Raw genomic sequence first — 117,025 nt, forward strand, 5'->3', positions numbered from 1 at the left:
AGCCCTACTCAGGATCAGCAGATTTCTGCCTCATGGAAGTGCCAGCCCAGAGTTGTTGGAGCTCCGGCTTTCCAAGCAGAAATGTGAACGCGGTAACTGGTGGGTAAGGGAGGAGGTCAAGGCCACTGAGCATGGCCTGGGAGGGGTGGAGATAGAGAGAGGTGGGGGGAGGGAGGAATGACAGACATACAAGCTGACACACCTATCTGCCATTCCTTTTTTTTTTTTTTTAAAGATTTTATTTATTTATGTGACAGAGAGACAGCCAGCCAGAGAGGGAACACAGCAGGGGAGTGGGAGAGGAAGAAGCAGGCTCCCAGCGGAGGAGCCTGATGTGGGGCTCGATCCCATAACGCCAGGATCACGCCCTGAGCCACAGGCAGGCGCTTAACCGCTGTGCCACCCAGGTGCCCCTATCTGCCATTCCTAATCCCCCTCTCCGCGGCTGCCTTCCATTTCACAGAGTGGAAAAGACAAATGACTCACTTTCTCACTCTCCTTTGCAGCCAGGAGTGGTCATTTAACACAGCTCTGGCCAGTTAGATCTAAGGAGTCTTGTTGGGGGTATATGTGAGTTCTTCAGGATAAAAGGGACAAATGCTTTCAATTAACCCTAAACTTAACCATCCCTCTTCCTTCCCGTCTTAAATGTGAATGCAGATGAAATGCCAGGAGCCTTGGCAGCCATCTTGTAAACAAGAGGGAAAAGTCAAGCAAATTGCAGAGACACCAGCCCTGACATCATTGGCCTGGTAAAACAATGCCAGCCAGAGCTGATCTCCAAGCTCACTGGCACTGGGAGGAAATTAACTCCTGTTTGTCTAGATCATTGTGATTTGTTTTGTATTTTTTGTAGCCAAACACATTCTTAACTTTAACGAGGATGGGTATTTGATAGAATTCAGAAGAGAAGGAAAATTAGAGGGAAAATGAGAGTGGAGGGCAAAGGTCAAGTGCAGAGCCTTTTTGTTTGAAGATAGGGGAGGTCTGAGATGTTTTTATTATAACTAATATTTATTGAGCACACAGGGGCACAGGGATTTACACGCATCAACTTATTTCTCACCCAATCTTCTGAGCCAGGACTGGCTTTATCCCCTATCATCCTCAGGCAACTTTGGCCCAGAGACGCAAAGCAACTTGTCCAAAGGTCCTAGAGCTACTAGGCAGTGGAGGCAGGATCTGAACTCAAGCAGATGGAGTCCAGCCAAAAACGAATCTTGGTCTCCTTAGTCAATGGAGTGAGTGAAGAAGCACGCACCCCTCTTAGAGCCTCAGTCTCCCACTGTGTGAAATGGGGCTGACTGTCTCACCTCCAGTGTCAGGCCATCAGGAGCCTGCCTTTCTGTGGGTGTCCCCTGTGAGGGCTGAGGCAAGAGCAGATGGCACTGGGTTACAGGGTGGGTTCTGAGATGGGCCAGCGGGGTGAACTGGCATCAGCTGGCCCAGCCGGCCAGGGGTGGCAGGCGTCGCTGTCTGGTGTTTCGGGTCAGTGAGGTCAGCACCTCCCCTTCCGGCTCCAAGGCTGTGTCCCTCTGCCCTGCCAGGAACCCTGCCAGGGCCACCCAGCGGAGAGGAAGGAGTTTGTGCACGATGGCCGCTGGGGGCAGGGGACCTGGAGGGAGCAGCCAGGTCCTGGCTCCAGGGTCCGCTGAAATGCTGGAGGCTCTGTGACCCCGCTGGCCTTGTCTGGGCCTCAGTTTCCTCCTCTATAAAATGGGGCTTGAACAGTACCTTAGCGGCTGTTGAGACGGTTCACAGACATGACCGCTCAGCTGCAGCGCGGTGCGGGGACGCGCGCGGGGAGCCCCAAAGCGGCCCGTGCAGCGCGTGGGTCCCTCCCAGGCCGATCTCACTCCGGGTCCGCCCCAGTTCCCGCCCCGAGCATTTCCGGGCAGGCCTCAGGAAATACCAGACCCCGGCCCCACACGGTCCCCGCGGGGCCTCGCATCACCGCCCCCGGGAGCCGCTGGCCAGCTCCTCGCCCGCCCCTCCTCCACCTCCTTCCGGCCACCGCCGGGCCTTTGCTCACATCTCCGTCTCAGGGGAGTGCCAGCTCTCTTGGGCCCGGCCTTCGAGACTCGCCCGCTGCTGCCATCCGAGCCTTCTAGACGGTGTGCACCTCCTCCACGTCGTCCTCCTCCAACTCTTTACTCGCGTGCTGCGAGAAGGCAGGTCGAGGGCGGGGCCTGGGCGGGGCTGGGGCCTGGGAACTGGGCTGCTACCCCTCGAGGCAAGGTTGCTGGGATGGGGGAAAACGTTGGGGACATTCTGGAAACCCAGAAGAGGAATGAGGGAAGTAATCAGGGAAGGCTGCCCGGAGAAGGCGACGTTTAAGTCTGGACTGGAAGAGCAAGGCGTTAACCAAGGACAAGTGTTTCAGACAGTAATTCATTTATTCAACAAGCATTTATTGGGCACCTACTTTGTGCCAGTCCCAGTGCGAGGCCCTGAGGTTTGGGTAGGAGGCAAGATAGGTTTGTGCCTTAGTGGGCTTTGCACTGGGGGAGTCCGAGGAGGAAGCAAACTGACAAACTGGGCTCAGAACTACTGAGGATGAGGAGGTGGGGGGGGTGGGGAGGAGGGACCTTGTGCTGGTCTGAGGTAGGTGGTCAGAAGGGCTTCCCTTCCCTGAGAAAAAGGCATCAGAAGGACTGGAAGCATGAGCAAGGCTTACCTAGGCAAAGAGGGTGGGTGGGGAGGCTCTAGACTGGGGGCAACAGGAAGTGCAAGCTGGAGGTTGGGAGGACTGGGGGACCCTGCTTCTGCAGCCGAGACTGCCAGGTGGCGCTTGGACTCAGACTCGTAGCTCCATTGGGTCAACGAGGCCAGGGGATCCAGGGAGTGAAGTGACTTGCCCAAGGTCACACGTGGTAGAGCCAGGATTTTGAGCCTGGAGTGCAGGGACGGGAGCTGCTAACCACAGCGGGCTCCGTGGCCCCTTGAAGCCTCCCCACTGCTGCACACCCTTCCGGGAGACGGGGCCAGCCTCCCCTGCGTGCGATGCAGGGCCCCCAGGGGCTGGTGCTGACGGAGGGGACGGCCAGCTGTTGATAGGAGACGCTGCCCTGGGACAGGCAGGAGCGGAAATCGCCGTGGGATGGTGGAGGCTGTGGTAGCCATGATGTGGTTTCTCCAGGGCCTCTGTGGTCACAGCCTGGGCCCCGTGCCTGCCTCCTGTGGCTTCTTCACCCCCACAGAGTCCTTGCCGGGGCCTGTTCTGTTTCCCAGAGCTTGAGCTGGGAGTCCGGATGGGACCGTCCTCGGTCCCTGGAGACCTCCTTCCCTTTCCCTCCTGGGAGGCTGGGGCAGATCTCCCTGTTTTGTAGAAAAGGAAACTCGGCTTCAGAGAGGGACAGCGGCCCGGCAGGGTCACACAGCGAAAGAGCTGCACCGGGAACCCCAGCTGTTGGCTCCTCCCCTTCCCTGTCTCCTAAAGGTGATTCCTGGGATCTCATCCAAACAAAAGACTTGAACTTGAATCCTTGTTCTAAGTGCTTCTGGGGGTTCCAAATGACATTGCATCGGTCTTCAAATGTGGTTAAGCTCCTGCCCCGAGCCCAGGCCCTGTGCACATAGGACGGGCTCTAAGAGTGTTCTCTCTGGCCTCCATTCCTAGAGGGAGCGGGCAAGGGCACACACTCGGGGTTCACGTACCCTCTACCATCTGCTCCCTGTGCCCATTTCAACCTCCTGTACCTCAGTTTCCTCGTTGGTGAAATGGGACCATGACGGTGCCTTCCTCACTGGGTTGGTACGAAGATTAAATGAGCGAATGTAGGGAAGTGCTTAGGAGAGGGGCTGCCATGGTGTCTCTGTGTGGGCTTTGCTGTTATTATTAGGCACCTACTGCATGCTACGGCCCTGACAGACCCGGCCCATCCTTACAGTCACAGTGAGACAAATCCTTTCACACCTCTAATTCACAGATGGGAGATGGGGGTTCAACGGGAGCTGAAGGTTGCCCAGAGTCTCACAGCTGGTGAGACGTGGTGTCAGGACGGAACCCAGGCCCGGCTGACTCAGACATCCCCGGGGCCCTCAGCCAACAGGGCAGCGGTGACTCAAGTTTGCAGGAAGAGGGGGAGGAGGGTGGGGTAAGTGGGTGCCGAGGGGAATCAAGGCCTCTGTTTTCTCAGAAATAGAAGTGCGTTTGGTGACGTCTGCACGCGCTATGGTTGAGGCTGGCAGAGCTGAGAAGCAGCCAGTATGGGGCCTGGGAGTCCCCTTGACACAGCCAGCTTGACCAGGCTGCGGGGAAATGCGTGGTCTGTGCAGGGACAGCTGGATTGCAACCTGGGCCTCTGAGGCCACGACCTGGGCTCAGTCCCTTGCACCGCGGGGGACGTCCAGGCTGGCCCGGGAGTCCCCAGCCCTCTCTGGCTCTGCCCTAACCTGCCGTATGACTTCAGGCCCAGGCAAGACCTCTTAGGCTCCTGGAGTACCGGGAGAGGCGAGCGGCTGGGATAAGTGAGCCCCCGTCGGCCATCCTGCCCCTCTCAGAGGGGAAAGAGACGATAAACAAAGAAATCAGTGTATAGCATAAGTCCAGTGGTGATCGATGCTGTGAAGGCCACACAGAGCAGACAGGGGTGGGGGAGAGAGATGTGGGGGCCGGGGGGGGAATACCATCTTGGGGGTCTGGGAAGACTGATGGAGCACTGGACAGGAGGGAATGGAGGACAGGGCATGTGGGTAGACATCTGGGGGAGGGCGTTCCAGGCAGAGGGAACAGCGAGGGACAGTGTTGGGGCAGCTTCATGTGCAGGGGGAGGGGTGGGGTGGGGCAAGGTGGGCAGGGGCTTCTACCCATGGGAGGGGCTGGGGATTTGATTCTAAGGGCCCTGCCAAGTCCTTGGAGGGTTTGAAGGGGGTGACCCGATCTCATTAGGTCTTCCCAGCCACCCCCCTGCCAGCAAGGAGCAGTGCCCCCGAATTGCAGTGGGGAAGCTGAGCTCTGAGAGCATCCCTGAGCAAGTCTGAGGCCTTTGTCCCAGGCTCTCGAATCTACCATTTGTGTGAGGTGGGGGCATGTGTGCAAGCTACAAGCCCCTCCCCAGGGGACCACAGTCTGTTAACCTGGGGCTTACAGACTGGCTTCCACTACTCGACAGACATATTTAGACATTACGCCTGTGGCCAGAACCTTGCAGGGGCCAGTACCAGCCCTCCGTCAAGAAGCTGCCAGACTACGGAGTGACAGAAACTAAACTGTGTCACCATCCGGGGGGCAGGTGCTAGGGAGGGTCTGCAGACAGAGAAGGCCCTGAGCATGACCCGTGGCCATCAAGGAAGCCATCTAAGGCAGGATGCCTACTGAACCCTAAAAGCCTAATAGCGCCCAGCCAAGTCAACTGTTAGAAGGGGCCTGAGGGGTGCAGAGGGAGCTCCAGGCAGAGGGAACAGCACACAGGGAAGCTCAGAGGCAAGCACGCGCAGGTCGTCTGAGGGATCCCAGATGGGTGGGCCTGTCATGTGGGTTGGTGGGGGAGCAGTGATCACAGATGAGCCCAGAGAGGGCAACCCCTTCCCCACTCTGGAGCTCAGTTTCCTAATCTGTTCAGTGGGTGATCAGAAGGAAGCAGGAGACCAAGGACGGGAAGGGGCCTCGGGCTGGTTGGGCAGGTCCCGGCTGGCCCACTCATCCCTCCTGCCTTTGTCTCAGTGTGGGAGGCTCTGATCCAACAGCCCAGACCAAGAGAATGGAGATACAGTTCTGTTCTCATCCTTCTGCTCGGGCCTCTCAGCTAAGCACATTTACAAAAATTAATGACAATATTGCTTTATGTCCTTAAGTTGCATTTTCTTTGGATTAAAGAAAGAAGCAGAGGAAAAGAAGGGAGGGAGGGAGGAAAGAAGAAAGAGAAGGAGGCAGGGGAAAAAAAGATTTGGAGATTTGGCTGTGCCCGGGACAATCCTGTTTCAGCCCCAGTCCCCAGCATCACACAGGAGGGGCTCAGGAAAGGAAGGCTGCCCCGGTGAGCGGTGAGCAGAGAAGGCAGCAGGGAGATCCGGCCGGAGGTGTGGTCCATGGTCTCAGGACAGACTGGTAGATCCTGGTATCCCACTTGGCCCAGGGCCCCTTCCAGCACTGCGGCTTGGCATTCTTGCAACAACACTGAGGTATGAGGTGATGAGTGCCTACTCTGTGCTGGCCTTAGACTGCATGCTTTCCATCTGTCATCTGAGCATGGAGAAGCAGGCATTACTGGCCCCATTTCATAGGTAAGGAAGCATGAGGCTCAGAGAGGAGTAGCGACTTGTCCAAGATCACCAAGCTGGCAAGTGACTGAGTCTGGATTCAAATCCAGGCCTCTCTGTCCCCAGGACCTGTATTTTCAACCACGGATAATATGGCCCCTATAAGGGACCAGATTAGGGGCATGTCTTTGAAAAGAGAAGAGCAACCAAATGGAAAAGCTGGAGAACTCAAGCAGTTTTCCCAACATACCACAAAATTCCTCTCTGCCTCTAAAAAGTCCTGGATTCTCTTAGGGCTTCAATATGTTCATCTGTGAAATGGGCCAATAACCCTGCCTGGCCTCCGCCCCATCTAATGTGAGAATCCTGCGGGCGGGGCCCAGCCTCATGAGTGTGATGGCCGCTCCTGATTCCCTGAGAATCAGCCAGGATTGGGGGTTCCGGGAGCAGCTCTGCACAGCTCTGTGTAGCCTGACACAGAGAGAGAATCTCCAGCAGATTCCCTGTTGAGCACAGAGCCTGACGCAAGGCTCGATCCCATGACCCTGAGATCACAACCCAAGTCTAAATGAAGGGTCAAGACACTCAACCAATGAAGCCACCCAGACACTCCAGCACAGCAGTTTCATAGCCTGTATAATCTTATGTAGACGCGGCCGGAATTATCACTACCCTGTCCACCTTGTAGTGAAGAAATCTGCAGCTCGGAGAGGCAGAGTGGGGTGCCCCAGGTCACCCAGCTGCCAAGTCCCTCGCACCCCGGTCTTAGGCATTCCAAATCTCTGTGGCTTCACACACAGCTCTGTCACGTGCTCTTCTACAGGCTTCTCCGCCAGCTCAGGTCCCTCTGGCCTCTCCAAGGAGTCCTCCAAGCTGCGGGCTTCCCCACTCAAGCCCATCCGTTTTTCTTCTGGGAGACAAGGAAGGGGATCGGGACTCTCGAGATGGAATGGAAAGCAAGGAGCAGAGTGACAGGGCGATCTGAGCACCTGCCCCCTTATCCTCATGTGGCTCTCTGGCAGAGGTCTCATGACGGTTGCGGGGTTGGGGTGACAAAACCCATAGGACGGGAAAACTTAGATCCGCAAAAAGGTGAAATGGCTTAATGAAGGAGCTAGGACTTGAACCCTGGCTTTCTGACTCCCAGTGTCATCCCCTGGGCATTGGAGGGGGCCGTACTCAGAGAGCTGACTGTCATCTCAGTATTGATTTGGACTTCTTGTCCAAAATGATTAGCTGATGCTGACAGGAGGGTGTGATGCAGGCCAGGAGTGATCAAGGGCAGGGCATGGTCCCCAGCATGATGATGTCATCTATCTCTGCCTCTCCGTATCAAAGACAGCAACTTCTTAGGAATACAAGCAGCAAGTGGTTTGCTAACACACATAAAATATGGTTGGGAGGGCACTAGGTGAGTAAAACTAAGCTTTAAGTCTGACTTCAACAAATATTTATTCAGATCTGAATTGATACCAAGAAGTAACAGAGAGACGCTCTGATTGGATAAGTGTGGCCAAAGCTCTAAGAGGTTTGCTACATTCCCTTATTAATGACTCGAATGGAGGCACGGGGGAGGGGGGACAGCTATTTATTCATCTGGGATAGACAAGGCATCACATAGGGGGTCTTTGGTCATGAGCAAAAGAAAAGGATTCTGATTAAAGAAAAAAGTGGAAGGAAATTTAGTGGAAGGAGAGGGAGTAGCTCAGAGAGGCAAAGGCAAAGCTTGGAAAGGCCACCACCCTAGGCAGCTCCAGGATCTTAGAAGGGAGAATTGATGAGCACGACGCTGCTGTGGGTGGTCCATGAAGGAAAGACAGATGCTGAGCAGTTAATCCAACGGAGAACCCTCCAGGTGGCTAGGATGTTGGCCAATACCATCCAAAGTCCCAAAGAAGCACCTGCAACTGGCAGGTGGGACTGGACTGAACAAGAAGTCACTTTGCAAAGGTTAACTTCAAATTCTTCCTTTGCTCTGAGAACCCAATCTAGGTTGGGGCTATCTGGCATCCCGTAACCTAGAGACAAGATTGGAATTGCTCTTTCAGAACTTCTAGAAGGAACCTGCAAATAAATTTGCACAGGAGTGCAAAGACAGAGATGATCAAGGAGCCACATTGGCATTGTTTCTAGAAACAGAATGCAGGGGATAATACCCACCATTCACTAGGGACCGGTGAAATGCATTAAGCCGTTATGAATAAGGCAGTTCTTTTTTTTTTTTTTTAAGATTTTATTTATTTATTCGACAGAGATAGAGACAGCCAGCGAGAGAGGGAACACAAGCAGGGGGAGTGGGAGAGGAAGAAGCAGGCTCATAGCGGAGGAGCCTGATGTGGGGCTCGATCCCATAACGCCAGGATCACACCCTGAGGCGAAGGCAGATGCTTAACCGCTGTGCCACCCAGGTGCCCCTAGGCAGTTCTTTTATGATTATGTGGAAGAATCACCAGGAAATACGATGTTAAGTGAAAAGTGCACATGCAGGGCATAGAGGAAGTCGTCGTATGTGTGGAGGTTGGGGGGTGGTGCAGATTCATACGAGCCCGTAAGTACCGAGAGAATCCACATTGCACTGTCACAGTAGTGGCCTCAAAGGAGGGGGACTGCACGTCTGGACAGACAGCAGGAGGAAGACTTGTTTTTCACTGTATATCCTGACATGCTGTTTGAAAATTTTCTGTGCATGTTTAAAAAACAACACATTTTATGGGGCACCTGGCTGACTCAGTCAGAGGAGCATGCGACTCATGGTCTTGGGGTCCTGAGTTCGAGCCCCACATTGGGTGTAGAGATCACTTAAATAAATACAATTTTTAAAAAATAATAGATAAATAAATAAACCCTTTTATTTGGACTGGTTTTATTTATTTATTTATTTATTTAAGTCTTTAATTTCACAGAGAGAGAGAGATCGCACAAGCAGGGGGAGCAGCAGAGGGAGGCAGAGAAGTAGTCTCTCAGCTGAGCAGGGAGCCCGATGCAGGGCTTGATCCCAGGACCCCTGGATCATGACCTGAGCTGAAAGCAGAAGCCCCACTGGGCACCGCACTTGGACTGGTTTTAGAGTTACAGAAAAATTGCAGATACAGCACGGAGGGTTCCCCTATACCTGTCACTCAGTTTCCCCCTAGTTACCATTCATTACCCTTGTCCATTTGTCAAAACTCAGAAATTAGGGATGCCTGGGTGGCTCAGTCGGTTAAGTGTCTGCCTTTGGCTCAGGTCATGACTCCAGGGTCCTGGGATCAAGTCCCACATCAGGCTCCTTGCTCAGCGGGGAGCCTGCTTCTCCCTCTCCCTCTGCCTGCCACTCCCCTGCTTGTGCTCTCTCTCTCTGACAAATAAATAAAATCTTAAATAAATAAATTAATTAATTAATTTAAAAAAACTCAGAAATTAACATTTGGCACAATACCGTTAATTAAGTCACAGAAATTATTTGGATTTTACCACTTTTCCACCCATCTCCCTTTTCTGTATTAGAATTCCATCCGGGATACCATGTTGCATTGAGTTGTCTTCATAGTCTCCCTTTAGTTGGTGAGAGTTTACTAGTCTCTCTCGCGTTTCATGATCTTGACAGTACTTTTGAAGAGTACTGGTTACGTATTTATAGGATTCGTGCACATATATATATATATTTTTTTAAGATTTTATTTTTTTGACAGAGAGAGAGACAGCCAGAGAGAGAGGGAACACAAGCAGGGGGAGTGGAAGAGGAAGAAGCAGGCTCCCAGTGGAAGAGCCTGATGTGGGGCTCGATCCCATAACGCCAGGATCACGCCCTGAGCCGAAGGTAGACGCTTAACGACTGAGCCACCCAGGCGCCCCTCGTGCACATATATTTTTAGGATTTTATTTTCATTAAAAAATTTACTTATGTATTGAGAGAGAGAGAATGGGGGAGGGGCAGAGGGAGAGAGAGAATCTCGAGGAGACTACTCACTGAGGATGGAGCCCGATGTGGGGTTCAATCTCTTGACCCTGAGATCATGGCCTTGACCGAAATCAAGAGTCAGATGCTTAAGCAACTGAGCCATTCAGATAGCCCTAGGATTATTATTCTTATTTTTTAAAGATTTATTTATCTGAGAGAGAGAGAGAGAGAGAGAGAGAGCTGGGGGAGGGATAGAGGGAGAGAGAAACTTAAGCAGACTCCGTGCTGAGCATGGACCAGTGTGAGGCTCAATCTCATGATCCTAAGATCATGACCTGAGACAAAACCAAGAGTTGGACACCTAACCAACTGTACCACCCAGGCTCTTGCCCCCAGGATTATTTTTAAAGATATTTATTAAATACAAGAAGAAGAAGGAGAAGGGGAAGAAGAGAGAGGAAGAGAGAAACAGAGAACAACAGACAAGAGATATGGAAAGGAAGGAAGGAAGAGAGAAAGAATGAATAAATGAAAGAAAGAAGAGAAAAAGAATAGAAAGATTATGGGGTTTCTCTCAAAAGAGAATTTTGCTTGAGGCAATAGTGGATGTGGCCTTCAAGAAAGCCACAGTGATGCCAGTCTGACCCAACAGCTCTAGTCACCTGGTTCCTGGGCTAGTCTGAACGGATGTGTTAAGATTTGTCTCTGTGATACTGCTCATGATAATAGATGCAAAAATCCTCAACAAAATATTAGTAAATCAAATTCACCAGTACATTAAAAGGATCATACATCATAACCAAGTGGGATACATCATTTTAGGGATGCAAGGATGGTTTAACCACCACAAATCAATCACCCTGGTACACCACATTAACAAAACAAAGGATAAAAATTATGTGATCATCTTAATAGATGCAGAAAGAGCATTTGATAAAATTCAACAGCCATTTATGATAAAAGCTCTCAACAAAATGAGTATAGAGGGAACATACTCATACTTCAACATAATAAAGGCCATATATGACAAACCCACAGCTAACATCATACTCAAAAGTGAAAAGATAAAAGCTTTTCTGGGACGCCTGGGTGGCTCAGTTGGTTAAGCATCTGCCTTTGGCTCAGGTCACAATCCCAGGGGCCTGGGATTGAATCCTGATTTAGGCTCCTTGCTCAGTGGGAAGCCTGCTTCTCCCTCTGCCTGCCACTCTCCCTGCTTGTGCTCTCTCTCTCTGACAAATAAATAAGAAAATCGGGGGGGGGGAGCTAAAAGCTTTTCCTCTAAGATAAAAAATAGTACAAGAATGTCCACTCTCACCACATTTATTCACCATGGTATTGGAAGCCCTAACCCACAGCAATTAGGTAAGAAAAAGAAGTAAAAGGCATCCAAATTTGTAGGGAACTAAAACTGTCACTACTTGCAGATAGCATGATATTATATGTAGAAAATCCTAAAGACTCCACCAAAAGAACTACTAGAACTAATAAATGAATTTGGTAAATTTGCAGGATACAAACTTAATATACAGAAATCTGTTGTTTTTCTATACATTAATAATGAACTATGAGAAAGAGAAATTAAGAAAAAATCCCATTTACAATTGCATCAAAAAGAATAAAATACCTGAGGATAAATTTAACCAAGGAGGTGAAAGACCTGTATTTTGAAAACTATAAGACACCGATGAAAGAAACTGAAGATGAAACAAACAAATGGAAAGATACATTATACTCACAGATTGGAAGAACTAGTATGGTTAAAATGTCCATACTACCCAAAGCAATCTACAGATTCAATGCAATCCCTATCAAAATACCAATGGCATTTTTTTCCATAGAACTATAACAAAAAAAAGTCACAAGAATGTAATGTACAGCATAGGGAATATGGTCAATAATGTTGTAATAAGTTTATATGATGCCAGATAGTAAGTAGACCTATGCTGGTGATCATTTTGTAACATATAAAAACATCGACTCATGATCTTATACACTTGAAATGAATATCATATTGTATATGAATTATATTTCTATTCTTAAAAAAAAGAATTTTCTCTGTGGGATGACAAAGAGGGCTCCTGGCAGCTCCAGGCTTCCTAGTTCTTTTTTTTTTTTTTTAAGATTTTATTTATTTATTTGACAGAGAGAGACAGCCAGCCAGAGAGGGAACACAAGCAGGGGGAGTGGGAGAGGAAGAAGCAGGCTTCCAGCAGAGGAGCCTGATGTGGGGCTCGATCCCAGAACGCTGGGATCACGCCCTGAGCCGAAGGCAGATGCTTAATGACTGCGCCACCCAGGCACCCCTAGGCTTCCCCAGTACTTATTGCCCACAATCTCAGAAGCAGAGAGGGCCACTCTGTGGCTAATTTTAGGTTAAAATCCTGGAGAAAGCACTTATTGGCTGAGCTTGGGTCACATGCTCATCCCTGAGCCAATCATTGTGGCCAAGAGATGCTGCACTCTCATTGGCCAGCCAGGGATAGGTCTGTCCCTGGACTGATAGTAAGGGGGGTTGCACTCCATGAGCTGCGCTAGAAAACATTTTTAAAATGCACCGTGTTTTATCGCTTTCTCATGCAGGGGCAGGAGTCCCACGCCACTGGGAAGCCAAGTAGGCAGGCTCTCGCATCCCTGATGTGAGCAGGTAGGGGCTACTGCCTTCTATGTGGGGCCCCACGTGTCTACTATTATGGGTCTGCTGACCTGTGTGCCTGCCGTCATCAGAATCAGGCTCAACACGCTCCATCCACGGAAAGTCCCAGCCTCCACTCACCCCTTGTGCCTCCATCTCTTCTCTGTCACCCCCCCCCCCCACGCACACACACCAAAATAAAAATTAAAAGTTAAAAATGGAGTGTCTTGTTTGGAATCTTCACCACTATAGAGGAAAGAGCTTGAAGATTAATAGCCAATAAGGAACAGAAATGTTGTGTCATAGGACCACTATATTTAAATAGATTCTATGTTTTTCCAGTTGCGCATAATGCCCTAGGGAGGAAAACTGATGAAGGCCATTGAAACTTGTTTATAAGGTGTGATGAGATCTTTGGCAGAAAGGCATTGTGTAATCCCATGCAGAATGATCAATTTACTGATCGATTTAGTAAATAGTACAAGCACAAAAGCACGGAATTGTCAAAAATTTAAATGCAAACTGGAAATGAGGTTGATGACCATTATTGTTGGGAATCTGGGTACCGAGTGATGAAAACCCAAGTCAACCAGCTCAAAGAGGAAAGGGAGTTTATTAGAGTGGTGGGCATTGCTGCATACCTCCCCAGCATCTGTTCCCCTCCCATAACTTCAGCCCCCAGCTCCAGGGGTGAATTCCTCACCTCGTGTTCCCCACAGTTGGCTTGGGAATGAGTAGGCAATCCAAGTTCTTCTGATCGTAGAAAGCCTTGAGTATTGGTTTGCCGGTTGGGAGAAAGAGATTGCTTCTGGGTGGTGTGGCTACAGATGTGAGACATCGATCTTCTACAGCCAATTTGGAGCCAGTCAACACACCAGCCAAGGAAAATGAGGACATGCCTAGGAGACATATGGCATATGTGAAAGAAATGGAGCCAGAACCTTGATCATACTGCACCTGAAGCCCTGACTCTGGAGATTGTAGTTAAATGAGATAATGGATTCCAGTTATTATTTAAGCCACTTTTGAGTTTGTTTGTTTGTTTGTTTGTTTGTTTGTTTTTAATCAGAATAGCTCCAACTGATGATTGGCTTGTGTGCTAAAAAGTCCAGAGGGAAAGCTTCAGGTGTGGCTGGTTCAAAGTGTTCAAATAACGTCAGTAGAAATCAATCTTTTCTCTCATCTCTGTGTTCCCTTCATTCTCAGGCTGAGTCTCCTGGTGTGGAGCTGCTCTAGCCTTGCATCCCACTAGCTCAGCAACCTAACGGGAAGAGAAGCTTCCTGTCTTTCAATGGTTTCTACAAAAACCCTGGGCTTGATTCTTTTTTTTTTTTTTTAAGATTTTATTTATTTATTTGACAGAGATAGAGACAGCCAGAGAGAGAGGGAACACAAGCAGGGGGAGTGGGAGAGGAAGAAACAGGCTTCCAGCAGAGGAGCCTGATGTGGGGCTCGATCCCAGAACGCCGGGATCACGCCCTGAGCTGAAGGCAGACGCTTAACGACTGAGCCACCCAGGCGCCCCTCTTGTAATTTTCTATGTGGTGTTTCAGTTTCTGCTCCTGTTCATGATTCCTCTCTGCCCTTTTAGACTTCCAGCTCCTAGAGGGGGAGTAGCTTCATCTCCGTATCTTAATAAGTACTGCTAACATCCATCCCGGGCTGATTAAAAAACAAAATTCAACCGAGTAAATTTAGAAGATCTAACGGACTTTATTAAATGATTCATGAATTGAGCAGCACTCTGTCTAGAAGGTAGAGGGATGCTTCAGAGGAAGTGTAGAAAACGGAAGGTTCTTATAGGGAGGAGGGTGGAACAAGAACGTTACAAACAAAAGAAAGGGTTGTTCCAGGCAAGACACCTTTCCTTAGAGGGAAAGATGGGGGGGGGGGCCGGGGGGGCTCTTATTATTCAGATTACTTCATCTTCCTTTGGGAGGCAGGGTGGAGGGTCCCTGTGACAGATTATCTCATTGGTGCTTATCAGAAAATTCCTTTTTTTTTTAAATTTTATTTATTTTTTTGACAGAGAGAGAGACAACCAGTGAGAGAGGGAACACAAGCAGGGGGAGTGGGAGAGAAAGAAGCAGGCTCCCAGCGGAGGAGCCCGATGCGGGGCTCAATCCAAGGACTCCGGGATCACGCCCTGAGCGGAAGGCAGAGGCTTAACGACTGAGCCACCCAGGCACCCCCAGAAAATTCGTGATTGATAGGTTTAAGACATTTCTGGGGTACCTGGCTGACTCAGTTGGGGTTGTGAGTTTGAGCCCCACGTTGGGCATAGAGATTACTTGAATATATATATATGTGTATATATATATATATATACATATATATATATATATATATATATAAAGACTTCTAATTCTGGAAGAGGATAACACTACAATTATGTTAGGTATTAAGCCCTGGCTCGGTGACTTGGCCTCACCCAAGTAATGCCATTTAGGGCCTGTAGTTTCTCTTTTTAAGAGGGTTTACAGTTTCCAAAGCATTTCCTCTTCTGCTTTTTCATTCTGAACCAAAGTGCAATCCCATAAGGTGGGAAGGATTCAGATCAGGAAACTGAGGCCTCGGGGGAGCAGTGACATGGCCAAGGTCAAGCAGCAAATCAGTGGCTAAGAAGTTAGCTGTTTCTAGCTGGCCAGTTAGCTGCTTGCTAAACCGTTCTGAATCTAGAGTTCAAACCTTTGGTGAAGACCCCTGGGACCTCCTTCTGCTCCTTTACTAGGTAATTCTGTTACAGGATTTCCTTTCCTTTAGTGCCTGGCGTCACACCGCTTCCAAAAATGAAGACGTAGTCCAGATCGAGCGTGGTGGGCAGCAAAGCAAAGTTTATTGAGCGATAGTTATTGTGCAGTAGTACAAAGCTCCCGAAGACGGAGGGGACTCGAGAGGGTTGCCACCAAAGTTTTAAGTCTAGGGGTTTTTGGGGGGCTTGTTGGCAGGCTGTTTTAATCTGAATAACCCTCCCTGCTCCTGTCATCCAATCAGGTTTTTGTCATCTACCTGGTGGAGGGCTCCTTCCAGGGTGGTGTAAAATCCTTTTAAGGGTGGTTTCCTCTTAGGGCGGGAGGGAGGGGGTAGGGCTCTTGTGCCCGCCTGCCTTTCTTAAGACTCTGCTGCATTAATTCTTTTCATTCAGCATGCCCTCCTTCCCTAATCCCAGACTTCCCCTAGCCGGCACAGCCATCTCGATGCTTCTGAAACACCACTCTGACCGGCCGCAGTCACTGCCTCACTATGCATCTGGAACCAACCTCCAAATCCCAGTGAAAGGACTTTACCTCCATTTTGACCTCAAGCGTTCTAACTGATTAAGTTCTTTCCACCTTATCTCTTACCTGCAGCAAAAGACCCCTCAAAGCATCTCCTGAGGGAACCTGAAACTACCCCCTCAAGCCATAAGGATTGCCCTGAGCTAGCAAGACCCCACCCCCAAGACCAGGACCGACCTGATCTTTACTGCCCGCCTGCGGGACCCACCGACCTTTGTCCCACATTTTCCTTACCTAAACCTGGAATTATTTTCAGCACTTTGGAGACAGTCTTTGAGAAGCTAGTCGTCTGTCTTCCTGGTTTGGCCTCAATGAAATAGATTCCTTTCTTGTTTGACCTCCACTCATCTCCCTGCCTTTGGATTTTGTCAGCGGTGAGTGGTCGAACCTGGTCTGTTTGGGACCCCCGGAGCCAGGTGCTCGTGCACCCCTGCACCCCAGCCCTGTGCCCTGGGACTGCTCTGGGTTTAGGCACAGTGTCTGGCTTATCCTGCAGCTTCCTCTCCAAGACTACCTCCACGCTCTGGACCATAACCTGGGTTTGAACCCCAGCACGGATGTCTGCTGCCTCTGTTTTCTCATCTGTAAAAGGGGAGTAGGACTGCTGACCTTAAGGGCTCATTGTGAGGGTGAACTGAGAGAGGGACCATGAAAGATGGTGAGGTGCTTCACATCGCAAAGCAGGGCAGGAAGGAGAAATGACTTGGAGGAATGCAGGAATGTCCCTCCAATGTTGCACTTGGGTGGTGGGCTTTCTGCCTCAGGGGGCTCTCCTCCACTCCCCAGCCTGACTCAGTCTCCTGCTCTCCAATTTACTTCCTGGTCTTTGCTTAAGCTCATCCCTCTCTCTCTCAAGTCTATGTATGTATGTATGTAATCTCTACACCCAACGGGGGGCTCGAACTCACAACCCCAAGATCAAGCGTTGCATTGCTCCTCTAACTGAGCCAGCAAGGCCCCCCTCATTGTCTCTTTATCTGTATCCAGGTCTCTTCCCAAAGTTTGCACTTTTTATCTCTGTGGCTACACAGACTTGCTAGCTGGGTGGGAAAAGCAATGGGCTCTACACGCAGAAAAATCGGGCCTGGATGGCCAAAGCCCTGGCATCTCTCCAAACCTCAAATTCTTGTCTACAAGATGTGGACAATAAGACTGCTTACCTTGTGGGGCTGTGGTGAGGTTTCAGGCCAGCCACTGTTCAGTGTGGTACCATCGAGCCACATGTGGCTATTTAAGTTCATTAATAAAGTTAAATAAGGTCTTAAAAATTCAGCTCATTGGGTCACAGCAGCCACATCCCAAGTGCTCACACGTGGATGGCACGGCTAGAGAACATTCCCATCGTTGCAGGAAGGTCTATCAGGCAGCACTGACTCTGGATAAAACACTGGAGCCCACACTGGGCACCCACAGAGTGTGGGCATAATTCCTCTGAAGTTGCAAACTCTGAGGGCAGGGGCCGGGATTTCATGGAAAGCTCTCCTCTCCCAGAAGGTCCAGCAAAGAGTGAGTTGCAGCTTACAGGGAGTGTTGGACTGATTGAGGGCCTTCTCCTAAGGAGGGGGGCAGGCCAAGTTGAAAACAGGGAGCTCAGGCTCCTGCCACAAGGCTTAATTCACTCTCCTGGTGGAGAAGGGACATTGGGCAGTGGGAGGGGGTTCCACACCATGGGGAGGAGTTTCTAGCATCTGGAACTAACATCATTGGACTTTATAGAGGAAAAATGGCCAGGTGTCTTTACAGTTGTGTTAGTCTCTCTCTCTCTCTCCCCATCCCCCTCCTCCCCTCTCTCTCCTTCTCTCTCTCCCATTTTCCTCCCCTTCCCTCTGTTTCTCTCTTCTCCCCTTTCCTTTCATTCTTCTATTTTTCCCTGAGAAGGGAAGTCTAGATCCCAGCTTGGAAGAACAGAAGGGAGGTCTTCATCTATCGGGCTTCTTCATAAGGACGAGGAATATAAGACTCAGAGAAGTGCACTGACTTGTCTAAGGTCTCTTAGTAAGTGAGGACAAAATGGGACTCATGGACACAGCTGCCCTGAAACCAGAGCTGGGCAGAGTGTTGATGTCACCCGGGCCTCCTCAGAACACAGGCAACAGGGATGGTGCTGTCTGCCAAACCAGCGAGCCCTGAACCATAGCCGACTCTGCTGTGAGGGGTTTCTGCTGACCCCAGCCTGTCTGGAGTAGGTTAGTCAGCTGTGAGGTCCCAGGAACCTCTCCAAGGTCTGCCTCTTGTCCAGCTTTGTCTTCGTCTCCTTTTGAGCCTTGCACAGAGCCTGGCACATAGCAGGTGCCTCGCGGGCACTCGTTGAACTCAATGGAAGGGGCATTTGCTGTTGCTCCTGTGAGTTTGAGGACACGTGAAGCGGTGAGTCTGTAAATTCCTCACGTGAGGATGACGGTGAGCCAAGGGCTCCACATTTTTAGTGTAAGGATCCCTCTGGCAGTCTAGCAAAGCCGATGCATCCCTTCGCAGAATAATTTTTGAGTGTGTTTTATTGAAGTATTAACACACATACGGAAAAGTGCACCCATCTAAAGTATACTCAGGGAATTTTCACAAAGCGCACACACTCCTAACCCCCGGCACTCAGCTCAAGAAACCGAAAGTGACCAGCGCCCCAATAGACCCTGGCCCCTTCCGGGCTCCACCTCCTGAGAGAAGCCCCTATTGGAATAATGTCCTCAAGCGCATATTGCAAGGGTGAGAACGGAGTTTCAGCGCTGATAGAGCGCTCTGTGTCCGTGCCTGGGCGTAGTGAGATGGGGTGGGGGGAGAGTTGGGGGGGGGTCTGAGTGAAGGCTGCCGAGTGCGTGGGTTCAGGTAGGAATTTGCCAGAGTTTGTGGGCGGTTGGGGGGGGGGTCGTCGACATGCGTGTGTGGAGTCTGGAAGGGGATGCTTGAGGGATTCGGCGGTAGGTCGTGGGGCACCGCGCGAGCGCTGGGCACTCTGCGTGGGGTCGTAGGTATGTGGGGGGGAGGTCGCGGGGGCGGGGCCTCGGCGGGGGCGGGGCCTCGGCGGGGTGGAGGGGCGGGGCCGGCGGGCGCGCGCACGCAGCCGGCGCGCCCCCTCCCGGCCGCCATGTTGGTTGGTGTGTGGGTGTCAAACGGAGCTAGACACGGCGGTGGTGGCGGCTGCGGCGGCGGCTGCGGCGGCTCCGCAGGCTCCGGTCGCTCCCGCCTCCCCAGCGTTACCCGCGGCCGCAGCCGCGCACCCAGGCAGGCTCGGAGGAGCGGAGGTGAGCCGGGGCCCACGAGCTTCGGGGGGCGGGAGAGGGGCCCCGGGGCGCGGACCCTCCCCTCCCCAGGGCGCGGACGCTCTGTCGGCACGGCTCCCCTCCAGTCAGCCCCCCAGAGCATGCACCCCAGCTGCCCCAGCTGAGTCCCCACCTCAGGTGGACCCCTTTCTTTCCAACCAAACCCCGCCCCACGGGCTGGAGGACGGCCCCCTCCCCATCTGGATCCCTCTTTCCGCTGCAAGGACCCCCCCCCCATTTCCCTGTCGGGGGGTTTTCCTTTTACATCCTCGGAGTCAGGGGCTCCTCTTACTCCCACTCCAGATCCAGGAGCCCCCTCCAGGCCCTCATCCTCTACCTTTCAGCTTGGAACAACCCCGCCCAACCTCCCCAGAGCACTTTCCTCCCCTCCTCGGGCCAGGCGCCCCTTTCCTCCCGAGGCGAGCCCGATCTCCCTCCCACCCCCATGCACAGCCCAGCCCCTGTTTCCTCCAGGAATCGGGGGAGGGGTCTTCTCTGTCCAGGATCCCGTCCTGTCCCCTCCTCTCCTTCGGGCTGGAGCGGGGCCCTTTTCCCTCCCCAGGGACCAGGTTCTCCCTCCCCACCCCGACCCCCACAGCACAGCGGGGACGGGGGCGGCAGAGCCTGGCTCCAGCTGCCTTTTGTTCCGCGTGGGATGGCAGAGACCCCGCCCGGCGGTCCCGTTCGGCTAATCCGGGTGGGTGAATGGGTGCGTGGGGGCCGGCCTCTTCAAGGAGACCCTTGCTCTCTCTCCCCTTGGGGCGGCTCCCCCTGAGCAGAGCGCGTTGGGAGAGGCTGGCCCTTCCTAGAGGAGTCTGTGCCAACAGGTTTTTGTTTGCGACCTGAAGTTGGCCCAGTGGCTTTGGGGGGGGGGGGGTAGGGAGTGTGAGGGCAGCTTACTCTCGCCAGAAACCCCAGCAGGGGCCTGTGAAAGTCCATTCCGCCGCCCAGTGGCACGGCCTGGGGTCCCTTCACTGTTTTGTCCTGGGGACACATCTGAAATCTGTGCTTTAAAGAGAGGACGAGGCTTGACCATATTGGGGTTCAGATGGGGGACACTGAGGTCCAGAGATGCAGTTATTTGCCCAAGGTCATGCAGTGATACTGTGTCACTGCCAGAGCCAGAAGCTTGGTCTCCGGGGTGCTCTCTCCACATATCTTAGGATTTTTTTAGAGAGGTGCTCAGGATAACACCCCCTCCCCCCTTTTATTTTTAACATTCACACAAGATAATGGGGAGGAAAAGATGTGAAGTATGAGTTTTTCCTTTCTACCTCCAAAAATGCCCTGTGAAAGAAGAGGTTGGAACAGGAGGTTAAAACGATTGAAAAAGGTGACTTTTAATTACCCCCCCTCCCAATTACGTAAGATAATGAAGATTTGGCAGAAAACATGTACATCTTGGTAGCTCTAGATACCAGATGATAGGTGCTGGCAAAATCATATACTGAATCCTGCACAGCAGTGATTGAGTTTGCACTGATAATTAAGTTTTCATCTGTATTTAAATGAACCTCAGAAGGGACCACGGTTTTTTTTCTGACTTGTTCTTGTTCCAGTGATTGTATTTGGGATGAGTGGTGGTGTTGGAGAAGCGACCAAGATCTGCTTTTTTCTCTCTCTGTATTTATACTTTTATATTTTTAAAGCTTACTGGTTTCTTTAGTTTTAATATGGGTTTGGTCATGTTACCCCTGGGCTTTTCTTCTGTAAGCATCGAGTGAGATAGATAGTGGCTAGTAAAGAGTTGGGTAAAGTGCAAATTATTCTAAGACATGATTCAGGATTGTATCCCACAGGGCCCTGGACCAGGAGCAAGTTTGGATGGTCCTGTGGGATGTACTGATATCTCCTGGTTTACACAGGCTTTTTTGCCTCCTTGAACCTTGAGTTTGACAGATGGGGAGTTTGGTGGAGAACTCTCTCCCAGCCAGGTGTGTTGTGTCAAACACGGTGGCCCATGTGCGAAACGTAACTTGCAAGTGGTGAAATCTAGCTTGGTGTATGCAGCCTTGAAAATGGCCCATCTCTTGTAAAAAAGCTCTTGTAGAAATATAATTGATGCCTCTTAATCTAACTGTCTTCCATGGTAAGGTGCAGATTTCCTAAGAGTTGGGATTCTGGTAAGAGTGCTTCAAAAATAGATGAAGGGTTTTTAGGACTTCGATTTGTTTTAATGGCTTGGGTCTCCTTGAACTTAAAGAGTGGGCTTGCTTTTTTTTTTTTTTTTTTTTTTTTTAAGATTTCATTGGGAAGAGGGTTGCCTCCAGTTCTTTGTGGACTAAAGTGCCAAGAGATTTTCATGCATGGAACTGTCATTTTCATACCCTTGGGAAACACATTATAAAGTTTTTAAGGCTTTTTGGCAGTAGTTCTTCCAGAACCTTCCTGTCGGATTGATGACTGTGGTGGTTGTCATTTCATGGCAGGAGTCCCTGGCCATGCTGAGCCTTGCAGAAATGAAAGGGCTTGCATTTGGGGAACTTGAAGTTGGGGGGATATGAGGAATTTTCTAGCTCAAACCCCGCCCCCATTTGTCTGCTGAACTTTCTATTCATGTGTTCAGTTTAAACAAACGTCTTCTGTCAAGCCTTTGCCGGCCAACGGCCACCAGTGTTAGGGTCCCTCAAACTCTTCTCTCCAAGCCTCACCTCCCCCAATCTTTTGGAGCACTTAATCACATGGTGTCTGTATATGGAGCTCTTGTGGCGCTGTGACATCTTCGAGGCCAGTCTTCGTTTACTTCTCCAGCACCCTCCTCAGTCCCTGACCCGTGGTGGGTGCCCAGTACAGGTCTGGGATGTGAGTGAGTAGTCTGGGGGCCGAGGAGCAAACTTTCTTGATCATCTATTACAGGCTTCCCTGTTCTGTCTTGCTCTTGCCAAAACCACCAGCAGTCCTACCTCATATGGGTGTGTCATGTTACATGACATGTGGGTGTCATCAGCCACAGGCATATTATATATTATCCCTCTTCTGCAGTTGAGGAAACTGAGACCGAGAGGCTTCAGTCACACAGCTAGTAAGTGATGGGCTGGGATTCGAACGGGTTTGTTGGATTCGAAAATATTCTTAACACCTGCCAGCTCCTTTGAGAAACCAAGTCTCACAGAGATGAGGAGACTTCCTTCAAGGCAAGTTGACAGTGGACTGAGTGCCGTGGGATGATGTAACTAGGGCTGTCGAGGGTGGGAGAGAGCACATTTTATTCTTGTCAGGTGCATTGTGAAGTGACTGTTTATGTCCATCTGTTGAGTTTTTGAAGATTGACAAGCGTTCTGATAACTTTGTCAATGGAATTTTCTTTGGTCTGATTTAGCTTGTCCAGGATGCCTAAAAATAGAAACTTAGAAAAACAAATAGAGTGAAATAAGTGTCGGGGCCCTTAAGTCAGTGTATTCTGTGTAACCCATCTATGGACTTTTTCACTAGATCTATTTTCCTGTCATGTGGTTAAGTTTTTTTATGTCTTGAAATGCAAAGTTGTGTCAGCAGACTTTTTTTTTTTAACGTAATTTCATTTTGTCTTCATATCAACATATAACATAGGAAAACAACAGGGGCACCTGGGTGCCTCAGTCTGTTAAGTGTCCTACTCTTGATCTCAGCTCAGGTCTTGATCTCAAGGTCGTGAGTTCGAGCCCCACATTGGGTTCCACACTGGGCGTGAAGCCTGCTTGAAAAACAACAACCAACCAACAACCATGTAACATGGAGTTACTCCACTCATCTGTGAGTGGAAAAGTGGAGGCCCAGAGAGGTTAAGTAACTGAGGAACTGGCACAGCCAGAAGTCAAACCAAGATCTGTGTGATTCCCAAACCTGGCTTCCTACCCCAATAGGTCCTGTATAAAGACCTTCAGTGTTAGGTGTACTCATTTAAATTATAGGGTAAACTTGTGATCTTGAAAATCTCCACCAAGTCTGTGTAGAAGGCTAGGAGTGGTGAATGAGATTACTTTTTTCTAACCTAGGATCTGTGAGAGCGCTGTGGGTTGAATGTCAAGAGTTTAATGAACCACTTGAACTGACAGACGCCAGATTTAGGGTTAGATTAAAAAAACGGCCTGCCTCCTTTGAACCAGATCCTCAACATTGTTAAAATGCTCCGTGTACATGCATTGGATTCTTCCTGGTGACTCATTCCCAGCATCCCCAGGTACTGGAACCTTTGTGCCTGGGCACCGAAAAGCCTTCCTATGGGTCAGGGCTGCACTTTGAAGCGCCCTGGAGACAGAACAGGTAACTTCCTTCTCTCTCGATTCAAAGCAGTGCTAGGCAGCGGGTGCACAGAGGGCTGTAAATGAAGGGACTCCCTCCCCCGCTTCTCTTCATGGCAGCCCCGCTGCTAAATGGAACAGGGAAAAAGCAGGCTCGTCCTGAGGGATGGCTGACCGTCTAGGGCTGATGCATGATGTGGATTTAAAAGCATCTATAATTAATCACTTCTGAGTGCAGGCTTCATCCTTCCTCTCACTCCCACCCCTCTTAAGCTAATGTCATCGTCGCATCCCGGTGGCTCAGGAGCGAGGGCACCAAATGGTACAGACAATTCAGCTACAGAGGCCATGTGAGAACTGGCTTTGGAATCAGATGTGGGTACAAATTGGTCTCCTGGCTGGGTGTCTTTGAACACTCTCATCACTGAGCTGCGTTTTCCTCGTCTCTGAAGTGGGGCTAATAATAACCATCTTGCAGAAGAGACTGGTGTTTCTCAGACTCCAAGTGTGCGTTGGAATCACCCAGAAGTCCTGTCAGACACATTGCCGGCCTCCATCCCCAGAGTGTCTGATTCAGTAGGTCTGGGGTGAGGCCCGAGAATGTGCATTTTCAGCCAGTTTCCAGGTGCTACTGATATTTCTGGCTCAGGAACCAGATCTGGGGACCCTGGCCCAGAGGACTGAATACAGAGGGAGTTCCTGACTGTTCTTGGACACTCAAACACAGTGGTGCTTTTCTGCCCCTGAAATGCGCCCGAATTGCTCAGAAGATGATGGCATGACCCTTGGGAAGGGAGTTTGGTTTGTCAAAGAGATGTTTTCACTTTTGTTCTTACGTGATCAGAATTGGGACTCTGGTCCCAGGCATCATCACTGTGTGAGTTAGTCGGGATGTGTTCCTTCATGAAGGGGCTGTGAGACGTCAGTGCCCTACGGAGGGGCAGTAAATCTAGGATTCTGTTAGAAAAGCCGGTTCGTCGTTCCCACACATCAACAAGATGCCCACTGTCAGGGCTTTTTAGAAATGCAGCTGAGAAAGGGCAGGGCACCGGGCCGCCTCCCGTGAGGCCATTAGGGATGGCCACTGGTGTTAATGGAAGTCACTCCTCCTCCCTCCAGTGGTTCAGATTGATCTAATATTCTTTGGTGTTTACAGTGGGGGGGGGGGAGTTGTTTTCCACCAATAGTAATCATCAGCTTGTCCATCAAAACCAAACCTGTGTGTGTGTGTGCGCGCGCGCGTGAGAGAGAGCTATGCGTGCACCCTGACAGTTTCTGAATGTCTTCTGTGGGCCAGGCCATATGCTACTCTTTTTAGGTATAATATTTAATTTAATTTTCATTATGATCCTGCAAGGTTACTATTTCTCTTTTTGCATATGCGAAAGCTAAGGCGCAGAGGGGTTCAGCAACCTGCCTCAGGCCACACAGCCAGTAAGTTACCCCAGCTGGTATTTGCTGCCACCTGTGACAGATTCAAAACCACAGTTTTTCCACTACCTCACTGTGCAGCCGTGCCAGGTGCTCCCATTGCCTTGCTGCCCCCTCAGCACCCCGGGAGGTATGCATTTCACAGATGAGCAGACTGCGGCTCAGAGGGGTTAGGCTTGTTCACGTGCAGCCAGCCAGTCCCATACCTGTCGGGTTTGGGAGCCTCATGAAGCCGTTTCTGTGACAACCCCTCACCTCCTCGTCGGGGCCACGGAAGGAAATTCAAAGACCTGTCTGCCTGGTTGCATACAGCAGGGACCTGGGAGGACCCCAGCTGGCTTGGCTGGGGAGGAAGTCTGTGTGGGCTGGGAAGGGTTTTTGTGTTTGCAAAACTGTGTTAAAATAATTGCCCAAATTGCTCTGAGGAAAGGGCTCATTTCTTTTTTACTCTGTAATCGTGAAGCTCTGCACATTGGCTCTGTAAACATGACACGTGGGAATTAAGGACTAAAAAAATATCCCGGTTAATGCTGTTGTTAAAACGTGATCAGGTTCCTACGGAAGAACTCGATAGTCTTAAAAAGTTCTATAAATAAAAATATAAAGTGTCTCCTTCCTCAGGAGGCAATTAACACATGACTTACAGCAACTGGGTGATTTTTCTGGTCTTAACAGGGTATGTGGAGGTTGGGGTGTGATTACTTTCCCAAGGTTTGCAAATTGCCTGCAGCTCCCAAGCCAAGGAATGGTAAACAGCTATGTGTCAGTACCTGCCCTGCACGCTCTCTCGGGAGGCCCTGGAGGTTTGGACTCAAATTTGTTGTTTTGTAAACTCTTTAAGGCTGAGGGGAATAAAGCGTGAGAGCTAGAAGTTGGCTATTCAGTGTCTGCCCCCTTCCCCTCCTGCCTCCCTCCCCCCAAAAGTCATAGCAGTGGAGGACTAGTGACGGCCTGAAAAGTCAGATTTTTACTTGAAAGCGACCTCTCCGTGAGTGCCTGTTTGGTATCTGTTGCTGTCCTGGGGTATAATGACTGTACTTTGGGTCCAAAAATTTGGGAAACACATGACAAGGGGAATAATTTTGATGCCACTTTATGAAAGGCAGTCCAGTTGATGTAGATGTATGGGCATCAAATCAAGGACGATTTCATGACATTAGAGCAGAATATTTGAGGTTGGTGTTGGCCTGGAAAATATGCAACATGTGGTCTCTAGTCAAAATGATGGGTGTAAATGAAATGCCATATTTCCTGCCACCGATTGAGAAGACAGAGTTAACATTGGTGAGACAGTTGGTGGTTTGCTGAGCTGTGATTTTGATTCTTTGTCAGGGCATCGAGAATGGAGAAGAATCTGGAAGGGTCAGGGAAGATGTCAGGGAGAAAGTAGGATTTGAGGTGGACCTCAAAGGACCGGGAATAGGGTCCGGGTACAGAAGACAGACGGGAAGGCATTTCAGATGGGAACAGCAGGGGGCAAAGCTTGGGGTGGGCTGGGGCACCCGACATACACAGAAGCAGTTCTGCATGGTGGATGCCTGCTGGGAACAGTGAGGACTAAGGTGGCCGGATGGCCATGGCCTCTAATGAGGCAGCGGCCCTGGGATTTGGTGGTGTTGGCAGTAGGGAGCTCAGGTGTTTGGGGAGGGGCCCTGTGGCAGGGCCTGACCGGGCAGGTTGGTGGGACTGGATAGGTCGCAGTTCCAGAAACAGCACAAGGTGCGTGTCAGCGCGAAGGGAGGTCCTGGAGCCCGGGTCTGTTCAGGGAGAGGCAGGTGCCCTGGAGGCCCTGGTGCTGGCTGGGAAGTGTGGATGGGACAGCCTGCGAGCCTGCAGTTTTTATCCTTGGCTGCACCTGGAGGTCACATGGCCTGGAAAGCTTTTTAAAAATGCTGGTGATGGGGCCCCACCCCAGACCACGGAGGGAGAGCCGGTAGTTTTTTTTAGAAGTGCCCCAGATGATTTTCAGGGTTTGTGTGGGCTGACAAGATGAACTGTGTGCGCAGGGGAGCCTCTGGGAGTGTCAGGGATTAGAAGGTGGGAGAAAAATGGGAGCCAGAAGCCTGTGCAATGATGAGATATGGGGTGTTGGGCCCTGAGCTACTGTAGAGTGACTGAGGACCAGCTCCGGGAAAGAGGGAGGGGGCACCAGAGAAGGAATCGTGCCAGGGAGTAGTGACCCTGTCCGGGGCTGCTGAGTTTGCCTTTGAGCTCCTTTGCCAAGGGGGGCTGGTGTAGCCCAGAGTATAAACCACGTGAAGGCAGGAGAAGAGATTGTGCCCCACCCATTTGGTAATCCTCCTTCCCCCGGATTTTCAGCCAGGCCTACAGAGCAGGCACAGCGGGTTTTTACCTGGTCCTTCGAGCCTGCGAGCCAGATTCCTTCCTCCGCCTCGAGTTGTAATGAATGCAGCAAACACTACTTATAAACCTTAAAACTACATTTCTTCAAAGTAATTCTATTAAAGATAGTTGGGGTCTAGAGTACCCGATTGAGGCAGATTCACTTTGTTAGTCGAAGATCAGAAGGAGAGTTTTACCCGGTGCATTTAATGCATATCACCGTATAATAATTTGTGATATTTTCAGAAAAAAATTAGCTTATAGTTCAATTCCTTCCATCTTTAGTGTTTATTGAGCACATATGTCCTAATGCCCTATAGGTTGGGGATGCATGGGTGATGAGATGTGAGTTCCTGCCCTTGAGTAGCTCATGGTCTGCAGAGAGTGGCTCTTGACAGAAAAGTAATGGCAGCCCAGGGAGGGAGGTTAAAAAGTGGTATCAGATACCGAGAGTGAATCGGGGGGTCAGAGAAGACTTCAGAGCAGATGATAGGTAGGTAGAGTCTTGAAGGAAAAGTGGGAGCTCCAGGGGACACTGACGAGAGGCCTTGGGGCCAGAGAGCAGCGCTGTGCTCAGGCGGAAGGGGCAGGGGCAGGGGCAGGCTCGGGCTGAGCATGGCGGGTGTGGAGGAGGAAGGGCTGGATATGCGGCTGAGCGGGGCTCTGAGTCGGGACGTGGCTTTCACACAACCTTTTGGTGGTTGAGTGGGCAGTGCTCTGGTCCTCCACTTTGCCTCTGATCAGAGCAGCTCTGCTCCTCTCTGAACGTGGGAAACTAAAAAGAGGTCCTTTGAAAAGTGTTCCTCTGCTGTTTAAAAAAAACCCAAAGTGATCTCATTGCTGTTGGTGCTGGGGAGTCACTGAGCAAGAGAGTGCCCTGTGGGCGGCTGGCAGGGAGGGCCGGGAGGCTTCCCCGGGAGCTAAAAAGCCCTCACGTCTCTGTTTGCAGAAGAAGTTGAAGTTGAGGTTTCTCACCCCTTCCACCCTCTACTTAGGCCAGTTTCTCAGGTCCTAGGGTGAGGTCTGGGCCCCGTCTGCATCTGTCTGCGACTGCAGTAATGTGGCTAACAGGTCGTTGGGAATGGAACTCCTTACACTTACACTCAAGCAGCTCTTATTTATTTATTTAGTGAGTGAGTGAGTGAGTAAGCTTTATGCCCAAATGGGGCTTGAACTCATCATCCCGAGAGCAAGAGTTGCATGCTCTACCCACTGAGCCAGCTAGGTGCCCCAAGCAGCTCTGTCTCTCCAGAAATCCCTGGAAAATTTTATGAGCGGGCTGTGAAGATAAGGGACCTAGTAGTTAGTTAACCCTGGGATGCGTGTCAGAGAGCTGTGCCAGGCTCTGTGCTGAGTACCCAGGGGATGCGCCGCCCGCAACTCTCTTTGGAGTAGACTGGACAGAAGTGGTCCACGTGCCCCATTCGTCCCGCAGACGTGTTTTGTTTGGGCTGTACTGTCCTTTTTAAAAGAATTAAAGTGGGTCGCTGTGTTAGTTTCCTGTGGCTGCTGTAAACAAGCGATCACAAACGCAGTGGCTTAAAACAGAAGTCCACCAGTTAGAATTCCGACACAGGTCTCAGGGGGCTAAGATCATGGTGTAGCCAGGCCTGTGTTCCTTCTCGGAGGCCCTGCGGTAAGATCTGTTTCCTTGCCTTTTCCAGCTCCTGGAGGCCGTCCACGTTCCTTGATTCGTGGCCTCTTTTGTCTTCAGAGTCGCAGTAGCTAGTCCTGTCCTCATACCGCATCACTCTGACACTGACATTTCTGCCCCCCATTTCCACTGTTAAGGATTCCTGCCATTACGTGGGGTCCACTGGATAATCCGGGCTCCTCTCCCTGTTTTGAGGTCAGCTGATTAGAAGACTTAATCCCATCTGCTACCTTAATTCCCCTTTGCCGAGTAACTGGGATTAGGATGTGGACGACTTTGGGAGGCCATTATTCTGTCTACCAGAGTCGCCAACATGAAAATCAGGAGATCTTACATAGCAATCTCCAGACTTGGAGCTTCATTGACAAATCAGAACACTTGGCAGCCAGGGGCCTGCACTGTTGCCTGGCAACAGTGGGTCAGCGCCAATGTCGGCGCCATCTCTGGATGGGGTTTCGTGTGCCAGTTCTCCGCAGCCCCCACCCCTCCCATGATGCCTCCTCATTTCCCTTCATTGCCTGGGCCCTGCTCTGGAGACCAGGGCCTTACACAGCGTTAGTCACGCTAGCGTCTCGGGTTCAGGGTGGTGGAGCTCGCCAACCTCCCTGTTTGATGCCCTCCTCGTTGCCCTCCCCGCTTTAGACGCTTGTCTCACACCCTCCTCTGCCTGGCACACACCCGCACCTCCTCTCCATGCCCCCCTCTGTCTGACCCAGGACTCTACATTCCAGAGCATCTCTGATGCTATTTTAGGTGGTATTGTTTGTACCGTAACTCCTTGTCTCCGGTCTTCTCCTTTCCTGGCACCCAACACTAGTATGTTCTGGTGCCTTCCATTTGATGTCTTGCATCAGCATTTATGAGAAGCAGGTGTGTATGATGCACCACAGAGCAGTAGCCATCACAAGTCAGGATCACATGACAAACATTTAGTCGAGCACCTACTACAGGCCATGGACTTTTCTAGATACTGGGAACACAACGGCGGTGGGGGGGGGGATACCTGCTTGGCCTCCCACCCCATCTCATTCTCGAGGAGGAAGGAGGAGGAGGAGGAGAAACAAGTGGACAGACAATTGCAATTTTAACCTATTGCATGTGGCGAGAGCCTGGCAGCATCCTGCTTCCTTGGGGCTGGGAGGCGAGCTCTGTCTGCGGTGGTGGGGGTTCCATAGCTCTGTTAAAGGCATTTCAGTGAAAGATTTCCTTGTTTCCTGACCCTAGCTGATAGCTGAATTCTGGGCGGGCATCTTGGAGGCCTAGATAATGTGTTGGTTTGCAGTGTGAAGGACGAGGTCAGATGACTCCATGTGTTGCTGCCTGGCAGTGTGAGCTGGGGCTCTGGGTCTTCTCTGAGGAGCCCTTTGTGTGGCCTCTTGGGGATGGGCCTGCCCGTGACCCTAAACTGTGGGGCGCAGGTGGAGGGCACCAGGTGGAGCCACCAGAACTTGACAGCCTAAGGGCTCCAGTACTTCTTTCAGCTGTTCAGAGCGTTATCAAGAATATTGAAGATTCGGGAACTACTTGAAAACAAAGCAAAACTTTTCATTATGGAGAACTTCAGTCATATAAATACAGTTCAGTGAGCTTGCTCCTGTCTAGGATCCTTCCCCCGCCCTTGGATTATTTCAAAGCAAATCCCAGACTGACTTCCCAGATAAGTGCCTCGATACGCGTCGCTAGCACTAGTACGGACTCTCGGAAACATGTTTGTAAGAGAAGACTGATCACCAGCCATCGTAATTTTGATTTTTGAATGCTCTGGGGTTGAAGCTGACTTTCTGCACGTGTGGAATAATGATCCATCTTTATACAAAATCTTAATGTGGGTTGAATTTTATTAGCACTTCTGTTGGGACAAACAATGATATTTATTTTTTTAAGGTTTAATTAAATTAATTAACTAATTCATTAATTTGTTTATTTCGGAGAGCAAGTAAATGTTCACGTGCAGTGCAGGGATAGGGGCGGAGGGAGAGGGAGAGAAAGAATCCCAAGCAGACTCCGTGCAGAGCATGGAGCCTAGCGTGGGGCTCGATCCCACAACCCTGAGAACATGACCTGAGCCGAAATCAAGGGTTGGACGCCTAACCGAGTGAGCCACCCAGGCATCCCGAAACAATGAGAATTTTGCTATTTTAATGTTTTTATTGTAAAATGCATGTAACACAACATTTACCACGGCTAACCATTTCACAGCATTAAGGAGTCAGTGGCATTAAGTACATTTACTCTGTCGTGCAGTCATTACTGCAGCGTAGTTAAGAGTTTTTTCATCACCCCAGAAGAAAACCTGTGTCCATTAAGCAATTGCTCCCGTTCCTCCCTCCCCCAGCCCCTGAAAAAGGACCAGTCTGCTTTCTGCCCCTCGGATTTGCCTGTGTTGGCGTGTCATGTGCACGGTGTCTTATGTACATGGCCCTCGGTGTCTGGCTTCTTTCCTTTTGCACAGCGTGTTCCAGGTTCAGCCATGGGGTCACCTGAGTCATTCCTTTTTATGGCTGAATAGTATTCCATTGTGTAGCTGGACCACAGTTTGTAGATCTGTTCATCTGTTAATGGACATTTGGGTCGTTTCCACTATTGGTGATTGCGAGTACAGTTACCACTTTACCCTGTCAGTGCTTCCTTTGAAATGTGCTGATACGACGCATGGATTGAAAAGAAAATGTCACGAATAAGGGGGCAGGAGGGTGGTTACGTATTGAATCTGTTGATTTTAACAACTTAACAAAGAACTTCTTCCTGAAGTAATTGTACGTAACAGAGAAGTCTACTATGTGTAAGGGACTCAGGGGTCTCTTCTGCTATTTTTTTGGTTTTGGTGGCTGTGCGGCCTGCTTACCAGGCAGCCATCTGGGGGGGGGGGGGCTGCTCTTAGACCTGAGAGACCACAGCTGTGGATCTGAGGGTGGGCGGTGGCCTTTCTCTGCGTTGGCATTGAGGGAAATGCTTCACTCGGCCCCCTCCTGTGTTATGGGGACAGACTGAGTGTTCCTGGTGTTTTCATGAGTCACTTCCTTTATTTCTGTACCTCAGTAAACAGAGTCTGTGTCCTTGTGTTGTCATGACAAGGGGCTGGAGTTCCGGGTGGCAGGTTAGGTACGTCGTAATGGAAAACGAAGTGGATTTAGTAGCGTATTGTATATGTAGACTGATTTTAGTTAGGCTTTTACTTCTAGCGAGGAGTTAGAGGGCAGCCCTGGGAAGTCTGTTGCTGACTGGTGGGTACCCTTCGCAAGGGCTGCCCTGTGGGGTGAGAAGTGGCACGGGCTCTCGTTGCATCATGCTGTGTGTGTCCTCTGGAGGGTGTCAGGGAGGCGTTCATCTCAGGTCCCAGGACAAGGAGGAACTTCTGTGAATCCGCTTTATTTCTATCTTGTGGGCGGTGTGGATCCTCTTTGCTTTGGCCATCAGGAAGCTCAGCTCAAAGTCAGTCGTTCGTGCTAGCTCTGGTGTGGCCTGTACTTTGGGTTCTAACCCAGCCTCCCCCCTCCCGCCCCTTTTCTTTCCTTATTGCCTGGATTTCTTGCTTTTCATTGTGATCTCTAAGCCAGTGGTTCTCTACTTGGGTCCTATACTTTGTCAGAATCACCTGGGGAGCTGCTTCTTTTTTTTTTAAATGCCAGTGCGCATGCCCCACTACCTTGTTTTAATTGTTCTGGGAGGGGGCCTGAGCCTAAGTATGTTTCCAAAGCTCCCCAGAGATTCACATGTGTGGTTGGGAACCTGCCTGCTTCATGCCATTTCACGATTGTTGAGCAAACAAGGCAGGGATAAATAGACAAAAAGGATGGAGTCTGGGAGGACAGCCTACCCCAAAGTAGGGTGGTTTCAGCTCAGAGAAGCTGAGTAAAAAGGATTATGTGGCTTCCAGTGGTTTTCCTGCGGGTGGAACCAGTGGGAAAGCTCCGAGGGACTTCTCTCTGTGGCCAGCACCACAGAAGCCTTCACTCCTAGGCCAGGGTTGGGAGGAGCCGCTGGAATTTTACTCTGAAGATCTCAGGCCTGCCTTCGGGGGGAGGACAGCTTTGTAACCAGGGCTTTGGGGCCATTCAGGACTCACGTCCCATGCTTGGGACCTAGTTTGTGCTTAGTTCTGATTGTGTCTCCGTCTGCTCTACCAGAATAGACTATCTGCAATATAGTATTTCCAGGCTGATTTTCTTTTTTTGTCCTAAGTCTCGGAGAATGTTTAGGGTGCCTGTGTTAATGGTCATCAAGGACAGTTTGGAAGTGGGAAAGACCAAACTCGAACTTAACCTGTGGCCTTGTCACTGTAGCCGCTGTTAGGAGTTTGGTTTGTTTTCTCTAAGTTGTCTGTTCGTTTAGTACCCAGGGCCCAGAGCTTTCCCTTGAACGGCCATGGTGGGAAGAGGTCAGCACTTCCTGTGATTTCTTCCTTCCTCCCTCGCTGGGGGTGGCGGGGTGTGCAGCCCCCAGAGGCGCCGGGAGCCCACGAGGGAACTGTCTGCTTTGCCTGATTGAGAGGGATGATTAAGGTGGCCGTGGAGGGGGGGCGCTGCTGGTGCTGAGATGGGGAAGCGTGGACGGGAAGTGGTCAGCAGGCAGGTGGACTTCAGAGCTGGACAGGGGAACCAAGGACCAGGAGCACTGCGTGTACTTCAGAGCCTACCAGAGAGGGGCAGACCTGCCTCTCTGGGCCTCAGTTTCCCCATCTATGATGTGCATGAGAGAGTAGGCCTTCCCTATGCCTAACTGCTGTCTTCCATTCTTGGGGAAGAGCAGTGGTCAAGTTGGCAGCTGCTTTGTTTGCTGAATGTGTCTTTTCCCTTTGGTGATGCTGAGCCCACAATGAGATGTTGGTGAGGTGGGTGGCGGCCTGTTCTTACCACACCGTTGACTGCCTTTCTCTTCAGAAGTCCCCAGAAGAGGACACAGGCCAATTCCGTAGGAAATGTGTTTGCCTGAGGTTCACCAGCTCACTCTGGTTCAGCCCAGAGAGTGGGTCTAGGTGGTGGGTCAGCTGGTTCAGTTCACGGAGACCCGTGACCTGTCAGTGTCTGGTCATTTCCCTCCGGGGCCCTCGGCATTGGCGCCTCATGGGGACAGGCAAAGGGGTTAGGTGGTCTCCCCCCGCTGGGGGCGGGTTCCTGATTCTCTGCCCACCAGTGTTACGCACGCCTGGCCGGTTACTGAGCCAACCCCAGTGAGAAGATGTCCGCTTTCCCACAAGACTGCCTATCCCGGGAGGAGGGCAGGCCCTGCTCTGTGCTGCGTCCTGCCCGGGGCCTGGTGGTGGCGGGTGGCATGGGACAGACTCGTCACTTTGAGGTTTGCATCTGTGTGCTGCATCACACTACCCGCTGGTGGATGTATAAGGAATCTTTTTGATAGAAATTTAAAAGCTATTATGAAGGGGTTTTTTGTTGTTTGTTTTTTTTTTTTCAAATTGGAAGAAGGAAGTCCATTTAAAATTTGGAAAGGAGAAAGTTGTCTTCTTTAAGAGACAAAACTCATTCTGTAACCCCCGGCTTCTGAATCGAGCTCTCAGAAATGAGATTTCTAAAAAAAACTGCCCTGTGAGGCTCACGGAAATATGATTTAAATCGGTTGGGCTAAGGTTGCTGTCCTTCCGGGGAGGTCGTGTGGAAATACGGTTTTGCTGCTGTTGTCCTTGAAGACGAGAGAGTGCACTACCTTGTTGATTGGTCGTCTTTTGAGCACTGAGTCACTTCAGAGGGAAATTTCCAGGCAAATGAGTATCACCCCTTTGAGGGCCAAAGCCTGTCCTCACTTGCAGGTTTTGTTGTCCGCTTGTCCCATTAGTTCCCCAGGGACAGAGCCGGCTGGGCTGAAGGTGGCGAGGAGGGCTGCTGGCGGGCAAGCTTGCTCACTGATGGGTCCTGAGGTCAGGCCTCCCCTCGCCCTCGAGTGCCTGGAGGAAGAGTCCCTGTTCTCTGCCACAGGCATGCAGGGCCCATCCCTGAGTGGCCCGCGTGCTCTCTTCTGGCCTCACCTCTCCCTGCTCTCCTCTCTCCACTTGCCATGCTGGGGACGGAGCCGTTCATTTTGCTCAGAGTGCACTCTGCCTGCCGCTCGCCACCTTGACCGCCACCCCCTTGCCGGTTCTACACCTGGGCTTCCATTGTAGGGTACAGGCTGTGTTTCCCAGCTCCCCATGGGGCGTGTCACGTGAGCTGTCTGCAGACTGGGTTCTGTCCGATCAGTCCGCATCCCCCAGCACTCCGCTGCTGCCTGGCTGGGAGCTGGGGCTGAGGACACCCTTGCTGCACAAGTTGTGGGGCTCATGGCTTCTTGTTCTTCCCTCCCTTCCCTTTGCCCCTGGTGATCGGAGGGAGACCTGCTCAGGGCCATGCATGGCGTGGGGTAGAGGTGAGAGGGTTAGGAGAGGGGAACAGGGATGGGGGGGTGGGGGTGCATGGATCTCTGGGCAGTGCAGGGGAGAGTGCAGGTCAGAAAGGGTATGGACAGCTAGGACAGGCCACCAAGGGCCATTTGCGGCCTTCCAGGTGTGGAAGCTGCAGAGCCTGGGAGAGACCGCTGCTGGGCTAGCTGCTGGTGCCTGCCCTTCAGCTTTCCTCTGTCAGTACTTGGAGAATCGTCATCATTCTCTTTCAGCTACATGGTATTCCTTTTTTTTTTTTTTTTTTTTGGAGGAACAAAAGGGGTTTCTCTTGTTTTATTTTGTTTTCAGTCCCGTCCCCTATGCAGAGTCATTCAGGTTGTTGGCGGCATCATGTGACTGCGTCCAGGAACCTTACTGTACATCGTTTCCCACACGTGCAGGTGGGCCTGAGGGTCGCGTCCCTGGGGGCACAGGCTGGGGCAGAGGGTAACACGTCTGTGGCCTTGATAGGTTTTTGCCGACTTGCCCTCTGCAGGGGTGGTCCCATTTTGTATTTCATCAGCAAGTACGAGTGCCCGTTTCCCCACAGCCTTGCCAAGAGAAGGTGTAGTCAGATGTTTGGATTTTTGCCAACCTGACAGGTGTCAAAAGTATCTCCATATAGTTTATTTTTATTTTTGTTTTTTTGTTTTGTTTTGAAGATTTTATTTATTTATTCAACAGAGATAGAGACAGCCAGCGAGAGAGGGAACACAAGCAGGGGAGTGGGAGAGGAAGAAGCAGGCTCACAGCGGAAGAGCCTGATGTGGGGCTTGATCCCATAACGCCGGGATCACACCCTGAGCCAGAGGCAGACGCTTAACCGCTGTGCCACCCAGGCGCCCCATGTATTGTTTTGTTTTACTGGCTGCTTGAAGTTTATTTTCCACTTGGCGCAAGGCACAGGGTTACAGGGTGTCAGGAAGGCTTGCGTGTGGCTTGGATAGTAGAGTGGGCTTCTCTCCACTTCCTTTTTGGTGTTTTGCTATTTTGATATAAAAGAACCCAACTGCTTCTGCTCAATGTAGTTTTAATTTGCATTTTTCTGAAGTGTGAGCCGATCATGTCATGTGTTTAAGGACGGCTTATATTTTTGTGTGGACGCTTCTTTTCCCATTTTGAGGGGGGATTATGGCTTGTTTATTTCTCAGTTTCTGTGAGCTCTTTAGTCTGTTGTGTTGTGAGTTGTAAAGATTTCTCAGGCTAGGAATTATTTCGATCTAGCCAGATTCTCTACGTATCTCCCTCCCAACGCCATCTCCTGCGTTTAAAGATTCAGACTGTGGCTTGGGACAGAGTCTGGTCTCTGTTGGGACAGAACAACCTTGGCTTCCTTCCAGGATTTTAAGTAAATTGACCACAGACACGTTTTCAGCATGAACATACAGTAGTGTGGAAGCAGTTCAAGTCTGTATGGGGCCGAGCCACTTGATGCCGTGGAAACAACCAGCCCCTCACGTGTCTGGCCTGACAGAGCAAAGGCTTACGTCTCCTCATGCTGTGTGTCCGGTGTGCGTGGTCGTCGTCGTCACCCAGGGGCCCAGGCCACTGGAGGCACCGTTTGTGGTGGTGGTAGTGGTGTTAACGGCTTTATTGATACATCACTTACATACCGTGTGCAATCCGCGCAATAAAGTTCACTCGTTCGAAATAACAGGTCAGCCGTTTTTTGTATATTCACAGTCGTGCAACCGTCAGCATAATCGTATTTTATTTCCTCACTCCCCGAGACACCTCCTACCCGTTGAGCAGTCATCCCCTCTCCCATCTTCCGTCAGCCTCTGGCCGCTGTCAGCCTCCTTTCTGTCTCTGTGGGTTTGCCCGTTCTGGACATTTCATATAAATGGAATTCTACAGTATGTGACCTTTTGTGGCTGGCTCCTTTCATTCAGCGTGTTTTCAGAGTTCTTCGTGTTGTAGCACGTATCTGTACTTCATTCCTTTTAAGGCTGAGTAATATTCCATTTTATGGCTACACCGCATTTTATTTACCCATCGTCTGTTGACGGACAGAGCTGTTTCCACTTTTTGGCTGCCGTAAGCAATGCTGCCGTGAACGTTGGTGCACAGGTCTGTGCGTGGCCACGTTTTCCTTTTCTCTCGTGTACCAGGCCTCCGCCATCACCCCCATTTGGGAAGGGAGTTTGGAGAATCACACACTGGCTTTTAAAGCGCTTGACAGAAAAACGCCACACGTCACTTGTAGCACATTTTATTGGCCGATGCCATGACTGACCTTAGAGGGGGTGGGAAAATGCAGAAGGGCTTCACCTGGAAATACTTGGCGCGTCGCACTCAGTCCTACAGAAAGGAGCCATGGGCATTCGTGGGACCCAGGAGAGCGAGTCCGTGGGGACAGGTCAGGCGGGAGCTCCAGGGTAGAAATTACCTGGAACTTCGGGTCAGCCTTGAGAGCTGGTCAGTGAGAAGACCTCCGACCCTCCCAGGAGCAGCCTAGGAGTCAGCGTGCGATGCTGGTGCGGGAGAGGAGAAAGGCAGCCTCCCCGGAGTAACCTCCAGTCGGCCCAGCTTTAGGCCTGGGTTCGTCCCGAGTGTTCACAGGTGTTGTGGCTCGGTGGAGGGGACGCAGACCTCACCCCAGCTCACGCTCCCTTCTCACCTGTAAAAGGGCTCCCCTGCAGAATTCTGGCACACAGTAGGCACGGAGTAAGTTAGAGCTGCAGCCGAGCCTGCGGTCGCCGAGTGGCCGTCCCCTGGCCGTCCCCAGGCCTCTGGTTCATGGTTTTCCTTGCGAGGCATAAATGTGCTGAAGGACTGCCCTGTTCTCACGGCCTGCTTATCCCCAGGGTGGCCGAAGGAGGAGGAGGTTGGTGGTATTGACGTGGCCGATGACTGTTCCACAGCGAGTAAACAGTTCTTTCTCAGCCTGTGGCGCAGCACATTTCTCAACTGGAGTGTGTTCTGGGCCCAGCAGACACGGGGCAGATTGGTGTGCGCCCTCGGCCCTCCGTGCTGGAAGCGCACCCATTTATTATTTTTCTAAACAAATCAGGACAATGGCAATGTAAGCATTGTTTGAACAAAAGTGTTTGGCTAATGGAGATAAAACCAAAAGGAAAATAACAACTTTAATTTCTTTTTGGCTTTTGTGTTTTGACATTTGGCAGCATACTTTAATCTTTGAAGAATTGAAAACGTGACATGGTTTGCAGACTGCTGTTTGTTTTTGCTTGTTCAATTTAGTGTGAAATTGACTCAAAAATCCCCCCCCCCCAACTTGGTCCTGTTTTACTCTTCCTCTGGGTTGGGGGCAGGTGGGCCTGCTGAGCATGTGGGCAAGCGTGGAAACCAGTAGAAGCAAAAGCTTTCACCTCAGTTCTCACAGCCTATGTCTTGTGGTATCTTGCGGGCTGCTAGTCCCATTTTCCAGAGAAAACCGAGAGTCAGTGAGGGGACCAAACAGTGGTGGGGAGAGCAGCCATTTTTCCACTCTGCCGAGCCGTTATTTCCAAACTACAACATCGACAGGTCGTGTTTTATATTCTGTCAGAACATCTGGAGGTTTGGCGGGTGTGGGGGGGGTACGGAGAGGAGCACAAGATGGGGGGGATGCGTGTGAGCAGGTGGGGCTGGACTCGGTGCCCTGTGGACTCGTTCATTCCTGTAGCAGATGTGTGCCAGGCGCCGTGCCAGGCCCTGTGAGGCGGGCAGCAGTGTGGAGACAGTCGGGGCCTGTGTCCCCCGAGAGCTGCAGCCCAGAGGTCGTGGGAGGAAGGAGGGAGAAGTGGAGGGAGAGCCGGAAGCCCGGGCGGGCAGCAGGTGGCGGACCCTCCGGCAGAGGTTCCCTGGTGGAAAGGGGAATTGGGGGCGATGGACTGTTTGGCCCTGGGACTGGGGAGGAGGTAGCAGGTGCCCCAGAGGTTTGGGCCATGATGCGGCAGGTGTGGGAAGTTCCGTGTGGCCTCCCTCGCCAGGGTGTCTGAGCCACTCGTTGCTGTCATTAGGAGAAGGCCTGGTTCTCCCGGTCGCCCACCGCTGCTCGCGGCACCCGAAAGCATGCTTCTTGCCACATCCTCCGGACTCTTCTCTGTCCCTGTTGGTGAGCATCATTCCCTGAAGCTCTCCTCCCCCGCGCTCGGGGGTGCTCCTGTGTCTCCTCCCCCCTGCCCCCCGCACTTGCTGGACTTCGCCCAGTGACTGGTAGCCTCCTTCTGAGTTACGTCCCATTCCCTGGTCTCCCCTGTTCCCCCCAGGTCCTCTCACGTGCCCCTTCCAGAGGAACATGCAGACCCCAGTACCCTCTCCCCAGCCCTCCGTGCCGGCTGCCACTCGGCCTTCTTCATGCTTCATGCCTGTTTGCCAGCACCTCCAGCTACATTTGGTTGTTTGAAATAAAACTACCGGTTCTGCCTCTTTCCTTCTCCTGAAACCTGTATACCTTCCCACCTTTGTATTCTATTAAGGGTGCCTCTGTCTTCCTGGCTACTCCCACCCCCACCTGTCGCAGCCCGCACTGACATGTGGCCGTCAGGGCTTGATTCTCCTGTGCTGTGTTTCTGTCTGAGGTCTCCTGCCCTGTCGTTCCCTGCTGCACCCACATTCAGGCCCCAGTTCCCCTCATCGCCTCCCTTGGGGGTTCTAAGTGGTCTTCTGTCTCTGTCACCCTCCCTTGTCCCCACCCTGGCCCTCTCACCCTGTGCTGCTTCGTTAGGATTCCAGAAATACTCCTCTGACAGCGTCATTCCTCTGCTCCCAAACAAAACAAAAGCCAGCTTCCGTAGCTTCGCTCCAGCAGTATTTCCTAAAATAATTTTAAGTGGTGCGCAGTTGAACGTTACTCATTTTAATAGTTACCTTAGAAATGCCTTACTACTGTGGCAGTGGAGAAAGTTCAACATTGAGTTACCATGCGAACCAGCAAGTCCACTCCTCAGCGTATGCCCAGGAGAGCTGACACATACGTCCGCGCACACTTGGACACAGATGTTCATAGCAACACTATTCATAGTAGCCAGAAAGGGGGGAAAACAACCCAGACGTCCTCCAACAAAGTAGATAAATAAAACGTATATCCATACAGTGGAAAATTATTCAGCTGTAAAAAGGAATGAAGTACTGATATGTGATGCGACACGGATGAACCTTTAAAATATGTAAGGTGGAAGAACAAGACACAGGACAGAGGTTGGATGGTTTCCATGCATATGAAATGTCTGGAATGGGCAAAGCCCTAGAGACAGAACGTCTTAGAGGCCAGGGGAAGGGGCCGTGGCTAGTGACTGCTAACAGGTACAGGGTTCCTTCTGGGGGTGTTAACCATGTTCTGGAATTAGCGGTGGTGGTAGTTCAGCTCTGTGAATATACCCAGTTGTAAGTGTGAACTGAACACTAGAAGATGGTGAATCTTATGCTCTATGAATTGTCTCTCGAAAACGAAACAAGCAAAAAGGTACTCGCCCTTCCAAAACGCCATAGCAGTGATCCCTGATTTCATTATATGTTATTCAAGTGGGTATTTGAGTTTAAAAGTAAATGGATTTTTAAAGTTTATTTTTTATTTATTTTTTAATTTTTAAAAGATTTTTATTTATTTGTCAGGGAAAGAGCACAAGCAGAGGGAGAAGTAGGCTCAGCCCCCTCTGAGCAGGGAGCCCAGTGTGGTGCTCGATCCCAGGATCCTGGGGTCACGATCTGAGCCAAAGGCAGATGCTTAACCGACTGAGCCACCCAGGCCTCCCAAAAGTAAATGAATTTAAAGAAAAATGGTAAATGGACAATAGTACCACGCACGTATAGTGGAAGTTAAATGAGACAGTTCTTTTTTTTTTTTTAAAGATTTTATTTATTTTTTTGACAGAGATAGAAACAGCCAGCGAGAGAGGGAACACGAGCAGGGGGAGTGGGAGAGGAAGAAGCAGGCTCATAGCGGAAGAGCCTGATGTGGGGCTCGATCCCATAACGCCGGGATCACGCCCTGAGCCGAAGGCAGGCGCTTAACCTCTGTGCCACCCAGGTGCCCCAAATGAGACAGTTCCTAAGACCATCCCTTGCACACAGTAAGTGCTCTGTGTTAGCCATTATTATTATTATTATTATTATTATTATTATTATTATTAGGGGGATATGGCAAAATCTTGAAAGTGAATAACCACAGTTGGCAAATCCAGATTTCGTAGTGTGCTGAATGAGGCCTTGCAGCCTCTGCCATCCCGCCCGCCCCCCACGGACTCCGCACTCCCACACACCCCGCTGTCTCTCCGCTCCGCCTGAACAGCCTTCTCCCTCCGTACCCTTGCTCGTGCCTCTCATTCTTCAGCAGCATCGCCTCAGATACACCTGACAGATCCCACAGCCCGTCCTGACCTGGTTGGAGCACCCAGTGTGCAGTCCGCCTTTGCTCTACCCCCAGCCCGGACCAGAAACCGTGTCTTGTGCTTCCCTAACAACCCGCCCCCCTCCCCTGGCCCGTGGGCATCGTTCTTTACACACTGAGTGTGTGAAGAGTACTTGTTGAACCTGGTATCTGCTCAACCGTGACTATGTCTGCTCTGTAATGATAAAATGAGATTGTAAATTTGGGCAGCAAAAATATTTTTAAGATCTGCAGAGAACTTTTGCGCACCCTGTGAGTGAGCGGAGCCGTTCTACTCTCAGGAACATACTCTGGAACAGCTCTGCACATGTGCGCCAGGAGACACACAGACCAGACTTCAGACGTCTTCATGATGGCAGGAATTTGGAAGTAGTTCAGATGTCCATTGACGGGAAAGCGAGTGGGTACATTGTTACATAGGAACATGGAATGGGTGGACCGCAGCTCGCCATACAGAGCAATGCGGATGAGTGGCAGTACTGAATGACAAAAGCAACTTGTGGAAGACTGTATATTATTTGCTTTTAGAGCAGTTGTGGTAAAATGATCTTTTTTAAAAAACGAGGGACTGAAGAACCCAGAACCCGAGCTGTGTGCCTGAGGTGGAGGAAGTAGGGAGGGGAGGGACCCCTGTGGGTGGGCATTGCGGTCATGCCCTAGGCCTTGAGGAGAATGGGGGGGGGGGGGTCACAGGGGCTCCTTTGGTTTGTGCCTCACATGTGCTTTGCACTTAATTCTTTCATGTGCATCCAATAGTACATAATAAAAATCTAAGCAAACAAGAGGAACAGCAAGAGGACATCAGGGCTGGCTCAAGCTTTTTCTGGGGCTAACTCTGACATTTAAGAGTTAGAAGGAACATTTCCTCCTAATATATCCAGTCAGTATTGCAGAGTAAATAAAACACTGGGAATGTCTCCAGCAGAGGAGGAAGGAGGGAAATAATATTTTTATTCTGTACCAAAAAAGGAAGTTTACCTTTCAGCATTGAGACCCAGTCTTCTCTGAGTGGTATTTCAGATAATGACCGCAATTTCAAAGGAATAATGCCGACTTCTTAGGTTTCAAGTTGATGTGACTCATTTAGTAGGAGACATGGTTATAGCCACGGAGACATCATTTCTTAAGGATGTGAGTTCTGAAGAACACATTTTTAAATTTGAATTGTATTTTATTTATTTATTATTATTTATTATCTTTTAAGTAGGCTCCACGGTGTGGAGCCCAGCTCAGGGCTTGAACTCACAACCCCGAGATTAAGACCAGCACTGAGATCAAAGAGTCAAACTCAACCGACTGAGCCACCCAGGTACCCCTAAAGCACATTTAAAAAAATAGTTTTGGAGTTTCTGTGGTATTTCCTGGACTGATTTCGTTGTATTGCGAGCCTGTGGAACCTTACACATTTCAAGGGGAAGCCTTTTTTGAAGAGCATTAAGACCCCTTTCCTTGGTTGGTCATGCTGGTAGGAGCTGGGAAGGCCAGGGACTGACCCTGGTACAGCGTTAAACTGCTCTGGGCCTCTGGCCTCGGTGTCTGCATGTAGGTGAGTCCTGAGGCCCTTCCAGCTCCAGCACCTTTGCCCCTGCTCGCTGGCGTGGTGAGCTGGCTGGGAAGAGGACCTCCAGCTGAACGGGGGTTAGGAAAAGAGCTTTTTTTCTGCCGTCTTCTGGCCTCTTCAACATGTAGGAAGAGGTGCCCTGCTAGACTTGCAGCTTCAGCGGGGACAAATTCATCGCTGTCATGACTTGGGGCGCTGGATTGTCTGAAGCCAGAAGGAATCCCAGAATGGGCCCAGATGCCACAGGTCTGGGATCAAATCCTGGTGCTAACCCTGCTGGCACTGTATCTTGGGCCAGTTCCCGAGCCTCTCTGTGCCTCAGCTTCCTCCTCTGTAAAATGAGGGTGATGATAATCGCTCCCTCTAGGGCCGTTATGAAGATTTCATGAGGACACGTGTCTGGTCTTAGAACATGCGCGGCATATGGTCAGGCCTCAGTATTTGCTGGCTTCTCTTAAAGAGCCTCTTTTCTGTTGCTATTCTGAGGCTATTCTATGACAGTTACTAGTCGGAGACCTTTCTTGGAAATGCCAGCCACAAAGGGGATGAGCTGGAACGGTGACTGTGTTTAACAGGTTGTCTGTGTGGTCAGGAAAGAGGTAATTATGGACCTGCCTACCCTGGTGGACTGTAGCCACCCAGCACACTTTTCACCAAGAGGCTTCTGTGGGCTTTCCTCTCCTGCTTTGGAAGTCCTTTTTGAGTTATCCTTAGGGACATGCCAAGTAACATCCTTATAGACGTCCTCCCCTCAGTGCTGCCAGGGAGAGGAAGGAGATACTTGGACACCGATTATTCGCCAGTGTCTCCCTAGGCAGCCGCTCACTGCAGCTGACAGGTGAGCTCATGGACCGGCCTCGGGTCTCCCAGCCGGAAAAGGAAGGATGTAGATCCGTATGGTCGGAATAAGAAGCCCCTGTGGGGTCCGGGCTCAGGTGACTCTCCGCTCTCGTGGGGTGAGCATCCATGAAGCTCCAGCATGGCAGTCCCTGTCCCCAGGCGGTTTATCGGTGGGCAGTCAGTAAGTGGAGGAGGGCAGCTGTCTTGAACTCCTGTGATAGTGAGCAGAAAGGGAAACGGGACCTGGGAGAATGGCCCCCGGAGTGTTGTTAACTCTGGTGGTCTCTGAATAGACACGACCAGGGATAATTTTTAAAGTTTTCTTATTGGTTGCCCCTGTGTTTACCCAGTGCTCGCTGCGTGCCAGGCTGTGTTCTAGGCACAGAGGAGAGCGAGGTGAAGATAGGCAGGACCCTCCTCTCACAGAGGCCAGGGGGGCACAAGAGATAAGCAGGTGCACAAACAAGAAAATGCCCGGTAGAGAGTGGGGCCCTGCTGAGAATCGAAGCTGGTGACGTGACAGGGCGACTGGTGGTTCTGGGGAAGCGATGTGTAAAGTGGGCTCTGAGTGAGAGAGCCCGTCCAGTGACGGTCACGGGAAGAATGCAGGCAGAAGAGGCAGCAGGTGGGTAGAGTGTGTGGCAGGGGCTGGTTTGTGGCACAGAGGTTTCTCTGAAGTGACAGGGAGCAGATTGTCCCCATAATGAGGACAATGATTGGAGAAGAGGGTACAGCACGCAGTGGCACAGAAAGAGTTAACCTTTGAGTCTCATCCTTCCCCAGAGTAGCCAGGTCCAAGTTTAGGATAATTTGGCTTCTCCTTTTTCTCCTTTTGCAGAGGTGAGCCTGTCCTCTGGTCTCTGAGGCTCTGGCCTGACCCCCTGGCTGCTTGGGGTGGGGGTGGGGCCCCAGGCCCAGCCTTGACGGTCTGCCCACGTCTGCCATCACTCCCTGACGTCTGTGGAAGTAACTCCCCCAGCTGCCCACAGAAATCTGCCTCCTTCCTTCCTAGCCATGGCGAGGGGAGTCCGGTAGGCCTCCCAGAGCAGCCGGTGGAAGGGTAGAGGTGAGCAAACCAGTCATTTTCCTCCTGGCTTTGCTTTTGTACTGATGAGGGTGGAAATACCTGTTCCATTTCCCTCAAGGCTCCTCTTGGCAAGCATCTTGAGCTCCTTTTGAGAAAAGCGTTAGGTCACTGCTTTGCCTGAAACCAAGTCTGTGGGGTCCTGGCCGAGGGGACCTCTAGCCCACCGTCGCTTTGCCTCTGCTCTCTCGCTGGCTCCTCAGGAGATGGCGGCAGCCCAGGACTTAGTGCCATCACGGTGACCAGCCAGGGCTAAATTAAGCCCGAAATCATGGGAATTCTAAATTTTCCCATGCAGCTCTGCATTTTTTTCAAATGTCTCAAGCTGGAAAATTGTACTGGTCAAAGTGTGATCCACAGCTGGGCCTGCCCCATGGTGTGGGGTGGGTGTGGATAGCCGTCAGAAGCCCCCGTTCTGCGGTTCGCAGTCCCTGGGTGGCATTTCGGTCTGTTATTAGTGGATATTTCTAGTAGCAGAGTCACGGCGTGTTAGAAATAGAGACTCTCTAGCCCAGGGGTCACATAAAAGCTGCCTTCCTGGGAAGAGGGAAGGGTTCTGAGGGCTATGCTTCACACTTCAAAAGGCCCATGGGAAGCCCTGCTGTTTTTGCCCGCCAATGAGCCCCCCATAGACCAAGAGAGACATCTGCCACGAGGCTTGTGGCCAGAATTCTAGCCCGGCAGTCAGTGACCTATGACTGGGGCTGGCCAGAGCTTGGGCTCCCCATGACACTATGGCAGGGCATTGAGCCATTTGTCAGAAGGAGGGTCTTGGGAATTGAAGGGTTTAGGGAGAGCATCTGGTCTGCCCCATCATTTTAGAAGCGAGGAGCCTGGTCACTGGCTTGCTTGGTGCCTCAGAGTGGTCACAGCTCTGGACCTATGTCCCTCGTTTCCTATCTCCTGATTCTGTGTGTCTACAACACCACATTGTTTGCTTTCTGGCGTGATTTTTTTAAGAACACTGTCCATGATTGGTCATTTGCAAAACTACTTTGAAGAATAGAAGAGAGGTGGGGAGCAATAAAGAATTCTTTTTCCCTATATGTGATATTTATGCATCACCTTGGTCCAGCCGTCAAGGTGTCTGATCCTGGACCTTGCAAGAGAGGCACAGCTCGACACACCCTGTCCCTAAATCAGGGAGTGAAACTAAGTGGCTGTGTCAGATGGCCAGCGTGCAGCCAGAATGACCAGAACAGGTCTCCTGACGCTGGTTCCCATGATGCATACCTATGTGTGTGTATGTATACATGTATATTTATATTTATTAAAAGGCTTTGCTTTTCTGAGAGAGAGAGAGAGAGAAAAAGTGTGTGTGTATACGCTAGTGCACAGCGGGGTGTGGGTGGGGGAGAGGGACAAGCAAACTCTGCGCTGAGCGTGGAGCCCAACACGGGGTTTGATCCCATGACCCCAAGATGATAACCTGAGCCAAGAGTTGGACGCTCAACCGATTGAGCCACCCAGGCGCCCCCCTGGTTCACATGATCTTTAAACATTTCAACGCCTATGTAATCTGCACCCACAGGCTGCTCTTCTCGGAGACTCCGTGCTCGGGGCACGTTGGTGTAAAGAAAGGTGAAATTCCTCGTGTTCTCGCTACTTCTCCTTTTGGAACAATTCAGAACACATAAAGTCGCAGGAGGGTGTCTCACTTGTTCTAGTGACTGTCGGATCCTGGCAGAGGCCGCGGAGCAGGCTCTTTGCTCTTTGTGGGGGGCCCTCCTGCCTCGTGGGCCACCTGGAACTGCCCAGCATGGGGGCGGGAGTGTATAACCTCCACCTGGTGGTAGGTTAACAGACACCTCCTCGGGGTTTTCCTCCCCAAGAAGGGAGCGAGGAGAGGTGCGTGGGCAGTTTAACTTGACCTGCTTTATCGTTTGGAAGTCAAGTCTAAAATGTTTGTTTTTCCTCCGAATCCTTTTAAGTATATATATGAATTCAGTGGATTTTTTTTTAAGTCCCACTTTTTGGATGGTGATATAAAATTTGATTTCTGCATTCAGTTAGTGAAGAGAACATTCTTTTTTTTTTTTTTTTTTTTTTTTTGGCAGAGTGTCACCGTTTTTCTGGTGAATGTGAAGGGTGGTTTTTTTGTTTTTGTTTTTGTTTTGTTTCTTCCTTTTCGTTTTTCCCCTCTGCATGAGCAGTGGCTGTTAGGCTCTGAGTTACTGCTAGCTTGGCTGAAGCAGACTCATAATAGTGCTTTCTCTTTTGGTCTGAAATGATTACTGTGGAGAAGAATGTGGCACTGTCCATATTGTCCTAACTGGACCGTTGTCTTCTGGGAAGCCAGCTCAGTTTGGTCATGTGAGCTGTGGTCTCAGCCACCCCCTGACTAGGGCTCCTTGTGATGGTCGTGGTACCCTTTTCCCCAGTAGGAAGATGGAGATGTTTCCTCACTCATGGATTGCACGCAGAGGAGAACGAAAGCCAGCTAATCAAGGCTTGCAAAGTGTTTCACAAACTTAGTGTTTATGTGTGTCATGCGGTGACACCATGGCACTCGCTTCAGAATACCCGGATGTCACCACAGGAGCTTGGTCAGAGCGTCGCGTCCCCTCAGCGCTGCCCCCCAGGGGCCATGTGTTGGGAGTTTGAGCAGTCTCCCCAGGAGCTTCTGGTAGGTAGCAGGCAGTGGGCCACACTGGCGGGACGCCGCAAGAGAGGGGGCAGCACCCCTTCCCACAGCTCTCCCTGTCATCTGCCCGGAGGAAAATGGAGTACATATGAAGTCATGAGAGGCCACCAGGCACAGATAGTGTGAGCTGTCATCTGGGGTGATGATTTCCTGATCGGTTCACTCAGTGACATTTATTGATTTTGACAGGACTGTCACAGTCAATATTGGTTGACCCGTGACTGGTTTTGGGGAGTCGGGAGAGGTAGTTGTTGCTCTTGCCTCATAGCTGGTCTTGACCCCTGACGAGGGTCCCGGATCCCTGAAAAGGCACTGCCAAAACCTCCTCGGGGCTGTGGCGGAGACGGCAGCGGACAGGGTGAGTATCCTGCCTCGCGTCACAGAAGCACAGGGGCCGAGAGACCTGCGGGCTTTGAGCAGGGACCCACCTGGGCTGCCCTGAATGCCGGAGAGGGCCTCCTCGTTCTGTCATGATTGGGAACTCTATTCGGAAGGAATTTCCCCACCCAGTCCACAAACTACTGGAGCACATTTGGATGGAATTCTTCTTGCCTCCAGGGGCACCACTCTGGCCTTGGAAGTTTTTGTTTGTTTGTCTAGTTTTGTTCTCTTGGCTCTTTCATTCAGCCTATTTCCAGTCTCCAGTGTCTTTTGAATTCTGGTTGTGTTTTCAAACGTGCCAGAAGGTTTTCTTCCCCGGCTTGCCCCCTGCAGAGGTGATGATCCAGCTCCCGATTTATGGTCACCATCCTAAGCCGCTCTGAAAAACAGTGATGGGCAGACGTTGGCTGGGATGTCTGCATTTTGAGGAGTGACCAGCCTCCCTGGGAAGGACGCAGCTCCTGGGTCAGCCTGAGGCGACAGGCCAGGTGTGAGCGAGGAGAGTCTGGTTGGTATCATTCTGCTTCCGCCTGAGGCCTGCTCGGAGGCTCAGGGTGTCCCCCTGGCCGTACTCTGGTGTTGGGCTGCTCTCAGGCTCCTGGCACGGGACACATTGCTGTAGGTCACGGACGACCACGTTGGCTCTGGCTGCGGAGATGTGCAGAAACGGCTTCAGGTGCAAGCGGACCCAGAGGTTCCAGCCATGTGCTGTCTCGCTCCTTCTCCTTCCCTGGCTCGTTGCTTTCTTCGGCGTCGCCTGTAGACTTAGGGAGTCCCTGGGCCTCTGGTGGCTTCTGGCAGCTCGCCCAGTCCTGATCTAGCCACCCGGGGTGGGGGGGTGCTGTGGTACTCTGATTGGGCCTGCGCCTGGCCGCCTCCCCCATGGAAGACCAAGGATCTTTCTGAGACAAGGGGATATGGATGTTGCAAAGGCAGAGAGAGAGGATTAAAGAACCTTTTCTAGTACTGGGCCTGACTGTAGAAAAGTGAGTGGTTTCCTTCCATACGGGAGAGAGACTGTGGCCTTTGATGCGGAGTCTCTGGAGCCCCCGAGGGCCTTTAGGAAGGCCTGACAGAAATGCGCATTGCCCGTGGGGAGACTTCTCCAGGCCAGCTGAGATGTTCAGTTTCTTCGCAGTTTCTTGGATTTTATCAGCTCAGTGAGGTTACTAGTGGTCGTCGCGTTTATCAGAAGCCTCGATTCCTAATAAAATGAACGATTACTACAGTTTTGAAACAGGCCATTCAGGGCTGAGGCTGGGGGGGGGGCAGGTGGGGGCCCCTGGTCATTCCATCCAGGGAAGTAAATGGATTTCCTGCAGCTCCTGTGCAGAAGAATGTGTTTGCTTTGAATAGAAATCCCAACCTGTCTCCATTCAGAAAATATTTAAAGTTGTAATGGAATTGTACAAACGTTATCACTTGTAATGAAATAGTTCTGAGTAATTTCTGATGATAGAATTCAGGTGTTAATGTTTTAATTTTTTTAATTTCTTATTAGAGCACGGGTGGGGGGTGTGTGGAGAGGGAGAGAGAATCTCAAGCAGGCTCCACGTCCAGCACAGAGCCCGTGTGGGGCTTGATGGCACGACCCTGAAATCATGACCTGAGCTGAAATCCAGAGTTGGACGCTTAACCAACTGAGCCACTGAGGTGCCCCTAGAACTCCATTTCTGAAGGCATTTCCAGTTACTGATGCTCTGATGGCTTTTGTCCTTAGTTGTCAGTATGTCATTTATGAAAATGAGCCCCAGCCCTTCTTCTTTTTTTTTTTTTTTTTTTTTTTTTTGCTATCTTGGTCTTAAACCTTTAACAAAGTGTATTTTCTCCCCTCATTTTGGCAGCCCCCACTACCCCCCTTCCTCCTACCTCCCCCTTATCTGAGCAGAAGCTCCTTCGTAAATGGTTGAATGTTTGGGAGCTGATCACAGCTTCCCAGGCTTGAGTGAAGAGCCCAGGAGGTAACACATGGTCCTGTGCTGGTTCATTCAGGCTCAGCAAGCTGGCAAGGGAAGAAAACTGGCAGATTGAGAGGGCGAGTTCGGAAGGCGGAGCATGCACACAGTTCCGAAAAGCAAGACCAAAACAAAACTTAGGTTCTGGAAATAGCACAGGGCGTATACTTGAGCATGGAGTGTGTTCAGGCCTGGCTTTTGGGAGCGAGTGTCAGATGTTTGCTGGGAGAGGAGAGGTTTAGGTGTTGACAGCCCAATCCTGAGGTTGAGGGGGAGAAGTTTTAAAACGGGAAGAGCGAGGTCTGAGGTCCACGTGGACAAGTGCAACGCAGCTGCCTGGGAGAGCCTCGTGCACGCACAGCCGGGCCTGTGGTCCTGCCGCCCACTCTCGTGTCCCCGGCTTCTCCCACGGCCGGAATTGGAAATGTCAGTCTCCAGAGTCCCCAGTGAGGTGCATCACCCAGTTGGCCTTGAAAATGGTTTCGTGGAGGCGCCTTTGGTGTCCTTTCTCCTATCGGGAATTTCTTCTCCCCAGATCTCCCCATTCTCCCGTGTGCCCATCCTGAAAGCCGCTCTCGTCTATAGCTTTAAGAAAATGGCAGGCAGCCATTCAAATTCTATAGGCTTTATATATTTTTCTGACTGTAAGCAATGTTTTATTACCTCTTTCCTTCTTCTTAAAGCCTAAATATTTCAAAGAGACTGCTAACCGATGTCTTTGCAAGTTGAGCCTCTTAGAGAAAACCCCTGCCTTGGTCTGTGCCCCGGTTTCTCAGTTGTTTGGAGTTCCTTTCTCAGCCTCTGTCTGGCAGGGCAGAGGGCACTCCGGGACTTGATCAGAGGAATTGGTGCCTTTTCTTTGCCAAAAGGCCCAGGAGGCTTGGTGGATGCCCTGGCTGGGCCTCATGGCCTCTCCCTGACCTCTGCCAAGGAGAACACTGGGTCCAAGGTGGCTGGACTAGAAGAAAGGCAACAGAGCCTGGGGCATCGTTTCTCCCTCAGGAAATCGTTTTCGTTTTTTTCATTCTATTTCCAACTGTTGGAGGCCTTTTCACCAGGAGGACCATTTGCTGTCATGCTTTTCGTTAGAGCTGCTTCCTGACCTGGAGGAGGGTGGCCGGGGACCTTTCAGCGGTGGATCCCAGCCCCTCCTGCTCCTCAGAGGGTGGGCCGGTCGTACCTGCTGGGCACCAGCTGGAGTGACAAGTGGAAGTGCCCGGCGGCCCCTGGCACGTCGTAGGGCCCCCGGGCATTAAGTACACCTGAATGTGACTCCCGATTCGGATGAGTATTTGCACTTCAGGCCAGGCGATGTTCATTAAAAACCAAAAGTGTTCTCTTTCTGCTGCCGGCCGCAAATGTCGCTGTGAATGAAAAACCGAACGAAATCAAATGTGCAGGTCACCGTGAAAATTTTTATCCCTGGTCCTTTGACAGGCTTTAGAGGATTTCTGAGAGCTGGCCAGATCCGTGGAGAGGCGCAGCATGCCTGCCTTCTGCTGAAGCCCTGTTCTGTGGCTTCAGATGGAGACAGAATTCTTGGCATATTTGAGGCTGGAGAGAAGGCCTTGTCAGCCATAGAAGATGTATTGATTGTCACCAGGATGAAATTTTATGAGCTGTCGCTTATTTGTACGGTCATATGTGATAAGTGATCACTGCGTTTCCTGCGGCTCTTCCTCTCCCCCCCTTCCTGACCACTTTTGTTTACTTATTTTTTTGATATTCCTTTTTTTTTTTTTTAAGATTTTATTTATTTATTCAACAGAGATAGAGACAGCCAGCGAGAGAGGAAACACAAGCAGGGGGAGTGGGAGAGAAAGAAGCAGGCTCATAGCGGAGGAGCCTGATGTGGGGCTCGATCCCATAACGCCGGGATCACGCCCTGAGCCGAAGGCAGACGCTTAACCGCTGTGCCACCCAGGCGCCCCTATTTTTTTGATATTCCTGTTGCGGGTCTGAGGCTTCAGATGAGGAAGGAGGGGGCCATGCATTGTTTCTCTGGCAGAAGTAACACAGCAGCTTGGTGGAGAGGAGGGCCACTGCAAGAGGAGGGAGGAGGTGGCAGCAGCACCGGCACACCCCCCCCCCCCCCAGCTGCACAGGGCTGCTTTGGAGGAGTCATGACCTTAGTCAGCTTGACCTCATGATTTGAGGTCCTCAGGTTCCTCATCTCTACCTTAACCTGGAGGGTTTTCATGAGCATTAAGTGAGGTAGAGCCTGGCCCAAGGCTGCCTGGGCTCCTCCACAGCCAGAAGAGCCCAGAATCCATGAGAGACTATGGACTCTGGGAAACAAACTGAGGGCTTCAGAGGGGAAGGGGGTGGGGGACTGGGATAGACAGGTGATGGGTATTAAGGAGGGCACGTATTGCATGGTGCACTGGGTGTTACACGCAAATAATGAATCATGGAACACTACATCAAAAACTAGGAATGTACTGTATGGTGACTAACATAACATAATACAAAATTATTATTAAAAAAAAAAAAAGAGCCCAGAATCAGCCCAGCAGCAGGGAATGGGGGATGGGCAAGGGGCGGGCACTTGCTTCGTGTCCAGAGTCTAGCTGTGCTGCTCTGTCTTGGGCAATCCCTGAGTCTTCTGGACCTCAGTTTCCCATTTCTATAGATGAGGAATAATCTGCGTTACCACTTCCTCCCACCCCTCGGGTCTGCTCAGCTTTGAAGACATAGTGGGAGTTACTTCTGGCAGAAGCTCCTTCCTGTGCCTGCCTTTGCAGCCTCCGACAGCCAGCGGAGGTGGTTGTCATGGCTTTGCGTCCTCAGATCCCCTGCGCTCGCCTCTATCCCCTGCTGGACTGTGGCCTTCCTGAGGACAGGGACACTGTTTTTATTCTGTTTCGTAAATTTATCCAACAGCATTTATACCCATGTCAGGTGCAGTGCTGGGTGCTGGGTAGTCACTGGTGAACAAGACCAAACTCATGGACCCAAACCGACCGTCAGAGGTGTGGACCTCACTCAAGCTCAGTAAATGTTTCTTCTCTGGAGAGAGGGGATTTGGGTTTGTGGCGGAGGGCTTAATGTGTAACCCTGGCCTCAGTTTTTTCCCCAGCCGGGTGCTGGAGACTTTGAAAGCCCTGGCCTTGGCTGTGCTCTGCAAGAGTAGTCGGAAACCTTTAGAGATCCAAAGTCAGGAGAAAGTGTTCACAGAAAATGTCCTGGGCAGGTAGAAGCACAGTGGACCCAAGCCAAACGCTGAACAATTTTAAAGGCATAGAGAAGGCATTTCAGGGGCACCCGGCTGGCTCAGTCGGAAGAATATGTGACTCTTGATCTCAGGGTTGTGAGTTCGAGCCCCACGTTTGGTGTAGAGATTAGTTAAGGGGGGGGCATAGATAGGCATTTTTTGGATAAGATACACCTGAAATGAGAGGCTTTCTTGCTCCTGCAGACAATTTAAAGTTTGTCAGGACCGACTGCCCCCAGTGTTAGGATCCTTCTGCCGCTGCGTGAAAATACAACCGACAGAAGAGCGATGCTAGTGGAAGTGTTTTGAAAAGGAGAACCAGAGTTATAGTGTTTACTTCTTGTCTGCCAGAGGCTTGACCTCCAGTTTAGATTTTATTCACATTAACTTGTAACATTGATTGTGTTGTAATTTTGAAGAGAAGGTGGGTCTCTTCCCTCCTAGGCTGGCTGGAGCGCGTGCACTCATCCCCGCCCCCTGGCCCCGCCAGACCTTGTACCTGCCTTTTACGGAAAGGGCTGGGCGGGGGCCTCCTACTGTCTCGGAGGAGCTCATGCTACAGGGAGTGTGTTTCTTTCTTTCTCTAGGTCATGGCTTCTGGCTTCTCGGACCTGAGGCTCCAGCCGAGGAAATGACTGTCAGGGATCTGGCTCCACGCCTGTTACGGAGACTGAACCTTCACAGGGCGAGGACTTGCCCAGCACAGGAACGTCTCTCTCTCTGAAGGGCTTTCTTTACATTTGTCACAAAGACCGTAAAAATGGCGACATCATCTATCAGACGGCAGATGAAAAACATTGTGAACAATTACTCGGAAGCTGAAATAAAAGTGCGAGAAGCCACGTCCAACGACCCGTGGGGCCCGTCCAGCTCCCTGATGACCGAGATTGCCGACCTGACCTACAACGTGGTGGCCTTCTCGGAGATCATGAGCATGGTGTGGAAGCGCCTCAACGACCACGGCAAGAACTGGCGGCACGTGTACAAGGCGCTGACACTGCTGGACTACCTCATCAAGACGGGCTCCGAGCGGGTGGCCCAGCAGTGCCGGGAGAACATCTTCGCCATCCAGACCCTGAAGGACTTCCAGTACATCGACCGTGACGGCAAGGACCAGGGCATCAACGTGCGCGAGAAGTCCAAGCAGCTGGTGGCCCTCCTCAAGGATGAGGAGCGGCTGAAGGCTGAGAGGGCCCAGGCTCTCAAAACCAAAGAGCGCATGGCCCAGGTCGCCACGGGCATGGGCAGCAACCAGATCACCTTCGGCCGCGGCTCCAGCCAGCCCAACCTCTCCACCAGCTACTCGGAGCAGGAGTACGGCAAGGCCGGGGGGTCGCCGGCCTCCTACCACGGCTGTGAGTAGTGGAAGCGCTCCCCACCCCTTGCCAGACACTGCTGGGTACAGACACGGCAGCGCCGGGTGACGGGTGGGGGGTTGCCCTTGGGCTGAGCCAGAGCTCGCATCTGTCCTCCGTTTCTCCGCTTTTGGCAGCCTGGACAACAGTGTCGGTGGTCTGCACCCACTTACAGTAACAGGGGGGCGTTTGGTCCCTTGGCTGCTTTGGGTCAGGGGCCTCAAGACCCTCTGCTGCCCCGTGGTCCGATTCAGTACCCGGGGCAGGGCTGGAGCCGAGCGATTGGCCTGCGGCACAAACAGTGGGGAGTTGACCGCATTTCGTATGCAGGAGGAAATGAACGTTCCTTCTTGAGAGCCTTGTTTCTTTAATCTCCTATTGGATGTTGTTACCATGACTGGGCTGCCGGTTCGCTGTCCTTCAGCATCACGGGAGGGAGATGGGAGGTCTCTGTCTCAGTGAAAGAGGGAGAAGGCAGAAACCTCTGCAGGTGTCAGTGTGAGCGAGGCCTCCGCTTTCAACATGGAGATGAGAGCGCTTGGTGATTGGCTTGCATGGCTGGGTCTGCGCTGGGTGGGGCCGCTCTGTTTTCTCATTTTTGCATGCGGGATTCCACGGGGCCATTGCCCCACATTTGGACGAGATTTCAGGGAAGAGAAGTGGAGTTCAGGGCCTGACAGAAGCTGGTCTCTGTGAGCCGTGTGGGCGTCCTGGGCATTCACTTAAAGTGGTCCCGGGAGCGGGCACCCCTGTGCTGTCCAGTGTGGTGTCCACCCGGCGGCCTGTGGGGGGTGGGGGTGGGGGACGCACACATTGTATCTTCTGGCTAAAAAAACAAAAGTGCAGGCCCCCACACCCCCTTTCTTTTTTGGAATCAGTAACACCATGTCAGCATAACAGCACATTTTTTTCCTTTTTTTACGGAGGTTGTCACCTGACAAACTCCCGTTGGTCCTTTTGAGTCAGTGGCTGTTACCAGGCCACCGTCTACCGTTTCCTGCGCGCAGGCTTTAGTTTGACACCGTACCGCCACCAGCAGCGTTTCGAGAAATGTGTCAGCTGGGAGATTTGCGGACCAAAGTCAGACTTCCTGCCTCTAGGAATTCCAAATTCTTATCAGTCTTGGAGAGGTTAGCATTTTTCTCTTCCCAGTGCTAGTTATTGTTGTTTCCCTCCCAGTTTAAACTGCTCTGTTGAAGCAAAGGTTGTGACCTTCATGAAACCACCCGAAACGGAATGTGACCTCCGTCTCCGCCTGGGCCAGGTTGCACTAAAAAAATGAAGATTGCCCCATAAGGAGTGAAGTTGTCTGCTTCTCTCATACAGCCTCTCCCTGCCCCAGAAAGGCCTGCTGTGGGTTGAGTGGGTCTCAGGCTGCCTCTCTGGGAAGGTGGCAGCATCTGCTGTCCAGCCACGGGCAGTTGCCCTGTGCTCTGCAGACCTTCTGCGGTCATTTTTCTCAAGAAGCCAGAGGATACAAAGCAAGAGCTGAAACAGCGTCCCATTCATCGATAGCTTGTGGGACGGTCCAGGTGCCGGAGCCGGGGGTCTGGATCAGGCCCCAGTTGCGGGTCCTGCTGGCTTCTGCCGGGCTGCCGGCTGCTGCCACGGTCCCAGCTCTCAGAGTTTCCGGTTCCCTTGGACCTTGAGCTTGAGCTGCATGTGCAGGGTCAGAGTGTGGTCCGCAGGCTGTTCGCCACCTCAGCGCATCGGGCTTCTGCCTCGGCCCGCCCTCTGCCGCTCCCACTCCCTCTAATGGCGTGTCTCTCTCTGTGTGTATGTGTGTGTGTGTCCCTGCCCGACAGCACCCGAGGCCTCGCTGTGTCCCCAGCACCGCGCAGGGGCCCCGCTGGGTCAGAGCGAGGAGCTGCAGCCGCTGAGCCAGCGCCACCCCTTCCTGCCGCACCTGGGGCTGGCCTCCCGCCCAAATGGTGACTGGTCCCAGCCCTGCCTCACTTGTGACCGCGCAGCCCGAGGTGGGACGGCGGTTTGCTTTTCTCCTTCCTAGAAATGCTGGGCAGCTTGCTGGGGGTGTGCTTATTGGGTCCAGTACAGCCAACTCTCTCCCTGTCTCCTCCTGGGCCTCTTGGTCCAGCCTCCCGTGGACCCAGGGCCCCTGTCTTCCTTTCTCGCTAGGTGCTCCCCTCTAACCATCCTGTGTCACTTGCTAGAAGTTCTGCTGCCATTTGGGCAAGGCATGGGGTGATTGCCCATGCTTTCCCTGTGTCCCCACGCCCTGAAAAATTGGAGGGCGTTCTGCTGTTGGCCAGACCCAGGTGTGGTGGGGGCCGGACACCACTTGGCTTGTTGAGCCAGAAAGGTGCGGTTTAAATCTCACAGTGCCGGGCAAAGCCGAGGGCCTCGGTGGACAGTTGTTGAAAGCCATCATCCTTGATGCAGTGATATGTGCCTTGATGAGGACAAAATGGGATTGTTCTTGCTTCTCAATTAACTGCCGTCCTTCCAGAAATCCCCATTACCGTGGTAAACAGAGAGTTAGCTGTACTGTCAATTCTAGGTCACAGTGTTAGAAGATAACCTAATTCAATGGGTAACTAAAAGTGGGGCTTCTCTTTTGACTAATTAATAATGTATCCTGGTCAAGAGTCTACAACTGTTGCAGGTTAAACTGAAAACGGATTTTTTGCTGTTGCCTACAAGAAAATGTTCTCAGTCTAACCCAGCCCCCAAGTGGGGCCCCACTATAGAGAAGAAAGCTGTCGGTTCTCTTCTGCTCTTATGAGAAGGGGCACCAACGAAGAGCCTTTGTGTGACTTCCCCGATAAGGTGGCCAGCCTTTATTCAGCCCTGGAAACAGTTCCCATTCATTCATGCCTCATTAATATTACAACTTGTTTGACTTAGGTATGTGTGTGATCACTGTATTTAGCTCTGGGATCTGTTCCTTTGTGCTCCTGTCTTCCCCTCACAGTTTTATATGGGATTTTATAAGGAGGACCAGCTTTGCACTGCAGAGAGTGCAAAAGGTCACAAGTGTGTTTTGAAAGATCATCCAGAGGCCCTTGCGTTACACACCATTCTTCCACCAGATCTCGGGGGCTGTTCTCAGCAGGTTCCCAGTGTTCCCCAGGACTCCAGGATCCAGTCAGTAACTGGGAAGGTCTGTTTTGAGTCTTGGGCCCACTGGTGGCAAGTTGGCTTTCCTGGGACATTTGCATATTAACCTCAGGCCCACCCGCCTCAGCTGCTGCCTGCGCCCCCCACCCCACCCCCGCCGCTGTGGCCGGGACCACACCCTGTGCCACCAGGCCCCTCTTGCTCCCATCCGGTTCTTCTTCACCTGGATGCCTCCCCTGCACACAGGTCAGGCGGGTGGATCCAGGTACACAGCTCTCGTAGATGTCTCTTCTCATTCGGCTCTGGTAGAAATGAAGGATCAAAACGGGGAGGTCTTTTTTGACAATTTCTCGTGTCCCAGAAGAGTTCTGGGTAGAGTGTTAAACATGGTGTCAACATTTTGTACTTCAGCTGTTGAGCGTGGACATCCCTCTCTGTATCTCACACCCCGCCCGCCCTGGAGGCTGTTGGGGGGCACCCCTGGCCCCTGATGGCTTTCTGTTCTTCCTTAGCACCTAACCAAGTGTTCATTGTAAGGTAAGTGCCGAATGTATGCACACTGGCAGATCTCCTTTGTGGCAGTGGAGGAGTCAGACGGACACCAGCCGTTCCGGAAGTGGTCTCGTGAAATGCAGGCTGTGATACAGGGGAGACGTATCTGAGGGGCACCCTTAGGACCCCAGGCCCTGCAGGGGAGGCCTGGTGGGCACGGGTGCAGACTCGGCGTGGGGGAGGGAGGCAGGCTGCTGAGAAAGCCCCTTCATGGGAGAGCAGGCGCTGTGGGGAGGCTCCTCACGCCTTGGCTGCTGTTCTGACCCACAGTAATCATGATGATGTTTGAGGGGACCTTCCTGTCATGTACCATATCCATCTGATCCTCCCTGTGCCTCCTCCCTCCCGTTTACCTCCCACACACCTGTAGATCTGACCTTAGAAACATCTCAAATTCTGTCCCTTCCTGTCTGGTTCCATGACCTCAATTCAGTGTCCGCTTTCTGATTGGTTTCTTTGCTGTTAGCCTCTCCTATTCGTGTCCACCTTCACCCTGACAGATGATACGCTGCCCCTGGGTCTTGGAGAGCTCTAGATTCCAGGCATCTCCCAGGATCTAGTTCACAGCCTTTGACACAGCAGACAATGCCCCTGATGGTCCTTGGCTGGCCTCTGTCAGCTAAAGTGTGCTCAGGTCTGCCTGGAGGGCAGTTCCCAGGCGCTCTCTGTGAAGCCTGCCTGGGCTGCACTGTGGCTCCCGTGTTCCCTTGTTCACTCAACAAGTGTGTATTGAGTTCCTGTTTTGTGCCTAAGTGCAAAGCACAGAGCTGTCTGCCCTGCTCATGGGACAAAAGACAGTAAGCCTAAGACATGATCCAGCATGTTATAGGACGAGTGCTCTGGAAGACAGCAGACAAAAACCAAATGACCCAGTTGAGCGTGAGGAGTAGGGAGGGTGGTCTGCAGTGTTAAGGAGGGTGTCTGGGTAAGCCTCGTTGAGAAAGTGATGTTGGAGCAAAGGTTGAAGGGGGGGGTGAGGAATGCGCTGTGTGGAGGTTTGGAAGAGCATTCTAGGCAGAGGGTGGGAGCAGCATTGCAAAGGCCCTGAGGTGGAGTGTGTTCAGGGGTGTTTGCAGACGAGGAAGGCGGCCAGGGTGGCTAGAGCTGAGTGAGGCACAGTGCTGGAGAGGTCAGGGCAGGGGTATGGCAAAGGGCAGGCCCGGGGAGGTGGAGGGCGGTTTCTCAAACTGCCTCTGGCGGGGAGCGGCTCTTTCAATTACTGATGGGCTCAGACTGATACTTTTGTATCAGTATTTGGATGTTGAAGCAACGATTGCTCTAAAGGTTTCTAACTACTTTCTCTCACTGTGCTTTCTCCTCTGGCTGTGTACTGGACGGGGAAACTACCCGCCTTATCCAGGTGGGTGATGGCGGGGCTCTGGAGGTCTGGGGGGTTCTTAAAGGAGAGCCAACAGGCTTGCTGGAGGACTGGACAGGGGGGAGAGAAGAGTTGAGGACTGCCAGCTGAGCCACTGGGAGATGGGTGGCTGTGAGTGGAGCAGGTCTGAGCGGAGGCGAGGTGATGTTCTGCACAAGTCAGAGTGTCTACTGAACACACAGGTGGAGGTGTGGAGAAGGTCTGAGAAGTCTAGGTCCTGGGGGAGAATTCTGGGCTGGAGAAGCGGTCACCTCTTTGGCCTCACCTGGCATTCACGTTTCCTGCACATTCTTATAATCCCTGGTGCCCTGGCTGCCCTCCCAGACCAAGGCTGGGCCCTGGGCTTGCCTCACTTGGCTGCCCCCATGATTCTGGCAGGTAGTTGGTGCTCAGAACTGCTGTGTGCAGGGGAAGCTGTGGGGCCCAGGGAAGGCCTTTCGGGCTGAGAGGTTGGAGTTTGCCAGAGACCACAGACAGGGCAGGTGGCTTGGGTGGAGCCAGGTGTGAGCCACCTGCCTGTTACCGACCCCACCGCCCACCCCCGGCTCTGTTCTCCCCTCCTACATTCGGTGGGGCTGTTCAGGACATTCAGCAGGCTATGGAGAAATTGCGGAAGTTCTTGGGACGGTGGGAACCACATCAAAGGTGGCATGGTGGGGGGAGGGGAGGGAAGGGGGTTAGTCCTTGACTCCAGGTGGAGACCTAAATATAAGATTGCCACTGTCCTTTGTCCTGCACGCTCCAGAGTCAGGGCTGGACCTCCCACTCCCCTCATCTCTCTCCTGGGTTGGCCTCTGTGGATGGAGGCTGGTGAGGGAAGGAAGGAGCGCCCAGTCCGTCAGCCCCCAGAACCAGGGCCACGCTTGCTTTGCTACACGTTCGGTGCCTTGGATTGCTGGGTGGGAGGCTAACTGCCAGCGTTCCCGTTCTTAGAAAAGGAAAAGAGAAAGGAACAAGGAAGCCAGAGAATAGACATCCTCTTTGCCCTCTGGTTCCCTCACATGAATCGGAACCCACCTGAAGTCCCAGAACCAAAGTGGGCAGTCGCGTGCTTGGTCTCCAGTGGCCGCTGCCATCTGCGACCAGGTCCTGGGCTGTCCTGATGGATCCGCTGTCTTGGTGACCCCTTTGTCCCTGTGGCTGGTACAGAGCAGTCATCTGTGGTGTGGCTCGGCTCTGCTCCTGGGAGCGTGTGCGGACCTCCCTTAGGCCAGCCCTTCTTTTGGGCTGGGCACCCCTCACGCAGGGCTGCACCCCCTCACACGCTGTGGACAATGATTCACCAAGTGATTACTAGAGATTACGAGCATTTCATGTATTTGTCCTGCTTCGGTCTAGAAAGGATTGGAGTTGGTCTCCAAAACACACACAGTACCAGAGGATTAAATAGATACAAGGAATTGGGGCAAAAGGAAAATAAAGGTGAGAAAGTAAGAGAAGGCCAGATTCACACCTGAGTACCGGACATGGATCCAGATCTGGCTTTGAATTTCTCAGCCAGCAGCACCAAACAGAACAGTTGCCCTTGAGCGGCTGGGCAAGAGTCTAGGATCCAGAAGAGGTGCAGGGAGGCCAGGCGCTCCCTGTGCGAGGGGAGGGCGGGCCTGAGAGCAGCCTCTGCCGGGCTTCGAGGGGAGCCCCGGGTCCTGACTGCGTCCCCACAGCAGGGCCGCCCAGCCAATCCTGAGCCCCACTCTGATGGCCTGGCCTGAGTCCAGGGGAGCTCATGGTGTCTCAGGGTGGGGGGACGGCACGGCTTCCTCCCTCCCTCCACAGTGCTCAGCCCTTCCTAAGCCCATTAGGAGAGTCTGAAAGCTGCTGTGTGCACCGTTTCACATGTGTATTTGGGAAGAGCCCAGAGGCCCAGGCCTTCCCAGAACTCTCCAGGGAAGCTGGTTCTCCACAGCAGGGAACCTCAGGGGGAAACCAGAGTCACTGGGGCCCCAGTCCTGGCAGCCAGACTATGGGAGTGGAGCTGGAGCGTGTAAACACCTGTACACGCACAAGAGGATGTTTTAATGCGGATTAGGCAGCCGAGAAAGGGAAGCCTACGTAGGTAAGCTGTTTGTGAAAACTTGAGGATGTGGGAATATATGATAACAATATATTATTCCAGCGTGTCCCTCCTGGGGAGTGGACTTGGAAGGAGCCTAGGTCAGCTGAGGCCTCCTGAGAGTGTGGGAGGGGGAGGGGAGCAAAGCTCCAAGGTGCGGGGCTGAGTGACACCGCCCAGTAACCGGGTGGGGGGGACACACCCAGGGCTGCGAGGGCGGTGCTGGCTGACAGCCAGGTAATTGCCCAGTTTCAGGAAAGGCCAGGGACAGCTCCCGGGTGAAGAATGTTCCCAGCCCTCAGGGGCGTTTCACCTGGTGGCAGGTAGTTTTTCCAGTGGGATAGACTAGGAATCTGGTGGGAGATGGGGTCCATTTGACTTCCCCTTTGCTGGGGTAAGCGTGTTCTGTAAGTCATGGGACCCCTGCACCTTAGGCAGGCAGGCAGCCCCAGGGGCGGACAGCATTAGCTTAGTCTGGGGTTAATCTCTTCAAGTGCAGATACAATCACAGACAGTAATGGCAGTAGTCGGAGGAGGTGACCGTGTTACTGACAGCCTGTCTGAGGGTCAGACCCTGAGCGTGGTTATTCTTGCCCTGAGGGCTGGGTCCTTAGTGGGGTCTGAATGTGCCTGGTGAGGCTGCCGCTCAGGTCAGTTGCTAGAAGCAGCCAGAAGGCGGACCCATCACCCCTCTGCTTTCCCCTGTGACTGGTCCATCTGCTGCCCCCACTTGCCCGAGGACACAGGTGGGGCACGTTGTTGATAAGGACCTGGAGATGAACTTACCCAAGTCCACTCTGTCACAGTGGTAAAGCTGGAATTCGAACCTCGGTTTCCCACAACTCTAATACTCCTACTTTCCAACAAAAAAGTGATGTTTAAAGCGTTCTACAAAATAGGTGAACAAACTACGCCTCGTGCAGTTTTAAGATTGTATGGCCCATCTTACGTAATGCTTTTTTCTTTCATGGTTTTTAAAAGCAGGGAAACCTCTTTAAACTGTTACGTAATGGGGACCCAGGTTTTAAGGAGCCCCTGTGATTGTCAGCGTAAGATGGAAACACAGCTCTCCAAATTGCTGATTGGGGATTGTTGGTGAAGGGTCAGTGTCGACCTGTGCCATAGAAAGTTGAATTACGAGCGCAATATTTGTATCTGTCCATTTGTCTCTAAAGCCACCTTTGTAGTGCAGGTAAACAGAGTGTTGTCTGTAAGCTCTCAGTAAGTGGAGTATGAAACAGGGAAAAGGAGGTTTAAGTCAGGGTCGGTAACAGTCACGCGCTGTGACAGTGTCTGAACCACGGCTGCCCAGTGGCTGGTTTCAGAGAGTCAACCTCAAGGGGGCATGTAAAAATCATGTAAGTAAAAATAAGAAGGAGGCTCTAGAGACAGATTTCCCTTGGTTTGGGAAAAGAGACCGTACCGTTTACTTACAGTCTCTGCAGATGATGTTGCTCTCTCTGATTTTGTCTTCACAGTATGTTTTGCTATCTGAAATTATCACTCACTCTGTTTTCTGTGTCCCTGCACGAGAACGCACTCCAAGAGCAGGAGCCGTGTCTGTGCTCAGTGCCCAGTGCCTGACCCGGGAGAGGGGTTCAGTAAACAGTTACTGACTGAATGGATGCTAAGTAGGATTTTATTTATTTGAGAGAGAGATTGGGATCCAGCACGAGCAGTTGGAGGGACAGAGGGAGAGGGAGAAGCAGACTCCCCGCTGAGCAGGGGGCCTGATGCGGGACTGGATCCCAGGACTCTGGGATCATGACCTGAGCTGAAGGCAGGTGCCTAACCTACTGAGCCACCCAGGCTCCCCTGAACAGATGCTGAATAAACCTTAACTTTTCTTTTCTTTTCTTTTCTTTTCTTTTCTTTTTCTTTCTTTCTTTCTTTCTTTCTTTCTTTCTTTCTTTCTTTCTTTCTTCTTTCTTTCTTTCTTCTTTCTTTTTCTTTTCTTTTCTTTTCTTTTTTTTTCTTTTCTTTTCTTTTTTTTTTTGTAGTGTTTCTATGTGTTGTGCTCCTCTTTCTTGGTGTCTGCCCAAGCGTGAGCCTTAGTCTCTTGGAAATTCATTTTATGGACTTTCCAGGAATAAAGAAACACTTTACATATTTGTGCAGGTTCTTGATGCTTTAACGTTGAGTTTAGCAACAGTATAATTTGCAGTCGCTGGTTTTTGTTCAGTAATAAAATGCTGTTCCTCATTTTGCCAGCTGCCTTTTCTCTTGTCTCTCAGCCATCTGCCCTCAAGCTGGCTGCCTAGGAGCTTTTAAATGTCCCGGCATGTCCCAGAGCCTGGGCCACACGTCTGACCAGTGACGTCAGAACCCCTGGGACGGGCCCAGGCTTCACAGTGGGCGGAAGTTTCTGGTGATCGCAGTGTGCGGGCGCCACTCCTCCAGTGGTCTGTCCGTGTCAGCTTTTGTCGAGCTGAACCCTTCTGTTCCTCCCCTCTCTCCATCTGATGCCCAGTAGCAGTGCCCTTTCAGAAAGTTGCAGTCAGCAGGCGATACTTGGCCTTTCAGCGGCTCGAAATTGATGTTGCCAATTGAATCTGTGTCCTCCCGCTGACTGCCAAGCGGGGAGCTTAGTCCAGCCACGGGGAGTAACCGGCCCCCTTGAGACCAGCTCACTCGGTGGCCCACCTCTGCAGTACTAACTGGTAAGCCCAGTGTGGACGTGAACTAAGAAACTGCTGGTTTTTTCATTATAAAAGTACTATGTAGAAAGTAACAGAAAGAAGACAAATGTCCTATAATCTTATTTCACAAAAACGGCTGTCCTTCACATGTTGGTGTATTTCTTTTTGGACTTTTTTCCAACCATTTTCTTTTCCAGGATTGCATACTCACTAATGCAGCTTTGCATCCCTGCTTTTTTGTCTCATAACCTTGTAACGGGAGCATTGTCTCCCTTCCTCCACCACCCTGTAAACATTTTAACAGCTGCACTCGGCCTTCCACTGGGTGGGGCTTCCTAGCTCATCCTGGTCTGATGCTGGACAGGCCTTCACTCCTCTTGCTCACACCAAACAGCTCAGCCGTTTTTGGTGCCAGGGTCCCTCTACCTGGACCATGAGCATGGGAGGTTTCGAGCCCCTGGTTGGTGCGGTTTCATTGGGCCATCTTTCCATGGGCAAAGCACACAGGTTCGTAACTGGGAAAGGAACTGAAGGCCAGATCAGGACCCACATCCCCAAAGAACAGCTGACAGATCTGGATCACACGTCTGAGTAGTGTTCTGTGAAAATAGAACAAATCTCATGCTTTGTATTATGCAGACAACAGGACAAGATACAAGTGACATTTACAACCACATGAAATTTGCAAAGCACATTTTTCAAAACATTAAGTTTTTCACTTGCTCATTTCCTAAGTCCATGTGGGCCTGGAGCAGCGCTGAGTAGCGAGGGGCTCACAGCCACTGAGGCCTTGCCCTTGGTGGGCTTCCAGTTTAGAAGAGGCAGACGTATCTAGGGTGCCCCAGGTGTGGTGTCTGGGAGGGGGCTGGGAGGTGTTTCAGAGCAGCTGGCCATCGGGCTGTTCTCACACTGCGCCTGGTGCGATGAGGCAAGCTCGCGGAGGGCTGGGCGGTTGCCGCAGGGATCCCTGTGCAGTGGGGGCAAAAGAGGTTGCCCTTCAGCTGGCCCTTGCTCGGAATTCCCATGAGAAATAAGACAGGCAGTCTGATCTTTTCACCCACCTTTCTGTGTGCATTTTCCATGTCGCTGCATAGTCAGCCTTAGTTTTGCAGGTTAAATCTTGGGTAGATTACTTAACTTCAGCAAGTTTAAGTCTTTGAATTGGTAAACTAAGGGTAAGGATTGTCTCTCCTGGATTATCGTGTCAATTACCAGTGCTGACATACGGTTGCCCGTACGCCTTGCACAAGGGAAATGCTCCCTAAGTGGATCACTTATCGTTATGATCAGAGTTGTTGTCAGGTTCTCACCGGTGTAAATAATGACGCGGTTAACTTGGTTGCAGAAAGCTTGCTTTTAAAAGGAGCCCTTAGATTCAGTGTAGATTCAGTGTAGAGTTCCCAGCAGTGAGATGAACGGAAAAGGTGTGCGGACATCCTTCTGTCTGAAACATTACAGGTGCCTTCTGAACAGAGCATGCCCGTTTGCGGTGTCCCTAGCTGTGGAGGACAGTGCTCAGTTGAAGGCCGCAGAACCTAACGTGGGTACTGCAGTTGTTTTTAAGATCGTTACAAATTTATTTTTTTTAAGATTATTTATTTTAGAGACAGCGTGCCCACACGAGGGGGGGAGGGGCAGAGAGAGGGAGAGAATCTCAAGCCCACTGCCCGCTGAGTGCAGAGCCCATCATGGGCTCGATCTCACAACCCTGAGGTCATGACCTGAGCCGAAATCAGGAGTCTGATGCTTAACTGACTGCGCCCCCCAGGCGCCCCAGATCATCACCGATTTAATAGATGGAAGTTACTATCAGAATACTCACTTTAAAAGAGAGAAATTCCATCTTGTCGACGTTCATGCCTCACCCTGGGCCTGCTTTCCTCCACGGGGACCAAGTGGGCCTCCAGCCCAACCCCCCCTCTCACCCCCGAGCTCCTGCCCGGAGAGCTGTGGGCGCCTGCAGTGCTCTACCCAGGGAGTGACTCTCAGCACGACAGGAACGACGAGACCCCTGGGAAAACAGTAATGAGAAAGGACCGCTCCTTCCTGCACCGCACAAGCTGGTGGTCCAGTAATGGAGAGCATTTAATCTGCAGCCCAGAGAGAACAGCACAAACTTGCCCTTTTATTTCAGACAGAGGATGGGCTTTGAATCCTGCAGACAGATAAAAGGACTGCCTTTTGTCTCTGCTCCGCCCTCCCCCAGCTCTGTCTCCAGCCCGGCCTGGACAGGAACGTGGCCATTGTTTTGGCCGTGCCTCCTTCTGTCCCGGGTTTCGGCTTCTGCCTCTGAACGGAGGTCGGCAGCACCGCCGTCTCAGGGTACTGGTAAGGAGCGAATGAAGTGCGCCCTTGGAGGTCACAGCCGTTGCTAGTTTTTACTGGACACTCAACTTGAAAACGAGCCAGCAGGTGTTTGAACTCTTGCTGTGTGCCTGTAATGAAGCTGATGTACCCCTGCCTACGTGGAGCCTTGGGCCGGGCCAGGTCAGGTCGGGAAGATGGCCGGACTGCAAACAGGTCCGCGGTGTAGAATGCATAAGTACGGATTACAGAGGGGCAGACAAAGGCTGCGCGCTCCAGGTGCCAGAGGTGGTGGGAATCGAGCTGGCAAGAGTCCTAGTGGACCATCGGGGAAGATGTGCTTGAGAAGGCAGCATGGGAGTGGACGCTGGATGAGGAGTTTCTCTTTCCCATTTGAGGAACAGCGGGAGGGGTACAAAGGCAGGAAGGAGCTGGAGGCTTCTGGGAACAGAGCGGAGGCCGGCAAGCTGGGGTGCCTGGGAAGAGGGTGGGCTCGTCAGCAGCCTCGGGGAGTCAGGTCAGTCCTGGAGCTGAAGAGCGGCGGTTCCTTTCCCTGTGTGACGGAAGTGCCCAGGTCCGTGTGTACAGGCAGGTGGTGGGAGGACCCCGAGGTTGCACGGGGAAAGGCTTTGACCAGGCCGCATAGAACAACAGAAACAGATTGTCTCACCCGTCTGGAGGCCAGAGGTCCAAGATCAAAGCATCGCCAGGCCCACACCCTCTGAAACCTGTAGGGGAGAATTCGTACTTGCCTCTTCCTAGCTTCTGTTGGTGGCCGGCAGTCCTTGGTGTCCCTTGGCCTAGCAGCTACGGCACTCCAGTCCCTGCCCGCCCCCCCCCCCCGCCCCGTCCTCCGTCATACGCAGCCTCCCCTTGTGTGTGCGCACGAGCACTTGTGCTTGCACCTGTGGCTCTTCCCCTTCTTGTAAGGACACCAGTATTGGATTTAGGGCCCAGGACCCTGCTTCAGGATGACCTCATCTTAGCTAATTACATCTGCAGTGAGACCCTATTTCCAAATAAGGTCATGTTCTGTACCAGACTTCACCGGGGCTTCTTGAGGGACTGAGCTCTGCCCAAGGCACCTACTCTCAGTACTGAGTCTGCCCCTTGCATCGGCGGCATCACCACGCCCTGAGGCCTGCTTCGGCTGTGAGCTGTGGGCCAGGCTGGGCAGGGTCCACAGACACTCTCCTGTGGCCTCAGGCTGGGCAGTCCAGAGCATTTTCAAGTATAACAGAATCTTAGTTCAGTATATCCTGAATCCAGCCACTGCTCCCCTCCTGCAAAGCTGCCATCCTGGCCCTGCTCCCACCGTCGCTCCCTACGACCCGTCAGATTGCATCACCGCTCTGCTTAGACCCACACCCGCCGAAGCCCCTCCAAGGGCCCCGAGAACCACCTTGGCTCTTCCATCATGGCCCTTTGGGCATCCTTGTCCTCTACCAGCCTCACAGCCTCTGCCCTCCACCCCAAGTGAAGCTCCCACCTACTTGGCCTGGCCTCCTTCCCCGACTCAGGCCTCTGCTCCAGTAGCTCAGAAGGGCCTCCCCTGGGGCGCCTGGGTGGCGCAGTCGTTAAGCGTCTGCCTTCGGCTCAGGGCGTGATCCCAGCGTTCCGGGATCGAGTCCCACATCAGGCTCCTCTGCTGGGGAGCCTGCTTCTTCCTCTCCCACTTCCCTGCTGTGTTCCCTCTCTCGCTGGCACATAAGTAAATAAAATCTTAAAAAAAAAAAAAAAAAAAAAAAAAAGGGCCTGCCCTGACCTCTGCACACAGAGCCAGCTCTCCTGCCCTGGAAACCTCCCCCCCACTTGCTTTATTTGCATATCGTCTCTCCTTACCAGTGCACAAGCTCCAGGAGAACAGGGACTTTCCTCCGATCTTGAGGAGTGAGGGTCATGGTGTCCATTGAGTGTTAGGACTGAGAGTCTACCTTTAGGGTGCTGGGCAAGCACGGGATTTGGCCCTGAGACTTGGCTTTGAATTCTGCTCTCTGTGAACGAGTCATTTAGCCTCTCTGGGTCCTAGTTACCTGCCCTGTGAAAAGGGTCATAATAAAGAACAAGGCCATAAGGGTCAGACTTTGTCTCTCACTGGCTGAGTGACCTTGGGCAGGTCACTTCACCTCTGAGCCTCAGCCCTGGTCTGTCAGTTGGACTGAGGGTTCATTGAGATCCTAGGGAGAGCTGTAGGAGTACCACGTGCCAGGCGCTGGTCCAAGCGTTTTCCACAGATTAGGTCTTTGGATCCTCACCAACTCTAGGAGGCAGGTACTCTGTCTCCATTTTGCAGATGAGAAAACCGAGGCTCAGAGGATTCCCTGCCTAGGCCGAGGTCGCGTGATGAGAAGTGGCAGAGCCCAGATCCGAACACAGGCATTCAGACCCGCTCTCCACGCTGGGCTGCGTCTCATGTGGAAAACACTCAGCCCAGGTCAGGCTGCAGCCAAGAAACGCAGCACACACAGCAGGGATAGACGTGCTTCCCCGGGGGTAAGTGTCGGAAATGCACGCCCACGCATATCCACACGGAGTAGGCATTAAACGGTTTTCTGGGTAGAATCACAAGAAAATGTCAACAGCTGTTTCCTCTGGGGAGAGGGATGGGGGCAGGATGAGAGGTGTGGCTCCCACTTCCTTTTATGCTGAAGCGTTTAAAAATAAAGTTACGGGCATCATCACGTTCCACCCGTAAATGTTCAGTATGTGTCTCTTCGTGAAGGGTGGGTGACAGTGCCCTCATCACACCTCACAAAACCCACAGCACCAACGCCAGCCGGTACCCAGGCCCCATTCAAGTCTCGTCTGTTGTCCCCAGCGTGTCTTGCAGCTGATTCCTCTAAACTGAGATCCCCTGAGGACCACAAGTTGCATCTGATCATCCGTCCCTTCGGTCTGTCTGCAGCAGATGCTCTTTTTCTTGTGATCTTGGTATTCCGAGAGACTAGGCCAGTTGTCCCATAGAGCGTCCCTTGGTCTGGGTTCGTCCGTCCATCGCACTGTGCGGTGTTTGGCGCCGTCCTCACCCTGTCGTTCTGTGAACCGGGAATCCATCTAGAGTCTAGATTGGAATCAAATCAGAGATTTTGCCCGAACTGTCTTGGGAGGTGGGTGATGTCATGCGACAGGCAGAGGGTGGCCACAGCTTGGGGACCTGTAGTTTGTCAGTCTGTTGTGAAGTCACACACACACACACACACACCCTTTGGTCTGAAAGTGATCAGAGTGTGGTGGTATTGGGTACACTTCTCATCTTACACCTTTTTGGCTTTTCTAACCATGTATTTATATTTTTTCTCTTTTAATGTTACCTGGGGTGATCTGAACTTACTTTCTCATAATTTGCCTGATTTGAGTGAAAGCAGCCTTTCCCGCACCTCCCTGTGAGGAGGGGAGATGAAGATCTGGAGGTCTTCTGTGGGAACAGGTTTTGGAGGCTCGGCTCCGGCCAGACTGCTGGGTGGGGGTGGCCAAGGTTTCATTGCTGACTCCGGAAGTGGTCCATGGAACCACAGGAAGATGTCACCGCATTGAGAAAGATCCAGTAAGTGCTTCGCTGCAGTTTGGTAATGAGGAAGGAACTTAGCTGGCCGGGGAAGCGGTCACTGGAGGGCGGAAGCTGGCCCTGGGCTCAGTATCCGCTCCCTAGCTCCTCCCTCGAAGGACCACGGCCCCAGTCCCGTTCTCACGGAGGGCTAGGAAGGGCCAGGGTACAACGGGGTACCTATTCACGGCTGCTGCTGTGTGAGGTAGAGAGGGGGAGTGCCAGCCAGCTCTAGCCCCTAGGTAACCTGGGGGTCATGGGATGGGGCAGAGAGCAGTGACCTGGGGCAAGGCACATTTTCCGGGGAGAGCCAACGGTGTGTTGGGCGCCCGTGACCCCTCCCACAGACCCCATTTGTCTGCATTTCACAGATGTGGATACAAAAGCCCCGAGAGGTCAGGCCACTTGGATGTGGTCTCACTGCTAGGAAGTGGTGAGGACAGGATTTGAACCTTGGCATGCCTGTCTGCTCAGGATTGTAAATGGTGGCAGCAGTGTTTAGATCCAAATGGGGTCTTCTCGGGCCCCCGAGGCCCAGCGACCTTCCATTCTTCCCAAAGTGTCAGCTGTGCCTTGTGCGCCCAGCATCGGCCAGGGACACGTGGAGACCAGGCGCTCACCTTGTGTGGGGCTCACAGACCAGAGAGCTTTATCAGAAGTCACGCTGGTCACCACGCAGAGCCTTTTGCTGGTCAGGTCCTGTCCCACAGTGTGTGTTCCCTTTAATCGATGTGATTGCAAACACTGCATAAGTGCTTTCTAGGAAAATAGCACAACGGCCCGAGAAGAAGTGATTTCCTATTTTCCTGTTACCTTGACTGCTTCGATTTCTTCTTTCACAGTTGCCCAAGATTGGCCAACCGAAGCATGTTTGTTAGAAATCTTGCAACCTTTGCTCTGTAGGAGCACATTTGGGAAACGAGGTCCTTCCTGAAGCCCGGGGTGTGGGCACGCACACTCGGCCTGGCACTCCCCGGCACGGCGGGACGGCGTGAATGCCAGACGCGCTCGTCTCCCCGCACGGGGAGGTGTGTCTTGGTTTTCCCCTTAGCTTGTGTTTGGAGGGAGTAGTTGGCTTTTACAGGCTTCCTCTTTAACCTTTCCCCTGGGCCTTCTCAGCCAGGATAACAGGCCGGAGGGGATAAAATTGAGGCCTAGCCAATGTTTCTAATTCTTGGCCACAGCAAGTGAGGACTTTTGAGTTCCTCCAGGTGGGATCCGTAGTCAGAAAGACGTCTCAGTGGTAGGAGAAGGGTGATGGCGCCTTTGCCGCTCTGCTAGTGATTAGCCTACACTCACAGTTCCTAGTCTTCCCTCCGGAAGGTGGCGGGTGCAAAAGCCTCGCTCGGCCACTTGCGTCTTCCAGGGGTCCCTGTGAACTGTGGACCTGCAGCCCCTCTGAGCCGGGCTGGCTCAGGTGGCCACAAGGGTGCGTTCAGGCCCATGTCACAAGCACGTCTGTGTTCACTGTCATGTACGTGGGTACAGGGGGCCCTTTGTGGGGCCGAGATGCTGTCACTGAGGCAAGAATGTCTCCGCCGGAGTCGTCCCTCACAGCGGAGACCGCTGTGTGCAGCTCAGCTGATACTGGGGCCGGTGGCTGTGAATCCTGCCATCTGCAGAACTGAGCTGTACATCCGTTGACAAAAACCACAGCATTTAGGGGAATACCCTTTGTCTTTAATTTCCACATTGATGTGGTAAGCTATTTCCGTATGTGCTGGCTACACATTATTCGACAAGCGTCAGTTACGGCAGACAGGGACGGGTACATTTGCATTTGAAGCTAGTCTGGCCTTGCAGATGTGCCGAAAGGCTCAGAGGACAAGGGAGGCTCATTTCTCTAGAAGGTCCCTGTTCAGAGCCCCTTCCCATTCATCCCTGGCCGGCCTGAATCGGGCCCTGTGCCGGTGTAGCCAAGTGGCAGCTTTCCCTGCCAGGATGGGGCTCATTTTTCAGAGCCCTGTTTCGGGCTGTGGGATGGGATACGGGTCGTCTTTATGTACTCCCTATTTCCGTGTGGCCGTGAATGGAGGCTGCCGAATGTGCCGTGTTCGTTACACACAGGGTTCTGTGAAGCGAGCTTCCGAGATGATGGGGAAGGAGGCTGGGAACAGGCAGGCAGCCTGAGTGGTCAGCGATCTGTGTGGGAGCCCCAGCCCGCTGAGAAGAGTGCTCCGGAACAGTTCCCGAAACTGTGCGGCGTCTTTAGTCTGCAGTCTGGGTGGTGATAGGTACCCTGGCTTCTAGAGTACAAGAAAGCCCGAGCAGACCTAAGCCTTGGGATTGGCACAGGGGAGGCTTCCGCACAAAACCTGCGGCAACAAAAATGTACTTTTGTCTTGGTGTGTTAATGAATCAGATTATTAAGGTGGACTTGACATTTTCTTGCCATCTAGCTCTATTTTTAAAACAAATACTTTGGAAAAGGTAAATGTGATATTATAAGTAGGCTGGGATTCAACTTGACTTTTCCTTTTTTCTTTCTTTCTTTCTCTCTCTCTTTCTTTTTCTTTCTTCTTTGTCTTGTTCATGTGGCTTAGAGTAGATGTGAGGCAGTTGGTTGCTGGCTTTTTTCCCCCTGGTTCTTTGAGTTGACAGCAAATCATACAAATACACTGTACCTCACGACACAGGACTGTTCTGGATGAACTCTTCAGAGCTGTATGTTTCGTGCCTTTGTCAAAAACACTGTGACAAAGCATCGCCTTTCAGTCTCCTGCCCTGCCCAGCCCTTTGCCCCTTGCAGCCTTGCCTGGTTCTCCGGTGACCCTAACTATATCTCACTCTCTTCTCCTGTTTTGTTCACAGTAGCGAGAGCCTCACCGACTAGAAACCTCATCTTTCAGGAATCATTCCTGACCTTATTTGCTTTCTCACAGAGGCAATCCTAAGAACAAGTTCAGATTGGAGCTTTAGGCAGAAGCAGCATGTGGGTGGGTGAGTCCTGATGGTCGGGTTTGCTGGAATGGACCTAATGAAAGAAGGAAGAAAACTGACACACAATTAGAGCATTTTCGAACCACTACCCATCTGCCATGAAATTGAATTCTCCCATCTGTCTGTCTGTCCATCCATCTCTGCATGCTTCCATGCATCTCTGTCCAGTGGGTATTTGCCAGCCACTGGATGTAATGGGGAGAAGACAGGCGTGGACCTTCCTCAAGGAGCGTACCTTCTGGCATGATCTACCAAACTGCAGGATAGGGGGAGTGACCAAGGAGTTGGCCGGGTGAGCTGAGGGAATGGCGTGCACGGAGGCCCAGAGGGAGGATGGAGTGGGGAACCGTCGGACACAGTAGGGCCTGGCTTTGACAATTTCAGAGACACTGTGGACCCTCTCCTGCGGTGGAGGCAGAGGTGGCCCCGTGCTCCCAAAGTTTCACGTCCAGGTTCTGAGACCCCCTACACTCCCTGATGCACAGAACATTCCAGTGGCCGTGTAAGCCCCCGCGTTTCCCGTCTGTGGGGCCCCGCCCGGCGTAAGTGTGAACGCGTAAAGATGCCTTTCCGGGAGGCTTGTTGCATCAGCCAGGAGTTCACATCTCATCCCTTCAGTAAAACTGTCTTTCCAGGAACTGCTTACAAGTGTTGATACTAGCTAACTACTTACAGCAAAAAAAAAAAAGTTTTTCCCAAGTCAGTGTATAGTTTTACGTAGAAAACAAAAACTTTCAGGGTTGCTGCAGACACATTTAGGCTTCAGTTCCACGGTCTTTGCCACCCTGAGATACAAAGTGAGATTCTTAAATGTTGGTGGGAGTCTTGAGTGAGCTGCTTGGCCCACAGATGCCCTGTGCTTGTGTGAGTGACACTCTTTGATCCAGCTGTTCGAGAGCAATACCTTTGATCTCGTAAAAAAAAAAAAAAAATTTGTTTCTCTCTTGGAAGCAGTGCAGCTCTGAAGCGAAGACGGAGGTTCTCATCCTCTTGAGGCCAGACCTGCGGCCTTGCCCCCAAGGCCTCGCCTTGATTGTGCTGGCCGCACGCCTTATGTCCCTGAGAATGCCCGTTTGGTGTTAACTGGGGTTTAACCCGGACATACTCGCAGAGCTTGCCTGGAGGGCACCCACGTTGTCGGGCTTTGTGGGTGGGAGATGGGGGCGGGTGTGGTCTGACCAGGTCACCGTGAGCACGAGCCTGTCGGGTGCACGCGGTGACTTTGCCTTTCCCCCCACAGCCACTTCTCCACGGGTGTCCTCCGAGCTGGAGCAGGCCCGGCCCCAGACTAGCGGAGAAGAGGAGTTACAGCTGCAGCTGGCGCTTGCCATGAGCAGAGAAGTGGCCGAGCAGGTTGGTGCCAGGCAGGTGTGATTGCTGGCTCGGGCTGGGGACTGGGGGGGCGTGGGCAACAGGGAGGGACAGTGACAGACACAGGCCCTGGCCTCAGTGTTGCCCGAGATGGGACGTGGCGTTGCCACCACGGTGTTCTTGCCACCCACTGCCAGGGGGGTGAACTGGTCAGAAGTGCTTCCCAGAAACACTTGTGTAGACACAGCCTCGTGTCATGGTCCCTTCGCACAAGCCTGGGTGTCCGCAGCCCCCTCCGTGAAGCGCGTGTGGGTGATCAGTTGGGCTCAGCCCCCCGGGGAAGGCGGTTTGGTAAGACAGATCCACAGCATGTGAATGCTGGAAACAAAGCTGGGAGGACAAGCTGCAGGTAGGAAGAGCCCTTACTATGTTCCGATGACGGAAGTGTGTGGAGTTTTAATTTTCTTTCAGTTCCTGTTTTTCTCTAATAATCACACGTTACTTTAACTTGGAGAAGGAGGGAAAGGTGTATTGGAAATGACCTTTCAAAGCTGTCGTCCCTTTGGTCCCAGCGATCAGGTCTGTCCCTGCTGACCTTGGGTTAGGGAGGGGAGACGGAGTCAGGGAGCACGAGGCCCTCGAGGTCATGTGCCGAGACAGATACCAGGGATAGTTCCACGGCAAGTGCAGAGGTGGCTGTCCCGGCGTGATTTGTGTCGCTCTCACTGGAGACATCCTTAAAGCTCAGCCGTGGTGGACAGCTTCTCTTACAGCCCCTCTGTTCACAGCAAGAAACGCACAGCCATTAAGCCGTCCCTGTGGATGCCTGGCTCTGTCACTGACGGACAGCCCAGGGACAGGGGGCAGGAATGCAGGGGCAGATGGACAGTCAGAGCCCATTCTCGTGCATAATTCATCTCTGTGATTTATCACTTTATAATAAATAAAACACAACTGAATTTCTAGTTTGTGATAATGTAAAAGCTTGGACAACACGGGCTTCTGCATGTGGTGACTTTGCCTTAAATAAACATGAATTAGATACAGGTGACCCGTGAACAACACAAGTTTTGGGCTGTGCAGCTCCACTTAAGTGTGGATTCTCGTCGGTACATATGGTCCTGTAAATCTATTGCCCCCTTTTTTATTTTCTTAACGTTTCTTCCCTCTAGCTTACTTATTATAAGAACACAGCATAATCCCACATACACAGAATGTGCACTCAGCGAATTACTCCTGTTCCAGTCAACAGTTGGCTCTTAGTAGTTAGAGTTTTGAGGAGTCAGATTCATGTGTGGATATTGACCGATGGGGGTTCGTTGGTGCCCCTAACGTCCTTGGTGTTGGAGGGTCAACTGTGTAATGGATCAGTTGTTTGAAATCCTAGCAGTAACGTGCAGCGGTAGGTGATTTTCACCCTCTTCCTGATCCCTTTCTGGACTCTCAGGCTTTTGTATTTTATAGGGAGACGTGGTGCTTCTATACTTAGGATTATAAAGCCATTTTCGTTTTGAGGAAAAAAGCATTTCAGAATTAGTGTTCCCTTTCCCCAACTTGGCAGTGCCTGTGCCCCCTTTGCTCCCCCGTGGGACTCCCAAACCAGGGAAGCCACACAGGTGGGGGGGGGGGGGAACGAACCCTCTGGGCTACACTCGCGGGATAGAAGAATAACTGTTCTCCGGGTTGTTTTCCGATCTTCCTTTGCAATAATGCGTACTCTGATTTTGTGCGTCCTGTTCCTGGCCGACCTTGCTTTGTTCTGCACAGTGATGTTATTACAGTCCCATTGTCCTCTGCAGGAAGAGCGCCTCAGGCGGGGTGACGACCTCAGATTACAGATGGCCCTAGAAGAAAGCCGAAGAGACACAGTTAAGGTTCCAAAAAAGAAAGAGGTAAGCGCCCCACCGGAGAGGTCAGTGTTAGAGACGGTCCCACTGCGGTGACCCGCAGAGTACGGCGCCTTCTCAAGTATTCCTCCGTGATGAGCATGAGTGAGGGGAGGGCGTGATCGAAAACACCCCCGCCTGTGCGGTTAACTCCCAAGGCTCTCCAGGGACCAGCCCGAGAGAAGATGGGCACGGGCGAGGGGCCTCCGTTCCCCCACCCCCCGTGAACGGGCACGGTCTAGCCGTGCGGTCAGGTGACTGTTAATGCAAGCCAGGTGTCCCGTGCTTTGGAACAGATTCCTGGCACAGGGTAGGGCTCAGTAGTGCTGGGCTTCACTGCCATCGTCAGCCTCACTCGGTGCCAGGCTGCCTGCGTGGGGCCTGAGGTGACCAGGACGTGGTTCTGCTCCCAGCAGGCGCCTCCAGTCACAAGTCAGGCCCCCCTCCCCTCACGGGGCCGGGGTTTCCGGTGGTCTCCCAGGTCATGGTGCCACGGGGTCCCTGACAGCAGCTCTGGTGGCTGTGGGAGTGGGAAGGCAGGGCAGGGCCTGGGAGAGGGGGCCCTGGATGATGGCTGGCAGCTGAGGGGACAGCATTCTGGAGAGGGGCTGCAGCCGGGGCACAGTCTAGGTTATCCTGGAAAGCCCTGGGAGCTGTTTGCAAGTGGGTGGGGCATTGGGCCCAAAGTAAACAGCTCCTGGTGGGTAGATCCGGGGCTGGAGTGGGAAGTGGTTCTGTGGGGCGGTGGGCTGGGTGGGGCAGGAGATGGGAGGGGGTGGGGCAGCTCAGTTTCCTCTTGGCCCCGCCCAGAGGGCTTCTAGTCCCAAGAGGCAAGGACGGTATTTATGGCTAACGTGGATATTTGCTGTTAACTGTAGCGAAGTAAAACCTGTCCCCTTCTCTTTGTCTCACAAGCATGGCTCCCACCCACAGCAGACCACTCTGTTGGATTTAATGGATGCCCTCCCCAGCTCAGGCCCTGCTTCCCAGAAAGCAGAGCCCTGGGGCCGGTCAGCCTCAGCTAACCAGACAAACCCTTGGGGCGGGCCGGCGGCCCCAGCCAGCACTTCAGACCCCTGGCCACCATTCGGTAAATACCCGCCTCATTTGTCTCCCGTGCCTGCCTGCTGGATGTGTGAAGGGCCGTAGGGCCAAGCTTCGTGCTCTCTGTCACCCGGTGGAGGGGGGAGTGGGACAGGTCTTTGGCGGAGAGTGCCCCAGGCTTCTCCAGTCCCCGGCTGTAACATCCATTTGGGTCCTCCTGACGACTGTGGTACAGTGCCCTCCTGTTTTGAATGGTTTTCTGCTTTGGTAGAGGGAAAGCTGACTTCCTCTCTGCTTCCCACACGCATCAGAAATGCCTTGTCCCTCCTCTGGGACATGTGTCTAGTCTCTCGGCCTCAGAATTGCACCCAGCACCCCAGGTTAAGAAACTGTAATACGCAGCATGAAACCTGTCAATCAAGTTGCTGTAATTAGCCAGCAATTAGGGTGTGTGTGCTATGACGGCTAACGAAAAGGTCCATTTGCTATCGTTCTTCTTACTTGTTACTTACTGCAACAGTAAGTTCATTTACTAGGCTAAGTGGATATTTTAAAGTTCTGTTTAATGCCAAATGTGAATCTGTGGGAGGAGGTTTGCAACATGAGTGTGGCACAATCAGTTTAAGCTGGGTAGAAATCTTGGGCGTAGGGTTTCCTGATCGCTGGACACAGGGCTTGGCCTGCGGGCTTGGTGATGGCTTCCAACCCAGCCCGCTGCTCTGGGAGGCTCCCTCTGGGTGTTCCGAGCCCTGCCAGCCACGGTTGATCTGTCTAGGAACTTGCAATTGTCAATCTTGTGGCAACTTGCCTGTATCTCTTTGGGGTCTCTGTTTCCCCAAACTGGAACCATCTTCTGTATTCAGCTCAGTTCCCTGGATGTTTGTCAAAGTGTACCAAATGCCAGGCTCTGTCCTGCTATCCGGGGACCCAGACACAAACAGGTAATGATCCTGCATTCACGGTCCTGGGCGGGTGTGGGCAAGATGGGAATACCAGCGTCCTGGGATGGGGCTTAGTTCAGGAGGCTGGTGGGCACGAGGCAGGCATCTCGGAGGAATCTGCAAGGAAGAGCAGGTGACCAGGCCACAAAGAGGCAGGGGTGTTCCCAGCAGAAGGCTGGGCTTGTGAGAGCCTGAGGGCATGCAGTGGTTTGGTGGGTGCAGAGACAGGCCATGGGGATCAGGGGCATGGGGTCAGGGTCCTGCCCACTCGGGGCTTGGCAGCTGTGTCCAGAAGGCCGTGTCAGCGCCAGATATCCTTTGGCGATGCACTTGGCTTTGGGGACCTGGGCGGGTCCCCAAACTCCCTTTGTCAGGAGCCCTCCGGGCCTTGGGGCAAACTGGAGGCCAAGTGGCCCACAGGTCTCGCCCACTGAAAGCCAGTAGTTGCACAGCGTCCAGGAGCTTGGCGGTTCACGTGGCTGTGGCCTGTGTGCTGTGGCCCCGGGGAGTTTGTGGTCTGAAGTCTTGCTGAGCATACATGGGGATTGCGAAGGCAGATCTTCTGGAAATGCCCACCCGGGGCCCTTTCCAGACAGTGGCTTTGACTTTCGTGTTAAGTCTGAAAAGTAGTTCTTTTCGTAATGTGATGGCGACCTTGAGTTGTGGGTAGGACGTTCTTCAGGAAAGACTCGCAGTCCCTTTGAAAGTTGTGTAATGGGTCATTAGGCAGATGGGACGTTTTTCTAGTGCCCAGGAAAGAGTGCAGTCACCCTAGGAGCCAGGTGAGTTTAAGATTATGCTGAGTCAGTGGCTGATGGGACGTGGTTGGGGTGGGGCCTGGGGGTAGAGGGCGGAAGATAGACTTTCACTGTCTACCTTTTTTTACTGTTTGACTTAACTTACTGTGGATATGTGTTACCTGGCCAAGGGAGACCAAATTTACGACTTTGCAGTGAACAAGGTTAGCTCCTCCCTTCCTTTGGCTGGTGGACGGTGCTGTGCCCCGGAACTGGGTGTCTTGATTGAGCCAGAGACTTGACCTCCTAGGGTGCTGGGGAGTCTCCTGGTGGGTGAAGCGGGGCCACCTCCAGCTGTCGGGGTTGTCACACAGCTGCACACAGCGGAAACCAGGAGCCAGCCAGAGACACGGACAGAGCCGAGGAGAGGCAGCTGGCGCCCAGTGGCCGCCGACTGTCGCGTGGGGATGCTGCTCCATGGGTGGATGGTTCAGTAGTTCTTAGCCACTCACGGTGTTGTGCAACCGTCACTACTAATCCCAGGACATTTCCATCACCCCAGAAAGAAAACCCGTTCCCACTGAGCAGTCATTCCTTGTTGCCTCTCCCTCCAGCCCCTGGCCACCACCGGTCTACCGCGCTCTGTCTCTGGATCTGCCTGTATCTGGATATTTCCGATACATAAGGAAGTCAGACATGATGTGGCCTTTGTTTCTTTGACTTAACAAAATGTTTTCAAAGTTCATCCATGTAGTAGCGTGTGTCCCTACGTTGTTCCCTTTTTTGGCTGAATAATATTCCATTTTATAGATAGACCACATTGTGTTGAACCATTTAGAAGTTGATGGACATTTGGGTTGTTTCCACTTTTTGGCTACTATGAATCCAAATTTTAAAAGAGAAGATTGAAACCTAGATTTTCTAAATCTGTTTTTATTTTTATTTTTTTTAAAGATTTTTACTTATTGGACAGAGGGAGAGAGCGAGCGAGCACAAGCAGGGGGAGCGGCAGACAGAGGGAGATAGAAAAGCAGGTTCCCGCTGAGCAGGGAGCCTGATGTGGGGCTTGATCCCAGAGTCCTGGGATCATGACCTGAGTCGAAGGCAGACACTTAACCAACTGAGCCACCCAGGCGCCCCTCGAAATCTGTTTTTTAAATGTTGATAGTGAAATGAATTTTAGAAATTGAGAATGTGGTTGGGGCTGATTGAATATATCTACAGGTGGCCAATGTGGTTTGTGGACTGCTAGTTTGCCATCTCTTGCCTCTTGCCCAACCTGGAGGCCTCTCCTTGGTTCTGACGCACTTGGCATTTTAACCAGTGACTTGGAGAGAAAACGGGACACCAAAGCCCAGAGAGGCTGTTCCTTCCTCTGGGGCCACACAGCAAGTTAGGGGCCGGTTCAGTGCTTATGGCACCTAATCCTGGAATCGTCGTGCCATCTTGGACTGCTGCAGAAGCCTTCCGTGGCCGAGCATGTCCTGTAGAAGTCACCGAAGATTCTGGCATTGAGAGGTGACCGGTGCTAACGTGTTAGCTTCTTTGCTTCCTGGTTTTTCTGGGTACTTGTTTGTAATAGTTGAGGTCGTATTGTATCTACAGTTTTGTAAGTAGACAGAGGTATTTCCGTTCGCACCATGTGATGAGCATCTGCAGGCGTCCTTAGAGGCTCCGGTGGGGCAGTGCTGGGCTGGAACACTGTCACCCAGCAGCCGGTGGCCGTCCCCGGGGGTGGTGGAGGTGGTGGCGCCGTTGTGGCGCTCCACTTTCCGCAGCCCCGCGGGAGGTGGCCTCGCAAGCAGCTCCTGAGTGTGCGGGAGCGTGGTCACAGCGCCTTGAATCTTCCCAGCCTGCTCCAGAGCGGGACGCGGTGTCACACTTAGCGACTGGTCTCTCATAAAACCTGCTCGTGTGTGTTTTCTGGGCCACCCCGCTGCCCAGAAACACGTTCATAAATTTGAAAACTTGAGAGAGGCTCCGCCCAAGCCCTGATAGTTGCACCCTCTGGATGAAAGTAGCACTGTTTTGAAAGCCGCTGTTTGTAGCCAGCCCTGCCATTTCCAGTTCCTTCCAAGCAGCACGGGGGGCCTCTTGGCCAAGTGGGCCTTGGGAGGAAGTGCCGAGGGCTGAGAGGAGGGCCGTCGGAGCCCGCCAGGTCAGCGGGGCACTTCCTCCTCTGTTCCAGACACACAAAGCAGCCACCTGGTAAGAGAGGGGCCCACAGCCCAGTGATTCAGAAGGCCTTGGCTGGCGCAGGCCCGCTCGCTGCCCAGGCCGGGACAGAGGCCGGCTTCCGCCCCAGTGGCAGCAGGTGGTGCTGCTGGTGTCTTGGTGACCCCCGCCACTCAGTTCTGTGACCCCGTCATGTGACAGCCCCCTGTGCACATGAATATTCATGTGTGAGGCTTCGGAGGAGCCCGGCTGCCGGGTGAGGGGCCCCGGAACACGTGCTCCCTATGAATGGGCCCACAGAGGAGGAGGCCGGAAGCCGCTTGATCTTTCTGCCCTGGGTTCCATCCTCCTTTGCTCTCATTCACTTGCGCTTTCAACAAGCATTTATTTATTGGGGTTGTGGCGTGGCCCGGGCCCTGTCGAGGACGTGGAGGACAGAGCACAGAGGCGCCTTGCAGCAGAGCTACTGTCCATTCATGGAGGAGGAAAGCGGAACACCGGGCCCCAGCGGCTGCGCTGTCGGCCGGTGTTCACTGGGGGGTCGTCTGCCGTGTCAGCCCCGCCACTGCCTGCTTTCCCACAGGCGAGCTTAGGTGGGCAGTCAAGCACCCGTGAGAAAGCCCACATAAGCCACGTTACCTGACTCCCCCGGGTAGGTTTGAGGAGAGTGAGGGGCCACGGTGTGTAGCCTCCCGTGACTCCTGGCCCACCATGCAGCAAAAAGTCAGCACGGTGGCCTGAACGCTCATAGGTCCCCAACCTCCACCCGTAGACTGGAAGCCTGACGCAGCTCCCCGAGGCTGAGCTGCTTATCCATGGTCGTCTGGATGACTGGCCAGGGTTTGAACCAAGGGCGTCTTTAATCCTCAAGAGCTCTCTGAGCAGGGACCGTGCTTTTTCCATAAGCACGGCGGCAACATGGGCAGGGGTGCTTTCTAGGCCAGGGCGTGCTAGGTTGTAGGGTTCTTGGCTGTGCTGTGGGTTTTGTTGTTTTGGCGTATTCTAAAAGGGAAGCAGGGCCCGTTGGAAGTAACTGAGGGGTCAGAAGAGGCTCCTGAACAATCAGGGTGGCGTTGCACAGCAGTGGGGGGCTCTGTGTGGAAGCCTTGCCTGCGAGCCCAGGATGATGGAGGCTCGGCGTCATGGCCACTGGTGGGGGAGGTGTGAAAGTGCGTGCAGTGTACACAGTTTCGGCTGTCACAGCGTTCGTGTGGAAAGAGCGTTTCCCGAAAGATCACAGTATTTTGTTTTGGCTCTTAACTCTTCTGTGTTTATCAGTTGGGGGGGAAACTAGTGTGTTCAGACCCTTGTTGTCTGAGAGAGGGTCGGGATGCAGGAGCAAACCCTCCCTTTGCTATGGCACGACAGGGATGCAGTTGCTGAGGGGGTGCCTGTGTGAGGCCAGGAGGGTAACGGCTGAGGCCTGGGGCTGCCTGGGTTCCCGTGACCTCCTGATTCTTTCTTTTTACTTTGTGTCAGCACGTGATTCAGATGTCATGCTTGGGAAGACACGGTCCCCCCGTCCACAGGACTGCCTCACCCCGTCCCATGGTCACCGGCTGCCCCTGACCCCCATGCTGATTGCAGCAGATACATTCTTGTTTCTCTCGCAGAGGCAGGACTTGGGCCTCGGCCTGCTGAATGCTGGCCAGATGTTGCGCGGATAGAGCAAGGTGACTCCAGGGACCATGTGTGGGTGGGAGGCAGGGCTGCTCCCCGCCGGGTGCCTGTGTGCCTGAGCTGGCCCTCCGATGCTGGGCCCCCACTTCCGAGAAGGCGTGGCCGGGCGCCTGAGTGCTGCAGGAGCTCAGTGGTGCTCACACGTCCCAGCTGCCCATTCTAGTCACTTGGGAGCTTCTAAGAATCCTGATGCCCGGGCCCTCCCCAGAGTTGGTGTATGTGAAGGGAGGAGACGGTGTATTTTCCTGACATTCCTGCAGAGATGCCTAAGGACAGCCACCACTGCAAACCACTTCTGGTGGCCCCTGAACGGCATGGTGAGTGAAGCACTGCCAAATCTAGGCGCTGGTCTCTTCCCCGCAGTCCTGTTCTCTCCCAGACACTGTTTCTACCACGTCGTTCGCTCTGGTGGAGATGCAGAACCGAGGCCCTGTGAGGCGCTTTGTTGGGGCAGAGCAAGGGCCTGTCCCCACTGCGATTCCAGCCGGGACCAGTGTCACGTCCGGCAGAGCTGGGCCTGGGGAGAGCAGTTGCCGTCACGGGGAGGTGGCTCTGTGTGCGATTCTGCGAAGACCAGGTGGAAAGGTCAGAGCAGCTTCTGGAGGGAGGTGGGTGTTTCTGGAGGCCTCTGGAGGGTTGTGGGTTTGAGGCAGCAGCAGCAGAAGTCCCTCGTCCACACAGGAGTTGACAGGCTTACGTGTCCCAGGGATGGTGGGAATGAACATTGCAAGTCAGAATCTTCCTTGGCCGGTGTCCAGCTCACGGCGTTGCTGTGGTTTCAGTGACAAGTCTGGGAACTAGCAAAGGCAGCCCTGTCCTCCCCTTCCCTGTGCCCCTCCCACTCGCTGTCAGCCAGAAGTGAAAAGACAGTGAAGGTGGCAGCTGATAGAAACTGGACAGGCCAGCTCTGAAGCCACTCAGCATCTCAGGGACCAAAAGAGATAAAGCCGGCACAGTAGAACACCTAGCAGAGGGTTCATGTCCCTGAAAGTCAGGGACAGTCCTACCTGCATGTCCGTCCCTGCACGCGGCTGCTAGGGCTGCTAAGGGGCATGCCTGGGAAGGGGGCCCAGGGCCCTGAGTCCTCCTGGAGGCCTGGGGAGCATCCCCTGGTCTTCTCTGAGACTGGCAGTCACCACCCTTCCTGCTGCCCTCTCTGAGCCTCGGAGCTCAGCCAGGTTGTCCCAGGTGCTACCCTCCCACCTGCAGGGGTGGGGCTCACCTGTGCCCTGCTGGAGATCACAGCCCAGGGAGACTCTGAGGCAAATGAGTGCTCTACAAGAAAGCGGAGCGATTCCAGGAGTTAGTGAAGGCAAGAAGAGCAGGAAAGATGCAGGGACTTGGAGGCCCAGAGGCAGGAGGCGGTGGACATGCCCTTGTGTGCATCTGGGGGGCAGTGGGGACGTCAGTGTGGCTGGGGAAGCACAGAGGCAGAATGAGGACATCTAATACACATTCTCTTTGGAGTTCCAGGAGAGTTTTAAGTTTGAAAAGAGTGCGATGGAGGGTTTTTAGGCTCGCGGCAAGGAGCCGCTTCTCAGATACAGGAAGCCTCGTGAATCGTAAGCGGGATGTAATAAAAGAAATCCCCACCCGGGCGCATGGGCAGGAGACTGCAGAACACCGTAGGAGAGCATCCTAAACCCACAGGGGGTGGACAGTCCGTGCAACAGGGGCAGTAGGCATGCTGGCAGCTGACGTCTCAGCAAGGATGGCATGTCCTGAAGGCCCGTGGGATAAGGTCTTTGGGGGGCGGGCACTGGAAGAAAACCCATCCGTCTTGAATTCCCTCCCTAGTGAAATCCTTTCTTCCAAGAACGGTGGTGAAATGCATTTTAAATCTTGAAACACCAGCAAAACCACCGTGGTCCTCCAGGATTCTGTACTCACTGAAGGTATTCTGCAAGAGGAGGGTAAGATGCAACCTTACAGGTTAATAGATTGATCCCAGCTTCTACTCGAGGCTTGGGGGTTCGGGTTATTCTAGCTCTAGCCAGGAGCCGGCCAGGAACCCACTCAAGCAAGAGATGCTGTAGTGCCCGGTCACTTAGGAAATGACAGGGCTTTCGGGAATTCCGTGCCAGGAACGGGGTGCAGGGACCAATCTGCAGCTGGCGCGTGACTTCACCAGCAGTGAGAATGGGACGCAGTCCGGGCAGCACGGCTCACGAGGTGCTGGATTTGTTGTTCCCAGGGTCCGGAGCACACTCATTCTGAAAAACTCACAAAACTTGGATCACGTGCTGGGCATAAAGGCTAGCAGCCTCAACCCCTTTCTGGAAATTGAGAGCACTGGGAACACATTTTCTGACCACAATATCCTCAACAACAAAAAGAAAACTAGAAAAACTCCTTACACTTGATACTTGAAAAACACTCCTGAAATCTTGAGTCAAAGAAGAAATGACAACGCGAACCAGAAGTGTGGAGAACCAAAAATAATGAGGTAAATAGTTTTATTTCAGAAGTGCTGGGGCACCTGAAACAGCGTGAGGGGAAGTGACAGCTTTCGGCGTTTACATTCGTAGCGTTGCCACCAAAATAAAGTGGAAGAAATGAAATACAGATAGGAACAGAAATTCGTGCCTTAGAACACAGACATGTGGTAGTATCCACAAAGACAGATGCGGGTATTTAAAAAGAGTAATAAATAAAACAGACAAATTTCCTGGCAGGATTACTTTTAAAAAATAAAGTGGGGGCGTCTGGGTGGCTCAGTCTGTTAAGCGTCCGACTCTTGACTCAGGGTCTTGACTCTAGACTCAGGGTCTCAATCTCAAGGTTGTGAGTTAAAGCCTCATGTTGGGCGTGGAGCCTGCTTAAAATAAAGAGGAAAGACACAGATGCTATGAGGAGTGAAACACAGGAACATAGTGCCAAGATTGCCCGTGGAGTAAGAGGCTATTTGATCAACTGTATGCTTACAAACCTGAGAACTTAATTAAGGCTTAGAAAGAAAACTTAGCAGAGCTGACCAGAGCACAACAGAAAACCCCAAAATAGGGATAGTGCTGTAATCATTAAAGGCACTGAGTCAGGACTTAAAAATCCTCCCCACCCCACAATCCACCCAGAGGGCTTTACCGGCAAATTCTAACACCATTCAAGAAACAATTCCACCTTTATACAAACTCCTTCAGAGGGTAGGAAAATGGGGAGTGTCCCTGCTGGTTTTACGGGACTCGCATAACCTCAACACCAAAACCAGACGGGACGTACAGGGTGAGAACAGACCTGCCAGGCCACCCCCAGTTACGAGAACAGACGCAGAAAGCAAAAGAAACAATTGCAAATCCAAACTGAAAAACACACAAAGAATACAGTACCTCGTGAGAAACTTGGTTCGCCCAGAGCAGGTCCCGAGAAGACCTGTTCATGTGCCATATCACAGACCAAAAGAGAAAAACCATGTTGTCATCTGAATAGAGCCCGAAACCGGTTGGTAAAATGTATCAGCCATTCATTGCAAAAGTGTTAGCAGACTTGGGGTGACGAGGTGTTTCCATGACCTGATAAAGGGCTTCTAGAAGGAAGAAAAGCTGGAAGTGGTAAATGCAGCAGCTGTAATGTAAAATGGATCCTGAAGAGCGAGACAGAGACACTGACTTAGCACTCGGGCTTTGTGTTGGGTCCGGTGGTCCCAGCCAGCACAGGGAGACAGGAAAAGGGAGGAAAAAGCATAAGGACTGGGAAGAATTAGGCCATCGTCGTTCGCAGGTGTTATGATAATGTACATAGACTATCCAAAAACTTCTCGTGTGACTGTTAGAATGAAGGGGTATCAGAATTCTAAGAATAAATAATTTGCATGAATTTTAATTATTAGACTTGAGAATTTAAAAAGATTGCTGGCCCAAAGAATCAGTGTATAAAAATGGATTTTTTTCTTCATATGATAAACGAATAAAAATGAAATTTTAAAAACACACCAGTCTCAGGGCACCTGGGTGGCTGTCAGTTAAGCGTCTGTCTTTGGCTCAGGTCATGATCCCAGGGTCCTGGGATCGAGCCCCGCATTGGGGAGCCTGCTTCTCCTCCCTCTGCTGCTCCCCCTGCTTGTGCTTTCTCTGTCCAAGAAATAAAATCAAGTCCCTAGAAATAGATTTTACAGTTGTATGAAGGAATTCCTTATGGAAACAAAGGATAAAATAAAGATTTTCACTGAAATCTTTCACTGAAATCTTCACTTAAATTTTCTCTAATTTCTTTTTCTTTCACTTTAATCTTTCACTTAATTCTTTCATTGAAATTTTCACTGAAATCTTGCACTTAAATCATTCACTTAAAGAAGGACTTAAGTGAATGGAGAGATGTCCTGTGATTTTGGTTTTTTGGAAGACTCGCTATTACAGTGATAACTTCAAACTGATCTGATATTCAGTGCAGTTCTGAACAAAATACCAGCAAGGTTTTTTTTTGGTAATTTTTAAAAAAGATTTTATTTATTTAGGGGCACCTGGGTAGCTCAGCTGTTAAGCGTCTGCCTTCGGCTCAGGTCATGATGCCACAGTCCTGGGTTTGAGCCCTGCGTGCGCTCCCTGCTCTGCGGGAAGCCTGCATCTCCCTCTCACACTCCCCTTGCTTGTGTTCCCTCTCTCGGTGTCTCTGTCAAATAAATCTTAAAAAAAAAAAAGATTTTATATATTTGCCAGAGCACAAGCAGGGGGAGCGGCAGGCAGAGGGAGAGGGAGAGGCAGGCTGAGCCCGGAGCCCGATGCGGGGCTCAATCCCAGGACCCTGGGACATGACCTGAACTGAAGGCAGACGCTTCACTGACTGAGCCACCCAGGTGCCCCCCCTGCAAGGCTTTAAATTTTTTTTTTTTAACTTGACTGACAAGATTCTTGTTTTAAAATGATTATGGAAGAGCAAAGGGCCGGAAGTAGCCAGAATACTCCCAAGGAACAAGAGCAAGGTATCAGGTACCAAATAGCAGTTATCATTATAAGAATATCTGTGAGGATAATCCAGAAAGCCCCGGGCTGGAAACAACGGGGTCAGTGCATCAGAACGGAGAGCCCAGAAGTGAATCTGTGACCCCACAACTTACGGCGGAGGCAGCAGTGTGTGCTGGTCAGTGGGGAGAGAGTGGCGCTGTGATGACGCGTTCGGCTAGGAAAGCACGAAATCGAATCCATGTTTTATACCATATGCACCAATCAGTTGCTAATGGAGCGAATCCGTGACCGTGTGAGGCGAACTGTGAGTCTGCTAGGTGCTGCTCCAGAGGAAGACATTGAGGTGTAGGGAGGGCTTTCCTGAATGTCAGGAAGAGCACAAATTAGAGGGGAAAGTACCGACGGGTTGCACCCCCTTCAATCTAAGAACGTCTCAGCTCATCAAAAGCTACTTTAAGGAGAGTGAAAAGAAGAGCCACACATTGGGAGGTAATTGCTTTGCTTTTGTAACCTACGTGAAACAGTATTCAGAGCGTGGTAAGAACTCTGAAATCAAGAAGAGAAAGATAAACACCCCCAAAGGAAGGCGGAGAAGGACCGGGACAGGCTCTCGACAGGAGAGGAACCACGGAAGACCCGCGAACACGACAAGAGGCACGGCCTTGGTGAGGAACAGCGAGATGCAGATGAAAGCAGCCGGGTGACCGTGCACACCCGCGATTGGCATGCGTGAAAACGTGAGCGTGAAGCATTAGGTGATGGCCAGTTGCTGGAGCACCGGGACTTGCGTGCACGTGGCTTGTGCCTTATGGGACGACTGTGGGGAGAGCACCCTGGCGTCACTCAGCCGAGGGGAAGGAGCCGTGACCCGAGTGCGCCCGGACGGGAGAACGACAAAGGCAGCACCACAGAAACAAACCCAAGCCAGTACCTTCAGCAGACGGATTGGCTGTGGTTCCTCCCTGCTGGGGTGGAAGGTTCTAGGCCGGTGAAAGGGAACAGGCTTCAGCTGCACGTCAGCACGGGTGAGGTCTCCCAAATAAAATGTGGCGTGAGCAAGGCCCGTCACAAAGAATGTACAGTGTTTCTGTTTGTGCAAAGTGAAGAAAGTAGCACAGCTGATCGGTAGGGTGTTTAAAGGTACCTCCACGGAGTAGAACCAGAGGAAGGACCAAGGGAAGGGCTAGCACAGAAGTCAGATTGGGTGGCGGGTGCCATGGCGGGGCATCGGCTGTGACCGTCACAGAGGAAGGCGAGCCATGGGCCACGTGTGTATGTGTGCACTTAGCGTGAGTAACGCCCGCGTCTGCACGTATCGGGTGAAAGGTCTGCGCGACAGATCGACACCTTCCGTTAGGCGCGCTCGGGTGTTTCGCCCTTCTATAAAAGGCCAGCTGTGAACCCCTAAATTGATCTGTCACTCGCTGTTGGAAAACATCGGCTAGGTGCATAGGCGTTCGTTGATTATTCCTCTCCTGGTCGTCCTCATCTGTTTTATTCGCCCTCTGTCAAAAGCAGAAACCACTCAAAGCAGGTGGGGACGGGGCCCGGTGGGGCCTGTGGCTGGAGCAGCGGGGGCCTGGGCAGGGCTCGCTCTGCGGAGGAGGCCTGTGGACTGTGGGGAGGCGGGCTTGAACCTAGCTCAGGGACCTCCGTGTGGGACCGTGTGTGGCAGACATTTGGGAGAGTTCTCAGCTCTGTCCTGTCCGGTACCTTCCCAGTAGTCTGGGCCCAGCCCTCCCCCCCCCAGGGTGGGAACCCCAATGGCTGTCGGCCCTGGCCTTCAGTTCGGTCCAGCTTTGCCGGCCTGGGACAGCACCCTTAGGGTGGCCGCCTGTCCTGACATGGGGCAGACCCGGGTGTGGCTCACGTGGCCCAGTGCCCTTTCTTTTCTCACCCCAGCTGCCCAGAACTTTCTGAGGACGTAGCTGAGCCTACCCTGCCTTCCTACAGGTGCCAAGCCAGCTGCCTCCGTCGACCCGTGGGGCGTGCCCACGGGCGCCAGCGTACACTCCGGCCCCAAGGGCTCAGACCCCTGGGCGGCCCCGCAGCAGCCTGCCCCCAGCACTGGGAAAACAGCGGACGCCTGGGCCGCAGCCTCGGCCGCCAAACCCGTCTCGTCCTCTGGTGAGACCTTGCTCTGCCCAGGCTCTGAGAGCCCCTTTGGGTGCACGGCCCTCCCGTCCTGGCTTCTCGGCATGGGACCTGTGGGTTTGCCTGCCCTTGCTACCCTTGTCACCTGCAGCCTTTGTCCCCAGCCCCCTCCCCCCCCAGTGCCACAAGCCCACTGTGAAGGGTGAGCTCACAGGCCTTCTGAGCCCCTGTACCTCTGTCCAGAGGGAGCTTCCCGAGGGGGCCTGGGCAGGCTGTGCTCTAGGCACTCCTTCCAGTAGCTTCCTACAGGTGCTCTCCAGGTCTCCCAACTGGCTCAGAAGTCTCCCCGTGCATTAGCCCCTCCTTCAGTTTGGTGTGGGGCTGGTGGGAGCAGTGGCAGGCAGACACCCCCACACGTGTTCTGGGAGGCCAGGATCCTTGGCCCAGCCCCTCCCAGGCCAGCAGGTGACCCTGAGCTGTCCTCTGGCGCTCAGTTCTCCCCCATGATCGGGGGTAGAGATCCCTCCCCTGCCTGCTGCCAGCACCCCCACCCCCCGGCTGTAGACCGGCAAGCAGAATCATGGGGAGGTCGTGGTGTACCCACAGTCACCAGCCTCTTGTGTTCACGCAGGGGCCTTTGATCTCTTCAGTAATTTGAATGGTACAATTAAAGATGACTTTTCTGAATTTGACAACCTCCGAACTTCAAAAAAACCAGGTATGTGAAGGTGGTCGTGGTTTCCGTAACGTTCCGTGCGTTCGACCGGTCCAGTTACAGCGCAAATAAATAGCTTTCAGAACCTCTCAGCGTCCCGCATTTGCTTTGTGTTTTGGTCTTGGGTGCTGTAAGTGGCTGGTTGCAGGAATTCACACATCAGCAGTGAGAAGTCACGCGGCGGGGATTTTCTCTCACCCTCTCCTGGTGTTGGGCCCATGCTTCCTGTCTCATTCACCTCTGCGTCTCAGCCCTGCTCCCGGGCCCCTCGTGGTTGCCTGCGCAAGCCCCCTGCCCTGGCCTCCCCAGCCCAGCCTGGGCCCCCACCGCCCCATCTGAACCCCTGCCTCCATATGCCTTCCTCCTCCCAACTTCCCACTCCCCACGGTGCCGCTTGTGCAGACAGCCCCAGCTCTGGCCCTGGACAGGGCGTCTCTGCCCCCACTTGATCACCCCAGGCTGTGGCTCCCACCCAGCACCTGTCAGAGCCCCCTCCCAGTGCCCCTGCAATGGCAGGGCCTCAGGGTGGGGTCAGAGAGACCCGGCCGGGAGAGGGGGCGGAGGCCAGAGGTGGGGGGCAGAGCCAGGCTGCCTCTGTCCATCTCCCGGCCACACCTCCCAGCCACATAGAGCAACTTCTCTCCTTTCTCTTTCCTCTCTCTGCTTCTCCCTGTGCCCTCCTCTTCTCCATCTGTGCCCTCCCACTCCCTCCTTGTCACCACCTCCTCCAGCAGCAGCCACAGGCCCGGCTGGCCCCCATCTAAGGTCCGAGCAGCCTGGCACCCTTGACCACCCCTTGGTCCCCTCTCAGCTCAGGGGACCAGAGGCAGCTTAGAACGTGCTGCTTCTTGGGGTCTTTCTTTTGCTGCGTTAAAAAAACAAAATTCCACATGTCTCCTCTGCAGGCGGAAGTGCAACCTAACGGTCCTTGCCCACCCGTGTGCACCTCAGCGAGGCAGCCATGTGGTCTTGTTACATGGACGGTCCTTCCGTAAACTTGCAAGATATTTACCCCCAGTTCTAGAGCTGTTTTCACTGTAGAAAATTTGGAAAGGTTTATGGAAGGAACTGGAACTCCTCTGTAATCCTCCCTATCCCAGCCTGTGTTTGACTTCTAGCATTTTTTCTGAGCTCTGTTTACACGGTGGTTTTTGTTCAGCTCATACTGTCGGAAAGCATCGAATCCTGACTCCCCCCGCCCCGCCGCCCCCCAGAATAGCGGGTTGAAAACATTTTCTCGTGACGTTAAAAATTCTTCAGAAAGTAGTCCGTAGCTGTGGGATACTTTGTATTGCTCAGCAAGCACGGATTTGATCTTTACCTTTGGGAAGGACGTTTTAGGTTGACGCAGGATTTGCTGAAGTAAATAACTCCATGGTGAACATCCTCATGCTTGGGTCCCCGTTCCCGTCTCGCACTATTTCCGGAGACTGGCTTCCTAGAAGTGGGATTGCGGGGTGCAAAGCATGACCATTTTTAAGAACTTTTACCCCCCCCTACCCTGCCACATCGCATCTTGGCAGAGCACTGACATTGCCATCGGCCTGTCTCAGGACACCCTCTGTTGGCTGAACTTTTAACTTGCTTTCTTTTCTATCAAGAAATTCATGTTCATTTTAGAAAATTGACAGTGAAAACACAAAAAATGTCCATTGTCCATGCCTGGCCCGCAGCCCCAGATACCCTCCTAACGTTTCTGGAGGATCGTGCCGTCCCAGCTTTGCCAGCTCTGCCCTTCCCGCGACGTGATACGGCTGTCTTCCTCGTCGTTAGGCCTCCTGTCCCTGCGCTCAGTTTGGTTACATGAACGGGGGTTCTGGAAGCTGCCCTGTGGCTGACTGTCCCCGGCCGCGTGTGCTGGAAACAACACTGCGGTGAACATCCCACCTTTGGCGTGGCCACGGAGCTTCCCGCCGGAATGTCTGCATTGCACGGGGCGCTCCTGGAGTTAGGAGCGTCGGATGCCGCTGTCTCGGGGCCCCAACCTCGGTCCTCACTGTACCCCCGTGTGTCCTTGTCTTGTAGCTGAGGCCGTGACCTCTCCACCGTCCCAAAACAACGGAACTACAAGCCCCGACCCCTTTGAGTGCCAGCCCCTGACCACCGCCTCAAGCAAGCCCAGCAGCGCCCGGAAAACACCCGAGTCCTTCCTGGGCCCCAACGCAGCCCTGGTCAACCTGGACTCGCTGGTGACCAGGCCAGCCCCACCGGCCCAGTCCCTCAACCCTTTCCTGGCACCAGGTACGCTCACTCCCGGGGCTCCCTTTGTGTGTCTCCCCTTCCTGAGAACGGGTTTGGGGCAGGCATTAGGCCCTGATCTCTCCGGGGCTTTTCCTGCCGTGTACACGGGCACCACACTCGGAGGCATGCCCGGAATTCTTGGGCCTCTCCAGGGCTTGGGGGACGGGCGAGAAAGTGGATGTGTGGTTGGGGGATGGGTGGAAAACAGCCCCTCCCCTCAGTGGAGACCACTGAGCAGAAGTTGCCCCGGCCCTGGTGCCCTTGGCCGGGAGACCCTCCAGCAAGCACCACTTCTCGGTCAGCTGGGGAGGGCAGTGGCAGGGTGAGGAAGAGCTGGGGTTTGCTGCCCAACATTCCCCTTTCGGGGGGGGGGCATTTTCTAGGGGCCTATAGACCCTCAGTGTAGCCATTCAAGGTTCCAGATTCTGACTTCCCAGGGCTGGGAACTCTGCCCTCCCACAACCATACCCATCCCCGCCCCCCCCTCACTGCCAGGCTCTAAGCCTCTCCCTCTGGGGAGCGTCCCCCGCCCCGATTGCCCAGCAAGGCCTTGGGCTCCCCAAGGGCTGGGATGTGTCACATTCAGTCTGAGCTCCTCCCTCAGACAGCAGAATCTGCAGTCCGGGGCCATTGCCCCTCACAGGACCCTGCAGAGAAGGACCCCAGGACTTAGAAGAGCTGAGGGTGGGGACCCTAGGGCAGAAGTGGGATGTGGAGTGCCTGCCCAACCCTGTGGTCCTGAGACGGGCGAGGACACGCGTGCTGCTTGCTCCCTGGGTGGAGCCAGGTTCGAACCCAGTGTCTCAGCCAGGCTGGGCTTCCCCCCCCACCCCCACCCCCCGCGCCCCGCCATCCCACCCCAGGGGCTTCTGCTGCCTCTGAGCTGGCCGTGCTCTGGTGGGGCTGCTCTGCAGGGTGACGAGAGGGGCTGGTGCGGGAATGCCTCCCCCGGGTGGGATGGAGAGCCGGCAGCCTCTCCTGGCGGTGACTGCGACTGCCCCTCAGCCAGCGGCCTTTGTGCTCAAGGGCTGGGCTGCCCTGGGGACCGTGCTGGCCACTCTCGGGTGTTTTGGCAGACTATCAGCAGACGTGTTTGCTAAAAGCTGGGGGAACAGGCTTTAGGATGCGTGATAAATTCTGGAAACGCCGGATAAGACAGAGCTGCATCTGCTTCTTGACTGCAGGGCTTCTCGGAGCCTTCGTTACGTCAGCCCTTGGGGCCCAGGGTCCGGGGTGGAGACTCTCAAGCCGCACCTCTTTCCCGGACACCTGTGGTCACAGAGCTTGGCAAACAGAATAAGGGGGCGGTGCCAGCTGTTAGTTGCAGAGGGAGTCCTGGGGGGCCGGCCCCGGGCAGGCACACGCCTGGCACTGCCTCATTCAGCCTTTGTGACTCCGGACGAGTCCCTGGGCTTCTGACAGCCTCCGTGTCCTCGTCCCCATGCCGGAGATGCAGCCGGCGGGCGTACGTGCCGTGTGTTGGCCGGCGCCCGGGCTCCGCGGAGCAGCAGGCATGGAGAAGCACCCCCGCCCCAGAGGGCAGATGGGGGAGCGTGCGTGCTCCCGGCCGCCACCGTCTCCCGCCCTCGGACTTGGGGATGGGTGTTCTGACTCCAGCCACTGCCCCTCCTCTCTCCCAGGTGCAGCCGCGGCCTCGGCCCCTGTCAACCCCTTCCAGGTGAACCAGCCCCAGCCGCTGACGCTGAACCAGCTGCGGGGGAGCCCAGTCCTGGGGACCAGCTCGTCCTTTGGGCCTAGCCCAGGTGTGGAGTCCATGGCCGTGGCCTCTATGACCTCCACGGCCCCACACCCGGCTCTGGGGGCCAGCGGTTCCTCCCTGACGCCACTGGGCCCCGCCGCGATGAACATGGTGGGCAGCGTGGGCATCCCCCCCTCGGCAGCTCAGGCCACCGGCACAACCAACCCCTTCCTTCTCTAGTGCCCAGGCCTGGGACCCACCACAGAGCGAATGCCCAGAGCCTCTGTGCCTGAGGACGCCGAGCAGGGACTCTCGATTGTGGAATGGTGTCCGAGCGTGGGGGGTGGGTGTTAGGGCTCTCCGGTTCCGGCTTCCTGATAAAAGGGTTGTCTTCACAGCCCCGACCCTCAGACCCGAGCCGCGGCAGCTCTGCTAGACGTCAGACGCAGCACGTGGGTCTCCGGGCCTTCCGAGGCTGCCCGCCCCTAGCCCGCTGCGGGGTCGCCTCTCGGGGTCCTGGTCCTGGTCCTGGTCCTGGTCCTAGAGGTTGGCTAGCTCTCTCCGGGGCCTGGGACGAGGAGGCGGGAGTTGTCAGTGTCGCCCTGGCCCTGAGCCTCAGCCTGAGGGCCTCTGGGAGGCCGCCTGGCCTGGGCCTTGGGATGGCCGCCGTGTCTCTGCCCCCCCACCCCCACCCCCAGTGCTGGCGACACCCCAGGCGGTCCCAGGTGTGGACGGAATGAAGCACCGGCTCCATGAGACGCTGACCTTTTCGGGGAAGTGGTTGTGCATATTTTATTTTCCTTTGACTCGTGTGTGAGGTCAAAGTAAACACCACCGCCGTGGAACAACTCTTGAATTAAATCCACTAGAGCAAGCTTTAAACTAATCTGAGCATAACCCTGCCACGTGGCTCTGTGCTTGTATACGTTTGCACATAATTTGTTTAGTACGGTTTCATATTTGAGTTTGCAGAATTATCGAATAGTCTTTTTTTGGCTAATATTTTTATAACGTGGTTCTTATTTAACTGTCTAGTTTTGATAGAATTTACCAGGTCTGGCTGAATTAAGATATTGGCACGTGTCACGTGAGTGGTTTAAACCCTCTTATTTATGGTTTTAACTCTAAGAAAATTTAAATAGGAAGAGACAAAAATGCCTTATGAAAAAAAAAAACTAAAGCAAATTCCTATTATAGGGAAAAATACGGGAATTTGATGACACAGAAAAGATGATGTTTATTTAAAAAACAAAACAAAACCCACGACAGCAACAACAAAAAGCCTCCGGTTGCCTTTTCCCTCCTTTTACTCCCTGTTTTGGTGACTCACCAAACGGACTGACCTGCAGCCTTTCGGGTTAGACCCTGAGACAGGCTGCTTCTCTTACTGCTACACCGACATCAGGTTAAAGAAGAATCTAGCGGATAAACGTACCTCCCCGTCTTTACCGGCTAATTCCCCTTCGTAACTGAAGGCACGCACGGGTCAGCAAGCACTTCCGTTCCCAGTGGAAATCTGAAACGGAAGAGGCGTCTTGAGCCTGGTGTGTCCGTGATCTCCTCTGTCTTAATCCGCACTCAGGGTAAGGATGGGGATGGCCTGGAGATGGCGGCGCCAGGGGGCGGCGGAGCTTCTGTGCCCACGGCTCCTCGGGGCGGCCGGCCTCCGGGCCGAGACAGGTAAGCGGCCAGGGCCGGCCCTGACGCACCCACCTGCTAACTCCAGACACACACTGCAGACTTAAAAATAATCATCTCTTCTTTTGGAGTGGAAGAAAAGAAAAAGTCATTCTCACAGAGATTTTTAACAAACATGCACTAATATTACCTCCCTCTCCCACCTTCCTCCTTTCCTCGCCCCACCCACCCCTAGAAGAAAAGTATGAATTCATGAAAGAGAAAGACAAGACGTGCTTCTCCCCAGGAAAGGGACACCCCCCCACACACACACACACCCATCCTGCATCCGGTCAGGTCAGCTTGCCTGTGGGCGTTCCAGTCTTGCTTCCCACTGTGGACTTCTCTGCCCCAACTCCAAGGGCAGCCGACCCCCCTGGTGTTCCTCCGTGCCCCGCCCCCCTCGCCTGTTCCAGGGGAGATGGGACCCGGAGCAGGGCCCAGGCCTGGAGGTGCTCAGGCGGCGTCCGAACGGCCTTCTCCAGCCTCTGCTGTTCCTCATTTTAAAAGCTCACCCGTGCTGCTCCCCACGGCTGTCCCCCGGCCCGAGGAGCCACCGCCCAAGCTCCGGCCATGTCTCCACCAGGGCTGGAGACCTGGGGCTGGACCGCGGGCTCCCGCCTGGTCTGGCCTCTTCCGACCTAGGGGAGGGTGGAGACAGGGTCGGGCCTAGCAGGTCGCTTCCCGGGGGAGGTGCTTTCACTCACATGGTGCGAGTCCAGACCCCTTCACAGGCCAGTAGACCAAACCTGACTACTGGGTCAGTGATCCTTTCACAACAGTCAAGAGCCCTTCCTGACTTGACTTGGAGGCCCCAACATTTAGCCACTGGGCCGCCAAGGCCCCAAGAGACCCACTGCGCCCCCCCACCCCCGGGTCCCAGGCCCGTCCCAGGCGCCTTGTCCCTATTGCCTGCTGCACTGATCACGAGGCCACCGGTCACTGCCACGCGTGTGGTGCACATGCCGTCGTGCTCCCTCCTGACGGGCACTGTGGTAGGGGTGTCACCCAGCCGTTCTCTCAGTCCCAGGGGCCGGTGGCTGGTTTTGAACTTGTGTTGACTCTTGATACTTATTTACTGTACAAATATAATTTATCATTTGTATCATGATGCGGTTTCTGGCTGTGTCTCTCCCTCACCCCCATCCGTACCGGTCTCCCACCGCAGGCAGGCGGGCAGGAACCCGTCCTCGCGCCTGCATGAGCCTCTGCGGCTACGGGACAGGTGGCCTGCAAGGGCGTCGGTGGGTGCGCCTCCCCACCCGCGGACCGGGGAGCCTGTGGTCAGAGGTGGCGCGGCTGAAGGACAGCCTCCTTTCCAAGCAGGGCTGGAGCAGGTGCTCCGACAGCAGGGGGATGCGTGGCATAGGCTAGCATGGGGTGGAGAGGGCCGCCTGGGGCGGGCATGTGGCTTCCCTCTTGTCAGGACCCCTCGCTCCAGCCTCTGCTCTGGGGCAGCCTTGGCCTTCTGAAGTCCACTCGGAGCAGGACTCCACAGGGGCCTGGGGAGGGCTTGCCGGAGTCAGAGCAGCAGGGACTGCCACTCCCCGGCCTAGAGACGGCTGCGTGTGTCAGGGTCCTCTAGGTTATGCTGCTTCACGGACCGCTTCTCCGTGGCTTCGCAATACTGGTTTACTTCTCACAGAGCCCACTCCCTCCACGGGCAGCTTGCCGTGGAAGGGAATGAGCGAGCCGAGTGAGGGGGAGCGCAGGCTACCTTGGTGCCCCAGGGGACGGGAAGTGGGTTAGGGTCACACGCGGCTGCTCTCTGTCCCAGCTGGCCTTCCGCTCACCAAATACCGATTTCAATCTACACACAGAGCGTATGCCTTGCCCCAAGGAAGGCATCCTGGGGTTGCTTCCAGAATCACAGGTCACACGTGGTGGTCTTGGGCGACAGTGTTTGGGGGCGGTTCATTACACAGCAGCAGATAACAGGCACGCACGTTGATTCTTCCTTGCTGCCTTACCCCACGCTGCTTTCAGCTTCCTGGTAGCTACTGTTGGGGCCCTTGGGGATAATGTGGGAGTGTAACCCCCTTACATCTGATACTTAACCAGGTGGCTGAGTTACTTGTCCCCGCGAGAAGTTTTTACGAGGACTTGAGTGCCGGAGCGTTTTTCCTTCTCTCTTCCCATTTCACTTCTAGACGGTTTCTTTTTCCAAACTTTCGATCCCCCCAAAGTTTTGGATTCTCTGTTTCTGTCATTTCGGCTTGCAAACAGGCCCTTTCTTTCCTGAGCTCACTGCTTTCCTGTGCTAGCTTTCCAAATGCAGCCGACGGCAGCCGACGCGCCCCACGCATCCTGTCGCCCACCCCTGCCTGCCCCTGGAGCTGGCCCACCAGGCAGGGGACCTGCCTCTGCCACGTTAGCACAAGGATCTAGTTCTGTGCTCGCCTAATGGAGCTCTCCTGCTATCCACCCTTTTCTCTGTTCTTCCTGCCTGTCACCCACCTGCTAAGCCAATAGCCCATACGCTTGGTTTTGGTTTGGGTGACAGTGGAAACGCACTCCTGATTTCCAATTTCCGTGTCAGACTAGAATGCTTTGCAGAAACCTCCCCCAAACTCTCTGTGGCAGAACACGATAAAAGTCGTTCATCAGCTGCCCAGTGGGGATGTTCCTGGCTCCTCCCTTGCCGTGTTCTGTCTTCAGACTGTGGCGTGCAGGTGCCATGGGGAAGGATGGAAGGATGGACCACGGAGTTTTTAAGTGGATCAGACCTGTAAGTGCAGAACAGCCTTTCAACTCACCTTTCTTTGGCCAGAACTACTCCAGGGACCCACCTGTACACAAGGGGCCCGGGGAATGGCCTTTGGAGCACACAGCGTCCTCACCGCGGAGGACAGAACGGACAGTGGGGAGTGAACTGGGGGCCGCCCTTGCCTGTTGTTCATGTGGGTGGTCCCAGATCTCCCCCCTGCTCCCCGCTTCCCAGGCACAGAGTGCCGTCAGCCTCCCAGGTTTCCAGCCTTGTCCTGCCTTGACCGGGAGAGGCGTGCGGCAGCTTTCCGAGGTGATGGCAGCATTCCAGACCCTGACCGGGCGTCGGGCACGCACTGGCCACAGCTCCACGAGTAGTACACCTGAGATTTATGCATTGCGGTCCACATCTGGGTTCCCTCGAGAGACACAAATGACACCTAGGAACAAATACGACCTCCAGTCATGGACAGGCATGCCAAAACGTACGGCGTCTGCGGTTTATTTGGAAATGCACTAAAGCCAGGCCGGATGGAAGGAGGGATGAGAACCCAAGTATGGGAGGAGGGCACGGGCGGAATCCGGGCGGCTGGCTGATCACGGTGACCTTATTTGCACCTCATAGGGAAATGTCGATGAAAGCGCACGATGGAACAGAACGAGAAGGGGGTGAAGCGCTGTCGGAGGGGCTGGCGGGCCGCGCCTAACGCGACAGGGGTCTCTGGGCAGCGAGGGCCCAGAGGCCAGGAAGGACTGCTGGCAGGGGCCCCCAGGAAAGGAACCAGCAGCAGGGGAGGGGCATGCTCGGGTGCCTATCTTGGAGGCAGTACAGTCACTGGTAACAAGACCTGGCGGTGGGATGGGTGGCTGGTGAGGGGCGAGGCCAAGGTCATCGCAGGGGAGGAGGCGGGAAAGGGACGGTGGTGGTGTCCAGAAGGGCGGAGAAGCAGCCCGAGGGCGAGGTGGTCAGGTCTTCGGTGGGTGTCTCGGAAGCTGGGACGGGGGAGGTGGAAATGCTAGTGGGGGTCCGGACGCAAACCTCGTCTCTAGGCCCAAGGTCCACGGGGCAGGGCAGCTGAGGAGGGCTGCGAGGGGCACTGTGGGCTTCAGCCCAGGACCGAGGTGGAGGGAACTTTCCATTCAGAAAAGAGGGTGAGAATCACAGGAATGTTGCTGACGCCAGACCACGAGTTGCAGAGCACACAGGGAGCCGGGGGTGCCCAGAGAGCTGAGACGAGGGGCGGAGCAGGGGCAGCTTGGTGGGGTCGTAGGGCAGGCTCCACCGGCAGCCAGGACAGCGTGCGGGAGCGAGGCCGGTGGTCATGAGGCTGGGCGGCGGGGGCCTTGTGGCTCCCCTTGAATTGGGCTGAGGTGGTGCCGGGTGGCGAGGAGACCGGGCAGGCTACGTGTCCCGTCCCCAGGCGGGGGGCAGGCTGGGAGGGGGACTCCACAGCAGTGCCATGGGGACCTGTGCTGGGAGCTGGGCTGCAGGGGTTCCCTCTCCTCTCCTGCTGGGAGACCAGGAGCTGGAATTCCAGCAACTTCCGGTTCCTGGGAGGATTTCAGCCCCAGCAGGAGTCTGGGCTGCGGGGTTGGGGGCCTCTCCCTGCGACTCCTACAGATCCGATTCTCCCCTCCTCGCACAAGGGCCGGGCGCTCCTGAGCCCCAAAAGCCTCTTCGTCTCCCTCCTGTGTTAGGCAGGAGTGCGTGGAGGTGAAGGCAAGGCCACACAGCCATGAGTGGGGCTGAACCAGAGCTCACATCCCAGGTGGCTGTTGTGGTGTGCCTCTCCGGGCTGCTTCTGTCCCCAGGGACCTGCTGCCAGGGAGTGGGGGGCGGTGCCAAGGGGAGGGGAGGCAGCTCCAGGCCTGGCTTCTGTGAAAAGGTGATGCTTTATTATATAAAAATCTCCCCCGCCTGCCCCCACCCCCAGCCCCTGAGGCTGCACGTCAAGCAGATGGATCCGGGGCCAACTCTCCAGAAGGACAGCCCCGCGTTCTTGGAACGCCGCCTGGCCTGTGCGGCTGCGTGGCCAGATGCCGTGGCCGGGTGGGTGCCTTCACCGGGGGAGGCCCTGGGGCGGGCTGGGCCCTGAGGCACGCTGCGTGTCAGGAGGCCCAGTGTCGTAGCCCAGCTTCCTCATGTCCTTGGTCACCACGTTGAAGAGGAGAGTGACAAAGCCCTGCGAGCGGACGCGGGTCACTGGGGAGAGAAGGGCAGCGTCAGCCAGGCTGCTCGGGGAACGTCTCTGCCCCAGCAGTCTCTCCTGTAAAATGGGAACGACTGGCTGGCCCATGCCCCTCCCTGGGAGGTACGGGGGCTGCACCAGGGACCGACAGACATGGCAGACCCCCCCACTTTCCAACCAGGCCCAGGTGGGAGCCACGCTCTGGGGAGAGACCCGGGGCTGCTCCCGAGGTCCATCTGTGCGCCCGGCAGGCCCCTGGCTTCCACCCTGTTTCCTGGGGAGTCCACTTAGTCCCTCCTGGGCTCCAGCTCGCCTGTGGGGTGGGGGTGGGGTCGAGGGCATCAAGCTTTACCTTCCCGGCCTTCACCCTGAGCCACCACCTTGGGGTCTGTGTACTCGGGCCGCCGTCCCATGAACCAGCTGGGGAGACGGGAGAACGCTGATGAGCGGATCCTCGGCCCGGCTATCCCTGAGCTGAGACAGGGGCTCTCTCCCGGCATCAGAAACCGGCAGCCCTCCTCCAACCCCTGCCCCAGGCCAGGCCCTGGCAGAACCTTCCCACGCCCCCTCCCTCTGCCGGGGAAAGGGGAGGCTGGGTGCCGCGGGTGGCATCCACGGAGGCCCGGTGGGCTGCCCCCAGGCGTGTGGTGCCCTGTGCCCCACCCCTCCCCAGCCGCACGCCAAGCTTTCCCAACACGATCACCCATGGCTTTGAGGGAGATGTGGGGCTGGGGGCGCAGTGGGAGCCCAAATGGAAATCCCAGAAAGGGGGCAGCAGCTGGGGGCGGGCAGTGTGACCCCCCAGGGAAGGCAGGCCCCGTCCCAGAGTTCGATGTTGGCCCCCTTGGGGTGGGCAGAGGGGCCAAATCCGGGCCCTCCACTTTCCTCTCCATAGTGTGGTATCCAGGACAAGTGACTTCTCATCTCTGACCCTGAGCCCCAGTTCCTCTCAGCCGTCCCCAACAGTACCCAGCTCACAGGGCTCGAGGTGAAACATTCATCCTGTCATTGAGGGTTCTGCTCCCAGGTTCACGTGCTCTAAGGACGGGCTTGCTCCGGGGTGTCGGCCACAATCCTCTAACCCCACAGTCACAGGCGAGGGGTGTGGCCCTCCGCCCCCCCCCCACATGCCCGCTGTCCACCTGCCCCTCCCAGGAGCCCCGCTCTGTAAAGCCCCCCCCCTTCCAGAGGCTGAGAGCAGTGCGGTGACCTGCCCCAGGCCACACACACAGAGGTGTGGGCTGGACGCACAGGGGTGCTGTTCCAGCCCTCCTGCTCCAGGCCCCACAGCCCGAGCCAGGGCAGCGCTCGCCTCCGACACACCCACTCGAGCCTGAAACAATCTAGGTGCACATTCCCGGCCGGTGGGCCAGGCAGATGTGGGCGTCAACCCATCCAGGAGCGCCTCCACCCTGCACTTTGGGGGTCCTGCCCCGGGGAGGCCAGTGATGCAGCCGCGGGACAGGGAAGGACGCCCCTCGGTCTGTCTGTCTGTCGAGGTTCCCGCGTCCCCAGAGCAGGCTCCGCCCTGCCTTCCGCTAAGTGGCTGACCCGGGAGGGCCCCAGCGAAGACACCCTCCCCCACCAGCAGGCCCTCCAGCTCTGCGGGGTCTCCCCTTGCTCCAGGCCACCTGACTCGACTGGTCCCCGGCCCCCGGGTGCCCACTGGGTACTGCCTGGGGGTGGGGCTCCGTCCTAGCTTACACTGGACAAAGCAGTGACTTCCCCCTGCTGTGCAGGCCGTGGGGACAGCCAGTAAAGGGCTCCCTGGCTCCCAACCTCAGGAGAGGGGGTGGGGAGGGGGTCTGGGAAGCTAGGGTTCTAGCAAGGGCCGGATGGCAGGCCATTGCCTCTCTGTGCCTCAGTTTCTCCACCTTGCAGGCAGGGGAAGCAGCCACAGAGCCTGGCACACCCCACGTACTCCTACTCAGAGCCCCTGGAGCCTCTGCATTGCTCTCTCCTGAGTTCCACAGGGACGGGCTGTTCAGGGCAAGGGGGAGCAGCCAGGCCCGGGCTGAGGCGGGGAAGGACCCAGCGAGCTGGAGGAAGCAAGTCTGGGGGCACGCAGGCAGCGGGGAGGGCCCAAGGTCGCGGGGCAGGAGAACGCGGGGTCCCGCAGCACCCAAGCTGAAGTTAATCCTGAACGCAGAGATGGGCTCGATGTGTTTCTGAAGGCATGTGTTTCGGAAAACCATCTCGGTCGCTCTGGGAGGGCGAGGTGGGAGGCGCGTCACGGGCTGGGTAATGGCCCCAAAGATCCCAGGTCCTCGTCCCTGGAACTTGCAAATGTGACCTTATTTGGGAAAAAGACCTTTGCACATGTGACTAAAATAAGGATCTTAAACATGGGGGGACTGTCTTGGATTATCTGGGTGGGCCCAAAATGCTGCCACGAGTGTCCTTCTAAGAGAAGTGGAGGGAGAGGTGACACACAGGGGAGGGGGTGACATGTCAGGTCACACACGTGACCACAGAGGCAGAGACTGGAGTGACGGGCCCCGAGCCAAGGAAGGCTGCAGCCACCAGAAGTTGAAAGAGGCCAGAGGCTCCTGGGTGGCACAGCGGTTGGGCGTCTGCCTTCGGCTCAGGGTGTGATCCCGGCGTTGTGGGATCGAGCCCCACATCGATCGGGCTCCTCCACTATGAGCCTGCTTCTTCCTCTCCCGCTCCCCCTGCTTGTGTTCCCTCTCTCACTGGCTGTCTCTCTCTCTCTGTCAAATAAATAAATAAAATCTTTAAAAAAAAAAGAAGTTGGAAGAGGCCAGGAACAGTTTTTCCCCAAGAGCCTGGTGGGGGTGGTGGGGGGGTGGAAGGGAGCAGGGCCCTGCCGGAGCCTTGATCTCAGCCCCCTGATTCTGACTTTGCACTGTGAGACAATACATTTGTGTCATTGAAGCCGCTGAGTCTGTGGTCGTTGGTTACAGCAGCCCCGGGAAGTAATACAGGGCTGAGTGGAGGAGGGCAGGCGGGTGGGCTGAGCAAGGGCTGGCCTCCACGGACGGGGTCCGGGAAGATTTTGATCAACTGCCTTCCATCATCAGACCTTTCCCCAGTGTTGGGACTGCAAGCACACGCCTTGCTGGGTGGAGACCACCCCTGCCCCAAGCTGCTAGCCTCAGGCACCGGCAGAACACCCAGAAACTTCTCCAGCACTGAGACCCTTTCCTCCCAGGGACCTGGCCCTGGGACCCAAGCTTTCCATGGAGCTGTGGGGCACAAAGCGGCACAGACACCCCAGCTAGGACAGCGGCACGGGCTCTAAGCCCTTAACCTTCCCATACCGACTGATGGGCCCAGCCCCCATTTTCGGACAGTCTGCGGGGTGGGTGTTGTCCCCTCTAGCTTACACTGGCCCAGGGCACCTTCCCATCGTGGCGGTCTCCCAGAGGGGCTTCTAGGGGCGGCAGGCACCCAGATTCTCCCCTCCAGGCCTCAGAACTCAGTGAGGCTTCCTCGGCACAGGCCCAACACTGTCCCTCTGCCCTGTAGGGCTCTGGCCAAGCTCGCCCCAAGACTGGCCAGGCCTACTTGTCAGCTGCCACCTGGGTACCCAGGTGGTCCTCCATTTCCACCACCCCCATCCCGGCTGTGAACGGAGGGCCCATTCCTGGTTGACCTGGTGGGAAGCGGTGGTGGCTTGCTGCCAAGCTAAGCGGACCGCAGCATCTCTCCCCAGCCCCGGTGGTCAGCCGGCCAGGGCCTAAGGGTCTAAGCTTGGGTGGATGTGGTCAGGGGCAAGAGGCTCCCTGCCTCCCTGGTGTCTCCCCCACGTTCCCCTTGTCACCACCTACCAACGACACCCCATCCTGGCTGCTCTAAACACATTAAGCCCATGGACCGTGCACTGTTTCCTACACCTGGAACGTTCCTTCCCCAGATCACCCACATGGGCCCTCACCTCTGCTCTAGTTTCCGCTCAGACATCACCTCTTCCAAGAGGCCCCCCACGTGTGAGGCATTTCCAACCTGATAGAAATTGCCCATCGGTGGGGCGCCTGGGTGGCTCAGTCGTTAAGCATCTGCCTTCGGCTCAGGGCGTGATCCCAGCGTTCTGGGATCGAGCCCCACATCAGGCTCCTCCGCTATGAGCCTGCTTCTTCCTCTCCCACTCCCCCTGCTTGTGTTCCCTCTCTCGCTGGCTGTCTCTAGCTCTGTCAAATAAATAAATAAAATCTTAAAAAAAAAAAAAAAAAGAAAGAAATTGCCCATCGGGAGGATGACTACTGTTCTGTGTGGCTCTTACTGCTGTCCCCTCCTGTGTCCTGCCTCTGTAATGTCCTATTACGTCCTGAGCATTTCCCCGTCTGACATGGGCTTTTGCTCTGTTCTGACACAAAGACCACAGAGCATAAAGGAGCACAGCCTTAGGCAGCTGAAACAGCAGCTGAAGGGAGCCCAGAGACCCGCTGACACCCCACAGCCCCCGCTTCCATGGGCCCTGACGACAGAGCAGTTGGGAGACCCGACGAGGTCACCCGGCACAAGTGAGGGGAGGACAGCAACAGCCCGCCCTCCACTCCGACTACTTGGGTCAGAAGCAGGTGCCGGCGGGGACGGGTAGAAAACTCGCCTTGAGGGGCGCCTGGGTGGCACAGCGGTTAAGCGTCTGCCTTCAGCTCAGGGCGTGATCCCGGCGTTGTGGGATCGAGCCCCACATCAGGCTCTTCCGCTGTGAGCCTGCTTCTCCCTCTCCCACTCCCCCTGCTTGTGTTCCCTCTCTCGCTGGCTGTCTCTGTCAAGTAAATAAATAAAACCTTTAAAAAAAAAAAAAGAAAAAGAAAAAGAAAACTCGCCTTGTAAGCCTCTGCAGCTTAGACGTGGATTCCGGAACAAACATGGGGATGGTCCTTTTGTGCCTGAAACACATATTTTCACGGGCAGATGTGCTGGCTAACAGGAAAGTGCGACTTTCCGAGGCTCCCGCGAGCAGGAGCGATCCGGCAGCACCAAGTCCCGGCTGAGGCCAAGCAGGCCGGCTGCCCACGTGCGCTGTGCACACGGCGAGTGAGCGCAGAAAGCAGCCGGAGTCCCCGCGAGTCTTGTTTCTTGTCAAGGCTCAGGAGGGTGCCGGGGTACAGCCCTCACACCTGCGGTCCCGCCTCACACTGGCCCCTCAGAAGCCTTGTCCCCCACATGTCCAAATCCTCCAGGAAGCCCCTGACGATTCCCGAGACCTCACCCCCGCTGCGGCCCCCTGCCCTCGTCCTGCCCTCCGAGCCTGGGGTCCCGCCGCTCACCGCCCCAGCCCCTCCACCCTCTGCACACGCCTCCCCCCACATCTCGCACTCTCTGTCCCGGCATCAATGCGCAGAACATCTGGCCGTTCTTCCGCCCTCTTCTACCTTCTCTAGGCAAACTCCGGTCCTCTGCGCCCAGAACACCCTGTCTATACCTTGTCACCGTGCTTAACAAAAGACAACTGCGTCTCTCCATCTGGGTCTACTCCTCTGGGGGCTCCTGAGGAAGGGCCCACGTGGTCACACATGATGCCAGCAGGGCCGGGCACATGGGGGCATCAGTGAGGGCTCAGGGGACAGAGCGGGGGAGAAACGGAGGAGGGGACTGAGTGTCTGAACTAACCCCAAACTACCTACGAACTCTGTCGCTGGACCCAGCCCGTCGCAGGAGGTCCCAGTGCTCCCTGCCGGAGCCTCTGACACTCCCCTCACCCACCTGCTGTTTGGGTGGCAACCTTGGCCTCACCAATCTGGGCCTCCTCCCAGATATGGGCTCTAGCTTCACCCCCCACCCCCCAACCCCAGCCGCCCAGGCCCCCGGGGACCCCAGTGCCCTCCCAGCCTAGCGGTGAAGTCTGTCCCAGGAAAAGCCCTGTGGGGGGTGCCCTGATCCTAAGTCAGCATGGCCCAGGAAGGGATGGACTGTGGCCCAGGGAGCCGGTCAGAGCCGGAACCTACCTGCCGGGTGAAAAAGGCACGTGCACCGCCCCGTAGCCTCGGACCACATCGTTCCCAAACACGTCTGGTCCATACACACTGAGCACGATCTGTGGCCCTTGGGAAGAACGAGACAAGGGGTCAGCAGGTGGGGTAACTCAGGGGAAGATGCAGGGCAGAGAACAGGAGCGGATGTAGGACCCCCGCCTTCTCCACTAAGGGCTTCTGCCAACCCAGGATCCGGGGAGGCGGGCAGGGACAGGGCGGGGGGTGGGGAGCCCGACCTGACGGCGAGGCCCCCTGCTCAGCCCGGATGCTGGGAGGCCCCGCAGATCCTGTACCTTGACAATACAGGGAGGGCCCCTGAAGGCACTTTTCTCCTCTGTTCAAGGCACAGGGACCCAGCTCGGAAGTGAGCAAAGGGGCCGCTTCTCGGGAGTGTCCTTTCTGGTACAGGTGTTCGGATTCAAGCGTACTGCACGGGCTCACAGGCCACAGGGGCCGGCTTTGGGGTTCTGCAGGGGGGTCAGAGCGAAAGAAAGACCTTCCACGCACTCTCCTTTAAATGATCCCCGATCCCACCTGGTCCCGGTAAACAAGGAGGAACATCGGGTCCTTTCACCGGGGTCAGTACATTCATCCCCGGAATGCAAGGGAGAAATCATGGCCCGGGGTGACAGGTGAGGCGGGGGAGGCCCAGGGAAGCCATGCTGCCAGGCTGACCTGTGCCCTGTAGGACGGGCCTCAGGCATCAATCACCTCTCCTCCCAGCCTCTCGGGTCCCTCACCTCTAAGACACGGAGAGTAGCGTCTGACGCAGGACGAGGGCTCGGTAAGTGTCAGGGACAGGTCTGGGCCCTTCCCATCACTCCCCCTCTCCCGGACGAAGCCACTCTTCCAACTTGAGGAAAGTATTCCTTGAAAGGCTTTCCCACCAAAGAATGCATCCCAAACTTGGTACTTCGGTTTTACCCATTTTTAAAAAAGATTTTATTTAATTTTGAGAGAGAGCGAGAGAAAGAGCGAGTGAGCAAGCAGGGGGAGGCAGAGGGAGAAGGAGAGACTCCCAAGTAGACTCCACACTGAGCCGAAACCAAGAGTCAGACACTTAACCGACTGAGCCACCCCGGTGCCCCGGTTTTACCCATTTTCTTAAAAAAAAAAAACTTCATACAAATGGAATTATGTCGTCTGTCTCTTGGTATCCAGGTTCTTTCATTCAACATCATGTTTGAGATTCGTTCAAATTGTGTCATGTCAGGGATGTCGCTCGTTCTCAGTGCCAGAGAACATTCTAGCTCTGGACAGACCGCGGGGACATGGTTCGCTCCAGTGCCGATGACATGTGGGTAGGTTCTCCTTGGGGGTCCCCAAGCGGCGAGGCTATGAGCTCTCTGCCACTCCCGTCCAAGCTCTTGCCCCACGCACGCACACATCTCTGCTGGGTTCGCGTCCCGGAAGGGAGTCGCACAGGGTAAGCAGACGCTCGGTCTGCAAAGAGAACACAGAGCGCTCTTCCAAAGGGGTCGGATCACCCCCCCACTCCCACCAGTCACTGGAGTTCCCATCACGCCGGGGGTCCTCAGTCTCCCTGGCTGGAGTCCTTCTGCTGCGTGGGCCGTGGGACGGCTCACCGTAGCTTCCCTTTGCGTTTGCCTTCACTGCAGTGTTTCTTAGTAAAATAAAGACCTTGCTCTGCTTCCCGGTCACTCCAACATCCTCCTTTGTTGTTGCTGTTTTTTTAAAGATTTTTTATTTATTTATTTGACAGAGAGAGAAAGAGCACAAGCAGGGGGAGCAGCAGAGGGAGAGGGAGAAGCAGACTCCCCGCCAAGTGGGGAGCCCGACGCGGGGCTCGATCCCAGGACCCTGGGATCATGACCTGAGCCGAAGGCAGACGCTTCACTGAGCCACCCAGGCGCCCCCGATGTCCTCCTTCATGCAGTATCTGCTCAGTCTCCGGCCCCGTTTCTACCAGATGGGGCTTTTCCTTGTTGATGTGCAGTGTGCGTGCGTGTGAATTCCGCGGCCTGTCTTTTCAGCTGTCATACTGTGATATTATTGTAAAGAATGTCTTTTTTTTTTTTTTTTTTTTTAAAGATTTTATTTATTTATGTGACAGAGAGACAGCCAGCGAGAGAGGGAACACAGCAGGGGGAGTGGGAGAGGAAGAAGCAGGCTCCCAGCGGAAGAGCCTGATGTGGGACTCGATCCTGGATCGCCAGGATCACGCCCTGAGCCGAAGGCAGACGCTTTTAACGACTGCGCCACCCAGGCGCCCCTAAAGAATGTCTTTTTTAAAAATATCATTTTTGAATCACTTTTTGTGCACGAGAGAATACATACTCTATTTATTTTTATACAAAAAAGCCACTGGTTTCTGCCTATCTCCTAAACAGCATTCATGACGATTTATTATTTCTAGTAACTTATCTGCAGGTTACTTTGCAAATTCTACGCACATAATGTCACCTGTGAAAAACGATAGTTTTGGGGATGCCTGGGTGGCTCGGTTGGTTAAGTGTCTGCCTTCAGCTCAGGTCATGATCCCGGGGTCCTGAGATTGAGCCCCGCGTGGGCTCCCTGCTCCCTGCTTGTACTCTCCCTCTAATAAAAAAATCTTTAAAAAAAGAAAGAAAGAAAGAAAAGAAAAAGGACAGTTTTATTCTTCCTAATTCTTATATCTTTTGTAGTGGCAACAAGGAAATCTTTCACCATTTCACTTAGAAAAGGTGATGTCTGCTCTAAGGTTTTTGTAGAAAGCCTTTATCAAATTAAGAAAGTTTCCTTCTAGGAGCGCCTGGCTGGCTCAGCTCTTGATCTCAGCTTAGGGGTTGTGAGTTCAGGGCCCGCACTGGGTTCCACACAGGGCCTGGAGCCTACTTAAAAAAAAAAAAAGTTTCCTTCTATTCCTGGTTTGCTGTGTTTATCATTAATGGATGTTGAATTTTATCATGGTTTCTACATTTATGGGGATGATCGTGACTTTCCTTCTTTTTAAAGCAGTGAATCACGATGGTGGATTTCAGATATTATATAAGCTTTGTATTCCTGGAATAAACCATTCTTGTTCTTATCCCTTTTACATCCTGCTAGATTTGGCTTATGAATATTTTGTTTGGGAGTTTTTGCAACTGTATTCACGGTCTGGAATGATCCAGAGCTGGGCTGGTCCCACTTCTCCCTTCCTCCCAGGGTGCGGCAAGCACTTCGAGGTCTCCGTTAAAATTGCAGGGGTCTTCCTGATTCTTGCGTCCTTAGCCCAGAGCAGCTGTCAAAACCTCAATCAGCCTCTCGATCACCTCTGCTTGAGTCGGCAAATACTCTTGGGGCGATGTGAGTGGGATCACGTTTCTAGATTTCTATATTCTCCTGGACTGTGGCCTGGCAAGTCTCTAATACTTTGCTAGCTCTCTGATACCTTCGAATAGTTGTGTTTTGTTTTTGCTTTTTAATACCGTATTGGCCTCTATCTCAGCAGCAGGAGACTGGTCCGTAATCTAGTGCCCTGTTCCAGGAAGCCTATGGAAGCATTCTTACTCGTGGATAATGACAAGGAGGACTGCCAGGCAGCCCCTGCTCCAGACCCCCTGTACCCGGCAAGCCTCGGCCCCAAGCCGCATGCGGCACAAAGGCCCAGACTGTGAAATCAGATGGACCTGAAATCCAGTCCATGTTCCGCTGCTAGATAAAAAGCTGAAGGCAAATGATGTTACTTTTTGGCATCGGTTTCCTAATGTGAGAAAAGAAATGGAGAGCAATCCGTCCACCACATAGGATTAGGAAGCTAGGCTGAGCCCACCCGGGGCGAGTATTCACAGCCCCCCTGGAGCCGACCCCGGGGCTTTGCACACAGTAGGCGTTTATTAAGTGAGACTGGATGAGAACTACCAGGCAAGGCAGCCAGGAGACACTGCGAGCAAGGAGGGCTGGGAAGGAGGTCAGAGATGGCAGCGGGAACGGCCCAACCAAGGCTCAGAGGGGCGACTCAGGGGTGTGCCCGGCAGGTGCGGGTGGCACACGACACGTGATGGCAGGCTGAGGGACTGCGGCGGCCCCCGACCCCGGGCTCTGCCCTCCCCGGGCATGGAGCCACCCAAGGCAGCAGGCTGGGGCGCCACCCGATTCGCTCCGAGCTTCCTAAAGCTCAGCCCCACCGCCTGTCCACGAACTGGGGTGGGGGTGGCGGCGGGAAGCCGAGGGAAATGGCCTGGTGGCAAGACAGCACCAAGGGCCGAGGGGACGGGCAGAGAGGAGCTGCGAGCGGATGGCCCTGGGGGCGCCCCCCCCAACCCGGGTGTCCCTGCGGGGCCCCTGCACACTCACAGCCATAGGGGTTGGTGCTCTTAAAGGTGACGTCGATGGGGAAGTTCCACACCAGCGCTTGCCGCACATCCTGGCTCTTGCATGTGATCTGTGAGATGCCCTCCTCCAGGCCCTGCGAGGACGGGGACCGCGACAGCTGGTGCCCGGGCTCCGGCTGCCACCCTCACCACCTCCTGCCCACACACTGACGTGCGCGCGACCCGAGCTCCGAGGGACTGGAGCAGCTCCCAGGCATCTCCAGGTTTCACCTCATCAGGGCTGGCCGACCCGAGCGCGGCCCGGGCACAGGTTCTCGCCCCCTCGCCCGGGGAAGAGGCTGCGGCTGGCGGTTTCTGCTTTTGTCACTGCCCCCCCCCCGGAGGTGCTGCATTGGTGCCCGCACACGTGCCAACTTCTCCATCGGGCACCAACGCCCACTCTACGTCTTCCTCCGCCCACCAACCCATTCGTAGCCCCCCGGCCGGGCTGAGCCCTGGGAACAGGCTGTCCATACTCTCACTCCTTCTCTGCTTTCCTTTCGAGAACCCACTCCAGCCGGACTACAGGCTCCCACTCTACCAAAGTGTGTTTGGCGAGTAGCACCAGTGACCCCGGCGCTGCTGGATCTGTGGACATTTCTCTGTCCTCAGTTTCCCCGACTTGGCCGCAGCCCTGGACACCCTCCCTCTGCGTGGTTTCTGGGACACCGTACGTCTTTGGGGCTTTCCTCCTCACGGCAGGGAGGGGAGCTCGCAGTGTTGCTCTGGCCACTTCCTTTCCAGGCGGTCTGTCCATGGCTGAGTCCCAAACACGCGTCTCCAGCCTGGTCCTCACGTCCAGCCTCCAGAGCACCACGGCCCTGCCTCGGCTGCCCGCCCTGCACCTCCGCCTGCCTAGCCGGCGGGAACCCCAGCCTGAACACACGCCAGGTGAAGCTCTGGAACATTCTCCCAGACCTGCTCTATCCAATCTTCTCATCGAACGGCAGCTCCGCTCCCAAGCGCCCGGACTGAGAAGCTTGGTGTTATTCTTAACTCCTCTCTCGCATGCCCCACTTCTGTCCAAGAGGAAACCCTGTTTCATAGCTCCATAGGGAGCTATGGAAAACACGAGGTGGGTCACTGTCTCTGTTCCAGACTCTCTGAGGGGGTCCCATGTCACCCTGCGTGAGGCTGCGGTCCTTACTCTGCCTGACAGTGGCCTCCACGGGGCCAGCCCTTCTTCGACCCCCTGCTTCAGCCCCAGCCACGCTCCTGCCTGCTCCTCAAGCGCACAGGCACGCTCCCGCCTCGGGGCCTGTGCACCTCTGCTCCTTCTGCCTCCAAAGCTCTTGCCACAGACTTCCACGTGGCTCGTCCCCTCACTTCCTTCAGGTCTTGGCCCAAAGTTACCTTCTCAGGGAAGCCCTCCCTGGCCCCCTTACCTAGATTCCAGTTTCTCTCTATCCTCCACACCTCCCTTCCTGACTGTACTTTCTCCTCGGCACTTTTTACTAGAACATACTAGAACGTTAGTACTTATTGTCTGTCTCGCCCCACAAGGATGTGCGTGCCACGGAGACTGAGACTCTCGTCTGACTGTCTGGAGGAGACAGATTGCTCCAAGGCAAGTCTTGCAAGGAGAGCTTCTATTCTGCCTTCTGACTCCCCAGAGTCCTCCCCATGGGCTAGGAGAGGGGCAGAGGGTCTACGGCCCGGCTACGTCCAGGCGGCGCACACATTCCTCTTCACTGCCGCGCCCAAGTTCCCGGGACAGAGTGTGTGAGCGAGCGTGGCTTTGATCGGGGAGCCCGCCGGGGGCTGCACTCCCCACTCCAGCTTTACCAGGAACAAAGTCATGTTTGGAACCCCCTGAACTCGGTGTCTAGCTCTCCATGGGTTCTGAATTGGGAGCAGAAGGTGGACACCTTCAGAAACCACATCAGTCATGGAGGCTGTGAGTGAGGGGGCCCGGAGCCCAGCTTACCGCCGTGGGGGCCCAGTCCTGGCCGTACACAAAGCAGTACTTGCAGTAGAGCTCGTCGTACTCCGGAAACTGTGGGAAGAAACACACACGGCTTCTGTTCACGGGACCTGCGGTGAGGCCGACGCGTTGGCTGGGTAAGGGCAGCCGATAAGGATTCTGAACACCAGGCATCTGGCGTGGGGTCTAAGAAACAGCCAGGGATGAGGACACGGGGTGCAGCAGAGGGGCTGGGGCCCGAGATGTGGGAGTCCAAGGGACAGTCCCAGGCTGCTACCGCCCTTCAGCCTTTGCCCGGGCTCTGGCTTCTGTCTGGCATGCCCTTCCCATTCCTCCATCTGGCAAACTCCTGTTCGTCCTTCAAAACTTACCTTCCAGGGAGCCCGTCCTAACTTCCAGGCTGTTTTAAGCGCCCCCCCCAACCCCCATCCTGGCTCTGTCAGCCCCTGGTCCTTCCCTCCACCAGAGCTTTGATGGCTTGTTTATTTCTGTCAACCCCCATTTGACTGTGAACAGGGAACAAGTGTGATGGCGTTTTTGTGTCCCCAGTGCCTGGCACAGGGTGGGCACAGAGGAGATCTAAGGGAATGGTGCCGAAGTGAAAGATGCTATCAGGACATGAAGGATACTCAGGGCTGGAGCTCAAGGCCTGGAGAGAGGGAGAGACCCAGAACTGAGTGGGAGGCGCAGTGAGGCTGGCATGGGTGCTGGCAGTGCAGAGAGAGGTGATCCAGCCCAGCCAGGGGCCCCTAATGGGACAGAAGAGAAGAGGGGATGGCAGTCGTGGACACTGGGCAAGGGGCAGGTGGACAGGGTGGGAGCACGGGGGTACAATCTCGATGAAACAGGAAAGCAAGAGAGACCCAGAGCTTTACCCAAACCATCTCACTTAATCCTCACAATAATACAATAAACACCATCTTCCAACAGCCTGGAAGGGTAATGCAGCAAAGTTCTGGCAGCAGGCACACCCGGGTTCAAATCCCCGCTTTGCCACTCCCTTTGGGCAAGTGTTCCCATCCGTAAAATGGGGATGCTACTAATACCCACTTCACAGGGTTGTTGTGAAGACTGAAAGAGCAGTGCTGGGCGCCAAGTCTGGCACAGAGCGAATTCATGGTGAACATATCTATGTATATATATAAATATGACAAATGGTTCGTATAAAGTGTAGGGGAGGGAGAGTAGCGTCCCCTTCTGTCCGACTGGACAGACCCTCCCTGGATCTTTCCACCAGCACCATCGTTGGATCAGATTCACCAGATCACCTCCACTTTAACCCAAATTCAAGGATCTGAGGGTTCAGAGTGCACAGCGCTTGAGGACCGAGGCCCAGCGTCCCGGTAGCAGTCTCGGCTCCTCCCCCCACACCCGCATTAGGCTCCTGCCCGAGACTCAACGAACTGGACACGATCCGAACCAGCGTGCCCTCGGCACTAGCTCAACCTCTCGAGGTCTGTTTCCACCCGCGCACATCGGGGCTGAGGATTCGCAGCCAAGCCTCTCAAATGCTGGTTCCCCTCCCCCGCCTAACCGAGGGAGACAGAGGCTCCGAGGAACGACGCACCTCTCCGGGGCCACGCAGCAGCCCGGGAGGTCGCGCGATGGGCCCCCGGGGAGACTGGGGGGAGGGCGAGCAAGGTCCACGGCCGCTCACCTGGGCGCTCTCCACCTGCCCGTTGACCATGAGTAGGAAGACGCTAGGACCGGCGGCCGCCATGGCAGCGCTGGGGGCGCCAGGAAACGACCCAGGCTGCGCTCTGGGTTGCTAAGAGGCGCTAGGTTGCCCTGGAAACCGACGGCGTGGCGCGTGGGACATGTTTCTTGGGACGGGACCTTCGCTAAAGCAAGCGTGGGTGCGGCAGTGCGCAGGCGCAGCCAGAGGAGGCCGCTCGGGGCGGGTCCTTGGAGGGCGGGACTCCGAAGCCCCACCCCTCTCCGGGAAAGCCGGGGCTGTCCACACAAGCGGGGCGGAAGCGTGGACCTGTTGTGTGGAGCCTAGCTGCGCCGCGCGATCCGGTTACACAGCCGGGAGTGTGTGTCCTCTCGACCTCGGCCCCGCCCGCCCCGAAGCGCGGAGGCGCTCCCTGACTCAGGCCGGCGGGAAGCCAAGTGATACAGGTGCCCTCCGCCACGAGATGGCGCTGTGGCGCTACCGGGAGGACGGCGGCGGGGGCGGGCGGAGGGGGAGCCTGCGGGGCGCAGGTGGACCGCCACCGCGAGCTGGAGGTAACGCGGGCGAAGGCCACGAGCCACACCAGGGGTGGGGCCGCCCGGGTTCTGGAGAGTCCCCAGCTGGGGCCCAGCAGCTGCCTGCGTCAGGTCAGGGGATGCCCCCTTGGGGCTTTTGAGGCCCCTGCCCCCCCCCAAAGTTTATTAAACAAATTTGGGAGGGACCTCAGAAAACCTTTGGTCCAAGCCACGGCTCCTTAATGTGAAGGGGGTTACACTGAGGCCCACGGAGGGGCAGTACCTGTCATTGGTCATCCAGCCGTCGGAAGAAAAGTGAGCCAGAACCCAGGGCTTTGCCAGGTTAATGTTCAAATAACAGTTACTTCCTGGCCGCCCCGAGGAGGTCAGAGCTTCTGTTAACACATCGATCCCGTTCCTCTTAGCGCTCATATCATGGTTTATATTTGCACATTTATTACTGTCATGACTCAGGCAAATGCTTGCCTCCCCTCCCCTAGACAGCCCGCCTGTTCCATGAGCCCAGGGGCCATGCTGATCTTGTGTTCTGGTTGCCTGACACATATAGGAAGCCCTGGTAACAGTGTTGGATGAGTGAATAATTGAATACATCGCCTTTACTCAAAAGGGAGCAGATTCAGAGAGGGGAGGTGGCTGGGCTACGGTCACAGCAGCAGGTAAGTGGCTGGATTCAGGGTTCACACCCAGGACTTCACAGGCTAAAGGCCTCACTGCCTCCTCTGTCTGGTCCCGGGCCAGACCCAAGGGTGTAGACTTCTGCAGGGACCCCAGGTCCTGATGCCCAGCAGCGGCCAGCTGCTAGCTTGAAAGCAGACCAGGGGACTCCCTTCAGACACCAGTGCAGGAGAGGGAAGGGGCCAAAGCCAGCCCGGACCCACTGACCACTCCCCGAAAGGTGAGCAGAGATAACTGATCAGGGGAGGGGGCTGTGGGCAGCCAGGGTTCACACCTCTGACGGGAGATGCTGAGGCTGGGGAGACCAGATGGGTGGGGGCCCCAGTGCGACAACACACAGAGTCAGAGCTCGTGTGGGAGTTGTCTGCCTTTCCAGGGACTTGGTTGTATTCCCTTCCCCCACCCCTCACACCCTGTTTTCCAGTTAAAATGCTTTCTCTCACAAATTCTACCGCTCTTTCCTACTCGTGGCTTTTGAGGCTCAGCAGTACGCAAAAGTCAGTTGTCAACAAAATGCTTGTGATTATCAAATAACCAGGGGCTTTCAGTAGTTTAAAACCCGGCTGTGTCAGGGGCGCCTGGGTGGCTCAGTCGCTGAAGCGTCTGCCTTCGGCTCAGGTCATGATCTTGGGGTCTTGGGATCGAGTCCCGCATCGGGCTCCCTGCTCAGGAGGGAGTCTGCTTCTCCCTCTCTCTCTGCCTCTCCCCCACTAACCAACTGTGCACACTAGCTGTCCGGCTGGGTGATATGGAATAGGAGACCCCGGGTAGGGTGGGACAGTGGCCAGGCCTAGCTCTCCCAAGTCTGGTAGCATCAGGAAGGACTGCAGGGGAGGGGGCATCTCGGCCTGCTCAGGGCC

The 117,025-nt window shown here is 53.9% G+C and overlaps 2 protein-coding genes across 11 annotated transcripts; one reads left to right on the forward strand and one right to left on the reverse strand.

Moving 5' to 3' along the window:
- The first annotated feature begins 19,044 nt into the window (after positions 1–19,044).
- Positions 19,045–110,087, forward strand: EPN2 (epsin 2). Of its 9 annotated transcripts, none has more exons than XM_048226666.2 (10): positions 19,045–19,233; positions 53,870–54,637; positions 56,443–56,613; positions 74,366–74,478; positions 76,236–76,328; positions 77,238–77,412; positions 89,751–89,924; positions 90,523–90,609; positions 92,632–92,847; positions 94,488–97,334. In XM_048226666.2, the coding sequence occupies exons 2-10, from the start codon at positions 54,043–54,045 to the stop codon at positions 94,784–94,786; spliced, it is 1,923 nt and encodes a 640-aa protein (XP_048082623.1). In that variant the 5' UTR covers positions 19,045–19,233; positions 53,870–54,042; the 3' UTR covers positions 94,787–97,334. The 9 variants fall into 9 exon arrangements, with proteins under 9 accessions (XP_048082623.1, XP_026376905.1, XP_026376904.1 ...); XM_057311269.1 differs by having other exon boundaries at positions 19,077–19,233; positions 74,366–74,493; XM_057311270.1 differs by lacking the exon at positions 19,045–19,233 and adding an exon at positions 47,240–47,714.
- Positions 100,804–115,151, reverse strand: B9D1 (B9 domain containing 1). 2 transcript variants are annotated; one of them, XM_026521122.4, is made up of 7 exons: positions 114,937–115,132; positions 113,283–113,351; positions 111,339–111,450; positions 107,034–107,130; positions 105,912–105,974; positions 101,471–101,538; positions 100,804–101,132 (listed from the first exon to the last, which is right to left on the reverse strand). In XM_026521122.4, exons 1-7 carry the CDS (start codon positions 114,997–114,999, stop codon positions 100,990–100,992), a joined length of 615 nt encoding a protein of 204 aa, XP_026376907.1. In that variant the 5' UTR covers positions 115,000–115,132; the 3' UTR covers positions 100,804–100,989. The 2 variants fall into 2 exon arrangements, with proteins under 2 accessions (XP_026376907.1, XP_048082624.1); XM_048226667.2 differs by lacking the exon at positions 101,471–101,538 and having other exon boundaries at positions 114,937–115,151.
- Positions 115,152–117,025: the final 1,874 nt, after the last annotated feature.

Source organism: Ursus arctos, unplaced genomic scaffold (assembly GCF_023065955.2).
Source record: "Ursus arctos isolate Adak ecotype North America unplaced genomic scaffold, UrsArc2.0 scaffold_14, whole genome shotgun sequence".
Classification (NCBI taxonomy): Eukaryota; Metazoa; Chordata; class Mammalia; order Carnivora; family Ursidae; genus Ursus; species Ursus arctos.

Excerpts from the sequence above, each read along its gene's own strand:
- EPN2 (XM_057311269.1), top strand. The coding sequence starts at position 54,043 with ATGGCGACATCATCTATCAGACGGCAGATGAAAAACATTGTGAACAAT. Across the intron at positions 90,610-92,631 it reads CCGAACTTCAAAAAAACCAG|CTGAGGCCGTGACCTCTCCA; the intron begins GTATGTGAAGGT and ends CTTGTCTTGTAG. Across the intron at positions 92,848-94,487 it reads CAACCCTTTCCTGGCACCAG|GTGCAGCCGCGGCCTCGGCC; the intron begins GTACGCTCACTC and ends CCTCTCTCCCAG.
- B9D1 (XM_026521122.4), bottom strand. The coding sequence starts at position 114,999 with ATGGCGGCCGCCGGTCCTAGCGTCTTCCTACTCATGGTCAACGGGCAG. Across the intron at positions 105,975-107,033 it reads GTGCCTTTTTCACCCGGCAG|GCACAAAAGGACCATCCCCA; the intron begins GTAGGTTCCGGC and ends TATGTGTTTCAG. Across the intron at positions 101,133-101,470 it reads TCAGGGTGAAGGCCGGGAAG|TGACCCGCGTCCGCTCGCAG; the intron begins GTAAAGCTTGAT and ends TTCTCTCCCCAG.